Source organism: Trachinotus anak, unplaced genomic scaffold, assembly GCF_046630095.1.
Source record: "Trachinotus anak isolate AG129_WGS33_773 ecotype Australia unplaced genomic scaffold, CSIRO_AGI_Tana_v1 ptg000007l, whole genome shotgun sequence".
NCBI classification, from domain to species: Eukaryota; Metazoa; Chordata; class Actinopteri; order Carangiformes; family Carangidae; genus Trachinotus; species Trachinotus anak.
This window is the reverse complement of record NW_027273858.1, coordinates 9775431-9896855: the sequence shown is the minus strand read 5'-3', so window position 1 is coordinate 9896855 and position 121425 is coordinate 9775431. Positions and strand designations below refer to the sequence as shown.

General features: G+C 39.7%; 5 protein-coding genes across 14 annotated transcripts; 3 read left to right on the top strand and 2 right to left on the bottom strand.

Annotated features, from left to right (window-relative positions):
- Nucleotides 1–2170: 2170 nt before the first annotated feature.
- Nucleotides 2171–49388, bottom strand: LOC139622788 (VPS10 domain-containing receptor SorCS1-like). Of its 3 annotated transcripts, XM_071480385.1 has the most exons (27): nucleotides 48555–49385; nucleotides 33522–33589; nucleotides 31665–31764; nucleotides 31273–31431; nucleotides 29761–29834; nucleotides 25187–25251; nucleotides 24506–24624; nucleotides 24075–24164; nucleotides 22972–23151; nucleotides 21200–21346; nucleotides 19736–19838; nucleotides 19344–19420; nucleotides 18583–18674; nucleotides 18319–18426; nucleotides 17896–18013; nucleotides 17588–17721; nucleotides 15731–15844; nucleotides 15292–15463; nucleotides 14829–15015; nucleotides 13377–13510; nucleotides 13158–13281; nucleotides 12412–12524; nucleotides 10346–10480; nucleotides 6838–6937; nucleotides 6294–6402; nucleotides 5069–5223; nucleotides 2171–3286 (listed from the first exon to the last, which is right to left on the bottom strand). In XM_071480385.1, the coding sequence occupies exons 1-27, from the start codon at nucleotides 49251–49253 to the stop codon at nucleotides 3228–3230; spliced, it is 3735 nt and encodes a 1244-aa protein (XP_071336486.1). In that variant the 5' UTR covers nucleotides 49254–49385; the 3' UTR covers nucleotides 2171–3227. The 3 variants fall into 3 exon arrangements, with proteins under 3 accessions (XP_071336486.1, XP_071336487.1, XP_071336488.1); XM_071480386.1 differs by lacking the exons at nucleotides 2171–3286; nucleotides 5069–5223; nucleotides 6294–6402; nucleotides 6838–6937 and adding an exon at nucleotides 8118–9544 and having other exon boundaries at nucleotides 48555–49388; XM_071480387.1 differs by lacking the exons at nucleotides 2171–3286; nucleotides 5069–5223; nucleotides 6294–6402; nucleotides 6838–6937 and adding an exon at nucleotides 8118–9541 and having other exon boundaries at nucleotides 48555–49388.
- A 24500-nt stretch (nucleotides 49389–73888) lies between these two features.
- Nucleotides 73889–96889, top strand: LOC139622784 (gamma-adducin-like). 3 transcript variants are annotated; one of them, XM_071480374.1, is made up of 15 exons: nucleotides 73889–74105; nucleotides 81579–81816; nucleotides 83035–83179; nucleotides 83845–83996; nucleotides 84710–84790; nucleotides 85667–85816; nucleotides 86111–86254; nucleotides 87729–87827; nucleotides 88497–88670; nucleotides 90473–90733; nucleotides 90936–91052; nucleotides 91532–91621; nucleotides 92441–92564; nucleotides 94603–94698; nucleotides 94903–96889. In XM_071480374.1, exons 2-15 carry the CDS (start codon nucleotides 81616–81618, stop codon nucleotides 95151–95153), a joined length of 2085 nt encoding a protein of 694 aa, XP_071336475.1. In that variant the 5' UTR covers nucleotides 73889–74105; nucleotides 81579–81615; the 3' UTR covers nucleotides 95154–96889. The 3 variants fall into 3 exon arrangements, with proteins under 3 accessions (XP_071336475.1, XP_071336476.1, XP_071336474.1); XM_071480375.1 differs by lacking the exon at nucleotides 73889–74105 and adding an exon at nucleotides 80212–80729 and having other exon boundaries at nucleotides 94838–95080; XM_071480373.1 differs by lacking the exon at nucleotides 73889–74105 and adding an exon at nucleotides 80221–80729.
- A 2618-nt stretch (nucleotides 96890–99507) lies between these two features.
- LOC139622786 (max-interacting protein 1-like) lies at nucleotides 99508–108095 on the top strand. Its single transcript, XM_071480381.1, has 6 exons — nucleotides 99508–99904; nucleotides 101082–101184; nucleotides 101387–101416; nucleotides 102759–102873; nucleotides 105644–105815; nucleotides 106010–108095. The coding sequence occupies exons 1-6, from the start codon at nucleotides 99676–99678 to the stop codon at nucleotides 106171–106173; spliced, it is 813 nt and encodes a 270-aa protein (XP_071336482.1). The 5' UTR covers nucleotides 99508–99675; the 3' UTR covers nucleotides 106174–108095.
- On the bottom strand, nucleotides 107580–113123 carry smndc1 (survival motor neuron domain containing 1). 2 transcript variants are annotated; one of them, XM_071480383.1, is made up of 6 exons: nucleotides 112976–113123; nucleotides 112506–112625; nucleotides 111684–111826; nucleotides 111077–111238; nucleotides 109898–110051; nucleotides 107580–109038 (listed from the first exon to the last, which is right to left on the bottom strand). In XM_071480383.1, exons 2-6 carry the CDS (start codon nucleotides 112623–112625, stop codon nucleotides 108901–108903), a joined length of 717 nt encoding a protein of 238 aa, XP_071336484.1. In that variant the 5' UTR covers nucleotides 112976–113123; the 3' UTR covers nucleotides 107580–108900. The 2 variants fall into 2 exon arrangements, with proteins under 2 accessions (XP_071336484.1, XP_071336485.1); XM_071480384.1 differs by lacking the exon at nucleotides 112976–113123 and adding an exon at nucleotides 112732–112929.
- Nucleotides 113124–113166: 43 nt separating this feature from the next.
- On the top strand, nucleotides 113167–118387 carry LOC139622785 (alpha-2A adrenergic receptor-like). 5 transcript variants are annotated; one of them, XM_071480377.1, is made up of 4 exons: nucleotides 113167–113246; nucleotides 114297–114346; nucleotides 116433–116640; nucleotides 116798–118387. In XM_071480377.1, exon 4 carries the CDS (start codon nucleotides 116987–116989, stop codon nucleotides 118187–118189), a length of 1203 nt encoding a protein of 400 aa, XP_071336478.1. In that variant the 5' UTR covers nucleotides 113167–113246; nucleotides 114297–114346; nucleotides 116433–116640; nucleotides 116798–116986; the 3' UTR covers nucleotides 118190–118387. The 5 variants fall into 5 exon arrangements, with proteins under 5 accessions (XP_071336478.1, XP_071336481.1, XP_071336480.1 ...); XM_071480380.1 differs by having other exon boundaries at nucleotides 116430–116579; nucleotides 116825–118387; XM_071480379.1 differs by having other exon boundaries at nucleotides 116430–116579.
- The last annotated feature ends 3038 nt before the right edge of the window (nucleotides 118388–121425 follow it).

Genomic DNA, 121425 nt, shown 5'->3' with positions numbered 1-121425 from the left:
AACACAGGTGCCTCGTAGCAGACAGTGTATCAGTCTCAGCCTACCACTTCTAATGATCCCAAAGAAGCTCTAAGGGTCGCCTTTAATGGGCAGAAGTGTGATAACACCCATGTGAAGATTCCCATCTGACACTTAGACTGAGCTTCATTTTACCCCCATCACTCTATCACTCAAGTTGCCATTTACAGATGGTTTCTATTTAATGGGGACAATTACTGAGGCTGAAGTCGAGTGATGAGAAACAGGTGATTTTTTACAGAAGAACTGCTGGTGTTAGGATTGCCCCCACTCTATCCTCAGATTTAGAGAAAAAGTTCAAATGGCTTCTAGACACCGGGGTTAGAGGACAGCACTGTGTGGCTGATTGGCTGAAATAACTCTTTACACACAAAACTGCAGCAGCAACGCCCTTGTTCCCCTGTTTTGCATTTTGTTTGCCACTTCAACAGCCTCATATCACACACCAATCTTCATCACTCCAACAGCCATCAGCGCCCCGAGAGTCTTATTCTCGCTCCTGCTCTCAGTCTGAATTAACACCAAGGCCTTTCTCTAACTGCCCTGGGATGTTCAGCTGCGCACAATCAAATTGAACGGTGACAATCACTAATGGATGATTCGCGGCAGCCAGACGCTGTAATGTAGCACTCAATGAAAGGAAACATGCTCATCAATTTCACACTGTGGCTAACACAATATTGCTGTGGGTTATTGTTGTGGGACATTTTTCATTCAAGGTGCTACCCAGTCTGGGTAAATCTTCCTTGACTTTGTGTGTGTGTGTGTGTGTGTGTGTGTGTGTGTGTACGTGTCGATTTCCTGGAGAGGAGATAATTAATTTGTAGCACAGTGGGAGAGCCAAGGAACTAGCCCATTAGAATCACTCCAGGCTACTTGGTGCTTTTCATTGTCCTCCCGCTCGGCCCCACTGCATCATGCAAATGGCTGCACTCAAACTTTGCAGCACTTTAGAGATGGAGCTGAAAAAGCAAAGAAATTCGACAGACGATCAAAACTTCTAATTTGTGATAGAGTCCCAGTCAGATAAGGTGGATTTATAGTTTTTCCCTTCGTGAAGTCTGTTGATCGGGTTAAGCTGCAGACAACTCCGTGGATTTTAACAGATCGAAGACAACAAAAATCAGCAGTTTATGCTTTTAGAAATGAGTTTTACAACCAGCCACACTGCATTTATGTTTGTGTTTCTGCTTTATTCCGCAACCATGGTTACTTCTGCAAGGTCAAATGAAAAACACAGTAACAACCCACTGAATAATCACGTCACTTGTAATGAATGAATTGTCTAGCCTCTTGAAAAATGGAAAATACTGCAGTTCACATTTCTAACATTTCATTTTTCTCTGAATTAAGACATATTTTAAGTATCTTGAAAGAGGGAAATAAAAACATCATGCAAATATGTTCACAATTGTATTCACAGGTTGATTAGTGGGACAACAGAAAAAATTGAATTAAATTAATGTCTTGTGATGATTGGTGTGGAGAGGCAGAGTTCGTCTGACGAAGAGTACGAGTTTATTTATGCTTCAGGCTCAATCGGAGGATTGGAGGGAAGAAGTATAGAGAGGCCTCTAGTCAATTTGTCTTACTGACACATGATGCTGACAACATTTAAAAAGAAAAGTTTGATGAAGAAGAACTTCAGTACTTATCCCAAAGAGACAGCAGCTGACCAAAGCTCTGTGCGTAGGCTGAGCCATGTTGACAGGAGATACGTCTTCTCTATCTCTGCATCCCTCGCAGCAAAGGAGATGAACAAATCTGCAGCCTTTTGTCCGCCAAGTCCTTGGGGGCAAACCTAGCACATAGACTGCAGGCTCCTCTGCTTCACTGTAGACTGAGGAAATGTCATGTGGAGATGCTGGTATCAATGTAGTTAATATTGACAGTCAAGAATAAATTAATGGTATTTTAACACAACCTAAATGAAAGAACATGTTTCCAGTCAAACCTGGTGTAGTTTCCTTGTTGCACTTTACCTTTAAGAAGGCACCACAACCTTCACAGTGAGATCAGTTCAAAGACAAACAACAAAAGCTTCAGAAATATCTTGCAACTGTGTCAAGGAGTCTTTAAAATGTATGGTTGTAAATCTAGTAGCGAATAAACCTTGAACAAATAACTAATTAAAACTAATGTGAGACTGTGGCACTTTTTACTGCAATACAGTAAGTGTTCGCTGCTGCTGTACTGTAGCCTCTTTATTAACACAGGAATTATTCAATACATTTACATTTTGTTTTCCCATCTATAAACCAGAATGTACAAGAAACGCTCCTGGCAACAAACAAATATGAAGCACAAGTTTAAAAGTCATTGCACTGTTTAACAGTCAAATTGACTGTAAATCAATCAAATACAAGAATGCTGCTGCAATAATAATCCATATGCATGATTTAGATTAGAGGATTCCTGTATAATCTGTTGCAAAGTAGGTTTAACATTTATGATGCTAGCATTCATTCCAGTGTCACTAAAATAACTTATTTAAGTCTCCTAAACAAGCGGGATGGCTCAATTTCTCATGTACTGTACACACCTATGTAGTACACCCACTTTAATCTGCTGCTCATATTTTTGTTATGACACATATAATATTTTGAGCGGCAAAGAGACAGACTTGATGGAATACACAGATCTGGGACTAGAAGCTCTCCTCCATCTCCTGGATATTGCAAGCTTTCATTTGATGAGACTCTGGTGATAAGATTTACTGATTGTACAGAGCTTAATGAATCTGCGTCCCTCACTGTCTTACTCAGATAAGCTATTTCCACACAGCTAAACGAAGTAAACTTCACAAACACAAGCCCAAAGAACAGAAATCAAAGCATATCTTGAGATATTATTACACATCACTTCTGTTCCGCTGTTTGACATTTTCATATTTGAGCAGACGCAGCTGTAACCAGCTGAGACAAATAACTTTTACTTCTTCCATTATGGATGTACATTATTTACATAAAAAGATCAATGTCCTTGCAAAAATACAAGTATTTTCAGTCAAAAAGTGTCCCTTTTCAAGACGCAAGTATAAATCTGTACAGTCTCCTCAGAGGGATTAGGCAGCACAGTGTGAACTGGTCCATCCATGCATGGGTAGCAAAACACTCGAGACCATTCATTGTGACCGTGGTTTCATAGCTTGCTGGAAGTAACTGCCAAAGAAGATGTATTGCTTTTGAGTCGGTCATAGACTCTCAACATTAAAACACATGGGGCGCTTCATCAGAGAGCTTGATGTCTGTGTGAGATGGCAGGTAGCCTGGCAAGGGAGAAGAAAGGAAAAAGACAGGGGGGGAATTTTATGTAGCTATTTGCATGCGGGTGTATTTTTGCAGGCAAACACATTTATCTTGGGTGGGTCGATTGTTTAGCTACGGGTAGAGGTAAATCAGCTGGAAACTCATAGATATTTCCTGATGAAAATGCTTTCACCACTCCGCTACTTTCCTGATGCACTAATTATTTTATTGGGTCAAATAATTCACCTAGACATTTCATCACTTTAGCTCGCAGTTGATTGTGTTTCACTTACCTGTGAATGCTAATACCTCGCTATGTCAAACTCAGCTTGGCAAACACATAAATATTCAGCACATAATAATATCTGTATCTCTGCAACTCAAATGATAACACCAGGGGAGGAAGAGTCGCATCAGCATTTATTAATAAGTGAATACCAGGCATCTCTTCCCCGTCCATGAGCTCCAACTTATGACCACTGTTCCTCTTTGCCAGTGCAGTTTTCAATGTACTGTCTCAACTTTCTTTGCTGTACTAAAGGATCAGTTCAAACATTTTCTCACTGATGAATGAAGTATTGTTTATGGTGCTTATAGCACTAAAGAATTTGATCTCAAAAACTCAACAGCAATATGTCTTTCTAGTAACAATGTCCTGGTTACGGTACCGTCACATCAATCCTCTCCAAAATTCAGCCCTAAAAAGGATGTGAATGTCACCGGTCTGGTGTGGTGATGAAGAGACATGAGCAGAGCGATCACCAGCTATAAGCGGTTTCTGATAGTGATGCTGCAGTTTGTAGCGTGGTGGTTTAGCATTGTGCTAAACTGGTGCTACTTTGTTTTTATTTCCTTGTCATGCATAATATATAAAATATAATATGTGTGTGTGTTAGACTGAACTTTAACCACGTGTGCCTAATAAACTGAGTAACTGTGTCCGTGTGTGTGCAAAATTCAAGCAAATTGTAGCTACACTAAACAGCAAAACAAGTTATTCCGATAATGGATCTCCAAAACTTAAATGTCTGTAATGTGAATAGCCATGATGACTATGTTTACTCACTCTCTCTCTCACACACACTCCTCCACACTGTCTGTACAAATTCACAAAGGAAAGGTGAACGGTGAGCAGGAGGTTGCTACAAAATAAGAAAAAGCATCCTTGGATTTTTCAGACCAACCGGCCTCAATTTTAAGTAAAAGGAAGATGGAAGATGGCTCATACTTTTACAGTTTCTCTCTTGACAAGCATTGGTGTGAACAGTTTTTAGAAAACTTTCTACTTAAGAAATAGTTCTAGTAAAAACTGTTCTTGTTGTGTTTTGTGGATCATTCAGAGTAATAGGGAAACAGTTCCAGGAAAGACATGTTGATATTGAATTTTCTAAATGTGATTTTTTTCCTTTTTCCAATTGTCAGTACATCTAATGAAATTCCAGCAGCCTCCATTGTGTTGGTGTGGCAGCAGAAATCACAGAGATTGATATCTCAATCTCTGTGATTTCGCAAATAAAACCACTAGACACCACTAAATGTAATTGAGAAAATGTTTGACCCTTGGAGTGATTCTGCAGTTTTTATGACCCGTTTGGTGGCTTTGGAAGCTGATGCATTCAATGCAGGCGGTGATTACCAGACCTCTTTTACAGGTCTAATACTGCAGACTGAGTGATAGAATACAAAACATATAAAGAACAGGCTTTCATTATCCAACACAGGAGACTGAAAATACCAATCTGAATAAAGCCTGTGTATCCTTGAGGCCTGACTGTACCTCAAAGGAAGAAACAGACACACACCTCTGCTTTTTGAGTCCAACTGTACATCCACATGATCCATTGAGGTCAGCTTGTCCCCCTCAGGGTTTGGGACGGCGATGGAGGTCACTGTCGGGATGACCTCTTGTTCTTTGTCAGGCTGCTCCACTGTGTATGTGTTGATGCCCGGGATCTTCCTGTAGGTTATGTAGAGGAGAAGGAAAAAAAAGGTTTTAAAAAAAAAGGGAAAGTTAATGGAAACCTGCCATCAGGTCTGTTTCACTAATGCTTTCACTGAGCATAATGTGTCACACACTATTTTTAACTGTTAAGAAATGGAGAGGATTGCTCGAAATCTGGAAACTAGGGCATTTTTGCATTCCACTGGGCATTGCTCTCTCACTTTGATATTGTTCACCTCAGTTTTCAATCAATTTTTCATCCCCTCAGATGCACCCCCAATTCTGCTTAAAACTAACATCTTGCAATTCTAATTTCAGATTCTCCCCTTGTGACTTTGTGCCGCAGCTGGTGCTGTGACATTTGAGACAGCCTTTGAAACTCAAAGTTGATTTCTTAATGTCGTAATTATAATCCAGAAAGTTTGAGTTAAGTAATGTTTTACTTGATAATGAGTAAAATTCTACAAACTACAGAGGAAGTGAACCCTTCCCCTGTGATTGGCACAGGATTACCTGCAGCGGAGGATGCTATTTACTGTATGTCCCTCACTGTATAATATATGTTGTCTCAGGACTTATCTCCTCAACCTTTCCTGCCATTCTGCAGAGCATGCCTCACCTTGAATGGCTGTGTTTAGCATTTCTGAAAGGTCAACCCTCACATTGTCAGATAGATGAATATTGATAACTGCAGGACTCTGACACCCATTCAGCACTGTGGGAGAATTGATTAGACTGTCATTCTCTGTAATATTCTGCAGATTGAGACAGAGGGGAATTGTCTTCTTCCTCAAGCTATTATTGTGCCGCGGGTGTCCATAACTCAGAAATATATGGCGTCTGAATACTTCTGGAAAGTTTTAGGAGTTCAGAAGTGAGGTGCTTGCTTGTAGATAATGGGGCCGGCTCTAAATAGAGCCATTATGCAAACACACACACACATACATAAATAAAACAATATCATATCTATCTTATTGCAGATATTTGCAATAATGTGAGGCTGAAAATCTGAGGATTACCCAAACGTTTTCCCTTTGACTGTGCTGTATATCTGGCTGCAATATATAAGATTCAGTATACTGTACCTTTTAAATTTATATATTACAAAGACAGCCAAGCCCATCAGTACGACTGAAACAAGCATGATGATTGCAGTGCCGCTGTGGCCACTATCACTGCTGTCCACAAGAGGAGCTTTGAAGGAGAAACAGTGAAAGAGAAACTGAGTGCACATGCAAGCCACTGAGAACAAATGCATATTTTCATCTTATATGAATGGAAATTACATAATAATCCTATTATATAATAAAGGGGAATCACCACTGTCTTGTTTTGCTGACAAGATTTGAGAATCATAACCAAGAGAGCTAATATTCAACCAACGCTTTTATCTTTTCTTTCCTTTATTTCACCAGGATAATCCACTCACTATTAATACTGCTTTCCAGGGTATTAACGAGTATTACAACATGTATTAAGTCTAGTTTGTTTGCTTCATCTCCAAACTGGAAGAGTCACACAAAGTATGGCCTAAAATAAGAGACAACCACCTCAAATGCAACTCTCCTCCAAAAATGGATTGGACTGCCATTTGTTCAGGCAGGTGTGCGGCAGATGCAGCAGACTCACCCGGAGACAGCCGCGTGGCATACACGTTCACCTGCACCCCCGGTTTGAGTGTGAACTGGATGAGGTCCTGGTTCAGAGCACTTAGCAGAACCTGAGAAAGCTATGAGGAGTGACCGAGCAGAGAAGACTCTGTTAGCAGAGGCTGCACAGCAATATTCCACAGTCATCAATATTTCAGCTGCAGTCATTTCATCCAACAGCCTGAATTATGAATCAGAATTTTCGCTTCCTCCTAAAGAGGAGCAAATGTTGATCTGACACAGGGAAAACCAAACCTGCTGCAGCGAAACCCAGCAGCCTTTTAACAGCGACGGAAACCCTATCAGGTAAAAGGGCAGTCTGCCTATAGTGTGGCAGTGACATTTAAAAAAAAAAAGAGAAAAGAAAATTATCTTTTGCTATTTCTGTCACAAGAGGGAATTTCTTTAGTATAACTATTTCCAAAACAACATGATTAACCAATGTAAAAGTTCAGTGAGGCAAAGCTATTGAAAATCAAAATATGTCCTATTATTGTAAAATTGCTGTTTTAAATTTTCCCCCTGAAGTGCCTCAAGTTCCCCTGCTTTTCACACCTAGATGAAGCAGTCATTTAACAAGAGACCAAAATGCCTTCCTGGAGCCCATTTGAGTCCTTAGCCATGCCTCACTAATTCCATCTCGCTCTTTCTAAAATCTTTCCACTGGTTAAAATTAGACCGCTCTACACAGTATGAATAATTACTTTTTGTTCTAGTGGCATATCAGGGTCAGTAAATCTATTACACATTTTAATAAGCCGCTCCACGCATACACTCACCACATGCACGTGTGTATGTGTGGGCACACACTCAGTTAGTGCATCCACATTGCAAGTCATTCACTGGAGATGAGAAGAGTGAACTGAAGATTTATTACCCCATTGTCTGTGAGGTTCTGCCAGGTAATCAGACAGGCTTTAGATAAATACATCTCTTTAATTCCCAATCCAGGCCGCCTGCCCCAGTTTGTCTCCTTTCTCGATGGTGCCAATTATATGATGCATCAATGTAATTAAATACCTATTAACTTAGTTCAAGACTGACTGTGAGCCAGCAAAATTATGTTTTCCTGTGATACACTGAGGCTGCATCCGTTATGAAGAATAAATGAGCTTGTCTACCTGGTGCTTTAAAAAGATCTCTGTTTAATTGTTTTGTTTATATATTGAATGGCTTTTGATAAGATGAGAAATCAATTTTGAAGCTCAAGGAATCTTATTTTACGATCAGAAAATAATAACAACTATGAAGCATGGTGGCTTGAAATGATTATGGTTTTATTCTTTGAAGATTTATGAAAGTGTCTAAACTTCTAAAAGGTGGCGTTATGTGCTGAGGTGCTTTGTGGGTATCATTTCAGTGCTGTGGTGGATGCTGTTTCAGTGCTTTTACATGGGCAGACATTGCCCTCTAGTGTTGACATTATGTATCACTCTTTCAAAAGGATTGAAATACAAAGTACAAGTGAGGGAACATTAAATCATTTAGCACTTAAGCAATAAAGACACAAAATCTAATTTCGGAAAGGTTGAGTTTTTGTGAAACAATAAGTGCAATCAGGGAGAAAACATGTTTTTTTGTTTGGTGACAAACAAAAACAATCCTAAATTAACAACTGCATGATTAAACCATTATAAAATCATGAATATGGTAGAACTGAGAAATCGTTCTTTGACTGAACGACTCCACAGGGAATAGAAGGGGTTTACTCTGGAAACTAATTGAGAAGGAAGTCTTATGGAGCTATATGAGATAGGATCCTATGTGCCTGCATGATATTAACAGTGGAGCTATAACATATTCTCATATTCATATAACATGTCTTCTCTTAATGGACCGCACCAGAATTTTTGCATCTTTTACCCCAATTATAACAAAAATGTACAGTCTTCATTACTGTTGACCTTTTCCAAGAATTAACATAGCATTTCCCCCACCTACCATGCAGCCAGTGGTGTCAATTCATTTCGCTGTGGTATGAAAATACATTTGCAGAGACTTTAAACTTGGCTGACTTTGATAATCCATCACAGTGAGCATTATGTCTGCCTTTATTCTTGTCAAAGTTAACCTTATTGCTGTGTGGCAATGGAGTGCAGACTTTCCAAATCTAGCTGCACTTAAAACTGTGTTACCATGCAACGATAATGTAACTTTGACAAAAATAAATGTGGACATGATACTCATTGTGATGTATTACCTCACCCAGACAAGCTTCAAGACACTACAAGTTGATTTTCATACTGAACTACTGAAATGAATGGAAACCAGTGACTGCCTGGAAGGGAGGAAAAATGATTCAAATGTATGTGAAATGCAAAGCATTTCATAAAAGAACTGGAAAGTAATCAGCGAGGATGCAAATTACATTTGATATTCAGCCTCCTGTATATGAGACTTTGTATCTCAAAAGGGGGAAAGAAATGGGCCAGGCCACAGACTCATAAAGAGAATATAAAAAACTGAAACAGCGATATTCAACTTTCCAAGTGGTCAGAGATAAGAGAGGTTTCTGTGCAAGTACCAGTATCTGTTCACAATTTTGTGATTACAGTGCACACAAACTTCAAGTACTGTGCACAAACAAAGAGGCAGGGCAGTTAAGATGTAAACACTTCTTTGAAACACCCTCTCGAATATGTGAAATCTTGAAAAAAAATCTTCAGGTATCTCCAGGCCAGAGACTGCTTTAGTAAAGGATAGAAGACTTAGTTTGGTTAACATATTCAGTGAGGCACATACATAAGATTAAAGACAAACAAACATCTAATATCACATTTACAATAGAACACCAAAATCCAAAAATGACTCGACTTTCCATGTTAATCAGAAATCGAGAAATGATCAGAGATAATTGTGCACGATTGCAGAAATATATAGGAAAGCCAGATGGTAATTCCCAGATAAATCATGGCACTAGCAAGAAAGGCTACTAGCAAGAATGCTATCACACAAATGGCTGCAGGCAAAACCTCAAACAAAGGACTGTAGGACTACAACTGTCAATGAAATAAACTGGTGGCAAAAACGGACCTTTATCTTAAGACTACATGAATAATATGTGAAATAATGAAAAAATTTGACTGTACTATATGTGTGTATAATATGTCACCTTTTACATATGTCATTGAAAAGCTGTGTTGTATTGTAAAGTATTGTGTTGTTCATGTCAACCCACTCGTTAGCTTGAAAATAACGATAATAATAATATGAATCTGCAAAACAAGATAAAACCTCCTGGTCAGAGAAATGACCTGACATCATAACATATGTTTTCCTTTGTAATAAAACAATACAGCTTAAAGTGATAACTTAATTGTGTTGTATGACACTCTAAAGTAAAGAACATGTTCTCCAGGGACGTTCTCTCTAGAGACAGTCTCTTTGTCTTCCTCAGCTTATGCTTGTGTGCTTTTAATTATCACAGAAAACCACATTATACTGAGCATCTGCCAGGAGCCATTAAAATTACTAGAATTAGACAGTACCTGATCCAGGTGCGCCCACTTTTCATCTGTGGCTCCATCTCTCGACCTCTTCTCAGGCACAATGAAAACCTCTGCTGTGGTCGGTAAGCCTGGAAGCACCGTGACCAGGAGCTGATCCTCACTGATTCCTGTGACCTTTAATAATAACAACAAAACCTCATTAAAAAGGGTTTTTAACTGACACTGACACTGTGAGGTGAGTCTCTATGCTCTGGCCCTGAAATATGATTCTTGGGGGTTGGCTGTATTAATGAGCAAATACTGCTGGCTTTGTGCTTCATATATCATTTGCCTTAGTACAAGTCACTGTCAAGATATAATGCACAGATCAACTAAAACATGCAAGTGCAATTTGACAGTCTTTGGTAAAGGCCAGGGCTTTTAGTGCATTTATGCCGTAACCAGAGGTCTGCTGTCAGTTTCCTGGTGTAAACCATGGTAATATCTGACAAGACAGAAGGTCAAAGTGAATGTTTCATACTGAGGGCTACTGTAGGATATATATAGAGCTCAGTATCCAGGTCTTTTACATAACCTGCTGCTTTTTTGACATCTCCATAGTGTCTAAGATGGAAAACCAGACACACTTAACCACAGTTTGGCTCACTTTACTTGAGGTTTTGGTGTTCTCTCAAGGCAATTGCATTCATTTCTTAAGATAGCAAATGGTAACTGTCATGGCAGGGCTTTTATTGCCCTTTAGTGTTTTGACAACTTCAGTTGAAAGCTTGTACTGGTAATAATGATTTCAGGTGATGTGCTACAGATGGCTGACAAATTAATGGAAAAACCAACATAAAGTGTCTTAGTAAGTTGTTGTTACAGCTTGACCAAAACAGCTTCATTGATTCCTTGTCATAGTTTCTCTGAGTCTCTGAACTCCACTGGAGGGATGAACAACTTTCGTCCAAAAGAAATTCTCTCATTTGGTGTTTTGAAGATGATGGCGGAGAGCGCTGTCTAACGTGTTATTCCAAAATCTCCTATAGGTGTTCAATTGGGTTGAGATCGGGGGACTGTGAGGGCCATTAGCGATGGGTTGATGAAGCCTTGTTGAAGCATTGAGGCTTTCAAGCCATCTGTGTTGAAAGTGTATTAACTTAGAAATACAACTTTTCTAGGGGCCACATCTTTCAGAGGCTGCATTTGAAGACGAACTGTGTTACAGCAGCGCGACTAGGCTGTTCCATTTCAAAGGCTCATTCGTGGCCTTCTTTTCCTGGGCTCCAACGAAGGCTCCAGCAGGTGGATCCTTTGTGGCCCAACCTAACCCAAGACTAATTGCACACTGGTAATGAAAATAATATGGCAGAAAATAACACTGAAAGAAAGCCAAAGGATTAATTGATTGATTTACATGTAAGTATTGAGTTTCAGCTCAGTTTAACATCTAACCATACAAACTGTTTAAAAATACCAAAGACCTTAAAAAAAAAAAGAAGTTTTTGTGAAAAAAGAAAAAAAAAGAAAAAAAAAAGGTTGCTTGGCTACAGAAGTGGCACTTTATGACGCAACAGTACGTGTGGGCACAGCTTGTGATGCTAATCAGAAATTCTCCATAGGGCCAGACCGTCTCATTTTGGTTCATTCTTCATAGTTCATGACAGCTATGAAGGCCACGCATTCCTCTGAAGGATGCGGCCCCTGAATTAGGACACTGCTATTGTCTCCACAAGCTCCTCTATAACTTCATATCACTTATTTTCATGCTCCTTAAACCATTCAGTGAGCCCTTGTTATCTGTATGGAGGCATCTGTATTTGTTAGGACTGCAATAATTTATTCAGGTTTTCCCTTTAGTATATCTGCTTCTGCATCTGTATGTCAGCATGTAGAGGTTAACAACTAATTGCACAGCAAGTGAGGTTATAGAACACAGCAAGTAGTGGAGTGCAACGCTTGACACAAGACCACATGCATACATTACAAATGCAGCATAACCAAAAATGGAAATGTTAGTGGCTCAACACACAGAGGCTTGTGCATTTCTCTCCTGGCTGGTGCAAAGCTGTTAATTGCCAGAATCAGAATGAGGTCTTTCGGAGTTAGCAGCTGAAAAAACTGACCTGAACCATGGAGGTCTTCACCACTCTGCAGATGTCCTCTCTCCACTCAGACACCCCAGGGTTCAGCTCATCCAAATTAGAGGAGAAGGCCAAAACATGTGACTGGAAATAATCTGAAATGGTCAGAAATTAAGTTCAGCTAATGTATTTCTCCATGATGGGGGATCCCTCTTCACTATAATCCACTTCAGTTATCAAATAACCCCCTAACTTTTATTGTGGCGGGTGCCTGTACAGAGCCAATTCTGTACCTTAATTGTGATAGTAAAATAGTTTTAACATTTAAACAGAAAGAAAGACAATGTTTAAATACATTCAGGGAAGATAATTAATGTATTGATATAGAAGTTAAGTTATTGGCTGTGTGTGATTTTACAAGTTGTGGTTAAGCTTAAAGGTTGATTCTTGACCAATTCTTATGACATGGTCCACTTACTAGAGCTTTCACGCACATCTCATGGCCTTCATGGGCAATTAGAGTTCAGTCCTTGAGTAGAAACTGGGGTTACTATCTCACCCCCATAAACAACCACCAGTTACCACATGCTCTAAATATGGAACTAAACAATCTCTGTTACAACTGGGCAAACTCCATCCACAGATGAAGGCCAAAAGACTGAAAGCCCTGTAAAAACCAAGTAAGCAGTCCTGTCATACAGTTTGTTTGCCTTCCTAGTTTTCTCTGTATTGTATTAAGAGGTTGTTTAAGTGTGATGATTAAAATAAAATGAGAATATATGATTCACCATAAACTGCCACAGTCATTTGGTCCTGATGGACAGTATTGCCAACTGAAGCCTGAACAGTGATACTGTGACTTCCCTCCTTGGAGAAAATGAAGGACATTGCTCCATCCAGAGTCACAACAGGCTGAAGGCAACGAAGCAGACAGAGAGATGTACTGTGAATCTGTCATGTCTTCAGTAAACAGGCAGTGTGGTAGAGAATACGAAATGAAGGCTTACCTCTGTTTTGTTATCAAACCACCAGTAATAGATGACTGTCCCCACATTACCGGGCCGCAACACTGTGGTGAGATTTACTGCTTTGTTCTTGACGACCACTGAAGGAGCTGAGAGTTGGACCTGTTCAAGTTGACCTGTTGAGAGAAAACACAAAAATCCACACCTTTTGTTAGAATATATTCAATTCATATTTATATAAATATAAATATTCTGCTTCCATGATGCTCAGACCTCCAACAGTGGCCTTGTATTTAGCCATGTTTTGGCACAACAGTGTCTGGAACACAGTGAGTGTATCGACAGACCCTGGAGAAGTTGTTGCTTGACAAGTGTCTGAGGATGGTTTGATGTTTTTTGCTGCCATGAAAATGTCACCACAGGAATCCATTATAATGAGCTGAATTGAAGTTGACCGCTGCTCTTCTCTGTCAATGAGGAAACAACTAACAGGCGTCTTTAATGCCTACACAGGGTGAGTGACACTCAAAACTTAGGATGGAGTTTTCAAGGCTTTCTTTAATGAGCCAATTTGAAGTTACTGAAGAGTCATGAGCACATTTGCTGAAGTGTTTCATATTATTTTTTTCATTTCCAAAGGCCGACAAGTGGACGTATTTTGAACTATTTGAAGGCTGCTGGATCTCACAGTCTATGATTAGCTGTAATAAAGGAGGAGCAACACTGACGCTCTGTACAAGGAGGGGACGAGCAGACTGTTCTGTCTGAGGAAGCTCAGATCTTTCAATGTATGCAGCAAGATGCTGGAGATCTTCAATCAGTCTGTGGTAATGAGTGCTATCTACTGTGCTGTGGTCTGCTGGGGGAGCAGCATCTGTGCCAGAGAAGCCAGCAGGACCAATTAACTCATTCGCTCGGCTGAGACCGTCATTGGTCAGAACTGAGCCAGTGAGGATCAGGAGGTCACTGAACAAACTGCTCTCCATCATGGACAATCCATCCCATCCCCTGCATGACACACTGCAGAGACAGCAGAGCTCGTTTTCTAACAGACTTAATCAGCTCTGCTGTCACAAAGAACATTTCAGGAAATCATTTGTACCGTTCACTGTAACACTCATCAACAGCTCACCTCTATGTGACAGGTGAACACACTGCTGCTCTACCATCTGTACATGCTGTCTACATTATACTTTGACTGCATTTATGATACGCATTCTGCACAATTATTGTCTATCTATCTATCTATCTATCTATCTATCTATCTATCTATCTGTCTGTCTGTCTGTCTGTCTGTCTGTCTGTCTGTCTCACAGCAGTGATGCAGGTGATTTTATAATAAATCCACACTTGGAGAATAGAGGTATTTAACAAGTGATTCAAATAATACGGACAATGACTCATATATTTTAAAGGGGGAAAAAAAAATCTTTGATTAGACAGCTTTTTTAAAGTTTTGACAGCAACTTTGAAAAGTTGGTGGTTTTGACTCACAGGAGACGTGGAGGTAGAGTGTCACCCTGTCAAAGCCCAGAGTGTTGCTCGCTGTTGCAGAAACTTGGTAGATGCCAACTTTACTGTAGACATGCTTGACCCCGTCATCGATGGAGCTAATGTTAACATATGATATGGCGGTCCCGTCGCCGAAGTCCACTGTTACACTCGTTGTGGAGCCAAGACCCTTCAAAGAGAAAACAAAATACTGTCACTCACACTGTAGCCTCAGCTGTTTGTCAGTGGCCTCGCCGACACATAACAGAGTGCATTTTCTATAATATCTTCAAGAACAAGGTCAAGTGGTAAGTCACGTCATTGTATATTTATGTGATACACTGGAGCTCCAGCTTCTGTGACAGCATTTCCATATACCAATAATACACTAAACGCAAAAGAAAAAACATGCAGCCTGGTTCCTGGTGCACACACTACTGTTGCTTCGTTTAAGTGAAGTCAACACCTCTTCCAGAAAGACCAAGAAGGTGACATTCTTCCCCATCGTCGCCACCAGTGTTCCCTCGCTGGTGAAGAGCTGGAGGCCTCTGGGGACCTGACTGGGACACTTCTGTCGCCTGGGGCTGTACTTCAGTAGAGTTCCTTCAGTGCAGTTGTTAGACAAAGCCTTGCGATATCTGGAATTCAGTGAAGACCCCGAAAAGACAAAGAGAAACACAGCATGAGTGAATAAACAGGCATCCTATCGTACATACAACAATACATCCTGTATATGCACACAGGAAGTTACCAGAAGGTTATTCAAGGTTACCAGCCATTCATGTGTAGTATGCAAACAACAATTTCCACACAGAATAGCAGGAAGTAAAGCTTAAATGTAATCAAGGGTATTTGTGCCCCAACGACTGCCCTTGCTTATGTGGGTACAAGCGAATCAGGCGTACCCTGTGGTGTTGAGGAAGCTGTCCCCCGTGATGCAGTCTCTAGATGCTGCTGAAGGAACGAACCAGAAAGCCGGAGTGCAGCTCCCATCAATCTGCCTCTCAAACCCGTAGTCGCTGTTTCAGTTGGAATAACAAATGCAAAAAAAAAAAAAAAAAGATACATTAAGGTGTTATCAAGATTAGTTATCATTTATTTAAAATATCAGATACAATCACTCAGCTCAAAGGGAATCATACACAGCAAGTGCATGTCCACTGTGAATGGAGGTGTTCTGGGCAAGAGAAAAATGTTCACAGCACAGCAGTCTGGAGTAATTGAGAGTTGATGTTTTTTGTATCAAACCTCTGAAGCAGGAAAAGCATTGCTCGTGTTTACACAAACTATAATTATACCTTGGCAAAGTCAGAAGGCTCTGTCACAATTCTTTCATCATGATCAGGGAAACAGTCTCAGGAGCCAGAGTTGCAAAGTTTAATGAGTCTTTTAGTAATAGAGTGGTGTTAAGCTTGTAATGTACTAGTCAGTGCTGATCAATTAGGACTAGAACAAAAAGATGAAAGTAAGTATGAGACAGAGTGAAGTGATCAACAAGAAGTTCAGACTTGAAGCAATACTTGTGAGACATCAAGAAGAAGCTTATAATAGAGTCTTGGCTGAACCATTAGTGTCATTCATTATGCAGATCTATTCCGGGCACTCCATACAAGTAGAAAGATGCAGCAGTGTGCTCCTATCACATATTTGACTGTGACTGGTCCTGAGACTCTGCCTACACACACAAGAGCTTAAGGACAGACACCAAACAATCTGGCCCAAACATATCATCTCAAAACAAAAAGAAAATTAAATCAAACATTGGACCGTTACAGGCAGGACAGACTTCCCAGGGAGGCCAGGCTGTGTTCACTTTGTCATTAAAGAGAGATTGAGACAGAATCTCTCTTCCTACTGTACTATTAAAAATATTTTTTTTTTTTCTTTGAAGAAAATAAATAACATATCAATAACCCCTGAGTTTATCCATGTCCCTGATCCTCAGAGACTGGCCTGTCTATGTGGGGGAGAAAGGTCCATGTGCAGTATTAGCTGCAAAATATGATGACTGTTGTCATGAGGAGAAACAAACTCTGTAGTAAATGTTTGAGTGATTACATCTGTAAAAGTGTGACTGTTATTCTCTCTGTTAGGCCTTTTCTGCCCTGCGTGGTCATGAGCTGAATGGAATGCAATTGTTATTTAATACTCTTTTATTATATTGTATTTGATATGATGCTGATATTTGCATATTGTTGTATATTTATTGCTAATAGTCTATCAATATTAGTCATTTTCTGTACTGCTTTGTCAATATAATATCTCTGATCTGTCATGCTAATAAAACTTATTTGAATTTGAATTTGCCTGCTGAGCAGTTATTCAATATTATCAGCCATCTTTATGTGATCCTACAGCTTTTTCCAAACAAACTGTAGTTAAAATTTAACAATTTAAAGTTTTTGTCTTACCTGTCTTAAGAGTTTGGTCTGATGTAATGTGTGACCAGAGTTCATTGCTCTGGACATCGGCTTGATTGTTTACATGTAATTTTGCACACATGTGGTAGGTACATAGATATATTTTGAAATCTGATATTATATTAAGATGACAGATAGATTAGACAGAATAGATAGATAGACAGAAGATATAACAGAAATAATATTAAAACATAGTGAATTATAAGATATAAGATATTAAGACTCTCCTCTTGTTCTGCTTTACGTTTGCTTCACAGACTCTGCCTCTGGAGATTGATAAAGTGTTGTGCATTCATTGGATTTAATGAAGTGAAAAGAGTAGCTGCAGAGCAGGGAACTCACCACTCAAAATCTGCCTCTGTGCACGGGCAAGAGTCTGACATCTGGGAAATATACTGATCTCTGGCCTTGACACATCGAACGTTTGCTTTCAGTTTTTGGAAGATTCTCTTCATTCCCATGATGCACACTTCCCCCTGTGATGAATAATGCATCATAAAAAATTTCAGAGGGTCTTTTTCCCCCTTTTTTATGTCTTTTTACGATCTTTTGCTTTTATTGTCTGACTGAATCAAAGAGACTCACTCGAGTTTAATCAATGGCTTAAAGTTCATCTTATCAACATTCAAGTAGCAGTGAAATCCTCTTACCTCACTGTGTAACTGCCATGTCAGATAATCCTCAGATGTGCATCGATGTTGGAAAATGGACCGGAAGTCAATTTTGACAAGTTGCCATTCAGATCGATGACTGAAATGACCAAATATTCTGCACAAACAAAAAGGTCAAAAACATTTGGTACATGGGGCAGATCCAAGGAAAAAAAAAGTTGTGTGAAAAAAAGGAAACATTGTAACATCACTTTGCTAATTTTGATGCATTGACTTAAATCCATTTTCCTCTGTGGGTTGAGAAACCCCTCTACATCTTGGGCTTATGAAACCCTTTCAAACCCACATTAAATAAATTGAAGCATATTCATGTACACTTCTAAGTCTTCATCAGAGCAATATATAATTAACTAGTACAGTAATTAACAAACATTCACTTTTTATGGCTCCTTCATATCTTACGTCATTATGAGGGTGTCCTCTCCAGGCTCCCCCAGCACCCCATCAACATAGAGCGGAGAGGAGGTGAAGCTATATTTGTCCCAGTTTCTGCCCTCATCAAAACTCAGCCTGAGGGACAGAACAATGGTTGGATCACAGACAGACAAGCCACCAATAGAGTTGGATTCAGTAAGAAAAGCCTCAGCAGGGGCGCAGTGTGACTTCTTGTTTTAAAGATTGAGTATAGCCTCTAAAAAGATGCAGTGCATCCTTGGAGAGTCTTACCAAATGTGCCTAATTGGCAGAGGTGTGTGTCGGATGGCCACCAGAGATCCTCCTTGATTCAGGAAAAACACACTGTACTCTTCCTGAAAAACCTGCAGACACAACCGACCAGCTTCACTTTATCCCACCAGAGAAAAGTTCACGTCTCCACAAAGTATGCAACTTAAGGAACATGCCTACTTACACCTACACATTAAAGTAGAAACCACAGCTGTTCTTTGCACAAGAGTCCCAGTTGTGTGAACAAACAAAAGCGTCAAGCAAGTGTTACTCTCTTTGTTGAATTCTGGAGCGTTAAGCCGACGGCAAAAAATCTGCGTGCTCCTTTTGATTTATTTGTTTTACAGATCAGAGATCCACATGTCTCGCACAAGGCTGCGTGTCAAACCTCAATTCTTTATTTCTTTGCAACTGCGACTGCAGCACCATGAACTGAAAGCTGGTATTAAATGCTCAGTCAGATTCCTTGTTTTCTTCTCTTATTCTTTATTCAGATAATGTCTGACTGCAGACATAGTTTTTCATTGTGCTCTGTATTATATTGTGAGGAAGTTATAGGGAAAGATGGTATTTAGCGCAGAAGCTTTGAAGAAGTTCTTTCCATTTTGGTGAATAGGTGAAAAGTTTTTGTGAGAAAAGGTAATCTTGCTCAGCTAAGTAACCTATTCATAAGCTATTGCTGCATAAACATAGGATATTGTACAGGTATTGGCATCACAACATTTGCACCAAACCCTAGTCTTATGGTAACTGTACTGTACCTCTCTCCAGGTATTTCCAGCATCAGATGTGATGAAAATACTGACATTAGTACCGGTCAGCTCAGGTCCGACCACACCTGAATACAAAAGGAAGAAGATCAGTGTTTTTTTTAATCTTCATTATTTCAAGAAGTCACTTAAACACTGGCAAATCAGTGTGGTTGACATCTTAGTATTTACTCAGGCAACCCTTTGCATTGAACATGAAACAGATGCGCAGGAGAGATGGGTTTCATTTCATTTTGCAAACTGCTGCCAGCTGAGAAAGACAGAGCTGGGACCAGAACTAAAGAACAGATCTGACTGGGAGAACTGAGGGATATGATCAAGGAGCGGCATTAAGGCTGAGAGCAAACAACAGCATGGATGTGCAAATCAAACAATGTCCTCACCCGATGCTATTATAATTCCTGGAGCTGAATCTTTGCTGACAATGTTTCCTGAGGTGTAAGGATTCTCCGACACATGAAGGTGCAGATGTAACGAACAGAACGGCTGAGGAACACAAAGGAGATTAGTTTGCTGTTGTCAGAATGTGAAATTGAAAGGTTAGATACAGACATGGTTCATACCATAAAAAAAACCCAGCAGAAAAACTGCCCTGAATTAATAGTGGACCTAAGACTATAAGTTAATTCTTTATGAAAAGAGCTAAGAGTTTGCTGAGGGTTATTAAAATGGACACTCATTTATTTAAAAACCTTAAGAAAATGTGAAACTGGTATGGCAGTGAGATCTGTAACAGGACTCTGAGCACAAAAAAAGGCTGAATATTTGTGGTAAACTAAATATGTCAAAGAAGCAAAGTTTCTCAACACAAATATTATCATACACAAACTCTCCACAGAATGGATGCGATTAACTGGTGATTTATGCTTCAATATGAAAGCATCATTGACTCCTGATTCATGCTGACTCAAATACCAAACATATCAAAGTGTGTGTTTTCTGTTATTATAGTTGGTATGGTGACACGTAACACAGTCGAAAGCAACTAAAGGTTCAGATTTAAAATGACTGGGAAGATGAAATAGTGGAAATAGCATCTTATTGAGTGTATGCACAGTAGATTGAAGGGTAGATATGTTCGTGAGACCTTTTTTAGACTCTTTCATTTCAGAATCTCCTGTGTAAAGGATTGTTTTCCATTTATTTTTTTTTTATGTTTTCCTAGTCTGGCTCTACCAGTTTTGTTTATGCTCCTTCCATCTATTTTGCTTTATTTCCATTAGTTTTTCTGCTTTCTGCACCACGTCTTTCAGTAATATCTCTTCTTGTGACTATGTGATAATTTAAAGTTTAACTTGCTGCCGTGCACAAAACCTTTCCTTTAAAATGAATAAAAATTTAGATGCCAAAAACAATTTAACTGAACAGATTAACAGTCTTGTAATAATGAATGGGAACATAACAGTCTTTCTTAACTAATTTATTAAGTCATCCATCAAATCACTGAAATCATCCCAGTTGTTATTATACAATATATTGTACAATGCAACATAATACAATGTATTATGATAAACTACTACCACTACTACTATTGCTAATAATACAAGCAATATAACATTATTAATCTAATATCTTCATATTTCTGCATTTACCATGTATTAATGACAGTTTTGTTGAAATAACTCAATAATTTAATAATGTAAGTAATAGTGTTATATAGATGGGTGGCTTTTGCCAAAATGGATAAAAAAAATTGTAATATAAATTTTACAAGGCCTGAGCTGTGTTGATTTGATACATATTTATTTACAGTCTGTGACCATGGTATGGTGTGATTCAGTGTATTATTTGAGCAGATAATGGAAATCCAAGTAACCAAATCTATATTTTGTCAGTGGCCCACTTACTTGTTCACAATAGACCTTGTTTCCCTGGAGATCGGTTGTTGGAGCCTGAAGAAGATGCCAGTCTCTCCCCTTGTTGTATGTGATATAAGTTTTCACTTGGTTCTCAACAACTTTATTTGACAGGAACACCCCTTTAATCCCTGCAACCTGCGAACATGAGAGACGGAGAGCAGTAGGAGGAAAAATAACAAAAAAGAGAGTGGGAAAAAAAAGTAGCCGTAAATTATTCAAACTTAAATAAAGCTGAAGGCCTAGTTCGGAGACGAAGAGAAGTCTGAAAGTGATAGTTTTTCTGACAGGGAGCACTATTTTGGACCATCTGTAGGACTCTAGAATCAAAACAGCATATGGCGCAGCCCTGAGATATTTCATCTTCTTTGTATTTATGTGCACAGAGATGGAGATGCAGCTACCACTTGAGTTCCCATTTCTCTTCCATTTGGACTAGTGGACTACTTGGACATTTAGACCACTAGTCTGTCGTTGCAGCTAAATAGGTCTGGGCGCACGATGTGCGTGGAGGTCAGTGAGCAGTGAGAGTAACCACTGCTGATGGCTATTTTAGGTGTGTAACAGTGTGAGGCTTTTACTGCTGGCTACAAGATGAGGATAATCTAGAGTGATGCATACATGGGCAGTGATGCAACCTCATAGTACATCTGTCAACACAGATATAACGTGTTCAGGGCACAAGTTAAAGCTGCTATTTCGCCTGTATTGTGACTGTGGGCTGTAAGTGACACCGGAGTTTACTAAACTTGTGAGCTACTCAGATACTGCAGAATAAAATGCAGTGTACCAACATCTGTTCCATTATGGCGAGGACATCCATGACCCCTGGGCGCAGGGTACATTTGAGGAAAACAAAACAGAAAATCAAGAATAACTCTAAGGAAAGTTTTAGGCTGTCTGCTGGCACTTAACTTGTCAGAGGCAGAGTCTGTTTTACTGTCTGAGAAAGTTCTCAAAGCAGGAATTCAAATTTCTATGGTGCTCTTAGATACACACAGTAAATGGGACCTTTTTGTTTGCACATAGCTCTCTTCTAGCTCTCTCGCGCTCTCATAGTGAAAAAACAAACTGAAGACTCCAACTTATCTGTCTATATGATCTATATGAGCCCAGATTAGCAGCCTGTCCATGACCAATGCATGCTGCTAAAGCCAGCCCTCAACGCTGATTGATCATTCAGTCCATATAATGTCCAAACATAGTGAAAAATATCCAGTAATTCCTGAGTCACCTCTTCAAATTTCTTCCTTTGTCTGACCAATAGTTCAAACCCCGAGGTTAAACACTGAGATAATCAGTTTGTAAAGATTCAACATTCTACAGCTAATTCTCATATCTGAGGAACAGAAACCAGAAAATGTTTTGCATTTTTGTTTGATTTACAATTTCAGTGTTTAATAAATTATTAAAATAGCTGTGAAATTGATTTTGAGTTACTTAATAAACTACTAATTTACATACTAATTTCAGCACTAATTAAATGTAAAATAAATTTAGTCTATTCCAAATGTGGGCAGCATTGGAACATACGGAATATGTAGGCAGAAAATCATTTTGCATAACAGAAAATCATTTTGCATGCATGTAAAATTGCACTCATTTACTGCACAAATTAGTTGCTTGAACATGACACATTGTCCTATAAACCGCAGCAGTCACAAAACTAGGCCATGGATTTGAGTAGGGTGTGTTCGACCTGGAATAACCTGGAACATGAAAACAGATGACAGCGGCACGCCGATAGCGCTGTCACTGCTTACCTCATACAGGTCTATCATGATGTTGCCCTCAGGTCCTCCGCTGCTCACAACATTCTCCAACATCAGGGTGAACAGCAGTCCTCTGGACTCAGACATGTACAGGTTGTAGGAGTCATTCTGGTGCCAGTCCTGAATCGCTGCCACCACCTGGTTATCATCTGTGCTGATTATCTGCAAGTCCTAAATATATGAAATTCATGAGTCTCTGTGTGGATTAGGCAACTAACCAGCCAACAAGGTTTTCAGAATCGATTTAAGGGAGCTCTCTCAGCAAAAAAAAAAAAAAAGGCAAATCTGATTTGTAGTGCGCAAAATAGCCGCCACAGAGCTTGAGCAGCAAGCTAGCGATTCGTCACTTCTTGACATCATTCAGTCAGGATCAGCAGCGATCAGACCTCAGGCGCTTCATGCCATGCACTAAAAATGAGGACAGGCTTCATTTAATTTTACTGAATCCTTTTCCCAGAGTGAGGCGAGATAGGGGATGTGTGTCCTTCAAGGAAATTTTGACAGTGTACATGGATGGATGGATGGATGGAAAGATTGATCGAAACAACACAGTGGGCACTAAATCTCTCCTGTTGTTATGACACTGTCTCTCAAACCACTAAGCCACCCTGCTGTGCCTTCAGTGAATGGAAATTAGTGCAGAATACTGTTGTGTGCAAATGCAAATGACCCTTTCTACTTCAAAAAGTTCCTTTGGAGTTCTGGGGAACACTGACTGTGCAACTCCAGCTTCATTTTCAGACATTTCCCGTCAACAGACGGGAGGGGAACTGATTAAAAACTAGGCATGGGTCTTAAATAAACACAAGATCTAAGGATATAATTATGCATAACAGAATCAATTTTCAGAAGGATAATAATGTGGGGAAAACAACTTAATGGATTTGTCAGCAAACATTATGTCTAACTGGAAACAAATGTACTTCAGATCATTTGAAAAATCAACCCACAGTAAGTCATCATGGCACCACAGAGTAGCCTGAAGGAATAAATAGTGGGTTTCACAGCAAAATTAATGCTGCACTTGCTCTGCTGCCTGTTGCTCTGCATGTGCTTAACTCACCAAAACACTGCAGCCTGTCCAGCAGCCTTACCTTTGGCAGAGTGTATTTAGGAAGCTTCATCGGGTAGAAAGCGTTTCTTTTATAGGACACATAATGGACAGACTGGCCACCTATTGGCACCTAGAAAAGCAATACAGTGCGATTTGCAGTTAATCACATTTCAGGTGAATATTAGTAAGATTAACTGTGTACACTGATTGCTAGCAGCATGTATTAAACAGTTTAAACCACCATCAAAACTCTGAGTTTGTGGTAATTAGGTTGTTGTGCATTATGACAGAGTGCAGCTCTGAGCATAATACACAACAGTGTGATTTCAGTTTCATGCCATCCTTTCCCAGGATAATGGCCCCTTTTAGTTAATGAAAAACATGACTGTACATTAAGATGCGATTGAATGCAGTGATTTTACAGCTTTTAATTGTCTTTTAATGAAGCCAGACCTTGCAATAAAAACCCACCTGGATGAAAACGTATTCATCCTGAACCACCAGGGAATTAGGGATGATAAATCCAGGGAAAGGCTTGCCCTTGTTTCCATCAGAGCAGTTCTGAAGTTTACAAGTTATGTACTGTGACCCTGTGGGTAAGCAAGAAATCAGTGCTAAAAATATGACAAAGAGGAAAACAAACAACCTTCTGCAGACCACAGTCAAGGTTTAGCATTGCTTATGCTGATGGTATTAAGTGAGCCACTGAGGCAAAATTGTGGATTCTTTATACTCCTTATTCTCACTAATAGATAAAGTAGAGAGAGCTGTCCCAGTGTGTTAGCATCAGCCAAATGAGGCGATCTCCCCAGGGACAGGGCATTAACACACGAGGCCTTATGGAAGTGCCTCCCTCTCTGTGCTGTGGCCAAGAAAATAGCCAAGTCATAGCCTGGCCTTTAAAAAATGAATTAGCTCAATCGTATGAAAAGTCTCCATGCAGCTAGGTCAGATGAGGAAGGGAGTTGTAGCACAGAATATATAATATACAAAATAAAAAAATAAATAAAAAAATAAAAAATAAATTTAAGAATTACACACAAAAGTAAGAGAAATTTGAAATGTTCTCTAATATAATAATATACGTTATAATACACACAAACACAACAGAAAGATGTCATTTAACGAGTAATATGTCACATTATTACTCACGTCCATCAGAGACACTGATCTCCAGATGAATCATTCCTTGATCTTTATCTAAACCCAGTCTGGACCTGTAACATCATGAGAAACATCTATTAAACATTAGGTTTCTACTTACAGGCAAATTTCTATTAATAGTAACATCATGTACATTATTAACAACATCCCTTACCTACAGGCCTTGTGACCCTTTAAAATTAAGCCATGTCTTGTTTTCTATCCTCATCACAGCTAATGTACTGTATGGCATCATTAAAACATGAGCTGTACTTGTAAACATGAGTCGACTGACTCACACTGATTGTTCTTTCTCACATACTGTTTGTTTTCCTTAAAAAAATGAAATTGTTTTATTACAATATAAAACGCAAGTGTTAACTAAGTGAAAGATTTACACATCACTAAACGCACCCCACAAACTAGTTTTTACTTAAACATCAGCTGTTACTAAGTGACAAAACTAACCACAGATTGCTGATACTGTACACCAGCCCTGTAGAAGAGTAAAATAATTCTTTACACATCTGACACTGCAGCACAAAGTTGCACAAAGTTGCACAAAATGTTAAAAAAATGAAAAATGGGGAGATTTTAAATTAAACTTAACAAAAATGAGAGTTCCTCAAATTACAAAACGGTATGATAAAGCTAAGAGAATAGTTTAATAGCATTGGTTAGATTAACATAAAACCAGTCATTCTAAACAGCATGAATACTACTAACCCTGAAATACATTTCAACATGGATACATATATAAATGAAATTAAGTCGTAAACACAAAGGATTACATAGGACTAGCAGGTTGGTCATACATAAAAATGTTCATATTGGGCAGTTATGTTACTTTTGGATAAGACATTCCTCAAGTTTTAATGGTGCAACCTGATTTTAAACACTCAAACTAATACTACAATAAGCTTGAAAAAAGTAAAACTTAGACTCATTTGGTTTTGACCCCAAGATTTGGAGCCACTGATTATGTAGCATGCAGTACAGAAAGTGCTGTATAGACTTTGTTACAGAGCATTTGTCTTGTAATTTTAACAATTCTTGTTATTTATTTCACAATCATGTGGCTTAATGAGGCATTAAGGGAAAAAACTTGATCAACTGTATGCTGTTGTCCCATGGCTTATTTTGACAAAGTGATGCCGTGTAAATGACTATAACCAAAACAAATAAAACTGTGAAAAATTATTTCAATTTTCTGTTATTATATGTGGTTCACGTAAGAGTTTTTGTTTTGAATTTGTAGGGGGATATAAGAGATGCAGCTGGGATCTTTACTGTTCTATCTGCAGCAATAATACAACAACCTTATCTATAAACACTGGCCTGATGGACATTTGACCTGCACTGCTCTTTATGGGTAAGGTGTACTTTTCCATTTCATTCACTTTTAATAGAGATTCTTCATAATACTTGTTATGTGCAGAGCGACAGGAGTGACCACTTGTTATATTAATAGCAGCTGTTGTGACACAAGATGGGTTTCTTCTCATTTTCTATACTGTGTCTGAACTATAATATAAAAAGCCCCCGTCCTGCTTCCCTCAGCACTCTGTAATTGCCTCAAAGCTCCATCTCTTTTAATGGACTTTCTGTCAAACACTTCATCCAATTCTATCAGCGAGCAGCAGCCCTTGCTCTTAAATAAACCCCTGCAATGTTACACTGTGTTCCCCCATAACTAACACATACCACTACGTCTGCCTAGCAAAGGTGCCTGTTAACATGTTTTTGTAAGTCGCGTTTGTCAGATTTTTTTAGATGCGATGAGCAGTGCAGGAAGGGATGAAAGTGATTCTTCCACAGTGAATCTCTGATGGTGTGGGGAGCATTTTTTTCCTGGAGGACAAAAGGAAGTGTATTACATAGTTGAACATCAAAAACATGGCTTTTGATTGATCATCTTCTAACACTTCAATTTCAGGATGCTGCTAAAGAATTCTCAGACCCCAGTGTCCTTACTTAGCATATTGACTCAAACTATAAATAATGATTGGACATACACAGTATATATTAATATTAAAGAATGTGAGTAAATGTAATATACTTAACTTGTGGACAGCAGCTCACTAGAGAGATTTGCTAGAGAGGTAAAATTATAATAATAATAATTATTATTATCAAATTATTATTAGCAAACAGGTTGCAGTGCGAATTGTTCCTGATAAGAAATGCTTTGGCACAAAACTAAATTACAAACTAAATTACAGCCACAGTATAAAGCGTTATGTGATGCAGAGCCAAAGATCTCTATGCGCACAGTCGAGCTCAGGTACATTACCATTAGCTAGAGACTGGAGAGAAAGGGCTTTGTTATGTGGCTTGGGTGAGATTGAGAATGAGGTACTTTTTGTGCTCATTATACAATGATTTAAGGGCCACAATTCTGTGCAATTCGGATGAGCTCTGCCGGGTGGATGATTATGAAAACCTTAAGGTTTTTTGTGCCATATTTTATTAGCAGTGCTTCGGACGGCAGCTCTTTATTTGCAATGTAACAGTATATCTAAGAATTTATGCTCTTGTCTAACCACTGTATCTGTGTTTTTGGCGTCTTATGGGTCCATGTGGGCAGAAACTTGCATGTGCATCATAACACAATAAACAACCTAGCTAACTAACGAAGCACGCACAAATAGTCGTTACTGTGGATTTATTTCATGAACACTTTTTTTAATGCAGATGCTGCAATCTTGAACTGTACCATTAACCCTATGTCTACCACAGCTGTTTTGCTGAATAAATTGGGAATGATTAATTAGCACCACTGGAGCATGATTACTCTTCAACCTCCACGAGAAATGAGTGTCATACATCTATGTTCCTTTGAGGTTAAAAATATCTGCCTCATTAAACAACAGATAGTCTTTGTGCTTTGTTTTGTCTAATATCTACTTAGTCATCACCTCTTCCCTCAAGTGATTTTTATTCACACTAATATTGTTAACATGTTGGCTCATTGTATTTCCCAGACCAAGGCAGAAACACTTATATCTCTCCACTGTAGGTCACTCCAGCCTCCTTCATTAATCCATGGGTCTGTTTTTTAATTCTGTGGATAAGAGGGTGAAAAGGATTTCGTAGCCAACAACTATAAAAACCATTATAAATTAAGGATTTATCCTAGGCCATAATCCCTGTACCAGCACCCAACCGCTAATAATGCTAAAACGCTCAAGGAGACAGCCACAAGAAATGAAAATGGATAATGTTTGGATATGATTCGATTTGTGACACACTCTCAACACTATCATAACAATATTTCATAAGCAGACTGCATTCAACACATCAAATTTTACCCTGTATGTGTAAACTGGAGGCTTAGAGCACAAAAGAAAATCTACATTATTTATCAGTGTGAGCTCTGCCTGGTTTGGAATTTAGCAATAAAAGCAATTGGATTAAAATGTGTAGTGATACTTCCTTTACACAGTTTTACCTTTAATGTCATCAGTGGTGGAAAGTAACTCAGGACATTTACTCAAGTTCTGCTTTGAAACAAAAAAAAAAAACAGTAACAAACAAATATTTTCTATATGTATAGATATAGCGAAGTAATGGCGTCCCGAGCAGCAAGTGCACCCCCTCGGCATGTGTTGCAATCTGAGTTTCCCTGGTTTTTGTTTTGGTCTGGAGTTTGCTTCAGTGTGCAATTGCTACATAGCCAACATTAGCATTAACATGCTGGTTTAGTTACCAGCCTTACCAAGCCCTTCAGCTATCATTGTGTTTACAAGACAGGAGGTTATAATAGGCCCTCTGAGCAGCAGTTCTTTTTTCAGGGCAGCCTGGATGCTACAGTAACTCTGTATTGGAAAGTGACAAGGTTAGCATGCTAACTTCAGTAGAGGAAAAGAAGTGAAAGAAATAGATGCACAACTGAAGGGTTGCTTCCAGCCGTTGGAGACAGCTCTTGGTGTCTAAAGGAATGAATTCTGACGCTGACCTTGCAGTGTTTCTTCTAGACTGATAAATAAACAGATGTTAATGCTTACATTGGCTGTGTGACATTAGTAAAACTTACAAATAGCTCCTTTAGATGCAGAATTGTTGCTTGTAATGGAGCTTGTTCTACATTGTTGTATTGGTACTTTTATGTAGGTAAAGAATCAGAGTATTTCTTCCACCACATACTGTAATAACAAAAAAAAGTCATAACATTTTTTTGACAGTACTCTTGGGACTTATGCATGCCAGACTTGTCAACAGGTTTAACTCTGACTTAATAATTCATATTGTTGCTGGAAATGAGACACTATTATTAATATTAATATTAATGCAGTATGAGTCAGTACCCTGGTCACTGTTTACTCATGTTTAAACTACATCAGTATACAGAATCTGTGAACACCTGTCCAGCAGAAATCATATATACTCAACTATAGAACATGAAAATAAATACGGTGAAGGTTTTTCCCCCCTGTACTCCTCCTGTGAACAGAACACTAAATGTGCATCCAATTTAATATATTAATGTATAATTGTATTCTGCCTACTGTCAATTATTCATATTGCAGTATTAGACTCCCAGAAAGACAAACGCTCTACAAATGATTGATTGATGATCTCACCAGTAGAATCTGTTGGGGACGACACCATCATGCACAAGCTGCCATCTCCTCCCAAACTCCACAGAGACATAGAGCTGAAAATGAGAGGAATGCATTAACCAAATGAGTTACAGTATAAAGAATAATTTTCCAAGTCAGAATATCCAAGAGAATTGTTACCAGATTTATGTACAACTGTATTATCAAGTAGCTGTCATTAAAGTTGTAGATTTTGGGGCATCAATATGTTTATGATCTTTTGAGTATTCCACTACTGAGCCCATACTCTATGTGAAAATGCACCAGGGATTAGAAAACCTGTCAGTTCCTATAAAAATACAATGATCTGAAGCCAGGTTTTTAAAATAAAAACAGCAAAGATCATTTGCTTTGATGTCTTGGTAAAGAGAAGGGAGGTCATAGGCCTCTTTGTTAAAATCAAAGTGTCTCTTTAGAGTAACTCAACAGGATTTCAGCCTAACTGTCTTTATAAAATCACCCATTTGACTATTATTGTATGAAACAAGCATTCAGAAGGCCTGTCATATCTGGCTTTAATGATCAAGCAGCAGGCATCTTAAGCTCAGAGCTTTACAATGGTAACATTAATTTGACTTATCTAAGAGCTTGCAACTTCTAAAAGACATGACAGACAATCAATAAATGTAAAATCAAACCAGAAACCTGAGATTAATTTCATTCTAGCTGTGATAAAAGGAAATATAAAACACCTGACAGAATTTAGCTTATAACTAAAGACATACAGAATGACCTGAAGGCAAACTTCTCTGGAGCGTCTTTATTTTGACCTGTCGATGGCTCTCAGCTAAGCTTTCATCTTACTCCCAGCGCCGTTTATTTCACTTCTCAGACCTTGACTTTTCTTCTCTCTGAAAATCAAGTCTTCCAATAGCAGACTGTGGAGGCCGAATTTGATATCTGAGGTGTTGAGTGAAGCAGACAGCAGGGTTCTCACAAAGAGTAATGAAGGGTGTGTGTGTTTATGCCCGCCATTGTGTGTGTATGTGTGTGTGTGTGAGAGAGAGAGAGAGCTTGAGAATTGTTTGGGCGTGTCTCCTTTGTTAACCTTCCCCTGTGCTGTCTAGGACACATCCATTCAAAGTAAGGCTCTGCAGCCAGACCTTACGACTTGTTTAGAGGAGCAGGTGATCAGCTGTGTCTGTTTCGGCAACTGTAGCCTTGACTTAAGTGGTAGATGTCTCTGCTCATGAAGACTATGTCCTTAAAAGCTAGCCGCTATTATCAAAATGAATGCTTTTGTCCATGACGGCACCCTATGTTTTGTATCACTTTAAAGAGATATTACTTATGTTGCGACCTGATAGGCTTGTGATATATAATCTAACAGAACAACAATCTGACAGTGCCTCTACACCAAGCTAACAAAATCAGAAATACAGCAAGTAAACCATACATAACAACTCTTATTTCCATCTGGAGATTTTGTTTTTTCCTGTCACATTTTCAGTTTTTATTCCAGCTATTTCATGCCACATGACAGCTACACGCTACCTTTTGGTCGTGGCTGTAAGCCAGAATCCAGTCCTCCTGCTCGGGGTGAAAAAGCAGGCTGAGGATATCAAAGGCTAAGCTGTGTTTCTGATAGGACGCCCCCTCGTCAAGGCTAATGAGCAGGCTGCTCTCCACCTCCGGGTCGGTCAGTAACATGATCTGAGATGAGACGAGAAAGGAGACGGGGGGATCAGCGGCCCACCTTGACAGCATCCATTCCACAGGGCTTAAGTGTGCTTGTGGAACGTGCTGCTCGTCACACACACATATTGCAGATTCCTGCAGGGCCGCTCTGTAGTGAAAATGATTACAACTCTGCAACACACCGATAATAATTGACAGATTTAATTAACACAGGCAGGACTTTTCATAACAAGCACATGGACACCTACCTTCCTTTTGTTGTTCGGACTTACGTACAAGTAGCTCAGTATGGTTTTTGGCCCAACTTTCTCATTAAGTTTCTCATATGTGGTCCCATAATCTGTTGACCTAAAATTCAATTATAGGATATAGAAAATAGGTTGTGGTGCAAAGTAAAGGAGAACTGAACAACACCTAGTAGTTATGATGCTGATGGTATCATTAAGCATATCAGGCAGGCAGAAAATTGCAGCAGCAGTAGTCATGAGGCAATTTGCTAGATGGATGGAGATTTTTTTAATTATCAAAATAAACAAGAATATCCTGTGTGGGATGCATGGTGAGAGGATGAACTACTATTATTATTATTATTATTATCATCATTATTATCATCATTGTTGATGCTTTGGGGTAAAAATGTAATTCAAAGGTTTGTGATTTTCATGTTTTCTAATTCAAATAGATGAATGGAGGATTTATTTGCCTGTTGAGTGAAAATAATGTTGACAATAGCAGGGTTTTGCAGCTTTTTCAAAACCAGAGATAAACTTGAAAATATTGATTGTCCTGAAGAGAATGGCTTTCCTTTGCTGAGTTCATTTTGGAGGTCATTCACTGTCACGACATAGATATCGGTCTCAGTTGTTTGGTGACATTTCAAAAACAAGTGACCATGGAATGTTTTATACAGCAATATAAAACATGTTTGTGGAGTCCTGTAATTTATTTTATTTTTATAGACATTTGGGAAATATGTAGTCATTATTGTTAATTTCACCCTTGTTTGTTGACGACATTGGCTTTACTTCCTCATTGTTTGGAGCCTCACAGAACCCAATGCTGTATGTATAAAAACTAATATTAATAATACTACTACTTAATATTAATCTGCAAAATCAACCACTTTCTTTCCTACAAATATATCTTCTTTTATTATGACCTTATAAAAATCAAAACATAGAGTATTACAGTCGTAACTCCTCCTTTTGCCACAAATTGGGCTTGCAAAATGATGAAGGTGACAACATGGGGAAATCAGCATAAAGCATTGTTGTTGTTATTAAACCAAATAAGGACATATTTCATGTTTATTCATGTGTATTTTATACACACCTGTATCACTTGCAGGTTGCTTTGGATAAAAGTGTCTGCCAAATGCTAAATGTAAATGTAAATGTATATATAACGCCTAATAAATCTTCCTTCATGAAGGTCATAATGTGTTAAAGATGTGTTAAATAAACTATGATTATTTTGGAGCGTGCAATGTTTGCTGATGTTGAACCGTATTGGATTAAACAAAGATGTGTGTGTTGTTTAGTCTACCCTCATTGATTTCAATGGGGCGAACAAAATATTAGGAACACCTGTCAACATAATGCAGTGCAGTTCAGCAGCACCACAGACTACATCCTCCAGAATGATCATGAATCAACACCTCTTTAACACAGTTTCCACAGAAACTGAACACTTACAACAACACTGATTTATTGCAGGATTGTTGTATCAGACTACATAAGTTTTAGCTAGATGTATCTAAGTATGTACAGATATATATTGCTTTTGTTTGCCAAATAGTCAAAGACAAAAAAAAGTAAAGTATGTGATACAACTTATGCTCCAACAACAGAAATCCAAACAAGTTCTTCTAATTTCACATAGGCTACTAATAAAACAATTCAGACAGTGCACATAATTAGGAAATGTCATCAAGCTGACAAAACAATGTTACGTATGTTTGTGAGCTATTAAAGAGGATTCTTCAGAAGCAAAAAAAAAAGGAACTTTGGGGTTAAATCATTACTGAACAGATATAACACCACTTTGTTTTGCTGCAGCTTCTATGTCCCTATAGATGTAAGGCAGCACCAGACAGGAGATCTTACCTCCATAAAGAGCTCTCTGTTACTCTGCCAGAGTTGAAGTCGTAGTATTTTGTCAACATGAGGATCACCTGCAAAACAGATCAAACAGATTACCATCTTTGAAGGATTGTATCATCAGGTTAAAAAAAAAAAAAAACCCAGCAGCAATAACATGTCACATACACACCATCAAAAGAGCCGAGCCGACCATGCATGTCTTTTAAACTCCCTGACAGGCTTTATTAAAACCCAAACAAAACTCTGATGCGTGTCAACCCACTGCCCCTGTTGCTGTAAAGCTAAACCTTGTGCATATTCACACCGCATATGTATGCTATAATGCTTTTTAAGACTCGGCAGACTACCAGCAAATGCCACCACAGGTGAGCTATGAGTGAATGAATAAATCAGTCAAGACTCTAATTCATTCTAGGCACAGAGATATAGACCTCATAAATATCATGGACATCTTTTGGAGGAGGATCATAAAAAGTGTCGTAGTCATATGTTGTTTACAATACGCAGGCCTTTACTTAATACGTTTGAAAAGCTGTAGATTTTGAGGTGTCTTGTAAATCACTCTAAATATTAATGAATGGCTCACTGTGGTTATTTCTATTTGCCTCTGTTTAATTTTAAGAGAAACTCTTTTCCTCAGCAAATTTTAGAATCTAAATCAAAGCCTGTGTCTTTGTATATGCATGTAATTACCGATGCATGAAGTCATGTTTACATGCATATGCTGTTTTCTTAAGTTATTTAGTAAGTGTTATAGTAGCTTGAGTCCCAAAGAATGCATTTTTCTATAAAGACTCATGTCTTTTTTAAAAACAGTTTCAACAGTCCTTGACACAAAAACAGTTGTTCATATTGTGCCCCTCACCCTTCACGCAAATTAATCCCTCAAGCAATGCCCTGCCTGCACTCTGCAAACATAAAACCTGCAGATCATACAGCTCTCTCGGGAAGCTTCTCCGGGCATCTTCTTCAGCTTTTTGCAGCTATCTTCTAATTATCAAGGGTTACGAGTGTTTGGGGTGACATTCACTATGATGGGTTAGAATTCCATCATGTAAACAAGAAACTTTTAGTTCTTTGTTAAAACGCTGCTCACACAGTTTGCAGAAATTCCAACCAGCAGTCATTTTCTAGGCTTTCGCTCAAATCAAACAAGTCAATCATCTTTGTGTCTGCTACATAAAAGCCTGCCTGCCTCCTCTATATCCAAATGCTTCAGTGAAACTGAACTGTATGCATGCTGTGTTCTCACCTCCAGGTCACTTATATACAATCCACTCCAGCATTTAGCTGGAGAAACGTTTTCAAAAACATCACATTTTTCTAAGCTAACTGTCAGCCGATATACTTCACTGGTGCAACACTACAAAACACGATAACACTGTGATTCATGAATGCAAAACACCAGACTTCAAGTGCTCCATTCTCAATATGACCCTTACCCCTAACTCACTATTTGAGTCTCTTCTGTGATGTGATTAATTCCAATGAGCAGAATCACCAAAGTCAATGAAGCTAATTATAAAGAATCCTTTCAAAAAATGAATCCTGAAAAAGAGAAGCTTGAAGCAAGTTATGTTTTCCATTATTTTCATATAAAAGCAATCAAACAGTTATAACTGTAACTATAACAGCTGGTGATTAATCCTCTGTTTATCTACTGATCTTTTCGGCTCTAACATCAACCATTCACTATTTTATTCATTGTCCTATGTCCTAAGTGATGCACATTTATCATAATCGTCATTCATGTTTTCTATTATAACATACGTGTCTTTACCTGCACAGTATATCCATTCATATATTCTGAATATTAACTCATGTAATACATTGTAGAACCACAAGTTTCTAGTGGCAAGAAACTCTTTGTGTTAATAATGTAATCAATTTAAACTTTACAGTTTTGGTTTCTGTCCTAATTATCTGCCCTCTTTTGAATAAGCTGACTAAGAAAACTCTGACTCCTCTATTACTTGCTGAATGTATGAAACCTTTAATATGAGGGCTAGTTCAGAGATAATCCACAGAGCTTGTTATAACTATGGTACCAACTGTCCAGACTGGGTTGCAGAGATTTATGGTCTTCCAATAAAATGGCCTTTATACCTTCCAAAAGTCATACCCTCATGGACACTGTCATACACAATAAAACAACCAGCAGCAGTCTGAAAATTAGGGCAAATTATATTCCCCCCCTCTGTATGGCAATTAACTTTATGCATTTCCTTGGGAAGGATCCAAGATTACAGTCAGATGTAATTTGCATCCACCTTATTGCCGGCTGGAAAGGTTTCCTGTGTTGTGAGGGATGTTGAAGGTGAAGCTCCATGGCTGCTGTTAACACATCACTTCAGTGATACAATATTCACTTTGTAGATGTTTCTATGTGAAACGGGTATTTGAAGTTCAACATGTCAAAAAAGCCATTAAATTCCTATTTGAAATCACTGGACAAAGGCTGTTCTTTTAACCATACACGGGATAATGGCATACCTTAAATAATAATGGCATATGTATTAGCATATTTTTCCCTTTGAATTTCAACAAGGGTGTCACATTTGATGTCAGCTACCCTGTAGCACATGGCCCATTAGACTGCAGTAGCACAAACATATCTCCAAACTGGATTACCTGACATCCAAGAGCAAGCAAATTGATTTTTCAACCTGTTATCCTTTGTAAACCTTAAACCTTGGAAGTAAATGGACTGGGATGAATTTGATCATTATGTAAGAATGAATGGAGGCTTAATGGTGACTTAAAGGGCTTAAGGTGAAGAGATTACTGGTGTGAAGTGAATGGTTTGTATGAAGAAGAGAGGGGATGGGATTGAGGTACCAAAAAAGCAGAAGAAGGGGATTCTGTTATTGAATGATGAACAAATGAAAGGAGAGACAGTGTATGCATTACAATTCATTCCCACTCTCGCCGACCCGTTGATCCAGCCTTATCAGCTGTTGGAATTAAGTTGCCTCATCAATAAAACTGTCATCACATTTGGCCACAGCAATTAAACAGATGGATGACTCCATAAACGCGATTGTTACAGGAGTCACTGACTGGAATATTAATATTAAAGACAAATATGACATTTAAAAAAAATGGCCACATATCTAAAGTGTTTGCCCAGTGCACGTTGGCTTAATCAGCTCTACATATTTAAATGATTGTTTACATGGGTGAATCATCCTTTTGACAATTTTAAATCACAGGCCCACAGAGTAACAGACCTGGTAATTTATACAGCCCTTGTTTTCCTTTCCTTTCTTGCATTAACTGATTTTTTGGCCACTTGGAGGCAGCGCTATGAGCTGTAAACAACACTAACATATTGTCACTTCATATGATATGCCATATGTGTTAGCAAACTGCTGCCAATTTACACATCCAGTCGACACGGAGCAAATTATCATTAACTTGAGAGTCTTGTTTGTGCCCACCTGATGACTGTGAGTTAGAATATTCACTCTCCTTTTGGCTCCACAACTCCTCTTAGAGCCGAGGGAGTGTGCACAATCGGCTGACATTTCTCTCGCGGCACCTTTCAAGTAGTCACGCGATCCATTGTTAATATGAAAAAAAAATAAAAATTATAGCAGCTTCAATTATGACGACTTGAGTTTCACATTTTGTAGGACATCAAGATTTCGTGTGATGGCGATATTCGAATTAGTGATAACCTGTGACAATGTCACAGCTACGGCGAAGGAGTTGGGAGGAGAAGGGTGAGAACACCTGTCGACAAGATATGAACACCACACAAGTGTTAACAGTGTGGCAGCGAATGACTTTCAAGGTAAAAAACAAAAAACTGAAAAGGAAGAAAAACAGCCTAGAAAGCAAATTCAAAGACCCCAGAGGCTGCAGTGGCATAAAGTATGAAACTTCACTCGATAAAACCACCACACATTAAACAGCATCATTTAACACTTGTAATAAAGAAAGAATTGTCTATTTCCATTACGTTGTTTACAGCAACAAAAGCCTGCGGGAAAGCACATCCTCGTATACTTCAATACCACCTCAGTGCGACACGTAATGTACAGAGGCCTTTGTCTGCCACATCAATTTATATCACTTCATTAACAAAGGCAACATTTCCTCGTGGACCAGATGTTGTGCTGCAGCTAGGCTGTTTGAAGTCAGAGTTGTTGGCTCTCCCATAGACAGCAGGTCACTGCAATCATAAATTATAAAGCAACTTCACAATATCAGTTTGCACAAAATAAACTATTGGTCTCCTGATAGAACCTGATATACTGTACAGATATGGGGAGTGAAATCACAGCTCTGTAGATTGGGGAATGAGAGCAAAACATTTTCTCTCTCTGTATTAAACACTATTAAAATGACTCAAAGTTTTCAAAACATCTAATTCTTGAAGTAATGAAGTTCAGCTATAATGTGACTGATGGGAACATTATGGTACCTTTGCAAAGGTAATAACATTGATCAGTGAACACCAGACTGGCATCTTAAAACGGACAGCGAGCAGATACTCCATGTGACAGCTACAGCTTCGGAGCAGAACAGCAAGTGTCTGACTTTAGTGGACTCCTCATGTTGAGACAACGACCTTGTGTGGAAGTAGCAGCTCGGTTGATAAGTCAACTGAAACGGCTTCCTTCTTCTTTGGGCTTACACTCCCACATCATTTGCTTCTTCACCATAAATGAAAGCCCAGGCAAGTTCAGCAGCTACACTAGGCTCCAGCAGCCTGCTGAGCTTGGAAGCTTCAGCGTGCATGAGCCCCCCCGCTCATGCGGGTCTGATCAATGCAGGCAAGATTAGACAGCAAGTGGGTAGGTTTTTCAACCCAACCAAAAAGTTGTGCCCACTGTGCAAGGATGGTTCTTTTAACTCTTCAGCACTCTGACATTTGGAAGTGCTGAGTGACATGGTAAAATATTGACTGCATGTTGACAAACTAAAAGCACCCTGGACTTTTTTTTTTTTTTTAATGAAGTACACTTCCTCTTACATCAATAAAGTAAAACAGCTGATATATGCTAGGAAGGATTTCTCTCATCCATATGTCTTATTAGACTTAGCCACAGTCTTTGAAACCTCCTGTTTTGCCAAAATGCAAAACTATAAATCCAAAAAGGAAACTTTAGTGAGTGAATGAAAGCTATGGTTTTGAATGAGAAGCTTTTCTTGCAGCAGCCAGATGGTGTAACTCATATGAATGAGTAATGCAGGTGGCCACCATAAAATAAAAAAAAAAACAGAAGAAGCAATGATGCAGCACTATACTGTATTAACACACCAAGCAGCTGAGAACTTCAATGTACATTTCTAAAGATCGTGGTAACTTTACTGTTGGTTGTCAAGAAATTATCTCATTAAAAAATGCCTAAAAGGGACTCTTTGCTTACCAACTGCTGCTACAATTATTCTGAAGCTTTCGCAGCTGCACATGAAACAACAGAGAGGCACAGTGAAAACAAGCAGAGCACACATAACATTATGAACCTGCACAACGCAAGTTTTATTAAAGCGAACGCAAAGCAGTGCAAACACAAAGCTGGGACAAAAACAAAAGAAAGGTAAGATCTCATTATGCATTGTCCCAGCCAAATTAACTTTATCCCGGTCTGGTATAAAATCTCTGCCTGATTTGTAGGGAATTTTTGCTCTATTAGCTGGCACTCGGTGGAGAAGAAAGGAAACCCAGGAGGGTAACGCAGCTTGTCGATAAAAAAACACACTGCAGGATTTCAAGGCATTAGAGAACCTCGCCACAGGAAGGCTTGGTGGCTTGGCAGAGCTGAACTCAGCCTGCCAGTAGTTTCTGCGCAGAGCTGCATGCTGAGCTTTAAAAACCAGCCCCTCTGTTTATCCATGCAATGTAAGCAAAGCCACATTCACGAATATGTCAGGAGAAATAAATTCTTTGTCTTCAGTCGTCTTAGGCTAAAGCGCGTTGATAGAATTCTTATCGTTATGTATTTCATGAATTTATTTATGTTTCTTTAGCAGGATGTGTGATGTTCACTCCCTGAAACAACACCACAGCAATACCCACCAGCCCCCAACACACAAACACACACACACACACACACACCTCCACATCCTGTCCATCACAGCCACAGAGGAGAGAGGGGAGCTGATGGAGGTCCATGCTGACAGCATCGGCCACAGGGTTGCCTGAGCATGTCAGCATTGCTATATGCAGGCAACTGCATGCATCAGTGTCCAAAACAGGGCTGTTTGTCATGGTATGCTGAGGACACAGTATCAGTGTGGGGGAGGTAGCCATGATAAAATGGTGAAAAAGCATTAAGGACTATTCTGAATTTAGCTATTGATCATATTAAGTCTCTCGCCCCTCCCCACGAAATACAACAGAGCCAGAGCTGAACAGGTTTAATAACTGCCAAGATGGCTATGACAGTCAAACCGAAATAGATACTGCCGTACTAGGGGCAAGCTTCAATTTTCAGTTGTAATTGTCTGCTAGAGCTAGGGGAATAAGAATTTGTGACAAATTATTACATTGGGCCCTAATATAGACACAAAACTGAAATTTTGATTATAATCATATTTGCATTTAAAAAGTATACTTTGCCTTCAGTATAAAAAAAATCCTCCTTAATTTAAGAATTAGAAACTGTGGCCACTAACGCTTGTAAAGGTGTGTAATTAAAGCAATAACGGCTATAGTCTTATCAAACTTGGCTCTATTGTATTTAGCTACAGGACATGTCTATGGCTAAGAAAAACAATATGTTATTGACTATTATTGATACACTGATAACTGAGCCTACACTGTCAATACTAATTAGTTCACTTTACTTAGAAAAAGCATGCAAACCACTTGCCTTAAAAAAACTAAGTAAAGTGGGACAGAAATTAGATGTTGTACTAACAAATGCTTATTTAATTTAGTATACTTGCACATGAGTTCAGGTCATTAAAAAGAAACTGTAAAGAGTACTTGATAATTTACATCAGATGTAGTCTTGACTTAGTATAGACTACTCAGAATTACTATTTCAAATACTAAATCATTTCAAGTGTAGGCCTACTTTTTGCATCTGTTCACTTAACTGTTAGGAACACTTAACTGCCTTCTGACATGTACACATTTCTTTACATTTGATTCATTTAAACCATGATGCAGGACAAAATGGTTCTGCATATGCTGCCTCCATAACGATGCTGTTCAAAGGAGCTTCCAATCTTTTGAAAGGAATAGTTCAATACTTTGGGAAATATGATTATTTGCCTTCTTGTCGAGACTTAGACGAAAAGATCGATAACACTCTCACGTCTCACTTTCATCTTCGGCTTGTTTTATTTTCACTGTTCCCACAAGTCTGCAAGTACCCCCAAGATTTGCAAGGTATATTGTATCTTTATTTCAACCAGTTTCATCCTGAATTTAATGATATCTTGTATCTAAATTTTTTTCACTGGGCTACAACAGCAGGGCCAGGCTTATAAACACGAATGTCACTGACTGAGCAACTGAGTGATGACCTTACACCATTAGTTAGCCTGACTGGTCAAGCAGCTGAGTGTTAGAGTTTCCCCATTGATCACTGCTCTTTTAAAAGTATCTTGGAGTGAACAAGCAGTGTTGCAAACTTAGCACCTTTGTCGCTAGATTAACCATCTTTTCAGACCCCTATACTGACTTTTTTTAAAAGCACATACTAACAAACCTAGTGAGGACAAACCTTAGATACTTTCCGTAGAAGATGGTGATCAGTACGAGCTTCTTCTCAACTTTTTCTCTGAGTGATCATTTTACAAGTAAATATGCCCAAAATTACAGCACCGCCTTTGTAACTTATGAGTATAAATCAGGATTGTAGCAGCACAACCAGCGGCTGTGACAGTTGGTTAATATGTAGTCTTAACGTGCTGCATTTTAGTCACTGTTTCATAAATGTTCCATTGTCTACCAACAGACACAGAAAAAATATAAATGAGAACAGTTTCATTGGGAATTCCGCTGTATTAAAATACTGCACGTGTGAGCACAGAGAGGAGAAGAGAAGCAAACAGATAAAGGGATGAAAACATCTGACACAAGGCAGAATGCAAATAGCCTATGATGCAGTCCATCCATATACTCGGTTTTGACCTAGTCTTGTTCATATATTTTTAAATAAGATGTATTATACATTAACATTGTTCTTTCAGTGGGGCCAGGGGTCTACTCAAAATAACATGGGTGTGTTTCCACACTGCTGTTGGATGATACTTTTGGCAGATGTACTTTGCTCGCTGTGACTCAAGAACTTTTTGTTCCGTAGTATCTCTTGCAAAAAAAAAAAAGGAACCTGCATGTCACAGAGAGAGAAGACACGACTTTGAACTTTTTCAAAACACTGCAGATTCATTTTTGCAGTATATTATAGTATAGCTATTTTGCATATGTGATACTAATATTTCACATAGACTACTTTTACTTCCTAAATACTAAAGACATTGTTGAAAACTGCATGTGCACATAACTCACATGCAGTTATTTTTTTATTTATCTTGCCTCAAAGTAACAATTCACCCAGGTCACCTTGACTGAATTATTATAAAACTTAGTTTAAGGTTAACTTTACAGTAATTGTTTTGACTTGACAGTTTCTGACATCTATTAAGCCTGCCACACGATGGCTGCAGAAAGTACGTATATACAGTAAAATGATCTTTTCTGTGCCTTCATGGCATTGAGGAGCTGACAGAGTCAAAATTAGTTCTTCTAACTGACATCCTAAAATGAGTTAAATCTATCCTGAAATAACCCCCTTCTGGTTCTGTTTAACTGATCACTTACCTCTGTTTGCCTCAGACAAATGACACTGGCACTTCAAAACTTAAATGTGGTCTTTCATGGACTTTTTCTCAAATCATGGTATGGCAGCTTCTCGTTTTCCACAGGAAAATCATTGAATAAAACTGGATTATTTCAGTGTAATAGGATACATGTTTGCATTGAATGGATAGAAGATGCACTGACAGCTTGCTCATCTCACAGTACTTCAGCGATGCTAGGGGAACACTGAGGAAAATATTAAAGCAGAACCGGAGAATGTCAATAAATGCAATATTTTATGCACTGCTCAGTCAGTGAGTCATAAAAGCAACTACGATTCAGATGAAACTACTGACAGCATACCTGGCCCGTCTCCAGTTTGCAGAGACAGATGAGAAAATCTACCAAGAGATCAATGAAGCCAATGAGGAGAAGCGACATGCCAGGCTATCAAGCACAAGGTCTGTGAAGAGGAGGAAGCCCTCTACAAGAAAATGGAGCAGCTGAAAATTCTACAAAACATGGACTTGAGTACCCATGAGCAGGGAATAAATATTCAATGGCTGTAAGATAGAGAAGACGCTTCAAGAATTGAGCCTCTGCTCCTCAAGGCAGAGAAAAATATATTTTCCCAAGAGTAGAGAGCTCTTTTTCAAAGATGGAGAAAGTCAACAAAGGCTTCACACACAGAAGGTTTGGAGAACCCAGGTGCTGACCACGCAGGCAGCAAGTGCTCCAACCTGAACAACCGTTTGGTTCTTTCGAGGTCATGGTGTGAGCCTTAAAAAAGGAAAGAAACAGCAGTCTCCTTTGTCAAAGTTCTATGTTCTGTTGACTCACCTATCCAAACCTACCTACTCTGTGACTACTATATCACCTGACTTCCTCCTTTCTAAAGCCACCAGAGGCCACCTAACAATAGAAAGTGTACTTTGTCGTAGTAAGCTACTTGCACAGATGACCACTGAAAGAGATTAGGAGTCCCCTTATGTCGAGAGACTTGAACGAAAAAGTCACTGAAACTAAATGTTAAACAATTTTTAGGGGACAAAACCTCCAAGAAATGTGCTGGAAGCTGTAGAGATCCTCATCGTCCTGGCCCCAGTGCGGAGGAAGAAGAAGAAGAAATAGGAAAAGAAAACTCTTCAAACTCGGACAACTTCATGTTTCTAAATACAACTGGGACATGAGTACCTTTTTCTGCAGTAAAATATCTATCACCTGTGATAGCTCTTAAATAATGCAGTGTGCTGTCTGTATTCTGTTTCCTCTGTGGATAATTTCAAGCGATTAACATTATACCTATGGCATTTAAAACAGCTGGACAGAGTGGAAACAAAATAGGACAGATGTGTTCAAGGTCATGGGGGGCTGCAGCCTATCCCAGCATGCACTGGCCAGGAGAGTTTGACAGTCTCGCAGGGCTAACACAGAATGACAAACACATTCGCACCTACGGGCAATTCAGATTTTCTGATTCACCTTACTTGCATGTCTTTGGACTGTGAGAGGAATGTAGAGCACCTGAATAAAACCCATTGACGCACAGGGAAATCATGCCAACCAGGGCTATCACCTTCTCAAAAGATAAAGTTCAAACTAATTAAAAAACACATCATTCATACAAATTAATTTAAATGCAACCCATGAAGCCTAATCCTACAATTTGTAACAGAATTACCATTGTCCTGTTCATTGGCAGTGCCTCCTCTGTCTCACTGGAGTGACTCACTACTGTAAAGTTAAGCAGACACTATACAGATTAAGTCTAATTTAAGTCTAATTAGAAATGGGTTTAATTTCTGAACAACCAACAATCTCGCTGTTGGCCAACTGGGCGAATAACTGGCATGTTAGAAATTTTGGTCAGCTGTCTTGCAGCTCGAGCAGTTCCACAGTCTGATTTCCCACATGGCTGCTGTCAGAAGACTCATTATAAACTGCAGTGAGCTTGTTTTAATATCACTGGAATTGTATTTTGCATGTCGTGGCTATTGTAGTCTTGACTGAGGGGAGAATCACCATGTGTGGCTCATAGTGGAACAGGATACAATAACACTTCTTTTATCTTTTTGTGTGAAGAACCTCAATGGGGGTTCTTATATTAATACAGTATGAACAAAGACGTCAAAGGCAGGGCAACCAGCAGCAGACATTTTATAAACTCCCATCACTGAAATACAAGGCATGGCCTGTTGTGGTTATAGACCAAGAATTATATATTCGACCAGATTAATACAGATCGAATATTACATTTTTTTTTCCTGGTTTCTTTAAACCCTGTGTTGAATTTCAAATACAAAAATGACAAACTAAATGCCAACCCAACAAAATCAAGTAGGAATTGCTGCATATTTATAATCTATAAGTCCTTTCATTTGTGGCTGCAAAGCATGTTTTGCTTTTGGCCTCCTGCTCATGAGGGCCCGGTGGACATTTGATTAACATCCTCTGCCACATGAGTTGAATGAAATCATTTATCTACAGGCTCCTGTAAGTGAACCATTCAAGGCTATGGCAGCTTGAATGCAACACGTCTTCTCAGGCTTACTTGCTCAAATATTCATTTCTCACAAGTTCTTACATTGTTATCAAATAATTGACGCGTGCCAATTAATTGCTGCAGTTAAATTGTTCAGATCAAGTGAGAGGGCACTTGCTATTGAAATGTTTCCTGCCACAGACAATAACCACATGAATGAGTGTGGTAGCAGCACATGGTCAGAGTGCTCTTTGCATTTCCTTTGGTTTTCATGTTGATTGAAAAGCTGAAATGACATCACAGCTTAGTTTTCAAACCACGGTAATTGGACAAATGATAAAAGAGCTGTAAGATCCGCCAACAAGACTTCAGCTGCAAATTAATGACTGCATGAAATCTGCAATTGGACAAGAAAACGCAACATCAATGTGAGTCAGTAACAAACTCAACAAAGTGATTCACAGGCTGTATGTGCAAATTGGCTGCTGTCCTGTAGGCCTAATACTATAAGCCAATTATCAGGTTTCAGAATTTGCAACAAATACATCATAGGCCACACTTCTCGATACGAGCCTGAAAACTTTCATGTATGACAAAGTCAATAGGACAACTGCCTGAAGTGTCAAAACAGAGCGGCACTCTCCCCCACAAACTGAGTCACATTAACAAGCTAGAGGAGATATTACATGTATTAACGTTACAAGCATTCACTATCCCCTAAACCCTTTCTTTATACTTGTTCTCCAATGTAAGGAAGCAGATTACAGTCATTATGACTCAACTGTCTGAACAAAGACGTTTAACTTGGAAAAAGGGAAATTGGCTAACTTTGAAACAGATTACTCCTTGAAATAGATTTCTAAGAAAGTACACCAGCTGGAAAATCTGCAAGCTTCCTTGGTGGCCACCTGGCCTGCACCCCCGCAGTGAGAGAGGGTGTGGCATGTAGCAGAAGTGTGAACGCACACGCACAAAACATTGTGAGTGGGCAGGATGAGACTCTGCGCCATCAGGGGGTAAATTTCTCAAAGCAGGACTAGAATGTTTGTCATGTAAGTGTGAAAAAGATTATGACAAATCCCGGTGATAATGACTTGAATCAAAGATAAATGTCTGAATAACAGATTTGGGAATGTAATTTAATCATGCAGGCTGATTATGACTAATTAGAAACAAAACTTTCCCAAATATTTGATAAAACTTTAGACTTTTTTTTCATGTTGTATGACTTGGTGATCATTATACACTACCCCCAGGATGCTACCACCCTTACTGTGTACTGTACAGTATGTAAAGGTCAAGCATTATGAATGAAAACAGGTGGAAACAGCTACGACAGCCAAGAAAAAGCTGCACCATTCAACCGCCTCCTAAAAAACCACAACTACTTCTTTTTGTGCACAGATAATGCTAAATTTTATATCACATGTTCTTTAGTAAACTTCAGAGGTGCTTATAGGCAGATTTTGTTACCTTTGGACAGAGCCAGGCTAGCAGTTTCCCCTTGCTACCAGTCTTGATGCTAAGCTAAGCTAATCACCTGCAGCCTGCAGCTTCATATTTACTGCACAAACATGAGGGTGGTGTCTACCCACTGAAATCTTGGTTAAAAAATAAATAAGCGTGTTTCCCAAAAGGGCTATTTCTTCAAGGAAGAAAATAATTTGAAAAATAAGCATTAACTTGACTTCAGTTATCTGTTGGGGTTCATGTTGGTTTTTAGTGTATTTTTTGCTTCTTACTTTTAGTTTTGCACCTTTTTTGTCAACTTTGATTAATTTGTGTGTAATTTTTTAAATGTTAAGATATAGATATAGATTTTTTGGGGGGTTAAGTAGAGGGAAACTGTACTTGTCTCATGTTCTTCTCATTCCACATCTGGCCTTTAGAAGGTAGTTTTTCCTCTCCACTGTTGCCAAGTGCTTGCTCATTGTGGAAACTGTTGTGTTTCTCTCTATAATATTGTAAGGTCATGACCTTCGCTGTAAAGTGCCTTGAGATAATGTATGTTGTGTTTTGACCCTCGACAAATGTCTGCACTTAATATATTGATGAATAATAATTAGATTAATGAATAATCTAAAGTTAAACAATCGTTTTAGTCATTTATAAGATAAAATTACTGATATTTTATGTTTCTCGAATATGAGGATTTGATGCTTTTCTTTGTCACACATAACAGTAAAAAAATATTTTGGGGGTTTGGATTGATGGTCAGCCAAAACCTTCACCGTGGTCTGTGGCAGCCAAAATGATGAATCAATGGGAAAAAAAGCCATATAATCAACAATGAAAAAGGCATTTGTGGCTGCCCTATAAGACTTACTATTGCTTAGCCCCAAGGCTAAAAGAGATGCGCTATGCAAAAATGCTGAATCTCTGGCTCCACAGATCAAGCCTCAGCAATATATGATCAGCATTCTTTCACTTCAGAAATATTGCCACAGTACAATATCAGCCAACAAGATGCCAAAAAGCTAATTCAAGCTTCCTTCTGAAGTAGGACACATTTCACTGGTCATGCTGAAATGTCTATTTAGGGACAACAAATAATATAAATTCTGCTGCTTCACGCCAGACCAAAACAAGAAAAGGAGACACCATATGTAAGTGGTTTTAGCTGAACTTGACATGGCTCCAAGAATCTTTGAGAACTGATTTTAAAGTCTCTTTGCTTTTAGCCTATATAAAGCTCTAAATGGATGAGCGTACATTGAAAACTCCCTGTTGTTTTAAGTGCCTTCATGTTCACTCACATCCTCATCTCTGGGATGTAAGAAGTTCAGAACCAACAGACACGAGACATTTTTATGTTCCCAGACTGTGGAAATCCAGTCCCCTGGATATTAGGGAGACAATCTCAGTGAGCATTTTTAAGCAACAACTTGAAACACATCTATTTCTGTTGCTTTTCAACTAGTCGTCGAACTTGGAATATTTCTCTCTCTCAGTATATATATTCGGTGCTTTATTGTATTACTACGGTGCCATTTTGTGTTCCACACTTCTCATTTCTCTCTGTGGTAAAGCCTTTCAAGTTACATCCTAATAGAATTTCTACCTGTATAATGATGCCACTTTTACCCTTCAGCAGCTGTGCGTTCACAGACACACTGTATCTTAACCTATGTTTGGGAACACGGTGTATCAGCTGTACTTAACCTTTTCAAGCATCACCCATTGCTCTACTTTTGAGCACCGCAGATATAAATCTCTATAGCTTTAGAAGAAGATAGGTGGGTTTATTGATCTCATTTGCGCAAAATGTATGCCTATAAAGCCACCTGCCAAAATCAGTGCTTTGACAAATAGACAGCACAATGTGCCTTTGTGTGTGTGTGTGTGTGTGTGTGTGTGTGTGTGTGTGTGTGTGTGTGTATGTATGTGTGTGTGTGTGTGTGTGTGTATGAATGAGTGAATGAATTGGCAGGAGACTGACAAAGGAAGGAGAAGATATAATTCACTTTAAACTCTATGCAGATCATTAAACTTCTATCTTTTTGACTTTTTTTCTTTTTTGCCTGCCAGGTCAGCTAATCAATAATCAATAACATAGATAGGGTGTGTTTGAGAGAGAGAGACAGACAGAGAGAGCAAGAAACACGCACATAGGACTGACTCCCTCAAACTCCGCAGCCTCTCAGCAGCATCAGTTTTAATCACTGCTCCGCTCGGTCAGTCACAGTCACCGCTAAAGCTTTAAATGACCACACAGGACGTGTGAGTGAATACTGACCACACTGCGTCAAAACAGCTCCGTGCGTAAATGTGGAGCACATTAAGCACTTACGCTGCTGTTCTGTCCGGACCAGTGCACCATCGCCTGGTTATGAGCCGTGTCCCCGCTCAGTGCAAATGTCGAACTTGTGAGCTGAAACTCCTCCTGGTCCGAAAACGAAGCCTCCTCCCCGCCCTCGGCTCTGAATCCGGACCAAGTCTCTGCGCTCCTTCTCGATCGTCCCCAACTGGCCACATCCTCGCCCTCCTTCACCGTCACATCAACCTGCGCCCCGTTTTCTCCATAAAAGCTGTCCTCTTTTGCGCCACCGCCGCTAGTTTCGGTTACGTTTTTAGGACTGAGGGCAGACGGGCGAGAAAGCACTTCGGGCTGGGAAAGTTTTTGTTGGCCGTTTAACGCGTCCTTCTGGAGGCAACTCGTTTTATTTCCCCGCTGCAGCAGCTGTACTTTGGACCAACTTTCTTCGCTCCCGGGTAATTCCGCGACGCTGTGCTTTGCGTCTCCGCGGGCGGCGGGTTTGGCGCCCGGTGAACCCTCGTTAAATCCAACAGATTCTTCCGCTGGTGCCTCGCCAAAATGAGCCAAACGCTGCGCCGAGAGTTCGCGGGGAAACGCTGTGACCAGCGGCGGCTGGCATGAGGGAATGCACCTCACCTCCGCTTTTGTTCCGCCCAGGATGGAAGTTAGGGTGAAGAGCCTAATCCACTCGGAGAAAATGATAAAAAGGCAGTAACCGAGGCGCGTCTCCATTCTACGTTATATTCCGACTTCAGGCGTGTTACAAACACATCATCTTCACTCTTGAGCGTCTGTCTGTCATCACCTGGTAAAGTGGAGTCCGTGGATGCACTGTGGGGAGGTGCAGCAGCAGCAGCAGAAGCGCGGACAAGTGCTCCAAAGTCTACTGATGCAAACGATGCATCAGAGGAGGAGCTGGAGGCTGAATCCTACACGAGAGGGGAGAGGGGCCCATACCCCCGCATCCTCATCTCAACCTGGATGGAAAAAAAAACAAAACAAAAAAAAAAAAAAAAAACACAGCAACTGGGTGTAGCCTACTCTTAATTAAGTTATGCTTCTGGAAAGGCGTGTGCTCCCCTCAGGGGTCTTTATGCTGTTTTTGATCAGATAGGCTACTGTGTCTCTATGAAATATTTGACCGGCTCATCATCCTATAGGTAATTATGCACTGGATTAAAACAGTCTGAGAGGTCTTCAGATGTTAAGGTCCCCCCCCAGGGGGAAAATCTAGAGACATTAGTGTGTCTGCCTGCGGTTGTGTCTGTGTGGAAATGTTCCTGACAGAGGCTTTATGGAAGATACAATGAGGCTTTGCATTTTCCATTAGTGCGGGCCTAGGTAATCAATTAACAGGATTGCCTGTGTTCACTGTCAATTATGCCATGCAGGTAATGACTCTGTTGTGGCCCGCCTGCGAAACGGCTTGGAAATGGTTTCACTTATGCTGCACTCCTGCATTTTCAATTCAAAACAGAGGAATGGAGAAAATGCATATCCCTCCTATTTTAGCTTCTGTTTTTTTGTACCCTTTTCTCAGATTAATGAAGGGATGTCTGCAGGGGCACAGCCAGGGATTTTGGGCCCCATGAAAAGATGGCACATTGGGCCCCACCACCACAGGCTACACCTGCCCTGAAAATATAAGAGCTTGCAGACATGCATGCCTATTCGATGCAAGACTAATACCCTCCATTAGAGATGTGCTAAAGGCCATCTTTTACAGTTTAAATGTTTCATGTTTCTTATCATTGAAAAGGCTTTAATCCTTTTTATTTCATTAACTTCATAATGCAGAAGCTTTCTGGGTGTTTAAAAACAAAAAAAATGAAAAGAAACAGTTTCATTTATAAGTGCATTGTAAATAAAATATGATATTACGGATGATATATGTTAATAATTTATTATTGAAAAAGAACTACCTACTTCCCAATGTGCTCCTGGTTGGCTGACCGAAAATAATTAGAAGGACTCAAACCAGAGGTGAGCTGGTAATAGCTTTCTCTGTCACCCATCTCTGATTGCTGAAGTATAGGCACATAGGAGTATGTAGGTGCCATGGAAATAATCAAGAATGCATTATTACCAGACACCCTGGAATAGCCTGTGTTGCTATATTTCTCTATACTTTGGGCTTTGTTCCAGTCAGCTAATGGTAAACCATTAGGAGAACTAGAGCCCGTCCAAACCCTGTGATTAGATTCTATTCCTGGGCAACATTTTGTCAATAGGATGAGGATGCTGTTGACTGGTGACTGATGCTGAAGAGACTGCCTATATTGAGCTGTGTTCGCTCCAAGCTGCGACGTGATCCTGTTCCACATACGGGTCAACTGCACAGAGACGTCTTTCATCGGCAGCCATTAGTGATGCAGTGAGCAAGAGCTGTCTCAATCTGTTTCAGTTAGCCCCCACCAGACAAGGGGAAACCAGTCTATAATGCAGATTGATGGCTGACTGAGAATTTCAATCATGGAGAACATTGGCTAAAAAGCTCAAGTCTTGACTGTAATGCAAACCTAAAGCACAGAGCAACTATTGCAATGCAAGAGAAAGTAGCTTAATGCCTGTGTGTGGCACCTATTCAGCTTTTTACATGTATTTTTTACTTGCTGTGACTTTGTCTGGGATACATCTGCAGTGACATTGTGGAGTGATTATAATGGATTTTTGTCTGACCTGTCTACTTAGTTTAGACATGGATGGTTATGCACATGTGGATAGGGTAGTGTATGGCTGGTTTGGCACTTTGTGTTGTTTTTCGAATCTGTGATAAAAGTCATTTCCTAAAGATGGGCGCAACTAACCATTATTTTTTATTATTGGTTGATCTACTGATTATTTTCTCAATTAACAAGCTAATTGCTTAAATGTCAGCAAATTGTGAAAAAGCCCATCGCAGCTTCCCAGGGACAAAAGCAATTCCCGACATTTCCCAACCTACTTACTTTATCTGAAAATAATCCCAAAACCCACAGATATTTAGTTTACACTAAAACAGATTAGATAACAGCATAAAAACATCACATTGGAAAACTGTGAATACAGATAGTGTACTCCAACTACTGATCACAATAGTTGCACATTCATTTTCTTCCAACTCACTAATCAAGTACTTGATGAATCATTTACACTCTGGATGAAATGTAGATTTCTCTTTGAAGCTACAGTGGGAGGATGAACTTATGTAAATGTCATTGTGTGTAAAATCAACAAATGAAGCTTTTAGCGTAACTGTCAGCCGGCCTTGCCTCGTCACCACCTCTCCATAATCCAATGATTTCACCGGGTCTGTGCACAGGCTTTCCTGTCATCCAATGATCATCTTAGCTGAAGAATATTTACCTATGTTGTCTCTCTCTCTGCTGTCTATGCTGCTGGCAACTTCGCCCCTCCACCACCACTGTCAAGGCCCTGTCTAAGGCTCCCTCAGGGTTTTCAGATTGGCTGCTATTCACAGGGTTCTATCACCATAAATCTCCTTAATCGACGGCGTCAATGCCAACGTCTATGAAATAAAGTTTCTGCATTCATGTTAATTTGTGTCTTTCCTGACTGAATTGATTTGCAAAATAAAACTAGAACTCCCACTAGAAATCACATTAAAAATAAAAAAAAGTATGCGTAAAGGTATGAGAGTACAAGCAGACTTTTGGAGGTGCAGAGTGTGCATTAAAAATCAAATATATCTCAGGAGGATCTTCACAGACTTTAAATTTCACTTTGCAAGGTGACAGATTTCAGGACCGATATCGCATAGCACATTTGTGTGCACAACATGGCAGCTGAGTGGAATCATTGTCTTTCGACAGACAAGATTGCTGCTTTGCCGCCTGTCACACAGACTGAATACAAACTGTGTTATGCTCCCTGAGCTCATACTTCAATGATGGGACCTCGTGAGCAGACAGTGTGAAAATCACACAAAGGAACAAGACAATAGTGATCCATGTTGGTGGATTATTCTTTGTATGTTTAATTAAATAGAATTCATTGGAAGAAGAAAAGAGCACTGTATAGCCCCTCTTTGAAACTAGACCTTTTCCACATTGATGTCTTCTTCTTTTTCACAACCATCCTTATTACTCTGGTTCTCTTAACTAAAAAAAGGACCAAAGACACAACAGACATTAGACATGCATTTCTGCTCGACTAAAAAGCGAACATCTGCTTTTACTGCGGCTTAGCACAGAGTAAAAGCAGCAGCACGTGTATATGACACAAGCCACATGCAGCTGCCATGGAAAAGTGATCTCCTCTTTCAGCACCTAATCCTTTTCTTAGTATGAAGGGCGGAACTTCTGTGCAGGTTGTGCAATTTAGCTTCATGCAGATGTGTTACAGAAGCACTTGTGCTGAGTTAGATGGTGCTGAGGTAGTAACAGCATCGCTCACTTTAATGATGGACACCTGAGACGCCCACTTCAATTAGTGCTGAACACACCTCTGGGGCACCAGGAGAGAAAATCGCCTTTTCAAATAATGATTTCAATTACATTATTGAGAGATATGGCGAAATGCAATACATGGTGCAGGTTAAGTGCTCTGACCCCCGTGAAATGCTGCAGGGTGTATCCATCTGATACTGCAAATCCTTCAGTAACACTTCAAAGATATAATATAAGGTTTGTAGTCTGCTGTGTTGTCAGGGAAGTGAAGAGATGTGATTCACAAGAGAGGAATGAAATGCTCTAAAAACATCTGTACACATTCATATTAATATCTAACTACCAGAAGATGCATACTTTCTACTGTTGTCATTGTCATTGTCATTCTCTACTTTGATTTATTTTGTTCTTATTTTATTATAATGTAGATATGTCTTTAAATAATTGACTAGCATATATGAAAATCAACTAATCTGTACAGTACTGTAACTGTACCTCTTTGCCATTATGTTAATATTCATTCTTCCTTTTTTTTTTGCTTAACCTTCAGTTCAGTTCAGGACAGAAACAGTAGCAACAAAGTTACATTAGTCCACATTTTAAAGAGCACATTATTCACACAATTTGAGGAAATGTTAAGAAATTAATGGTTTGAGCTACAGGGCATAAATTTTTCCTCATTTCTCTCCTGCCAAGAAGCAAAAATGCTCTGATGTTGCATGACCTTAACTCAACTAGGAATTTGTGAGATAGGTCTGAGCACATTAATGGCCTGAGCTGCTTGTAAGATTTGATGAAATTAAATGTAAGCATGGGGCACCAGGTATAAACTTTCTTTTTTACCATGAGAACATTTTTGTAGCTAATTTTGTATGGGTGTCGGCAATATCTTTGTTAAGTGGTTTGGGTTGTTTGATTTGAAATTGGTTCTCTGTATAAAGGTATCTTTATGCTACAAGTACAAACAAGTCAAGTAAAGGAGCTTATAATACGTACACTTGATAATCTTATTTTCATGATGATAATGTTTCAAATAATATATTCCCTATCTTGTTTACCATTGCACTGGTGTTTCTGCTCATACATATTTATAGCACACTAAAAGTTTTCACATTATGTATAAAACATGCAGTAGTTTGTATAATGTTGGAATAACCAGCAAATATTAGCAGTAATGCAGGCCCTAATAAGCACTTAGCACTAAAAAACAAATGCAGCAGATGATTCATAAAGTGTTAATTATTCACCGCATCAGCGCACACTCACTGAGTTGTACAGTATTCTATTTGTTGTGGTGGTTGTCGTCTTTGTGTATGACTGCCAAGACGGCATCAGATAAACACGGTTCAGTGGGGAATGCAGCCACCATCTTGCCTTGGTGCAGTCTCTCACAAAACATAATATAATGGATGAATCATGCACCTTCAGATGAAAAGTTATTTTGTAAGACAATGTAGACAGCATAATTAAAAGCTTGTTAGGTAAAATGAACTACAATGAAGTGCTCTAGAGTAAATAAAATATTTCTAGTTCTCACTAAATGAAAAAAAAACCAACTTCTTTAATTTAATTTTGCATGTCATAATATTAACTTTTTCAAACAACTAAATTCCATTACTTCTGCTTTCTGGAAAACAATGTGTTTAAAGCCGTGAAAACCTCCTGTGGCCACCAGGCTTAAATAAAACAAATAAAACCATTATAGATGTTTGAGCCAAAACCTTATTTCCATTAAAATAAAATAGTCTATCATTTTAATTAATATCCCACTGGTCTGCACACATGCTAGCATAATTTCCTGTTTGAAAATGAAATGCATCAATGTTTTCAGTAATAACAAAATGTTCTTTAAATTATTAGTTTTTGTGGAACTGTACAATATAGTTAGCTGAGACATTAGTGCTGTTTAACAAAACAAAAACAAACACATTTTTTATTTGGTGCCTCGCATAAAAACAAGGATGAAGTAATTTGTAAAAAGATGCTTCCTAGACTCAAGATATAGATCATTTTAGGGAACCAAAGCCACACAAGCTCAGAGATAATGACCCCATATCTTATTGTTCTTAGTAAAAAATCGACACCTTGGGAAATGATGGTGAGGTGCTCCATCCCTATATTAGGTTAACAAATATGATTCCTGAGCGATATCATCAGGTGATCAGAGGAAGCCCTGAAAGTGGAGGAGGAAAAATAAACCTGATCCTGTAGTTGAAGACACCCTGGCTGTAAACATTAATATCTGAGAGAAATATTGAGATGTTGACACAGTGGGCCTGAAGTTTTCCTGAAGTAGTACGGAATTAAAACTTTTTGAGGTCCTTCATGCCCACTTAAAGGCTGTATGGTAGTGACAGAAGTCTGGGCACCCTGCAGAAGATTTTCTCATTAAAGTGTTGTCTTTTTACTTTTGACCCGCTCACTAGAGATTATTAGAGCACTTTGCAAGACAGACATCTTTGAAATCTCATGGCCATACATAAAAGTATTATAAGTGGGCAGAATGAACATTTGGAAACTAAGAGATATACAGGACAGACCCAAATATCCTTCAGCTGGACAAGTCAAACAATTTCCCACACAGTGGGAGTTATACCAACTCCTCATGAGCCTCCAGCTGCACAACCACAACCATGATGCCCAGACTTGTAATTATCAATTATGGATGTTTTCATTCAAACTGTTTCCTCAATTTGCAAGGACAAGAGTCATAAAATGCAGTGCTCTATGGTACCATCCAGCTATCTATATAAAAAAACATAGTCTCGATTATTTGTTTTCTTGCAGAGTTAGATGAGAGGATCAATAACACTCATGTCCTGAGCAGAAGCCTAAATATGAAGCTGCACTAAGGTGAGCAAAAACCCATTTATAGTTTGGCGCTAAATATATCATTAAAATACCCAATGTTTTTACCTATGAAATAAAAGGGGGGACAGTTGCAGTCTCATGTAACATGACCATGGTAACGGTTGCACTGTAATGCACTATGGTGAAGGCCAACTGATAAAATTGGACAAAATATGGAATCATCCCATAATTGGTGACTAAAACACGTGTTCTGTATTGAACTGATACTGGCCGCGCTTTGTCCCATGTTCTTGAGACTCAATTCTGTGCAAATCAATGGAAGATAAAAAGGGTGATTTGTATGAGATCAAAGGAAACCTTGCTGTTCTCGCTCACCCTGACTGTCACGCTATGTTCCCCTAGCTAAGCAGAAAATGCACTTTTCATCGGTCAAGACTTATAACCAATGTATCTCAGCCAATACTTTTGCTGTTTTAACCTTTGAACAGAGATAAATAAATACAACAACAGAGTGGGTGAGTCCTCTTAAACCCCACGTGGTCGCAAAGTAATCTTTTGTCAATTTTGACATGCTACACATTGTCAGGTCAGACAGATTCGATTTTTTTTCGAATTTCAACTGCCCAGTTCATTTTACAGTAGGATAAGAATGAGTGTAAAAGTGTAATTAATTCACATTTACTTGCATCTTAAACCAGCAAGAGGGTGAAATAGTGGTGACTCCCTAATTTTGATGTGGTCGTTATGTCTGTTCATTGATTATTTTTATTCATTCATTCTGAGCTACAGCTAAAAGCTGCTTAGCTTAGCATAAAGACTAGAAACAGCTAGCCTGGTTCTGTCCAAAGGTGGCATTTTTGCGCTTATGTTTTTGCATGAGATAAAGAGATAAGATGATAAGATAGACCTCTGTTAGTCCCACAGCGGGGAAGTTTGCAGTGTTTGAGCAGCAAATAGCCAAGAACTGCAAAATTACAATATCAAATATGAACTAATTTAAAAAAAGATTAATCATAGACAATAATATAGTGTGGACAAATAGATATTAAAATCTATCAAAATAGCAGTAGATAAAAAATATGTAAAAAATAACATGTTACATCATGAGCTTCAGAAGTAGTACTGTAGTAGTACGGCAGAGCTGAGCTAGCTATTTATTCGTTTCCTCCTTATTCCAGTCTTTATGCTAAGCTAAGCTAACCATCAGTTTGCACTAGACCTTCCACATATTTACCGTACAGTCATGAGAGTGGTATCCATCATCTCATTTAACGCTCAGCAAGAAAGCAGAAAAGCATATTTCCCAAAATGTCACATTATTCCTCTAAACTGAGCTTACACACCCTGCGGTAGCAACTATTTTTTTGGCAGCAACATGCTTCTCTTATGTTTCTCTTTGCAAAGCAGTTGTCTTCTAGTCCTTCTTTCCCTTGCTTCATTAGTTATGCAGGGACACATGAGAAAACGAGAAGGTCATTTTTATTGTTTAGCAGATAAAAACTTCAGGACACAGATCACTAACTTCATGCGCTAGCCAGTAACCACTAATGAGGTCAGCACAGCCTTTTCTCACTAGTCTAAAGGCCATTGCAAACTTAAAAACCCTTAACTTTGCACAATAACAAGGGAGCAAGGAGGGGGTGGGAACTCCCACACACTGCATCAGTAATTCACAAAGTGAAATATTTCATCCCGAAGAAGACCCCTCTTATTTTCAGGAATGTCATTTTTGAGTCATATGAAGGAGCTGGAGAGAGACATCCTTCTAGACATCAATTATTAACCAAAGCTTATATCACAACCTCATAGATCAAAACAGTAAGTTTGTAAGATACTAGAGGGTATCTCATATATTTAGCGCTGCCAGAGAAACACAAACCTAAGACAGAAAGGTTAGGCGTTTGAAATCTGACGCGAGCTCATGAGTCTTTGTAATTTCCCTGACAGGTACACGATATGGCAGAGGAACACTGTAGGGTATGTGAGTCTATCTTTGTACTTCTCTATCAGAGGCAGAGAATTTTGCACCACCACAGAATAGGGTTCCTGTGAAAATGAATATTTTATGATATTGCTACCAGGCTATGATTGGTAGCATAAGAGTAGATTTGCATTCCAAACTGCCTGTTGTGCAAAAAATTCATCATTACCAACCTCAGATAAGTCTCAATGTACCCAGCAGTCCAAAAACATGTGGTATGGTGTTTTCTGTTGTCTCCCCTGAGGTTAGAAACCACAAGGCAGGTAAAAATATTTACCCTAGGTTAAAAGCCCACCATTTCCTGATTCATTAGAACCATATTTAGCACTGGGAAGACTAGATTTCAGTGTATGCTCTGATTCATTCTGCTGCTACCAGTGATGATCAAAAGATTTTTTTTTCCTTGTGGGTGCTTCTCATAATGATGATGTTGCCATAGCACTTTTTCTTTGTATATTTCTAGCTGACAAAAAAATTGTTGGAATTGTTTTTAATGCACTGAGTGAACTTTAATCTAATGATTTTGGCAGCTTCTCATTGGCATTTAAGCATGTCAGAATTAAGGTAGTGGTCTTGTCCTGTTCTGCACTGTTGCAAAACAAAGACATTAGAGGTGAAATGAATAATGTAGAGTCATTTCTGAGTAAGAAGTCTGGACACTCGCCTCAAGGGGGGCTGCGTCACTCTCTAGGCCCCTGTAACCTATATTTGTTTGAGTCTGTTTTAACAGCTCATCGGGGAGCAGAGCTTTCCAATGCAATGAGTTTGCAACGTTAAAGCAGATGATTCATCTTTGTCCTTGTGCTGCGACGCATAAATGTGGTATAGTATCTACATACCAACATACCTCTGCAGTTATTGGATGTGTATTTTTATGTTTTTGGTTACAGTCACAGATATAGAAAATGCTTTGTGACAGAATCCGAGAGGTGCAATGCCTATGAATTTGTATCTTTTATAAAGTCTGAAGCAAAAATAGTTTCGCTGCCTCTGCATTCCTAAGCCTACTCCATCCTGATCCAAAGACCCTGTCACTCTCCACCTTGTGACACAAACAAACTGGAACCACCTCAGGTACTCGATGCTGATTTGCATTTTGTATCAAGTTTCTTGGTCCAGCGCCAGCACAAGCATAAAAAGCTCTGCTCCCCAGATATGGAGGCCCTGATTGAAACTGTAGGCAGAGAGGAGGCTCTCTATGTGCTCACTATATAGAGAGCTCATTAGTTGGAGAGACCTGTGTGCATTGTTCCAAGTCTGCAGAGTCAGCGAGGGAGCCACTCATCATTCTGCACAATCCAGACTCCTGCACATCTGGTCTGGCAGCTTCAGGGTGACCTGCACACACACACAGAGACATGCACAGGCACATGCAAATGTTGGCATAGAAGAAAATATAAACATTCACCAGTGCACAAAGGATGCCCTGCTACCGGAATGTACATAATCTCCTGGCTGATCATGCATGCATCGTGTAAACAGACCTATGAGGATGAACAACATGGAAATGTGAAAGATTGCACACATACTCTGCCCCCCGCACACACCTACACCTCCACATTGAAGCACTGTCTTGTCCTGTACTGCCTGTGATTTACTGGCCATTTTACACCCAGATGAGATGGCCACCCCCAGCACTGACCCTGGACTGCAGCTCAGGGACACAGGTACAGCATTTGCCAACACTTCCCTAAGAATCCCCAAGCACAGAAGGCAACCATGCTGTCAATCTCCACTTATGAAGGTTTTAATTTAGTGGCTTGAAGGTCTAAAGTGCTCCTTTCATATAGGTCAGTCCCATCACTGCTATTCCCAGTTCTCAACGGTACATCAGGCTGGTCTGCATTGCAGCATGCTGCAACTGTGTGCTCGTATTCACAATGCTTTGGCATCAACAATCCGCAGGAAATAGTCAGCAGCATACAGCTGACTGTCACGAATGGCATTTGAATAAAGAGACAATGAAATAAATCTATTCCACAGCAAGGGAGAAGGCTTGTCTCTATTGAGAACATGTCAGTGTTCCCTGTATTGACAGGCTTTTATCTGGCTACGTCATTTCCAAGTTACACTGAGCTATGGCTGGAGGAAAAAGTTGACTGAGAAAACCGAGGACAATAGTATAGAAGGCCACATATTGACTCTCTGTATCAGTATAAAAGAAATATACTTTCTGGACCCGTGGCTGCCATTTCAGAAGACAAATTAATCAATGGAGTTCATTGGAGCAGCTTTCACATAATGGCATTCACAGAGAGCTGTCGTTTAAGATTAAAGCACACCATTAGAAATCAATACTTTTGAGTCTTTTCACTTCCGATCCCACCGGCAAGATGTGGTGGTAGCTGCCTCACAGCGTAGCCCAGGAGGTACGATGAGGTCACCTTCAAGAGTGAGACATTGGTGCGAGTGGAGGAAACACTAATATTACCAACTTTATTCCGAGCCCCATGATACCTCGTGTGAGTTATGGGCGCAGCTTCTGGTTATGTAGCACACCGCTAATTCTAACAGATGTTCATCTTTCCCTCTCTCTTTTCTAGGAGATTTTGAGGAAACAAATGATGTGGAAACACAGTGTGTCACACTTTAAACAGGATAATGTGATCGTACGACTAAACACAATGTAGCTTACTAAGACAGCTCTGCTTTATTGATTCTGCTGCTACCAACAGTGAAACAATTTGAAAAGCTCAAGTCTTGACAGTACAAAAAAAGAAAGTCTAGCATGTTTTTGTCACAGGAGGTGGAGCAGTTGTCTGTCTGAAAGCGGTTGCACAGAGCTAATGCTAAGCTAACGTAGTTTGTTACTGATATACGAGGCTACTTCTTCTTTCCACCTCACATTTCTAAGTAAGGCAGAAGCAGGTTCAAATTCTCATGTTTAAAGCAAAAGTTTGGGAAACAGACATCTTCACTTTCAATGCTGATAGTTAGATGAGAAAGTTGACACCAGTCTCATGTTTGTATGCTAGCTAAATGTTTATGCTAAAAGTTACTGATTAGCATTGAGAGAAATGGGAGACAGTTAACCTGGTGTGTCCACCACCTCATCTAAAACCAGCACATTGACACATTTTATCTTGTTTTCTTAATCGACATAGAAGCCACAGTTATTTATATATCAGTGGTGTGTGGTGACTTTTACAGATAGGCAAGCAGTCAACAACATTATGACTACTGTTCTGCGCTAAACACTGACACTAGATATAGCAAACGTGCATTAAAAATCACTTCTATGGTAATTTTCATCATATTTACCATTAATTGGCAACGACGCTCTACTGACAATGCAGAATCCTGCGTTTTCCATCCTCAGCGATGTGAATCACAGTTTCTAGCATAGAGGGACAATACTCTGCTGCTACAAGAGGGCAGTAAGCCACATGATGAATGCAAACAGGCATCAGCTCCTTTAAGGAACAGAAAGCTGTTCTGAGATCAGATGTAAGGAGCGGCATCACTTCCACTTCAGTATCGTTGTAATTGATTTTTAGCTGTAACTAGGCTAGCACTGAAAAAGGCAAATTGGGCTGCCATTTTGTTATTGAAATGAAAACAAAAATCATGAACATATTCTTGGTGAAGACACTTCATCAGACAGGTTTGTTAGATGTGAAATTACTTAATTGCATTTTTCATCCACACGTTTCTCGTTGTCTCTTGATAGATAATAATAAATTGAGCTGCAGCACTTCTAGGAATCAACAGCACCAATCTTCCATTTCTCTTCTTTGTCTCCCCATTGTAAACTTTCTCCCTGCTTTCGGCTAAACTGTGCAGGTCTCCCACCAGCTTACAATAGGCGGGTGTAATTTGTGATTGGTCTACATTATCTGGCAGCAGAAAGCAATTTCGGGATTGGTATTTAAGCTGCTTGGACAGATGTGGTGTAAAGATTAGACCACCTTTGATCCAAACATATCCAATTAATCATCACAGTGCATCACTGTATATAGTTTTCTGGATTGTTATCAAGCTTAATGTTATGTCTATTAGACACAAGACAGCAACTTCAGATGAGCTTTAACAACTGTAAATTGTATTCCCTGGCTGTCACAACACCTCTTCAGAAAACTGCTAATTGGGAAGACTCAGCCTATTCTCAGCCAAGGAATGAAAAAAAAAAAAGAAAGATAAAGAAGAAAAGTGTGAGACTTCGATGTCCCAGGCTTGACTGTCATAGCACAAGTACCGCTGCTCCTCTGAGATTTGCCGCTGTGAACAGCTCACACAAAGGCTTGCAGACTCCTCAGTCTAGTTTTATTGGAGGTGTGAGAGAAGAGAGAGTTGTCAAGGCCATCAGAAATTTATTCACATACCTTATGTAGGTTTAAATTAATCTGTGTGAGGAGTCGAACTGTGACGTGAATAGACTCTCTATTTATGGGAGCATCAGTATTCGGTGTTGGGGTGATGACTATTTCATCCATGACCTCATCGTTATCCAGCTTCACTCCTTATACTTTGTTTTGAAAGACTGAAATAAGAAACATGCCACAAATGAGGTACAAGCATCTCACATGGGATACTATCAGAGTTCAGTGACTGCTCAGAACATTTTTGATGTGACAGCATTGGAAATATTGCTGGCATCAAAGCTACAAATTTTGGGGCAAACTCTTCCTAATGATGAATTTCATTTCAATTATTATGTTGGCACAAATCTCATGGTACATACATATCTGAACAGTAAAGCTGCATAGATGCACATGGAAGACGAAACTAAATCTTTAACTCTAAACAATAATTTCATCAAGATGCATCCGTAACCATTCGCCATTGGTTCTTAAATCAAAGAACTTTAACCTCATCTGAAATCCAGACAGGAATCTTCAGAGACCTGTTAGCTGCAAGGTTTTGTGGAAGACAGTTGCACTGACTGTAGTAGGGTCAGACTTTGAAGTAGCAAATTGCCCCTGCATTGAAAGGTCTAGTAGGCCTATTTATTCCGTTTGCGTTATGTAATGTTGTGTATGTGTTTGTAAAGTTAGCTTATATCTGATAAAAAAACAATAAAAGAAAAGCCAGTCTGATAAGTTTATTGGAGACTTGCCAACCCCTCTCATATGTTTTATGAATGGAGATGGAGGGGCCTAAAAGGGATACCCTGTGAATGCACCAAGCAATATTCCCATTTTTGGGTATGGAGTGAATGTTTTCAAACTTTTAATGTGAAATGAAATGATTAAAGGCAACATGTCTGAACTCTCCATTCTGAAAGGAGCTGAAACTTTTATGAGCACCATCCAGTTTTTTGAAGCCTGACGTAGGAGGCTGAGCCTTCTCTGTGGCACACTTTTCAGGCTTTATAAATAAATCATGACGTTCACATGGGTGTGCTTAAGCAACAAAAAGAAACGCTGTCTGGGTTGTTCTACAGCGTTTTAAAATGAATCTTCTGTGAAGAAAAAAAAGGCACACAACGTCATTGTCATTTTGAAAGTGTGTACATCTGCAAGTATACTGATTTAAAGAACTCAAGCAAAAGTGAAGTTACCTAATGTTCTCATCTCATTATTTTTCTAAATTAGAGCCATAATGATGGTTTAATTGCGTTGTGATGCAATCAAAATTGATTCATTTGTTTGGTAGGCTCCAGGTCCATGGTGGTTTTGATAAAGTCTTTTAAAAATGGGTAAGCCATTAATTTTGCCCAGAAAGCTATTAGTCACAGCAGCTGTCACACACTGTAAGTCATGACGGACAATAACAAGGCTATCATGATGCTAATTCACAGCTGCTAAGACCAAATTATAAAGTCAAGGTGAGTTTCCGTTTGTGTGTGAGCTCTGCATGGGCAAAAATAAAACTGCATTATCTTTACAATTATCTACATTATATTAGCTAATATGTAGTGATTGGTCAATTTATTATCTATTTAAAAAAATATGTTTTCTCAGCCTCTATTGTTAAAAAATTGAGTAGATACAGAAAAAAAGGTCAAACAATATCTGGTTCATATTTTTACCCAGAAATTGTGATGATATACCTTTATTGCCATGGTTAATTTTGAGTTAAATGTAATGTCACCTCATTTAAGTGTTAGGCATGCTGGCAGAATGGCTCCAGGGGTGACAGTCTCAGCCTATTGGTTGGTCAGTCCACCACTTTGGTCAAGACTGACATACTGTATCTCTCCAACTACTGAACACCATTGTGGTTTTTAATCATGCCTCAACAACTATTGAATGGATTGCCATGAAATTTAGTACACATGCTCAGGGTCCTTTAAGGATGAATTACAGTAGCATCATTCAGGTCAAAATTAGAATCGGACTAATGCTTTAGATTAAGACCAAATACACAATGACATTTACATCAGCCTCAGCTCCACTTTCTGTTCAGTGCTAGCAAATGTTAGTATGCTGACATGCTGAATTAAGATGAGGAACATGATGAACATATGGGCTATGTGCTAAACGTCAACATGTTAACATTGTCTCTGTGACCATGTTAGCATGCTGACATTACAGTACAGTACAGTACAGCCTCACAGAGCTCCTAGTATAAAGATGCATATTTTTCACTGCCAGTATACTCCATCACAACAGCTTGTCATACAGTGAGATAGCTCCCACCCCTCCCCCCACATACATACATACACACACACACACACACACACACACACACACACACACACAAGTCTGACATCAGATGTGTCCAACCATTGCTGTAACTTTCCAAAACCAACAATCCAACCTTGACACCCACTTCACACCACAATTGGCCAACTGTACAGAGGTGAGAAAGGAACCAGGATTTAGATTTTAATCTCTGTCTCTCTTTTCTCACTATTGACACAGCTATTTCTGTCACTTTTCATGTTAACAACTGAGCGCAACACTATCTATGCCTTCCAGGAAAGAGTGTCTGAAAATGTGTGCAGTTATTCCCATATTCAAATGACATTGCATCTTATCCCTCTCTATCATGACCATTTGGAATAGTTTTGATTTCTGAGGAGGTTGAACAACACATTACATATGCTAAGCCCCATCTCTGGTGTCAAAGTGCTCCACTTTGTACACCCACCATACAGCCTGACCAGCAACATATGACTTCTGTAGTTCTTCCTTCAGTGGAAAATATGTTTCCTATTAGCAAAATCCATGTGACTATTTGTTAGAAAGCATATTTCGCAAAACGAATTAGCAGTATACAGTATGAACATAATTTCTATATTTTAGAACTATATGCTGAGTATGTGATAAACTCCACATAAGATAATTATCTCCATGATGAACAGATCATTGTTTGGTGTCACAAAAGTACACTGTAAGAACTACACAGTTTGTTTGTTTTTTTTTGGTCATATTTTAAGGGATTTTCTCCACCTTTGACCTATGGAGCTCTGCAGTGTTTGAGCACCGCTGTGGATACTACACTAGTGTGTCATTTTTTGATTGCCTCTGAGGAGCAAGGAGGAGACCCACCTCATTAAAAACAAATGTATCAGAGGGAAGAAAAAAAAAATCAATGGTTACAACAATAGAATATATTTAGTGTAGACCCTGCAGTGACATCAGGGACATCTCAGTCAGGAGCAATATGATGAACTCATTAAAATGATTGAGGTTTGTCTTCAAAGAGCTACAGTTCAAATCCCAGGACAGCAGGCTAACATGAATCAGAGCCAAGATACCGGAGTCATGACCTTAATTCTTTCATTTATCCGTGTTCTTCTTTAATAATGACAATGACAACGAAGAGCACCAGGTATGGCACCAAACCCTGAGCTATATTTCATGTACCAAAAGGGCTTTCATTTCCATCTATTACATTCATTTTAGTGAGTTATGGGTAAAGATATCCTTAGGTTTGTGTAGAATCTTTTTATACACCTTCCCTTTTCCGAGAAGTGCAAAACAAAGAGGAGAGTGCAGTAGCAGACCATGTATAAAAGGAGTGATAAATGTAAGGTTTAATTCATTTCCACAGCACCTTTCTAGATCAACCATTATGAGTCAGTGAAAGATGCACTACGCACAGAGCAGGACACCACGTCAATACAAGCACAGTCTGTAAAAGCAGGTTTTCACACTGCTGACCATTTCAAAAGAAAAAATCACCACAGGTCTTGGATTGCCTGTTTTTCTTTTTACTTTATATAATTATCTTGAAGGACATTTGTTTTGCAGCCAGCATTACACATATTCGATGAGAGAAATGTATGACAGCTAACATCAACAATTCAAAACACAAAGTTAACCTATACTAAACCTTTACTCATCGCAGCATAGTAATATTTATCAGGTATAATGTTTGCCATTTTCGCTATTAGTTAGCATATTAGTGTACTAACATTTGCTAATTAGCGCAAAACACGAAGTACAGCTGAGGCTTATAGGAATGTCATTAGTTGTGCAGATATTCAGTCATCAAGAGTAGCACTGGACAATAAGAAATTTTGACCTGATGATAGCATTCGTTGAAATTTTAAGGGATCAGTGTAATTACAATTCATCCCTCTGGGAACATGAATGTGTTCACCAAATTGTACAGCAATACATCCAATAGTTGTCAAAACATTTCACTGAAAAGCAAAAGTGTCAACCTCAGTGGGGCACTAACAACAGTCAGTGAACACCCAGTGCAGTTGCAGTGTACAGCCCCAAATTTAATTTAATAAAACGCAATAGCAAACACAAAAGTTTTAAGCCTTTATTTCAAAGAACTGAGAGTTGGAGCAGACATTGTCTTTTTCTTGGGGTTTGTTTCAGATGTGCGATTCATAGAAACTGAACGCAGCCTCTCCATGTGTAGCTTTGACTCTGGGGAAAGGAAGCAAACTTGGCAGCCGGGCATTAGACATATTAGATGACAGAAATGTATGACAACAATTATAAACAATTCAAAATCAGTTCTTTGACACACAGGAAGCCAGTGCAAAGTGCTCAGCACCAGAGAGATTCACTGCACTGTATTGTGAGGACTCTCACAGCAGTGTTTTCAATTAGCTGTATCTCTCTGATGGACTTTTTAGAGGGACCTTTGGCCCTTGTGCAAGGACGCAGCGTGTACTTTTGCAAACTGTCCGGTGTACAGTTCGTAGTTTTTCGTTGTCTGCACAAATGGTGTGCATTTAGGACTTAAATGGAGAATGAACAGCCATACATATTTGTTGAGATTGTCTGAACTGTCACAATACAGATAACAAATATCCATGGCAGTCATGCACGTACAGCCCGACAGAGCCAGCCGTGCATACAGCTGTGACGGGATTTCATTATATGTTGAAATGCTGAAAAATGATAGCATATAAAAAACTTATTTTGCTGTTGAAATACAATATCTGAAATGCTGATGTATGTAAATGCACTGTTAATATCCCAAAGGGCAGATGTTTGAGCAGTGACTGATAACGCATCCGACAAATCTATTCACAATATGTTTTAACTCACCTTTTGTGTTAGGTGAAAAATACCACCGAATACATTTTGCCACAGTAATAATGTCCACTTCTTTATCCTCATGATAAAGCAATTCTTTTACATCGCGGACAATTCAGCTGCATCAACAATTTCTTTGTGAATAATGAAAACCTCCAGAATAGTGATATTGAATGGTTTCACACTTGGTTTAGCAATCCTCTCAACATAAGAAAAAAATCATTAAGCCTATTCTTTCATTTCCTCTTGAGTGTATGCAACACTGTGTTACCAGAGATGAATTGTATCTGGGAATCTAAACTGTCAGCGGTGGCTAAAGTTAAGTGAAGTTTGAACTCAGGAGACTGTGTTTTCTGCATTCTGCATTGATGGTCCTATTCTCTAGCCTAACAAGTACGTGACTCCCTCTCGGCTTTCATCTTTAAAGTTGCATAGGCAACTTTAAAGCAGTTCACAAGTCAGACTGAATTTGATTACAGAGACCTGCAAGCACCTCTTCTCCACCCATGTAGCTCTTGTTGGTCAGATCATAGGCACTCAGCGGGAAGACCAACAGCAGCTTGTTTCAAAATGAACTCTAGATTTAAAAAAAAGAAAGGAAAAAAGAGAAAAAAACTATATTTCTCTCAAAATGACTCACCTTTTCTTCTAGTTTGGCAACCTGCTATCAGATCAGACTCCACTCTGGGACCACAACAAAAGACTCCAGTAATCATGGCTTTTAGCCACGCTAAAGGCGTATCTGTAGGGATGGCAATGTCAGCCTGATGGTCCACCACTTTGGTCCAGACTGAAATATCTCAAAATCTACTGAATGAATTATCATGAAATTTGGTACAATATTTATGGCCTAGAGACCATGAATTCTAATGACTTGCATGATGCCCTGAAATCTGCTCTTAAGCCTCTGGCAGGTCATAAATATCACTTTTCCAGTAAAATATCTCAACATCTACAACACGGATAGGCACAACATTTGTACAGACGTTTATGGTCCTCAGAGGATAACTCCTAATGACCTCGGTGATTCCCTGACTTCATCACTGTAGCTCCATCACCAATTTTGTTTTTTCAGCCAAATCTCTCCTTTTTGGATGAGATTGCTGGGAAATTTAGTGTGTACACACACTAAAGCTCCCCTCAGGATAAATCATAACATTGTTGGTGATTCCTTAACTTTTTATCTACTTCCACCATCAAGTTTTCAAGATTTTAATTTGTCCAATTATTAGTTTCCCATCATCATCAGCTGTACCTTTATGTTTAATGCTAAGTAGCAAATATTAGCTTGCTAACACACTCAATTAAGATGATGAACACAACAATCATTATACCTGCTAAACATCAAAACGTTAACATTGTCATTGTGAGCATACTGCCTTGCATTTGGCTTAGAGCAAAATGTCACCTCCATCATATTTAACTTTTCTTTTAACAGTTAGTTGTCCTTGCTTGACACCCAGCAGAGAAAAAATTAATCATGCTTTCTTGAAGAAGTATCAGTCTGATGAGGGGCAACGAAAGGAAGCACTAAATTAGGTTTATATAAGCCATTTACAGTGCGTATGTGCCCCTCTCACTAAATGCAGTCCAGAGCTGAATGGTTCTGCTACAGTAATATCGTCTTTTTGCACAATGAAAAGCCTCATGCACTCAATGATATTCACATCACGGGCCACAAAGGGATCAAGTTCAGGTGCGAGTTGGACATGTGCTGCCGACGCACATGTCTAGCTGAATAGTCTGAACACGCTCCTCAAGGATCTTGGAGAGAAAATAACCAGAAGACAAATGCACTGAAGTTTCCTTGGTAATTGTCACTGCAGGAACACCTAATCTAAGAGGGAGACGTACTTATTTAAATCTCAGGAGTTGAGAGGACAAATATATTCTTAAATATATTTTCTAACAGTTTTTGATCTCTCAGATATGAATCCAAATGACCAGATGTGTTGTGAGTATAACGCGGCGTGATATTTCAGATCACAAATACAAAGCTCAGGAAGATCAAACAAATAATCAAGCACTCTAGAGACAATAAAAAGGTAAACCTGCTTCATGCATCCTAACATTAAATGCCTTGTCGACACATCTTTATATTAGAAAGTTCTTGTACTTCTCTCACAGCTATTTTATATGGTGTATCAAAGTATTACAGCTCATAGAGGAGTGATCATCCACATCATCTCAGTCATTAAAAGTCAGTGAGAGTAACTTTTAATGACGTGTTCCCTTGTTATTCTACTAGAAATAACTAGAAAATAATTAGGTTTTAAAAGCCAATGTTAGAAACCATCCACTGACCCAGAAAATACAGAAAGTTTCTCAGTGTGTGTAAAATATTTATCTCAAATCAGCTCTCTTAATACCTGCACTAACGAGGTTATGTCTTTGCCTCTTAGTTATAATGTTCCACTAGATATCTCAAAATGTACAAATGGATTTACATGATAATAGCTGGACAGGTAGGCCTTGAGCCAAAGAACAATTGATTACATTTTGGTAGTGCTCCAGATTTAGGATTTCCACCATTAGACAGTTGCTGTTTTTAATCCATAACAATCCATAACTAGGAATTTAAGGCTGATAGAGGCTTGATTCCAAATCCAAAGGGTATGTTTGCAGGGTCAAGGATTCAATTTAACCATAAATGACGTGATAAGAATGATGTCTTTGGGTGTAATTGTTGGCGAGCAGGTTTTGGCGGAGCTTTGAAGTCTTAAAAGTCCCTCTCAGTTTGATACCACAAAGTCTGATGCCTCTATGAGTCTGGGCTTTGGCCAGTTTTGCAGAACTGGAGGACAAGAAAATGATGATCACAGTGGGGGTGGAGGGGTTAGGGGGTATACTTTTAATGCTTTTCATTTTAATGAAGTTTGCTTTCCTTTCTTTACCCCTGCTTCCTGATTCTTTGCACAAGTAGTAATTGCCTTACAGGGATTCTTAGGCAGAGCCGCACTCAGTGAGACGCTGTCTTAGATATCCATCTATGCCTCTGTTCCTGGGGTAATTAAGGTTTGGAGTCACCTCGGGAGATATTGTGGCTCCTCAGTCTAGCTGGCTTTGGCAATCCGCGGCACAGTGTGTGGGGTAATATATGTATAAAACTGTGTTTGCGGGACTCTATGTGTGTGCATGTATTGTGAAGGTAAGTCTTCCTATTAAATGAGGCGAATTTGAGGGCGGCTCCTGATGTGAAGTGGATGATGAAACGAGGAGCTTTTTACAGAGTTCAATGACAGGCTAAGCCAGAGTGCTACAGTTTGGAGAAGTGCCTCATGCCCTCCTGAGTGAACCTGTCTCAGTCCATTGGTATTGTTTGGGTTGACACGGGCATAATTGTTTAAAGAAAGGGGCTATTTTTGTCTTTATTATGGTGCTGCAGATAGAATTTACACTATATCTGCAATAGCCATTAGACTACTTTGGGTCATTTTTGAAGTGTGTCCTCTACCACTCAAATATTAATGCTATAGTGCTGTCTGTTGTTAAGCTAATTACCTGGAATAAGCAGGTAATGAATACCATTATAGAAGTGAATAGCCTTTTCTCCCCTTTCTTCCAAATATTGCGAGGCTAAACTAAAAACACACAGCAAAAAAAATATATAAGGCGAAGGTTGCTATGCTATGGTATCAGTTATGATAATATCAATAAAAAACAAAATATATAATTAAGGAAGCAGAACAACCCAGTTTGCTCCATCACAGCCACAACCACAGTTAATTGCTTTGTGCCTGAGACAGTCTCTTCAAGTACTTGGGAATATGGGCTGACAGCACCCTGTCCTTCTTCCAGCATAAAGTGAAATCCCAGTTGGGGCTTTTGCCTTTCAGATCAGAGCCATTTTTCTTTCCCTCTGTGGTGAGCAGGGGAGGCACTGAGCTCTGGTTAGAATCTAGAGGGGAGGCTGAGGAGAGTTGGGGCGGGGGGGACGGGGGGATCCAGCCAGTCAATGAAGGGAGTCTGATTAACATTTTCATCCTATGTGTGTGTTTCCGTGGAAGGAGCTGGCGGTGTAAATGACCAAAGCAAAAGGCTTGGCGAGTGCTTGAATGACAAGAGCACAACAACACAAGAACAAGGCGCACTGCAAAGACTCTTGAATACAAAGAGCATTGCCCCATAGCCCCGAGGGAGAAGCTTTGATTTATTTACAAACTGTTGGGCTCTGTGATTAGTAACAGCAGCAGCAGAGTCAAACACTGGTGCTGCGTGCTCGTGTTGCTGCCAAAATGAAAGCAGCTCGAGAGAGAACCAGAACTCTCATCTCCAGTGTCTCTTCTTGACAAGAGGCAGCTCATTTGTCCCAGACTGTCTCTGCCACTGGCATCAGACGATCATCCCTCCACTGCTAGATTAAGGTGATGCCGTGCACGTATCAGCCTTTCAAAGGTGTGTGTGATTGTTTGCGTGTTTTGAAGTGATGCTCAGATTTGATGCCAGTGCTTCTGACAAGTCACAGTTACTATTACAGATCCTTTCCTCTAAAATGTCTGCTGGAAAAATCTCCTAACATGTGCCATTCTTTTGACTCCTCTTTAGCTTCATAGTCTCCTACAAACTATTACATTACATTTGGTCATCAGTGATGACCCCATTGAAACACTAATATTCTGGTTTCTTCTCAGGGGTCTCTCTTTTTTCTTTTTTTTTTTTTCTGGTATCCAGGGCTAAGCATTAGACCTACATCTTAACAGAAAATGAATCTGATCCAATCTTAATTGCTCCTCGAAAAGTTTCGCTCATCACTGCTCATTTAATTTCATTCAAGCATTTCGAGATCGTCGATGGAGCTTATGTAACGGTCTGGGTCAGATGAAACTCAGTTATTTTTTGTGGTTTTTGTCATATCCGCTACATCAACATACCTGTCTTGTTCCTTCGTATACTGAGTGATGTCCTGCTGTAGCCAATTTCTGTGATCATGTCATCACTTTTCTCTGTGACCCAGAGAAGATCCTTCGTATATTGAAGCCATGTCTATGCTTAAATAGTCACGAATCTGATTTAATTAAGGGTTACTAGGAAAACAAGGCTATTTGCTATGAAAAAGGTGAAAACAATTCTTCAGAGATGGATTACAAGACATGGAAGAGTTGACCTTTATGGCCTCTAATGTGTATGATTTATTGTATATATTTGAACAACTTCACATACCAACATCTAATAGTCTCGTGTCACATTTGAATATACACTATCTCTAGTGATGCTGTGCTATTTTTGTCATTTCCAGTCTTGTGTTTTCATTTAACCAATTAGGGAGTCTTAATCACACAAAATCTAGTTGCCATAATAACTTCAAATTAACACATTTGCTATTATAGCTCTCTCCCTCGCATGTCATCAACACAAAGTATCTGACTGTCTGACACTTCTCACCAAAACAAACTCAAGTATGTTTTGCCCAAATCTGAAGCAGGGACCCTCACAGCCCTCAGCTACCAGCCACAGTGTGACGTTCCCCGCCCCCAGCGTCTTATTTTCTTGATTTTCCAGATAGCTGGTTCAGCCTGTCCAAAAACGAAATGAGACAGAGTGAGAGAGAGCACGAGAGCATCTGCGACGGGGGGGTGGGGTGGGGCACGAGAGGAGAGGCGACATCTTTTACTGTCATTATGTCTGGCGAGTCCTCACTAGATGGCAGTGTAGCGTAGGAATATTGTTTGACAGGTTTCACCACACATGCCATGGTTTCAGAAACTTTCTCAGTCCCCCTTCTGTGTGAGTGTGAGAGAGTCTGTGTGCGTGTGTGTGTGTGTGTGTGTGTAGGTATAATATAAATGCAACAACTGTTGGTATGGAGAAAGTTTCCGACCCTCACCATTTGGAAGTTTATTTTAATAACTTGCCATCATCGGTCCATGACCTTTGACCTCACTGGGTGTACTCTGACTGGGGCCATCCTGTGGGTGTGGTTCAGTGATTGCAGAAAGCTCAGGAAATTAATGTTTTATCAGCCTGCGCAAAGACAACAACAACAACAGCGTAGTGGGTGGGAAAAGAGAAACGTCTAAATTTAACTCATCAGCTGCTGCCAACAAAAATAAAATCACCCTAGGACAGTTTCCTGCTGGTTTCCCTTTCAAAACATCTGGAGTTTCTTTAGATTGATAAGATCTGTTTACTGAGAGCATCATTATTATTGATAACATATTATAGATTTCACAGCAGAGCCTTGTTGACACAGAATGAGTTGGAATCCGCACAAGACGTTAACATATTTCACACTTTCTTTTGGTTTACATGACAAGCTGCACCCAGATCCACCAGACCCTGTCATCATTGTGCATTCGCTGCTATGCTCAGTCAAACTGTTAACCCACTGCCTAAAGCAAGCCGTTTCCTTTCATTCCTTCCTTCTGCACAGCAAGAACATGCACCCACCAGATGCCCTGATGTATTCAGGTGGCGCAGTAAAGGGGGAGAGCAGCACATCCCACTCATTCACTGTAAGAGAGTATGTGGGAGGAGGTGATAGCAGGCAAGCATTCACTGTGTGCAATGTCCTCCTCAACAGCAAAATTTAGAACATGAGGCGCGTTCAATATGCAGAGGGAAAATATGCCTGCTGCAGTCGTCCTCCATTTATGGTTAGACACTGATTTGCAGGAAATTCCTGCTTAATAAACCAAGTATTGCATTCACAAAATTTAGTTTTGAGGTGTTTTAAATCATATATATTATTTATTTTGTGAATATACGAGGGGTGGAAGGTTGTTCCTCCCATTTTTCCCAGTCCAGTCCAGTCCCATCTGAAAGCCTGTTCTCCAGAACCTCCTCTGACAAATTTCCCTGCTTTCCTGTGAGAATAGGCAGCCGCTGTCACAGAGGAGCCGAGGGAGTTCAGGAGATCAGAGGCAAAGCAGCACTTGCCTCTCTTCTGGGAAACCAGATGACCCCCTTCAAAGTGATAATGTAAACAGTGCTCTAGCAACCGGTGGAACCATGGGGGTTTCAAGTAAAACGGGAAGAATTCTCCTGCAGGATAAGTGTAGAAACGACCAACACTGTAAGTTGTATTCTTTTTACCTCTTTATGCATTGAGGCAAGCATTTGCTGGAGCTAAGATCAAAGTAAATAAGTTATATGGCATGGTGCAATTTTCTGATCTGTGGGCTTTGAAGCTTTTGGGGAGTTTGAGGTTATTTTCAATACACTGATAGCAGATAAAGAATGTGGTCCGTGAGAGAGGAATTTCTTAGCCACAAGTTGTGATAGACTTGTATATACATGCTGTAAAATTGAGACATTGTGTGTATGGTTTCTGAGTGCATTGCAGCTTTTAGCGGTAAGACTTGATTGCATCTATTTTTTAAAGCATTTTCTAGATTGAATATTGCACTAGATCTTCATTGCTAAACTGGCCTGTCTGCAGCTGCACTGTCAACTCCAGCTGCAGAGGCTTCAAACAGCTGCTTTCAATTAATGTCAGCCTCTAGAAGCATTACCCTGAACAAGCATTTGTTGACTTTAGATGTGGGGCTGGGGCAGCACAGGATTTCATAATATGTGTGCCTGGTGATGTGAGTTATAGACAGCCGTAAAAGCAAAAAGGCAGGTCGTGACCCGAACCCTTTCACCCGTGCAATAGATTGTTCCTGTTCCAGTTTGCTCTTTTACACAGTTTTCCTTTTATGAATTTTACGTTAGATTGAGTTTTACGATGTCATCACCTCCTGACTGAATGAGTTTAATAATGAATGGTGTTCTTTTACTGCGCTAAATGTGAATATTTCCCAGCTTGCAGTAAACGTCAGGCTTTAGCATAAATGTGTGTGGTTTACAGGTAATTTGCAGCATTACTTAACTGAAAATCACCACCTCATTTTCCCATAGCCTTGGTTTGAATGTGACAACATACATGGGATTTGTTAGCCAGACCACAACCTCAGTCTCAGTTAAAGAGAACCACACTCTAACCACTAGTTTCCAACATGGAGGCCATCCAAAGACAACCACAGTAGGGACTACAGCCAGCTTTACCACTTAGGTAAATAAAGTCTGTCTCTATCCACACTACTGCAGCGTTTGTGCGTGTGTGTGATTATGTGATTATGTGTGTGCCGACGTGATTCTACGCCCAAATGCAGTGAAGGCACCGATCCAACTGTAACAATGTAAATTGTTTCAGGTTCAAAGTGTGCTGTGTTGTTGCCACCCACCCTGCTGTGGGAGTGTAGCAGGACCGTTTTTAGCACGTTGTGGAGTGATATATTCTGTGTGAAGTCATAAAAACAGTGGCATTGTTTCGTAGCAAAAATAAAAACCCTGTGGTATAAGCTCTCTCTCCAGCCCTCCCCGCTAAGTTGCTGCTAAAGCAAGTTTTACTTAATGCAAATGTGCATTTTAATGTACAGTATTCCCAGAAAACTACAGTGGGGAAGGTTTTATTTCCAGCATATGCAATGCAGTTCCACTCCTCTGTGTAATACATCATTCCCAGGTGTTTGACAGTGGGTTTACATAATGTACTGATCAGTCATTTAAACTGTCCAAGTGTCCATCAAGTGAGACATGAAGATAGCACTCTAAATAGAATTGTATCAACTTATTTATACTGTCTGCACAACAGAATGACTGGAGAATAGCACAGATAACTGTCCCAAAGATAACTGGGTCAAGAACATGTACTCTCTGTGAATGTTTCAGGTTTCAAATGTAAAATGTGATCTAAAACTCTCTGTGGTTCACAATCACATTCAGGTATTTGAGGGCAGACAATGTGCAGCTGTGTTGGGATGATTACTGGGGAAATTATTTTAAAATATTCACATATTTGGATCTGGAAATTAAAATGAAGCTTTCCAGATTACAGTGCTGTCACATGGCTCTAAACAGTCGCAATCATTTATCGTGCACTCAGGGGTAAGGGTCATTGAGTTAATGAATGAGGTGCCCCCAATGGCCAAAGGATAATTATCAGAAATGGATATCTGTGAGGGGGCCGGCAAAACTCATATTTCAAAGATGTTTGTAGTTGGAAGGGAAACAGTTGCAATTTCAGTCTTCGAGGGAATCAACACAGAACAGCTCTGGTTTATGAAGAAATACAATGACCCTGTACCTTGTGCGGTAATTTCAAGAAAGAGCAAACAGTCGAGGAGGCAGAACAACCAGTGTTATGTGTGTTAATGAGGTATGTTCTGCTCATTGTATTTCCTGGTACATTTCTGCTGCAGTTCTAATTTTACTTTTTCATGCCATGTGCAGATAGCACCCTCTTGTCTGTAATAGTGGACGCTATCTGGCACCCATTCACTCTTTTCCTCCTAATTTTGCCTCACACAAGAGACAGCATAAGCATTGGTTACCAAGGCAACCGTGCTGGTACAGATCTGAGATAAAGTTGTCATTTTTTTTTCCTCCCCTACAAATTAGTCAACATTAAAATGTAAATCTTAAAACGAATGTGAATGCAGTTTCTGACTAGTAACGATAAATCTGATGATTTCAGCATGAAGAACAATTCACTGACAGATCTAGTCTGCATATTTTTTTTTTTGTCCTGCTGTATTTTTTGGTGACACTTGTGGTCCCTGAGAATACGGGGTTGAATTTAGACCACGTTCTTCCTCCTGACAGCTTGAATAGCAGACGGGAGATTCAGAGAAAGAGACGAACTGTTTCATTCCACGGAATTTTACAGCTGTAGGAGAGGAATCCATCTGATTTAACAAGGAGACATTAGGTACAATAACATCCATTTACCCAGAACAGCTTGGCTCGATGTAGTCGAGCTTTAATGCAAATCATCTGTTGATTGCACTAAAATTACTGATAATGATCTAAGAAGAACTATGCAAGAAGTATGAGGGGAAAAAAGAGACATGAAAAATAATAAAATGCCGGTCGATTTTTGCATGAAGTTTTCCAATAGTAGCACTTGATGTGTGCTTTTATCAGCTGTGTATAGCCCACAGTAACACAGTGGGATGCTGCACTATCTCAAAAATTACAACGGACAGATTTTTTTTTTTTAAACATATGGTAAAAGTAAATAGACTAAAATATATTAAAAGGAAATTTCACCACTTTGAGACACAAAGATTGGGTTACTCATCATGGAGAGTACTACTCAGCCTGTGGCTCTGTGGGAGCTTTTGCTAAATTTGAGAAAATAATCATGATAATGTCCTTGTGATATCATCAGGGTTGTCTCAGCAATGTATACATTTCAAACTGAAAGTGTTTGAAAGATGTGCAATGAAAACGCTATCGAGTTGCATCAGGAGAAGCGTAGAAGTGTTTACGGAGTTTGAGCTACATTAGGTGAATGAAAGTGAAGATTTCTCAACCTAATTTATTTTTCTCAGAGGTCCCTCAGTTTTATGCAAGTGCAAAATGTATATTTGATAACATAACTAATTATTCATATTAAATAATTAATGAAATGTAATTTAAAAGGGTAAATCATCAAATGTACTTCACAATCTTCAACTGATGAATAAACCTGTGTGATTTGGATGAGGTTGACAAAATATATTTTTTTCTCTTTTTCTGTCCTGAACTTGAAATTAAACTTTTCCTGACAATGTCATCTAGGCGTCCCGGTCTGACAGATGAAGGCAGATGACAGCACATACAAGACAACTGCCTCTATTTTTGTAAAACACGTACCAGTCATGTATAAGAGCGCTGTGTGTTTTATTTGTCAAATTTATATCTGACATAATTTGGTTTTCCCTCGCCTCTGAAGGTAATGTAGGTAGTGACCCTTCTACTTACTTTCAATGTACATTCAATGTGAGCTCACTCACTTTTATCATATTACTCACTGCCAGTTTGTAATTTTAATAATAAGACTGCAGCCCGTAGAATGACCATTCTCACCACACCCTCACTGTTCAGTCTGTAGCTATGTCAGGCTCCTGACAAAGCGTCTCCCTGTTCAGAGAGACCAGATAAAGCACCAGCCGCACTGATGTTATAAACCTCTTCAAACCCGTCAGCAGTGGAGACAGGGCCGGTCAAAGAGTGGCTTCAGGCATTCCCACTTTTTTATTACAACATGCTCGGCGCTGCCATAGTGCCAGACATCTTTCTCAAGTGCTCAACCAAAGTTCAGCTACAACATGGTGCTGCTCATCATTCTTCCTGCTGATGTCTCTCTCTCTGGTTTTACTGCGGGTTTTACACTGATTCACCCAATGGTTCCTCATTTAGTGCGACACATTTACAGCTTTCACCTACGCGTCTTTAAACCTTTCTAAGGGAAAGTCAGCTCTGACTTTATGTCTTGCTGTAGTTTGCAGTTTCTTTTGAGTTTTGCTTTCCGAGTTGTCTTTTGTTTTTCATACCTTTATCAGCCTTCACTGCTTATATCAAATGAGAATCTACTCCGTGTTGATGCACCGGTAGCAAACAGGAATTCACCACAGGGGGATTTCAGGAGACCTGATAAAATAAATGAGAGTTACCATGTTTGAGTTTTACTTTACGTGGTTTGAGTTTACTTGATGCGGGCAGGTCTTCCTTATGACTTGACTATAACTATGAAAAAAGCTAATTATAACGTCATTACTTCTTTGGCTTCCTCCAACCAAGCTAGCACAAGAGAAACTTTTCAGTTACTTCATCAAACATTAAGATGTTTTTTCTGTTGATATCTCTTGGGTTTGCAATGATACTGGGTAATTTCCCCCCCTACGCATTCCATATTTCTATTGTGCATGTTCGTTGATTTATCTAGGGAGCATTTGCGTGTGTGCATTTGGAGATGATTTCCAGTGGAGTAGCTAGTTTGTGACAAGACAAAGGTGTGCTTTTATCTGTGGACATCAATATCCTGAGCAGCAATCTGTATGAATGAAACATTGACTAATAACATCTGACATTTGCTCAATGCTTCCAAGGTAGACTGCCCTCACTGAAAAGTTCAAATAGTCAGCAAGAATGTGGAGGCTGGCGGGTGGGAGGACGTTGTGTGTCTGTGTGTGTGTGTGTGTGTGTGTGTGTGTGCAGACATTTAGGCTTGTTTCGGTGGGAACTCAGCCAAAAACAGGGAGGCAGGATTTCAGGGTTTGAGGGGTCACACTGCTCGGGAGTGAGAAAGTTCTGCTTTTCATTACATCAGCCCATATGTCCACATATCTGCTCTGCCTCCCAGACTCCTCTCTGTTTCCTGGAATTGTTATGTCAGCCAGCGATCCGATCCTTCTCTCTCTTACTCCTAAACTCTTGATATTTGTGTGTGATTAAAAGGGGTAATAACTCTGTGTGCTGGCAGGGGCAGGCTGCTGAGAAAATCAGAGATTCCAGGGATGCATTCACTTAATATGGAGTGCATTTGAATATTGCTACAATACTCTCCGGAGAGACTGACCAGCAAGGCAGAAAAGAGTTGAGAGGTGGGTGGAAGAGAGGAGAGATCCCTGCTCCCTTTAGCAGGATAAATCTGCACAGTTTCATATTCACTTTAATCTTGATCTTATTTCCCTTTTACAGTAAGAGAACCAATTTAATTCACTTGAAGAAGAGCAGCGTGCAAGTGTGTTTGAAAAAAAAAAAAAACCCCAGCGTGAGGCTCCATTAGTTGGTTTATTACTTCCACTATATTTTCATTACATGAACATATGCGCTAAAACTTTTCCAAGACAGCAGAGCCAGCACATGTAGTGAGGTCCTTTAACCTGTAAAGGTGATCAAACCCAAATTGTGCATGATACAGTTCACTATGAGTGATGGCAGTACACTGTGTCCCTGGATGTGGGATTAAGTGTGATGTGACTTAAAGAATTAGAAATAGTATAGTCTCCCTCCCTGAAAGAACATCTGTGTTTCATGGCTTTATGTGTGCAAACATCCTCTATCCTAACTTTTTTTTTTTGTTTGTTTTGTTTTTTTGAAGGAAGCACTTGCTCTTGGCTTTGAAGCGCACTGTTTTGGTATGGCTGGGCCGTATAGCTTTGATAAAAACCTCCACTGAGCTGCTGCTGCGAGAACACAGGAGCCTCAGTTATTCATGAAATGAAGTGGCAGGAGTTAATGAATCACACACACAGAGACACACAGAGAGAGAGAGAGAGGGGGGGGGGGGGGAGAGAGAGAGAGAGGAAGAGAAGATAAATCAAAAAAAAAAAAAAAAAAAAAGAAAATCACAAGCTCTGCTTCAAACCCCCACCGAGAGATGTAGCAATCCTGTAACAAGTTCCTTCAGGGATGTGAGGGACGCCACCAGAGACGAGACAACAGCACAGAAATAATGAGGTCGCAACGAATCCGCACCGCAGAGCCACGGTGCGGACCTGTCCTGAGCGGCCGCTCCTTTGTCCCGCTGCACACGTGAAGGCCTAGTGGGTGGACGAGTGAAGTCACATGGTCACTTTTCCTTTTTCCCACACAAACACACCCACATCCTCCTCCATGCAGGCTCTCTCCACTCCTCCACTCACCACTTACCCGCAGCGGGCAGTCTGCTGCGTGTGGATCCTGCAGCAGCACCAAGTTGCGCCCCTGCAAGCTTTTCTTTTTGTTGTTGTTGTTGTTGTTGTTGTTGTTGTTGTTGTTTTTACCCCGACAATGTATCGGGAATAATACCAGTCCGGTTTACGTTCATCCACCTTTCTGTCGGAGAAACTCCACATCACGTCGGCCGGAGGCAGCTGACGGACGAGCCGGGGACTTGTGCTTTCAGGTGATTTCTAACTCACAGTCACAGTTCTGCTGCCGGTTTCATGTGCCCGCTTTGTTTCCACGGAGCTTGTGCAAAGTCTCAAAGTCGCCGTCTCCTCCTTTGGCGGCACTTTTCGTCGGAAGAGATGGTGTAAAGTTGTAATTGGATACCATGCATCGACTGCTCCGGATAATAAGCTGCTGCTGCTGCTGAACCAGCAATGAAGGAGTCATTTTGGTCTGATGTGTTGAAAACTAGTTCACTTTCAGGCCTAATGTAACGTAGCCGTGGCTGCATCTCATGTAGCCCCCCCACCCCCCACCAGGTAAAAACTGCAGCACCCAAGGTGCTAACTGCTCTTCAAACTGGCTAATTTACATGAGGCCCCACTTTGTTGACTGTTGACAATGTTTTATAGCCTCTGGGCTGAGCAGTAGAGGAGGGGGAGCTGCTGCTGCTTTCACCTCACTCTTAATAAGCTGGCCTCCATCTGTGTGGAGAAGAAAGAGACAGTGAACTTTTGTGCTAAAATACACCAAGTGAAAGAAAGTCAGTGTGAGAGTGAGTGTTTGTGTAGAGGTAAGATGTTGGCATTCATTATTGTGTTATTACTTATGTAAATCTACAGACTGCAGTGTGTTTTCAGCAGCTGTGACTAAATCTTTTTTTTTTTTTTTTTTTGCATATTAACAGCTTTGTACAAAGCAGCATCAATCACATAACAATGTTCTTCTCTCCTTTGTCTCCATCCCTGTAATTACATGAGTCACCACTGCATCCATACAGTATCTTTTTTTCTGTTTAAACAACACCCGTTGCCTTGACAGCCCGAATCTGAAGTAAGCTGTGACGTTTTGTGCTCTCTTGCAGGTTCCTGAGGAAGAGTCGGAGGCCGTGCATTGAGGACATGAGTCTGGTGGAGGTGAGGCAGACGGCGGGGTCTCTGACCCTGGCCCTGTCCAGCAACGACTCCAAGGAGCGATACTTCGACCGCGTGGACGAGAACGACCCCGAGTATCTCCGCAGCAGGAACATGTCGCCGGACTTGAGGCAGGACTTCAACATGATGGAGCAGAAGAAGAGGGTCACCCAGATCCTGCAGAGTCCAGTACGTAGCCTGCAGCTCCATATAAGTGCCCTCCTACACACAAGCCTTCACTGTGTATGAGTAAGAGAGCAGGAGAGACAAGCTGTACCTCCACTCAGGGCTGACTGACATGCATTGTTTTTTTTCCTGTTTATGCGAAGGCCATTCTGTATGCTCAGCTGCAGAGATATGGCTTTAGCTGTGAGTTTACTGTGTCAAATTTTGCCAGTATTGCTATTAACCACTAATTAATTATAATAAATAGAGAATCTGAGCTATTTCTTAATCAAACTTCATATACTGTACACCAAATATGTATTGTAGTTAGGGCTTAAACAGTTAGAGTTAATTAACCAAATTTTGATAATCTGTTAATCATTGGTTGTTTTTCAAGCAAAATATTCGCTGGCTTTCTTCGTGCATTATACAGAGAGGTATTACAGTTATTTAGCCTGCCCTCACTGGCATAAATGGGCTGCAAAAAAAGATGCAGTTGCATCAACGCCTCTTAAAAAGTTTCAACAAAATCTGAGCATCGTGACCTTTACGAAGGTTGGGTTTACTGCAGAACTCTTGTATTGGATTGCATCAGCTTTAGCTAAGTGTACCTAATAAACTCACAACTGAGTGCATATAACATCAGATATTATCTCAGTATGATAAGGATGATAAACAGAGCAGTGCAGTCTGCTTAGATGAAGTACAAGGCGCTGCAATAAACACATGCCGTTGAAGTGCACGGAAATAAGACGAGCCCACACTCATCTGCGATTGCATAACAGGCCCAACAAGTAGACCTCATCTCATCACCATGGGAACTGTGGTGGGATGAAGCAGAATGCTGGAGCTTAGCTGCAACACACAGGGAAATAGTGCTGTTTCAAGATTCACAGGCTACACTTGATGGCAAAAATTGATAGTCAGGTTTAAAGCGAACCCCCCTGCTTCCAGTGAAAACCCCTTTCACAGACTTACAAAGAGGTCTTTAGTGGTCTTTCGTGATTTGTGTACAGTTGTAATAAGGAGGACCTGAAAGCATGCTGCGCTCCCTGACACATCCTGAGGAGGTGCTGGCCCGAGGGCAAGGTTAGGTCGTGTATACATGAGTTGCTAGGTTGATGGAGCTTTACAATGGTGTTTGTGTCCCCTCTCCTTTCCTCTCCCTGCCCTCATCTTACCTCACCTCACCTCATGTTTCCTTACGCTAAAAGATAAAAGTCTTTCTGTTTTTGGCCACAGGTGTTTAAAGATGAGTTGGAAGGCCTGATTCAGGATCAGCTGACGAAGGGCAACAACCCTACAGGTCTCCTGGCTCTGAGACAGATTGCTGACCTCGTCATGGCGAGCACCTTGGGAGGGGCTGGCCCCCTGACTTCGCCCATCAGTGAGTGGCAGTGTGTATCAGTGTTTGTGTGTGTGAATGCCTCCATCTGTCTCCCTTTGGGCCTGATTGTCATTCACCGTGTATGCCCTGTCTGTGTGCATTATGCAGAATGAATATCTTCATTGTCAGAGGATTAATTCTCAGATTCTTGTGACACTAAACAACCCTGAAACAGCAGAAAAAGCAGAAAGTTGTTGACAGCATTCTTCGTTGTCACTGTTTCGATTAAGTTGCCCTCATGACAACTTTCCGTAATGAATTACAGCAGATTGCAACGCTAATTATGTTAGCATAACCTCTGTGCCTTATTTTTGTGGGGAGGTCACAGAGCACCCTGAAGATGAGCGGATCAATTTAAAAAAGTCAGACTATAAGAACTGTAAATGTTTGGAAAATGCCCTGCCCTACTCTTTTAAAACGCTTAAGTGGCTATAAAAGATAGGGTCCTGTTGTTAAATGTCCTTATATGGTATGATAGTCCAAAATATCCTGCAGTTTCTTGTTGGAAGCTCTGAGAAAGGCCTTTTTTAAGCTTCAGCTGTAGAGACTCCAGTTTCCTGGGATTTTTTAACTTTATATGCCCTGGAAGCAAACCATGTGAACGTCATTATTGAAAAAATACAAAATTAATCTTGTTGAAACATCTATGCTATGTCTTGTGGCAGGCTTTGGGATGGTCAGTCCAGTCAATGACTTGTATGGCATTGAGTCTCCGTCCTTTGCTAAAGGGGAGAAGCAGAGTCGCTGCAGGCTGGCCAGCCTCTACAGGCTTGTTGACCTCTTCAGCTGGGCTCGTTTTACAAGCTCCTACATTACTGTGAGTACAACTTCACAAACACGCTCCAGTGCACACCTGCTTATGTATGCAGCCCAAGGTTTGTGTATCTTTATGTGAGCCTCGTGCTCTCTGGCTCCAGGAAGACTTAAAGGGGAAAACCTCTTTACTTTCAGAAACCATATATTATTTATGGTTTGGAAAAGGAAGATGTGTGAATAGGAACCACTCCCCAACAGCAGGAATTCACACCGAGATATGTGATGAACACCTGAGATGTCAAGATGTAAAGCTCAGATTTTCCCCAAAGACAAAGCCTAGAAAGTCAGTTTTATCAACCCACATGCCGGTTTTTGAAAGAGGAGAGTTTCCCTGTGTAGTTTCAAAGTTTCCTGTACCCTTGAATAGGTGAAATGGGTTTCCCAATACTGCCTAGCTTCTAACCCAACTTAAATAACCTTTTTAAGTGTACAGATTTGGTCTCCTGTGGTGTCAGTGCTTTTTAACGTGATTTTCGACCCTGACAAGAATTCATTTATAGGGGAGACATTCCTGCAGAAGCATCATATGGATCAGAACTGCATAGTATATATATATATATATATCTCAGTCTCAGATTCACCTGTACAAGCTTGACAAACACTGATAATACACTGTAGTAACACTGCAGACGTTTCAGGAATTTATTCATGACATTCATGTTATTGCAGCCGAGCGATGTTTAGGATTCTAATAACGCGTTCGCTTTGCCTCAGGTGCGTGTCAGTAAAGAGCAGGACCACGTTCTTATTAGCCCACGAGGACTGTCCTTCGCTGAGGTGACGGCAGCAAATTTGGTAAGCACAAAGGCTGTGTGTGTGTGTTGTCTCTTGCCAATTGTGATTAACAATGTGTTATCATGTCATGAGTTATGCTACTTACACTGGTCAAAATTTAATAATGTCTGATGTTGAGCAACGTTACTGTAAACCCGTCGAATGACTACCCTAAAATTTGAACGTTTCATTCAAGAATGTGAGCGCCAACTAATACCTACATATACTAAGTAGTCTGATTAAAGCAATCACGACGTGAGCCATTTTGAACTGAATCAAGATCATTTACAGTGAAATAGAAAGACAGATGTTTTTAATTTTAGGGTGTTTAAAATTCATTTAAGTCTTGATCTTTATTGATAAAATGCAGCATGTGAAAAATATTTGCCTGGCAGTGGAGGTATCAGTGTTATCCGGTAAACACTAATATAGATGTACAGAAGGCACACAATGAACTAATTCTGCCTTGAAGGTACACTGTGGAGTTTTTGACTACCTGTTGTGCTGCGGAGCAGTGCGTCCCTGTTTTGTTTGTGTGGCATGTACGAACACAAGATTGCACACACCCACACACACACACAAAGCACGTAGGCGACATGATACACACTCCTGCCAATGGTTTCACAGCACTCCACTGATCGACAGGTGGCAGTAAGACAAGTAGCAGTGTGCCAGATGTAAAAATACGAGGAGGACATAAATTTGCTTACAACAAGACTCAACAGGGTTTAATGACTCAGCCATACTATATTAATTACCTAGCTAGATATTAAATAAAAATGAGTTGGTCATTCTTCCAAACTGCTTTACTACAACAACGACTGTTAACCACAGCAAGCCACCAACTGGCGTTCATCACATCTCTAAATCTGCTGTTTTTGTTTCTGCTGTATGTAGGTGAAAGTGAACATAATCGGCGACGTGGTGGATCAGGGTTCTACTGATCTGGGTATAGACCATTTTGGATTTGCGCCTCATGCTGCCATTTACTCCATGCGCCCGGACGTGAGATGCATCATCCACATACACACCCCTGCTACAGCTGCTGTAAGTACACTGCGGGCAAATATTAAAAGAGCTTCAGCTTTAGCAAAGGATAAAAGCTGCTGCTAAATGCTTATTTTGCACCACAGGAAGAAGGCTCAATTAAAAGCAGCCCCCTTAGATGCAGACACCCTGTAACATGCTTTTACCACTTCCTTTGAAGCTTGCCTGTAAAACGCACAGCAAATGATGAACATCGCTGTGTAAAGTTTTATTTGTGCCTTTTAGCAAAAAAAATTGCCTCTATTTAGACATTGGTGCGTCACAGTCTCAGTTGCCTTTATCCCCTGTTAACAGGTGTCCTCGATGAAATATGGAATCCTGCCCATTTCCCAGGAGGCTTTGCTTCTGGGAGACGTGAGCTGCTTTGGTTACCATGGCAGCCTGGATAATAAAGAGGAGAAGGTGGAGTTTCAGAAAGCTCTGGGCCCTACTGCCAAGGTACTGTCTAAGCAAGGGACTCCATTAGTGACAGGCTCTCTACATGGGATAGAGCAGGCTTTCAACAACTGGTCGGGAAAAAGCCAGTTAGTGTGTGAGGCTGTATGCACAACTGGTTTTCTATGAGGTCATTTGTACCTGTTGGTTTGTAAATATGAATAAACTAATACACGCACATATGATATAATCTCACAAATGCATTATTACTAAAATGTAAATCCTGTCTTTCGCTAATCAACTTCAATCAATGCATTTTATCTAAAATTATGATTTTTATTTTCTTGTATTTAGTGTTAATTCTTCAGCCATTTACAAACATGAGGGGAACAGAATACTGGAAACACCTTTTAAAGGAATAGTTTGACATTTTGGGAAATACACGTGTTTGTTTTATTGCTGAAACGTAGATGAGGAGATTGATAACACTGTCTAAAGCCAGGAGATAGAGATTAGCTTAGCATAAACACTGGGAGCAAAGGGACAAAGCGACATATAACATGTTAGCTAGGGAACTTTAGAGGTGCTGGTGGGCGTTTTTAGTCTTTATGCTAAGCTAAGCTAACCGGCTGCTGGCCGTAGCCTTCTATTCAACAGACACGTGTACGTTACATGTAAGTACTGATCTTATCAACTAACTCCACAAAAAAATAAATGATAATTTTTCCCCCCAAAATGTGAGGTATTACTTTAACCATCTGCATTCATCTAGTATATGAAACACCTCCTCATATAATCTAATGCAACAGCACCACTAAATAAGCTCACAAACTACCACAGAGTTAAATCAACACCTCTCCGACAAAGAATCAGCAGAAGAAAACCCCATTATCAGCTTCATAAAGTGGATTTATAGATAGAGCCCATTATCTGTCACCTGCCACCACCATCAGTTCACCTCTTGATGCTCACATTTCCAGCTCGGGGAGACAGTTGTTTGTATTTGGACTGTGAAATCACACCGAAGGGGACGAGACCAGTGAACAGTACGTCTTGTTTTACGGCAGATAAAGCTAAATTTAAGACGCAGAGATTCTATTAATACCACACCTGTGTCATGTCAAGACAAGTTTGTTGATAAGGAAACATTTGCTAATTATTGCAGACATGGATTAATGAATTCACATTAGCATATCTGGATGTGCTAATGCCACGGCTCAGCTGGGTTCGCTCAGTGTATGTTGCTGCTGCTGCTGCTTTCACACATGCACTGCAACCTTGAACTTTTCTAGACATTACCCGGAGGAGCTGTACGTGCGAACCCAAATGTCGGAATCAGTTGAACCGGACATAAACCAGACTTTACCCTGCAAGCTTCTCTGGTATAAAGTCTGTGTAATGTCTGATTGAGCCCATGTGTGAATAGAGCCGGCCACTGGTCATCAGCCAGTGTGCTGGCAGGTGCGGACATTGTCCAAAGCTCACATGTGAAAATAGTGGGTCCTCAGGCATCTTAAGTGTTTCTTGTGTTTTTCAGGTGATGATCCTGAGGAACCATGGGCTGCTTGCTTTGGGTGAAACAGTAGAAGAGGCTTTTCACTACGTGTACCACTCACAACAAGCCTGTGAAATCCAGGTACAAATAGATTGATTTTTATTCCTGATTTTGATGTATTTTATTTTTATTTTTGACCTCTGCCCGGTAATGAAATGTAACGGCACCATTCAGGTCGAAGCAATTTGTAAACGTGACTGTGGCCTTGATGCACCCCCCACACCACACATTAATAAGTTATGTTCATATTTATAAATCATTGATATAACTCATCTGTAGAAGTGTTTTTCCTTTCTTTTACAAGTGTTCCAGACATTTCTGCAGTGTCTAAAATGGAAGCAAAACTGAGTCGAGCATACAGCATAACTGAACAAAGCAAAGTCAAATATGTGTTAGAGAGCACTGTTCACAGTCAGAGCCAGGTGGAGCCCTGCAGTGTTTCTGAGACACTCCTGTTGCTTTATGTCTGGGAGGCAGTCGGGGTGTTTTTTCCATCATGCTCATGCGTCTGGACTGTGTTTGTTTTTGACACATATTGACAGCTCAGTTCACATATACTTGCAGATCTTTTGAAGTGAAATCTTTTTGTCTCTTTGAAGAGAGATGAACGCTCTCGGTCTTAGTAAGTTAATAAATGCACGAGGGAAAATTTTTCGGTAACTTTGCGCTGAATAAGAACTCGGCGTGTAACTCCAAAAATAAAAATTGTGTTACGAGAATAATTTTGTCGTCACGTGTCTTTTTTTACAGGTGAATGCTTTGAGGGGTTCAGGCGGCATGGACAACCTGGTGCTGCTGGACAGGGAGAGGTTTAAACCCCTGACCCAGGGAGTGGCTGCTGCTGGGGTAGTGATGGACAATGAGGTCAAGTGGAAAGTGGGCGAGGCCGAATTTGAATCCTTTATGAGGATGCTGGACAACCTGGTGAGTGAACCCTGACCTGTGCCTTTTACCCATGATGCTCTGTTGTTGAGTTTCCTGTCTCGCGCTTCCTGAGGAAGTGTCTGATTAGACGACACAATGAAACTGGATGTATTTTTGGTCATCTAATCTGAAAATGATTTGTGTAATTGAATCATTGATTTATCACAGCTGTTACCTTGTGAACCCTTTTCATTTCAGCTACAAATACTCATGTGAATACTCATGTAATTATTGTGACAACCTGTTCAGCTCACTGATCTGTTTGTGGCTAACAGGCTGTCTGCCGGTCCTGTTACATCCTTACAATTTCTGCGCTGCAGCTTAAACCCTGCTACTCTAACCGCGCTGCTAATGACCAGCGCCTGACATCCTCTGTGGAAACAGAAGATGTCAGACTGTGTCTGTTTCAGTGAGCTACTCACTAACAACTGGGGCTGGAGTGGGCTGCAGCTGTGTTAGCTCTGTGTGATCATAGCCCGGCCACCCTCTCAATCATAGCTTCCAGATGGTGAGGCATGCTGTGGGCAGTTAGAGCAGCACAGACCACACAGTCACTTAGTGTAAGGACGCTAGTGAACTCAATTTGGAAACAGGATTTGGCGTTTTCTCAAAGACTGTTGAATATGGTGCTGGTTGTGAATGACAATACACACTCTGCAACAGGAGGTCTGTCCTCCCAGGATAGAGGGAGGTGTTCGCTAGTATTGGTGAATGAGATGAAGTTGGAAATGATCCCAATGGTGAAATCCAAAGCAAAGACAACAAGAGCCCTGGCTGCACTAAAGGTCACAGCCAATAATACGGGAGGGAGAAGATGATTTAGAGATGGCCCTGCACACACACATTTTACAGCAAAACTAATGAGAAAAACATGGCGTGTTACTTTCCTAAACCAAAAAAGGAGACGGAGCAGACATAGACCTCAAACACAAGAAGAGAAAGTTTGTTAATCACTTTGATAATCTTCAGAAAGTGTCTCCTTCCATAAAAACCTGTCTGTTCATTATGTAAAACAGGAATGAGTCATTGAAAAATAAACCAGTAGTCACCAAAGCACAAACTTAGTGTGACTCAAGAACTTTTTGTCTGAGCAGAAATGTATGTAGATGCTACAGTTGCTGTATTCTGTATTTTATATGTGAGCCATGATTCAAGCCAAAATACATCATAGATGAAGGTTTCTACGCATGTTAAACGTAATACATATGTCTAGGCGCTTACTGCTCTTACAAATGTTAATCCAGCCTATAAGTTATAAGGTTTCTGGGGGGCCACTGACCGTTTTTGTGATCTAAATTTCTTTCGATGGCTTGCTTACATTGTAGCAAGCCAAAGCCCAGAACGGGTTTTTTTTTTTTTTTTTCTGTGGCAAACGTGTCTTACTGCCTGCAAGAAAATGCCAATTTTTCATTTTGATTGTAGTGGTGCACTGCCAGCTTCAAACTGCACTCTGCACATACTGCGAGTTCCCGTCAGTAGTTTTCTAGTTGTCTCTCTCGGCCTTTGATGTATTGTTAACAACACACAACACACTCCTTCAAACCAAAGTTTTATCTTTTCCCTCTGAAACTGGGCATGTCTGCAAAAATGTTGCTGTTTGTATATACGGCAGCGTTTAAATATTTAACAGCATTGTGTAAGCGGATCTTGTGTGGCCAGTGCGTTCTTTGAATTCTGTATCTTTTAAAGTTCATATTTCCTATTTAATAAGGGAATACTAAGGGGATTGGTGCAAGATACTGAAAACAGTTTCTCCTGTAACTGATAACTGTGAATAATGTTTCCTCTCTGTGACCTTCTAGGGATACAGAACGGGCTACTCTTACAGGAACCCCGTTGTCCGTGAAAAGCCCCGCTCTAAAAACGACGTGGAGATCCCTGCCACGGTGTCTGCTGTGCCACTGGAGGACAGTGAGCTGGGTCTGCGTAGCCCCTTCAAGTTTATGGTGCAGAAACAGCAGAGAGAAAGGACCCGGTGGCTCAACTCGCCCAACAGCTACCTGAGGGTCAATGTTCCTGAACAGTCACCCAGCGGGGATGTCAGCCCCAGGACTAAGACCATGGTGCGCTGATTTTCATGTCAAACTTTAACAAGGAATTTAATGATCCAGTCCTCTCTGTTTTGCTGTCTGACGGAAACTGTGAGCTCAGGAGCTGCCATTCCTTTATATTAGCCTGCCCTCTTGTGGCAGCTCCGATAAATGCATTTAATACATCTTTGTTCTTCAGTTTTTTTCTTATGAATGTCTTGTTTCATCCTCTCAGTGGATGAGGTCTTCACAGCCAGGCAACAGCATCGGTACCCCGATAAAGATTGAAGACCCCAACCAGTTTGTCCCACTCAACACTGATCCCACAGAGGTTTTGGACAAGAGGAACCGGGTCAGTTGAAAACATCATCGCACTTTTCACGCGACACAGCATCTTGTATATCATGATTAGAGATTAGAGAAGCTGGTACTAGATTTGTTATAAGCCCATGCTGATAAGTGTAACCAGTATGTTCTGACAAGTAAAGCCACAGCTTATGTTTGTTTTCATTATTTTCTGTCTGTCTTGTAACCGGTTAATGGCTTTGCTGAAAAAAAAAAAATGACCAGAAAAAGCAAGAAGTGCACATTATAATTTCCTGCTGATGTTACCATATTATGTGTTTTCTTCAACCAAAAGCCCCAAATATCCCTAATTATTCAGTTTGTTGTCTTATATGACAAAGAAAAGCATCAGGTCATCTCATGTGAGAAGCTGGAGTCAGTGACACACCTCTAGTTGGCAGGTGTAGAATGGTGAAAGATATTGTATGTAAAGTCAGAGATCCCTGAGCCAGGTTTAATATGACCTTTCTGTATATAACTGTTCAGATAAAAGAACAGCACAGAGGTGACCAGATGACTCCAGGACCAAAGTCTCAGTTACTAGCAGGCATTGTTGTGGACACCATCCCAGGACCAGTGAGTATAATCATAATTTGTAGAAAGTCACAGATGCGACCACAGTGCGTGACACAGGATGTGTCACTGTCCTTTTTACAGTTTCTCTCAGTTGCTTAAGCACATTTTCTGAAACACTGCCGCAGTTCCGAGAGCATTAAGAGCAGCCACACAACATTTTATACTGAGCAGCGTCACTTGACCTTCAAAAGGCCAACACTCATTCAAAACATTTAAATCATGCTCATCAACTGCCATCATAGCAACGTGCCACTTTATTCTAGATAGTAGAAGCTCAACCAAAGACAAAGAAAAATGTCTTCCATTTTTGCAGGAAGCTCTGTGAATATAGTTCCTCCAGGCAGGAACCAAACATGCTGCCTGCACTAATGACAGTGTTTTTAAGTTTTTGATATTAGTATGGTAAACGTATGGAATATATACAACTACAATAAGTAAGATAGCAGACCTTGAAATGTTAGCATCAGACCCAACAATTAAGAATCACATCATGTGAAATATCCTGTGGCTGTTGGAGTTAAGTTAAATCAGTTTTGATCACAGTGGCTAAAGAAATGCATCAGTGGATCAACTGAAGATATCTGTACTAGAACGTCTGATTTCTGTATGAAAGCAGCCGGAAAGACATACACTGCTGTGAAAACGATCTAGGAGTTGCAAACGGAAATTAAGAAATCGTGATTGTAACGATACAACTGTGCCAAAGCAGCTGAGAAAAACTGTAAACATAAATGTATAACCAGTCCTTTGAGAAACCGCTTCTGTTTACTGCAAAATATGTTACATCACGTGGCCTTTTTATGCTCTTCTCTGTGTCAGGCTTTCATCATTGAGGATGAGGAACAGACTCGCTGTCTTCCCCCAAACCCCTTCAACGAGCTCACAGAGAAAGAGCTGGAGGAGTACAAGAGCATGGTAGAGAAAAAGCAGCAAGGCCAAGAAGGTACTCATTGCTATTCTCTAAAAAAAATTTTCTTCAGGGGGTCAAACTGTTTTTTCACCATTACAAAGCCTTACAGTGCACCATTTCTCTTCAGAGGCACCGAAAACCTCGACTTAATTTAATCCATCTTGGGGCTTACAAAGGCTCGAATCAGACATCATCCCATGTATTTTATGAGCGTATGATGTTTTGAAGTTAATCCGTTGGGGTTGTGGAGGTCGTGAAAGAAATTGAGATGCAGAGACAAAGCTAATCTCAGGGGCTAACAGCAATCTCTGACTTCACCAAACAAGGCCAAAGGGGGAACAGTTGAAATTAAGAGCAGAGGGCCCATTAAATACAGATTCCTGGATGATTATTAAATCAAATTTAACTTGTTTGACTTTTTAACACACACGCACATGGTTGGATGGGTATGAATGAATATGAGTTGTAGCTACATGATCTGATTATTCATTCTTGGGTCTGACGCTTACTTATTGTGGTTTAATATATTCCACAAGTTTGCTGTACTTAGTGCAACAGCATAAAAGTCGCCTGTCATTAGCCTGTGGTCCAGGCAGAGTCCGTGGTTCCTGCCTGGAGGAACTGCATTCACAGAAATGAGGAGCTTCCTGCAAAAATGCCATCAGGACAGAAATGTCAGACCATGTTTTCACTCGTCTCTGAGCTGTGAAATCAGCTCACAGGGACTGTGAGAGATGAGCTGCAAAGACATCAGTCTTGTCAAACTACTCCTGTCTTGGTTATGACTGTAGACAAGGGAAAAAAGTGTGTGTAGGAGGAAGACATTTCTGCAGCTGCATATCAGAGTAGCACCTTTATTTTTACTGTGACAATAATATGTCATTCTTGGAACACAGCAGAAAACAGAGATTAATGAAACGTTGTAAAACCAGCAGAGTGTTTGGTGATCTTTGCTTTGATTTGCCAAGCTAGCAGCATGGCTCTATAAATAGCACAGTCTTTGGTCCAGGCTGAAACATCTCAACAACAGTGGGATGGACTGCCATGAAATTTTGTACAGACATTTCAATTTCAATTTCAATTTCAATTTATTTCAGTCAACATACATATAAAAAAACAAACAAACAAAAAACACACACAAATATTGGCTGAAAAGGTGTAGGCTGAAGCTACAGCTTATTGCACCTACCCTCACTACACATCAGTGTGTAATCACAAAGAACAGAGACAAGGAGAAGCAAAACTAGAAAAAATAATCAGTTCAAAGCCATGTTTGACCAAAAGAAAAGAGAATTTCAAAAAGGAAAAGAAAAAAAGGAAAAAAAAAATTCATTCAATCCACATTTATGCATTGTTGATAATCATATCTCAGTTTTATATCTATTTATCACCATGTTTTTAAACTTTTTTTTTTTATTTACTAAGTGAACTACACATAATCACATCTCATCCACAGCTTTATACCTTTGACAGATACACATCTTTTTTATTATGTTTGTCCTCATCTTTACTTTTTTGAATTTACAATACAGTTAGGGAGTAAGTTATTTCGTGCTTTATACATTATCTGTGCAGTTTTAAAGTCAACAAGATCAGGGAACTTTAAAGCATATGAATGAATAAATAGTGGGTTAGTTGGTTCATAGTACCCTGATCGATTAATTATTATAATGGCTTTCCTCTGCAACGTGAAGATCGAATTTGTGTTTGCAGCATTCATCTTGCCCAGACGATGAGTCTTCTCCAGAGCCACCATCAGGTGTTATATTAAACAGCTTGACAACCACTGGATGGATTCCCATGAAATTCATATGCCCGTCTAAATGAATTGTAATCACATTAGTGATCCATTAAAATTTTTATCTTGCACCAAATGTTCCCAGTACTTAGTTTTCTGTCCAAATATCTGCAAAAATAATGACACTTTTATCCGTCTCAGCCGTACTTGGTGTTTAGTGCCAATTAGAAAATGGCAAACTAAGATGGTGAAGAAAATTACGTGTTGCCGTTATCGTTGTGAGGACATCACATTCGAATGACGCACCTCTGATGATTTTTGATCCTTTTACAGAAGACGATGATGCCACTGATGCAGATGAGATGACCACATTTGATGGCTCCACTATCTCCCTCTCCCTCTCTCCCATAATGACGCCAGCTAAACAAGGTAATTTGCTAGTCAACGGGTACTGTAATTATGAGGTGTTAGAACTAGCTGCTAGCTCGTGTGTGTTTTAGGTCCCCCTGGTATAATCTGTAAAAGAACAACAAATACCACAATCATATAATTGAATGTATTATTACAGCCTTGTCTGTGCGACTGCACTTCTTCACATCCCTTCACCACTGACTTGGTTTCATCTGCTGACAGACACAATACCCAATGGGAAGGACCACTTGGCAGAGATGGAGGAGGATCTGAGCATCGAGGTATCCAAGCTGAGCGTGAGCACTTCAGAAACGGTGGAAATCTCCATAACAACGAAGGAGAAGACGGGGGATGCTCAGACTCCGGAGAGCCAAACCAAGTCCCCCAAGAAAAAGAAAAAGAAGTTCCGCACACCTTCGTTCTTGAAAAAGAGCAAGAAAAAGAAGGATGAGAAAGAGAAAACAGAAGCCTGAGAGCATTTACTGCTTTGTGAGGAAAACATCTGAATTGCCTTCTTAATTTTCAGTTTGTTGAAGGAAAGTAAAATAAGAGAAATGACTATAAGTTAGTCAGAAAGTCTCCCAGGAGAGTGTTGTTTTTCACACCCTGCACATCTTCCTTCATTCACAGCTATTACTTCTTGTGAGTGTTTTTCCAAAATGTGCCAGCAGAGGGTAATATCTGTGATTTTTTTTTTTTCCCTGTGAGAATTTGTGACAGACCACTCCTGAAGGGCTCAGTGAAATCAAATCAAATGAAAAGTGAATGTGACACTGCATATCTGTGGTTGTTATTGCCCATGTTTTTAATGGGTTTAAGAAATAGCTATCACAGGACACAAGGTTTTGAAGTTCAGAAGTACATCAGACCGGGCCTGTTACATATTTGTGATTTCTTTTTTCTTTTTGCACAAGGTCATTGTTGAATGTATACTGAAAACGATACTAAAACAATTTTAAAATGTAATAATCACACTAATAGTGTAACAGTTGGCTGAACATATTAAGACTATACAAGGTTTAGCCTTATAAGAAGTACGATTTGTATTTGAACATATTCATAGTTATACTATCTTGTAATAATATATGTTGGTTTATATTACAGGTATTACAATATAGTGTTTGATAGCTAAATAAATGATTTGATATTCTTAACATATTTACTTTACATACTAACTCATACTAAACATGCTGTGATTGATAATAAGGTAATAATTCATGTTGTTTTTACATTTCTGTCAGTGGTATTGTTCCCATGGTTGCTGCTTTATTGTAATTGTGACAAGGGATTGACTGTGACTAACAGGAAGAGCTCAGCAAAGTGATGATTCCTGCACACTGATGTTCATGAGTGACAAAGTTTGACTTTTACAGAATAGACAGAAAATCACTACTTGGTTGGACAAAGAAAGTGCGGAGCCCAGATCACGGAAAGTTTAATGTGATGGATGTTTTGACTCATTTTGTCCAAATAGTCAGTTGTTGGCAATATGCTGTGGACAGCTTTTCTCTGTAGCCACTGTTAAGAGTTTGATCTAAAGTATATTAGAGGAGCATATATTTACATCCCAGTCAATAATGTGAATGATTTGTTTTGATCCAAAGGGAGTGAACTCTTTGCCTTTGTAAATAGTTTGTTTTTGTGAAGTTCTTTTGTTACGCTAAACCAAATGTTCAACAATGAAACATAGAAATGTGACAGTACAATCTAATAACAATACTTAACACTTCTTTAATCATGTTTTTATCCACCATAATTAAGATCCTTATTAACTGAACATGCACAGCGCATTGTGTTTACAAACTGTACTAATCATGTAATTTGTGTGCCTAGTGCTTGTGTTTCCTCTGTTGTTTACATTGCTGTTTGTATCGCCTGGATTTCTCCACGGTCCTTTACGTTACAGTCACCATGTCTCCAAGTCAGTCCTTTAAAATCGCCTTCCACCTGATGTAATAAAAGCTGGGATATGTTTCCATTAATGTATTATTGCTCTGTTGCTTATTGAAAGGATATTTGATGTTATCGCCTCTTATATTTACTCAAACTTACTTTTAAATATGAACAGATTTCTGATGTTGTTGTGTGCTTGCATTTATTTCACATGCTACGTTTCATTCCGGCGTGGTGTGAAACTCTAGCTGATTAGATCTATTTCTAACAGACAAAATAACACCTCAAGTATGAAATAAAGCTTTCTACAAAACTACCCACACAGCCTTCCCTTTTTTAAGAAAAGCAAAACGCAGCGGCCCCCTAAAACAATGCACCCTGTTCACTGATAATTGACCATGTGAAGCTGTATAATCAGTCTTCAGCCATGTTATGAATGGGCGTTGTCATGGTAATCCACTGTGAGAGGGGGCTGTGGAGACAAAGAGGGGATTTGGTGTCTCCAACAGGTGTTCGTGTTGGGGGAGTGACAGGATCAATACCTACGCCACCCCCCATCCTACACACACCTCTCCTGTGAGGTGACATAAGGAGAGGAAGATGAGGTCATAGGTAGGGCATTTGATGTCACAGAAACATTTTGAATAATAACATCATATTTCTGAAGTAGGACTTGATGAAGATTCAGTTTTAAAGAAAAAGTCCCAACGTGGCAGTTCTTCTGAATTAATTATTTGTGGGGATTATTTTTCTCCAGTCAAGGGAATTGAAAGAGAACAAGCTTTTTTCTCGATGTTTCCTTTGAATTGCATTTGGTGGTTAACTAAAAAATAAGGCTAGCGGCTGCCGGACATCCAAACCTATTATCTGAACAATCCCTTGCAATGGTCGAATGACGAAGCTTAGCGCTGAGCTCTTCTATGTCCTGACACCGCTAAGGAGAGGACAAAGCAGGTGACACACGTCTGGCCTGCTGGGGTGTCCTTCTGCTGTGACCTCGGGGCAAAGTGCAGCTATTGTTTTAAAACAACAGGGGACTGCTGCTGCACAATGCTTCATCTGAGACCGCCGTCTTAACAGACCAGCAGCATGTGCCAGACCGGCATCAGAAAGACAGATAGATGGACAGATAAATAGATAGATAGGTAGGTACAGTGGTTAGATCAATAGACAGGCCTTGTACTTCCTGCTGTGCGAGACCAGGAGATGGGATGTTTGGTACATTCTTTCATAAACACACACACACACACACACACCAGCAACGTGTGACTTTGCCTCCTCTGTGACAGCCGAGCCACTGGTGTAATCCTCAGGCTTTTCAGATTACTCCAGTTGGGGTCACATTCTACACCAACCTACAGCGGGTCAGCTTTCCACGCTTGTCGCTATCAGTGTGCAGGACGCACAGTCGGTCTGTACGCGAGCCTCACAGCACCAATGAGCCTTCTCCTGATGAGAGCTGCTGTCAGTTTCCATCCCCCACTCAACTCTGTCCATGCCTGACTCTATTTATCTGTCCTTTTGAGCACAGGGGTAGCAGTAGATGATGTCTGAGTTCACATGAACATTGCTGGATATGTGGGGGGATGCTCCAGTAACAAGAGGTTTAATTAAATGGAAAATGCATAGTACAAAAAAAAAAACCAGACCTGTATTTTTATAAAGCACATTTGCATCTGTTCATGAATGTTTTGCCCGTCTTTGCCACCAAAGTGTGCGTCTCTGTTTCAGTGTCCAGATCAGGACTGTCTGTGTGTGTCAGGCCTTGCCAGGCGGCTGAAATAGACTCCATGGGAGGGTGTACTCTCTCACAGGCGTCCGTTACAGGCTTGGCCACATCTGCAGCGGGCCAGCCATCTGCACCCATTGTCTCAGAGGCACAACACAGCCCTGCACGCATGGCTGGCCTCGTAAAGGCAGGCCCTTTCCCCTCTGTCCTCCTTCATCCCTCACAGTGTGGGGGGAAAATGACTTCTTAATCCGTCAAAAGGACAACAGAAGTTGACCATCAAGCTAGAAGTAAATTCAGTTCCAAGGGTTTTTTTTTTTTTTCCCCCCCAATGGGACGATGACTTTAAAGGCTTGTAAAGTGTGGTCACTTTCATCATCATGCAAATTGTGTTGTCCGCCGAATTAAAATACCCCTTAAGGGATAAACGCTGCTCATTCTGACATTCAACATAATTTTACTAGTTCTTTACTTTCATGTTGTCTTTATGTGAGCTTAGGAAAACAGAAAAACTACGCAACGAACACAGAAGCGCTGAGAAGAAAACAGGCAACTTTAAGAGAGACACAGCTGTGGGAGAAACTAATATGATTATTGAGGCAAATCATCTCAAACTGCTTTAAAATCATATGAATGTATTGCGGGCAAACCCAGGGGAAAACTCCCTGACACTGCCAAGCTAGGGTCACAGTGGGGAGCAAGGAAACCACCCCAACGTGCCACATCAGACACTCGAATGCAAATGCAAATGAATTACAGATTATATTATTGTGATTCTAATATTAGAGCATTACTGCCTGGGAGCCCTTCAGCAACACAGAGGCTTCAAGTGATTACATATTTATAACTGAGACCAACCCTGGCAGCTGTCCCTGATATCCAGGTTGCACCATTGATTAGACCTGATACTGTTTACTGCCATGTGCTCTGAAGGCTTTATCACTTTTAAAGTCTATTCACATACACTCAGACATAACTGTGTGCATTTTTTTTTTTTTTTGTCATAGGTATTTATTCAGTTTTAATGGCAACTGAAATAAAGCAGCATTGTTACAAAAGAAAGCAGCCATCATTTCAGAATGCCACTGGACATGAGTGTGTTATTTGTTACTCTCCTGCAGTATTGATAATGGGGATTTATTATGGCACAGTTGACAATGAATGCAATGTGCATGCGTTAGTGGGAGGGATTATCCACCAAGTAGGGCAAGTGGCTGAGGCTAAGGACTGCAATTCCATCCAGCCTGGTTCATTTCAGTCATCCGCTCAGTGCACAGACGGGACAAGGAGTGCGATTTCAGCGCCGCTTCTTTGTCAAAGCCCCCCCCCCCCCCAAAAAAAAAAAAAAAAAAAATACAAAGCCTGAAGTGAAAATGGTAAAGTACGTGCGACAGCACAGCGAGCTGAAACCCGAGGAGGTCCTGTCGGAGTCCGATGCGTCCATGGACCAGCAGGATTTCGGAGAGATGTCCGACTATTCTTTCAGCGACGTTTTATACTCCAAATGTTCCGCAATGGACCAAATCGGCACTTTTATGAAGAACGTACAAGTGCTGCTCGATGCAGCAAATTACATAGAAAATGTCGAGAAGAACAACGGAAGTAAGTAAACACGGGCTGTAGGGGATGTTACCATGTAATGCGCCGCGCAGACAACAATAGAGGCGAAGGCGACAAAAGACGCGCAGCGCACAGACGAGCTCGCCCGGCAGCAGCCAATGATATTTCACCTGCTACTGCAAAACTGTTGTCTAATCGACCTCACGCTTTCAGAAAAATAGAGCCGGCGCATAGGAAGTCGGGGAATTTACTCATTTTTTATATTTAGGAAGCAAATGCAAAGCCAGAAACTGATTTTTTTTTATTGCAACAATAGCCTGCAGCTAAATGATCTTCTCCCACTAAAGCTGGTCTCGAGCAGACCGTGGGTGGGAGGTTAACAGGACAAGCAGGATTTCGTGTATTCATTATTTTAAACCGGCTGGCATACGTGCACATTTAGGTTAATACTTGTATATATTGTGGTTTGAGACTCCAAATGCCCCCTCAGTTTATCGCAGCTCCTTTCACGATTATTCCCTTAAACTATCATGTCCACTCATGAAAGTGTCGCGTTCACGGACCTTCTCGCCTCTACAAACTGCGGTTTAGATTTCATCTCCTCTAAAAAAAATGTTCAATTCAAAGCCCAGCTATCATTTTCAGAGGCAGCCGCTGCTGCTTCCTTGTATGTGTTGTTCACATGGTTTCCACATGGAACAAATTGTAAAGTTTTCATTGGTCGGGAAACATGTTCCCAGTGCGAGAGTCACTGCACATAGCCAATCACACGCAGGTTCATGTTAAACGCAGTATGTTACTGGGAAGGAGGGTTCATGGGAACTGTAGGCTTTTTTTTTTTTTTTTTTTTTTTTAATAAAGCAGCATTATGAATACTGTAGAATAGAAAGGAGTTTTGACAAAACATTCTTACTCATAGCCCACTTTTCTGTTTAATTTGGGCTGTCGTGAATAAGTGCAGACTGGCAGAAGGTACACAATGACATCATTAATGTCAATCACAGACTGCATTAATAGGCTATTAATATTTTCCAAGAAAGGCTGTCTGTCTGATATTGTGACATATTAAGATGCAATGAACAATTCAGGGCAAATGAGGTCACAACCATCGTTGCAAATCCAAGCCTTCAAGAAGCTTTTCGAATGTAGCACATTGTTATAAACGGCACTATGTATATTCATATAAACGTGTAATCCTCTTAATCTTTTTCATCACCAGAATGTGAGCATGGATATGCTTCAACATACCCTGCAACCCAGACTGCACATCAACAGAAACAACGTAAATTCAAAAACAGGAAATTGGACAATCTTCACAATAGGTAGGTAAACTGTTTCGAAAAAGATCCTCAAATGAAATATCAAAGATGTGAATCTGATGGTTGTCTTTATTTATGTGTTATAAAAGGCATTTTAAATCCTCTCTAATACACAACGGTCATTGATAGTATTGTATAATATCCTGTGTTTTGCATTTTTAAGACTTGCATGACAGTTTTGTTTACATATTTATCATTTCAACAGATCAGCACACAACGAACTGGAGAAAAATAGGTGAGTAAAACAAGACTGAAGGGGTCATTTGTGTGCATGTTTATGACCAAAACAGACAGTACTGAAAGATAACCTCGATATTAAGACCATGAAAAAGGAACAAGATGACGGTAGTGAAATGTTGTGACTGGGGAAGTCATCATAGATTTGTACTTCTGTCTACCAGCGTGGACGTGCAAACGTTGCACTGCAGCAGATGAAAGACAGAAGCAGTCTTTAAACTGCTGTAGCTACACGGGGAGTTTATCTCCAATGCCAGCGGTCTCAAAATGGAACTTCAAGCTGATAAACCGAAAGCTTTCTCCACTCTGCCATGTTTGCATATTTTGGTGCTATGCTAAACGCGTTGACCGTACTGCTCCACAATGAGATGCACTGTAGCCCTATAAATCAGCTTATCGCCGCAGGACTTCAAAGAAGGGCATTTTTTATCAACAACTTGGAAATTCTCCTCCCGTGTATGATAGCAGCTTGCATTTTGCAAGGCAAATAAAAAGAAGGTGTAATGCAGCCTCAGTAGCAGCACTGTTCCTGGAGGACATGCAGACATTTCCCCAGTCAGCAAACGGGAACCGTCTGTTTCCAGACAACAGGGCTCCTTCCTGAGAGATTCTCAGCTGCAAATCTAACAGCAGCTTGCTTCTATAGCTGCAGGATGTGGCAGCCTCTGCTTTGAGGGGGAAACAAATGTCACGACACATTTATCCTTAAATTAAATGTCCTGCCATGTGTGGGAGAATCTTAGCTCGTGATGAGAAAAAGAGCATCTTCTAGAGGAAAGCTCATTTTGCATTGTACCATTTACTACAAAATGGTGGCCAACGCAGGGAGAACAGATGACATCACAACTTGACCTACATTTTACTCCATTATTTGAAAGGATAGTGAGTGTCCTTTGCCAGTTTATGAATTCATTCAGACCACAGGCCCAGAGGCCTTGGCGGATCAGAAACACGGCACTGGGCTGACCTCAGCAGCTTTTAAATCTGGGTGCAGACAGATCCATATGTAATTGCAAAGGAGTCAGATGGTGTGGCTAACTAGCAAATATGGATACACAGATAAATCAAGTGCCTCAATACTTTGACTGTGACATTCTTCATCACAGATGGATTAATGGTATTTTAATTAGAATTGATCAGGGCCAATCAAATAGTTATTTGCCTTAACTATTACAATTCTCATCAAATTGGATTAGGAGGAAATATCATAATAGGGCTAATCAGGATGAATGCAGAGGACGGGAATACATTAGTCTGGAAATGCAGTTTTACTCTCTCATGCACATGTATACTGTCTCTAAGGAGAAATGACCCCTCTTGATTGTGTCTCCGCCCCCTAGACGAGCACATCTCCGCCTGTGTTTGGAGAGGCTGAAGTCCCTCATCCCTCTGGGACCAGACTGCAGTCGGCACACCACGCTGGGACTGCTCAACAAGGCCAAAGCACATATCAAGGTGTGGTAGTCTAAGGAAAACACCTGGAGCAATGAAAAGACTAACAAAGCAGATGTTTGCCTCTCACTCACAGAGATCTTAGAATTAAGAGATCTGTGGCCGTTTCCCTTGAGTTAAAGACGGTTGATGTTGTATTGACAGCAGATATAGGTCTGCAGTATCAGAGGATGACTTTGATATACAACAGAGGGTCCATTTCATTCTAGCGTGAGAACCAGTGTGAATCCGTAGTGATGGTACACAAAACCTAAGCCGCTCCAGTCAATAGTCTGATCCTATTCTGTATTTTAGAACACAGCGCTGTTCAGTCTCCTACCTCGGCCTCATGGTGGTCTCTGGTTTGCTGTGCTTTAAAGCTACTTTGCTGCGCATCAGGTGCGATCACAGTGCGGCTCCACTCTCTACATTCGAAAGCTCAATCGTTGGCCTGCAATGCAACTGAACCCTGAAATTCTGTACATCTTCAGGTGTGTTAGTTCAACACATGTTGCCGGATGAAAACTTATAACGGCGGCTCCTGTTTGTTTTGTAATCATGCTCGGCTCAGTATAAACACTAGGAAAGAGGAGAAAGTCTGGATTTTCTACCTCTTCTTTCAACTTTTTTTTTTTTTGGCTCAGTCTAATGTAAAGATTAAGGGCAGTGAACACAGCACTGAGGCCAGTTTGGTGCTAAATTGTCGCCCAGTTGCCTCTCATTTGGTTAAATGAGATATTGACAGAGAAACAGAGAGGTTAGGGGTTTTCCCAGACACTTCTAAAGAGTCCGTTTTCTCAGAACCATTAAATGAACTGACCCTTCAGGCACTTTGGCCTCAGCACAAGACATTCTGGTTGCTGCTCGGTTATTTCAGTTTTTCTTACCCTTTGAACAAATCTCCCTGAAGCTATTGCCAGGGCTGTCCTTTGCAGGATTTTGAACCCTTGGTCAGTCTTTGATTAGGTCTTGTGTCTTTCACAGTACAGGATAATGTAAGAATAGTGCACTGACTATTGGTCTTAGATCCAGATCTGTCCTAACTGTTAGAGCTGCCTGCCTGAATGGACCACTGAGTGTGTCTGAGAGCTACATGAGACTGAGGATAGGCTCAAATGATTCTGCAGTGTCAAAGCATCCATGACTCAAAACTGTGGCTCCCCCGGTGGCTGCAACCTAAGCCAGGCATTTTTTTTTTCCTGAAATATTCGCCTTTCTTGGCCCCAGTCTGTGCAGGCTCCTGCGGTGGGAAGCAGCTGAGGGATGACTGAGGGCTGCAATATGAAAGCAGTCCAGGCAGCAGTCTGTGGGAGTGAATCACAGTGGGGGGGGGGTTATGGATAAACACCTATGATGTCAACTGTTGACTTTGGACCAGCCTGTTTGAAGTCCAGGAAATGTGGCTTCTAAATGCTGCTGTGTTATATTTTTAGAACCAGAGGCTGTGTAGTAGAGTAAAAGGGTGAAGCAGGTGCAGGCAGCATGAAGCTCACGGCTGCAGGAAGTTAAGAAACAAAACGCTGTATTGTGCTAGAGAAGTGCTACTCTTACTGGTACCAAACTCCATTCAAAACACAGTCATTTTACTGTTTTTTTTTCCCAAATGGGAAATGTACAAACCTCTTCTAACATTATTTAGGGCCAGCAGCACTGGGTCTCAGTAAAGTCTCATCTTTTAGAATTTATTCTTGCTCACAAACCCAGTATAGTTTATTCTGCTGTTTAACAACAGTTAAAGTAATTACAAAAAGGTTATTGCTATGCAAGCAAATTGGTTTTGGTGTTGTTGTTGTCTGGCTCACCATATATCATATTTACGAGAGTTCAAGCAGAAAAAAACAAATATTGTCTATAATAATAATAATAATAATAATGAATTTTATTTTGTGGGGGCCCTTCAAAGCACTCATGACACTGTCTAAGACACAAGCAACAATGCATTAACATCATAGAATCAAACAAAGCAGTGGTAAGTTAATACAATAAATAGGTGCACCATCATACCATAACCAATGTCTGTATGAAAAGGTGCGTCTTGCTATAGTATGGTATATGAGGGGGGAAAGTCAATGTTGCCTTGTCCTGTAGGAGAGAATTTTACAGATATAATTTCTATTTGTCATTTCTGCAACTTGTAATTGTCTTCAGTGTTAAGCTGGCTTGCATATAAAGTGTTAGGACTTATTACTCTGCTACTACAGCAACATGAATCTGTTTTTATTATTTATGGCATGACCAGACGTGATTGGATCCTTCCTTCCCTTATGATTATTGAGGTTCATAGTGCATCTCCAGGACTTTGGTTATTTGTTAGCTTAACCCCAATATATGTTTAGTGAGTGGTTTATGTATCCTCTTTAAACTATATAGGCTTTGCTCAAAACTACTACTGAACACCACAAATGGACCAAAATCAATGACCGAGGTGAGAAGTTTAAACAAATAAATTAGAGCCAATAAGGCAAAAAGCAGGACGGAAAGATCTTAACTGAAACCCACTTCCAACCCCACAGAGACACCAGCTATCCACTAGAATCCAACCAGCAACTTGCTGTTCTTGTGTGTTGAATAATTTATTAGAAGGCATGAGGGTGGCAGCTACAGCTACATATTAACATCGCATTAGTGCTCACGAGATAAGTTCACCCTCCTCTCATGCATATACTTTTGCAGGTGATCACGAGTGGTATCAAGAGAGGCGTCACACTGGATCCACACACTGATCAGCATGATTACCTTTACCTTTCTACATGACAACAATAACATTAACTCTTCTGTATTTCAATCTTTTTAGAAACTTGAAGAAGTGGACCGAAAGAGTCAGCACCAGCTAGAGACCTTAGAGCGAGAGCAGCGGCACCTGCAGAGGCAGCTGGCCCAGCTGCAGACTCACGGAGAGAGGGAGAGGGTCCGCACAGACAGCCTGGGCTCACCGATGGACTCTGACCGCTCAGAGTCTGACAGAGGTTAGTGTCCAAATTAGAGCCTTTATCCAACGGTGCACTCTGTAGCATCATTAGTGTTTGTACTTACAATATTAATGTATTTGTTTAAAACCCGTCACCATATGCAGTTAGGCAAGCACAGTTTCAAAGATTAAAACTCGCCTGATTCAAAGAATTAATCTGTATTCATGTTGTTTTGTTTTGTATTTGAACAGAGGAAATTGAAGTTGATGTGGAAAGCACTGAGTTCTCCCATGGAGAAATGGACAGTGTAAGCACCAGTGGTGCAAGTGACCTGGATGACCACAGCAGCCGGCAGAGCTCAGTCAGTGACGAGGGTTACTCCACATGCAGTCTAAAACTGGCCTTCTCTGCTTAGAGCACCAGCCTATACATTCACTTCAGCTGCAGTCTTTTATGGCTTTCACCTCTCCAAGTACCAGCCTACAGCTCCATCCTCCTTCGCAGTTTAGGTTACCTGTCTTAAGAAGAACCAGCCTCAATCCCACCTTTCCCCGACAAATGAGACATCTTCTCCACCTGAGAACCAGCCTTAAGTTCAACTCAGTCTAAAAGTTTAAAATTGTCTCCTTCCAGAGGTCAAGGGGTTCCTCTACATCAGTCTGAAACATTTTATACATCAGCCTCAAATTTAACTTCTCAGTCAATATACAATCAAGTTGACTTCACCCATCACCTGAATCTCCCTTTACCCATAGCCAGCTTGAATCATCCATACCTGCACTCAGTACTAATGCTGTGGAGGACCCATGAAGGGGAAACTCTACCTTTAGTCAAGTTGATCTTCTGAAACCAGCAAAAACACACACACACACACAAAAAAAAAAAAAGAGGAGTACCAGCTAGAAGCTCACCATTGGGAACGTTTGCTCCATTTGCCTTGTAAAAAAACATTGCCCTTTTTCTTTGGATAATACATCCACATGGCACTTCTTGTCAGTGAACATGCCAGTGACAAGGGCTACAATGTCTGCATTCCAAAATGTTTATTACACTCCTATAACCTCTGCTTTAGGACCCACAACCATCATTGATCCACGTGGTGTCCCTCCTCTTGACTGAAGCACAGTCATATCCAAACAGGTGGTGTAGTCCACCCTTGTTATCCTAATTTATTTTGCATATGATTATAGTATTTATTTTTGTTATATTTAATTGTACTGTAGCTAGGTCTCGGTCATGCTTGAATAAAAAAAAAAAACAAACAAAAAAACAAACAAACAAAAAAAAAACTGCTGTTAAAAATTTCTTTTTTTCATTGTTTTTTTTTTTTTTTTTTTTTTTAAATGTTTACCAAATTACTTGATGTAATTAATCCCCACTGAAGCATATGCAGTGCTCCAGGTTTAGTGCATTACTCAGTGGTGTTTTGTTGGAAGAAGGAACCATCTCTTTCACACTGTGCGCAAAATTCAATTTCATTTTATCTAGACAGTAATAAGCTATCCCGCACTTGTCCAAGCACAAGGATCAAGCAATAACGCGTCTAGTTTTTATCATATTGGTTGTGTTAATGACACACTTCTGTCCGTCCAACACCAAATTACAGTTTGCTAGTTCTCCACTTGCTCCAGTAGTGGTATCAGTTATTTATCATCAGCAGTAAAATGATTGTGATATAATTTAAAAAAAAAAAAAAAAAAAAAGCTATGGTGCATGTGTATTGAATGTAGCCTTTCTAATCATGTTGTATTTGTGCTTTGGATTGAAAAGTCTTATACAAATGTCTGTAGCATGAACAACATAAACACTACAGAATACTAATTTTGGTTTATACTTAAATGTTTAATACGGTATCTTTTTTTGTATTGTAGCAGAAAAAGTACAAGTTCAAATCCTTGAAATTTGGAGACGTCCCACTAATAATTCAATGTATATTTGACACAGAATTGCACTGCTGACCTGTTCGAATCCATGAAACCAAATAAGACAGTATGACCATCACCATTTCAATATGACCATGTATCTGCATTTTTCTGGTCCAAGTCCTAAGTAGATCACCACCAAATTGTGTCTTAACATGGGTATGACTCTTGCACAAAGTTCCTTGTTACAGGTCTTTTCTCCCCACAACCTGTTTGGGAAACTATAAAATGCACTATGAAAAAGACTTTTGTTGAGGAAGTATGTTGAAGCACACCCCAGAATGTTTTCTCTTGTGCTTTCTCAGCCATCCAAGGTGACTTTTCTGCAAAACATGTGCTGCTGGTCCCCTGCTAATACTTTGTTACAGTTCCTGATAACTGTCCCTGGAATCTTAATAAACCTCTTCTACCCAGACATTACCAATACTGTCTTCATTTAATTAACTTGGGTTTCTTGCCGTGGACTGACACACTGTGGTTGTCTCTCGGCCTTAATTTTGCTCAAAGAAAAAACAAGTTTCAGTCAGGTCTGCAGTTCACATTAAACATCCTGAACTAACGTAGTCAACATCTCAAACAGAAAACCCATGGAACTTTAATGGAAAAAATAGTTTGTATTTAAAGTTGCAGCGTGCTGCTCATGACATGGATTATTAATAATGATACAAGTCTTTACTGCCACCTACAGGACCTGACAGAACCATAATGATGTAAAAACAGTCCAAATATGGTGGAGGCAATTCTTTAAAAAACTGAAAAGATGATGTTTATTTCACTGGTATATATACACAGAAATTAAAATTTGAATTCAGCCATCTCAAATCAATGCCATTATTAATGTCCAGACACACCAAGAACTGGTCAGTATTTAAAATCCAGCTTTCAATTTGCACACCAAAATCTACAGGTGTATATTTATACACAGTTTAGCAAGTGTTTGGCCTAAATGGAAGCTGGACTCAAACAGCAAACTATTTGTCTTTTCTAAAACACAGCTTCCTGTTTTCACATAACACCTGACCCTGTTCGAGTGGGGAAAAACATTGTACCTACATAATATATATATATAAGGAAAACTACATCAATATTTCAAACAATGGTGTGCAAGCAATTCCTTTCAAAGCTTTCTTTACTTGAGAAACTTAAATCATGTATAAACACAATGGAAAGCACTGATACAGCTAGTATACAGTGGATTTTTATGTACAGAATATATTAGGTCATTGGGGCATTAGATGTCTGACATTGTATTTTGACGTGTCGTGGTACTGGGTCATAGGCTTGTCTGCAATACCGCATGTTCCCACTCCCACCTTTCCATTTACGCTTTCTGGAGATGCAAATATGCTCCTCTTTACCTACAAAAATAACCACAAAAAAAAAATAGAATCAATTATTAATGGTTATGAATATTTAAGTTTCAAGTTTAGCATGCAGTGTGATAAACAAGAGAGGAATGATATGAAACAAATTTCCTGTCACTGAAAGATTCATCTGTGTGAATTTACACTTAAGTTTGACACTTTTATTTAAATGGATGTGCTTGATTTTGATGATAGAGAATGATCCTACGAGTAGTTTAAATCACAGCTGTTTGGGCTACAGGTCCAGTTGGGTTTCCCTCTGACACACTGGTTGAACTAAACATTTATGATCCCTGAAACTGCTAAATTATACAGCAAAACAACCGAATTACATAGTCAGTGACCTTTTAATTGTAACATGGCCATTACATACCATGAGCACTAATTAAATAACCCAAACTGCAGTTTGCTGATAGTATCTGTAGTAGCATGTCTCCACAGTCCCCACAGTGAACTCAACTTTAAAATTGAAGTCCCATGAGCACTAACACAGCCACTGTCAGCCTGACCTTGTGATTTGTTTTGCCAGTTGTCTTTTTAAAATATTCTATTGCAGAGCTGTGGCCTGGCTATTTTAAATGTAATACCACTGTAGGAGTTCACTACTGAAGCACTGCTGTGGGAAATAATATCAAGCGAGAAATGAGACATCTGCAGAATATAACCTTTGTCCACTCTCAAATAACTTATCATTTGAAGGTTTTTATTTTGTTTCCTTTTATCTCTACATCATAATTACACCACTGTGAAGCACTTTGTAAACTTGTTTTTTTGAAAAGTGCTATTCAAATAAAGTGAATTATTATTATAAAGTGTATTATATAAATTCAGACCTCTAAAAAAGGAAACTTACCTGTCCTTTCTTGTTCTTTGAGTAGGCTTTGTTGTTGAACTGTTGCCACTTTGACTTTTGGTCCTCCCTCTCTTGCTCCAACTCCTTCATCCTCTGTACCTTCTTCTGGGCTTTCTTCTTCTTATACTCTCTCTGCTCTGCTATTTGCTCTTTCCTAAAAAGCCACACAAAGAGGAGAAACAACCCTTGTAATGACGTACAATCACAAACACGTTTTAACCAATATGAAATCTACTGAATATGTTGCTGTTGAGGAAGTTTATGAAATCTGTGCACACATGTGTAAAGAAATTTGTCCCAGGGTCCATTTTTTTAATTCTTCAGTGAAAGAAAGAATAAGTCAAAGGCCCTGTTGCATGTTCATGTTTTTTTTTTTTGTGGTTCTAGGGTTCAGAGATTATTTCCAACCAGTGAGTACTAATAAAACTAGGTGTTGTAGGACTATACATGATTCTTTACATGCAACTTTTTAAAAACAGAAACTCATTTTAGTGGTTAGTTTAAGAGGTATTTGATGTTTCCTGAATTGCCATAATGTTTTGCTGTTTAAATATCAAACTCAGTCACCAACCCAAAACAAGCAAACTATTCCCTTGATCAAATCAGGCCTAGAAGGCCTTCATATTGATATCTATATGAAGGGGCACACTCTTGAAATGACAGCCAAGTTCATCAAATGTACCCCTCATTGTTGGGCAAAGTGAGGACGGCACAATAGAACATGAACTGAATACTACTACACTCACTGGTACTTAAGTCGTAGAATTACAGCCATGCAATTTAAAAAAGGAGCTGGTCACAATTATCAAGACCAAGGCCTACATGAGACAAAAAAGGTTAATTAAAAGTCTATGGAATAGTACACCAGAAATTTGAGTGCTCTGATGTTTTGAGCTACATTCTCTTGGTGGCTATCTCATTAAAATTTCAGAAGGGAATTACAGCGTGTAGACCTTTATTTTTCTTTTCCCCATTGTCTCATCAGTCCAGCACCTGTTCATGTTTTTTGGAGTGCTCTGTTGCCCATGAGTGGGAACCTAACCAAGCTACCAATTATGGTGCTAAAAAGGCAAGTCCAAAGACTGTCCATATATTTTCATAAAAAATATTAACATGATTTAAGCACAGATTTGTATGTATGCACTTTAAATGAGTGAGATGCATATTTTGTGTTCATACTTAGATTTGGGCTTTACACTTCCATCCTTATCGGAGCGTTTCCCCTCCTCTGCTGCTTTGAGATTCTGCAGAGGGATTACTTCAGCATTCCCCCATCCGCTGAAGGTAATGGCCGCAGTGCCGTTCTCTCGGTCTATCTCCTCAATCTCAGCCTCATACATCCTGCCAAAAAATCACGTCTGTAAGCAGGTGAGTATGAGCCAAAGACTCAAGCTCTACTTAAATTGCAAAGTTTAACACCAATATATAATAATTAATGTTAAGTAAAATATGTCACATCTGAATATAAGATATTCTCATTTTCATATCCCTTAAGAATGTTTTTTCAGTCTAAAAATTTAAGACATGACATGGGCAGTTCATTTACATTCAAGTGTTTCTTTGAATAATTTACAACCAAGTGAAACTAACTTCATCGCAAGGACAAAATGCACTGATTGTCTCACTAAAAATTAGGTGTATTCATTCTGTCCAAAGCAACATATTAATATAAAACTATAAATATGGAAAATTGAACCTAATCTATAAAACCACTGCTCTAACTGTAGTGCTGTAAGGCAGGCGGTTGCATCTAATGTTTTCATGACAAGAGGCTGGTGACACTCACTGTCCGTCCTGACTCCACACAGCCATACACCTGTCCCCCACTTTCCAGCCAAGTTTCAAGGGGACTGGTTCTGAGCCATTAGTACTCGAGGCACCTTCACTGGGCTGTGAGGTTAGGAGGTCTTTTGTCAAATCAATGACTTCCTGTGGAAAAAACACAATGAAAAGGGAGTCAGATGTTCATGGAGAGTGAGAGCAATTTCCCTTGCAGGAAAAGTTTAGTTAGCAGTTTCAGTTGCTTATAAAAGTGAAATCATTACAGTCTTTCCTTGCTTCTATTGGAATCCAGCAATGAGAAATATAGTTGTTCTGTAGGGCTGCAACTAATACTTTCTCACTTTTGTTATTGTTTCTGTCATGCTTTTTTGGGAGACACTTAATTTTTATCTTTTCTGTTGTATAAATAAATTTCTACTTTCTTCATTTTTTTCAGTGATTAATCTTGATTATTTCACAATTAATACATAAATCAACGTGTAAAAAAACAACAACAAAAAAAAAAAAACACAAAATAGGTGGAAGACAAGATTATTTCCCACAGACCAAGGCGATCCCTACAAATGTCGTTTAGTATGACCAAGGAAATGACAAAGAAATACAACAATATTCAGCTATCATGGGTGACAAAGAAAAGCATTAAATTACCATATGAGAAACTAGGAACAGAAAATATGACATTTCTTTCCTATATTTTTTTTTCCTGAAAAAAATGTCAAATATTATCTGATTAATGTTCAGACATTCGACTGATTATTTGACTAATCCTTGCACCTCTATCTCTTTCTATACTATTGCTGTGTCTCATTCGCACATATGCACAAACCTGTAAATCTTTCTGGAGTTTCAGGAGGTCTTCATTTTCTGGGTCGGTAGATAAGGCAACTTCTACTTGCTGCAGCTGAGCTTTGTAGTTGCTTAACTGCTTCACCAAGTCGTCCGACATCTGTGTGAGAACAACAGCGTACAGTTTTTAAAACCCTTGGCTAGCTGTATTAGCAACAAATTCGATTAGCTCAAGGTAAACACCTTCGGTTAGTAAGCTAACTTACATTAGCACTGACGTAATCACACAAATTGCTTGTGAAATCTGTATTAAACGCGAAATGAACGACAAGGGTGCTAATCGAAATCTACATGAGAGATTGTGTAAGATGTTTTCACATTCACGTTAGCTTCAAATGGTTAGGAAGGTCCCTCGGCCCTCTTTCGACGACGTAAATTTAACGTACAACCGCTAAGTTAGTGTTTGCTCCGAGCGGCTGAGGTGATATCGCAAAACAAAGTTAATCTTACCTCTGTATCAATGCGCTTGAACGCTAAATACAGTAAGCATTCAAAATACTGAATCGATTAATTGCCTATAACGACCGCTAACAACAACAGTCCGCTCGTCGTCCTCCCGTACACAAAAAGCCAAACGGAAGCCCGTTGAGGACTTTCTCGCGATAACACGGCATCTTCTCGTTCTTCTTCTTTTGGTTTTAATGGCAGCTTGCGTCCTAAAAGTTACACTCCTGCCATCTTCTGGAGTTAGTTAACTCCTAAAGCGTCCAGCATGTTTTCCGTAAGTCCTGTTCTTATTCTTAAAGAAGTCACATTAGGCTATAAGTACTTTTATATTCTTTATGTGAAAAAAAAGAAAAACAGAAACAGAAAAAGACGCTACATATCTACAGTTTATCCTGATAGAGGCTTTCTCCAAGGCCAATAGGCTAATTTGAATGTTTCATATGAGAACAGCCAACTCAAGCTTTTACTACAAAGTCAATATCTGTTTTAATCTTACTCAACAAAATATCACGCAGTTTAAAGTAAAAAGGACAACAGGGAACAAAATGTTACATATTTATATATAAGATATTTTCTATAGGCCTATCATCCAGACAGCACATTTCAGCAGCAAGTGGTAAAATGGCAGAGCTCAGCATGGCACAGAGAGATCTTTGATTTTGTATAGATTGCAACAGCCTAATCGATCATTTTTTATCATCCCATATGCAGTTTTGGTTTAGTTCATATCAACCCACTGTCCTTTACTCTGAGCAAATACTGATTTTCTGAAAAAACAAATGTTGAGTTTTGATATGAAAAACAATATAGCATATGAGTATGGGACACTACCCTGTGATTACAGCCATACAATATGACTTAAGGTCAAAATAAAGTTACATACTACTCATTTGTTGTCACTTCCTACACAAATCCCAATAACTAATTTTATGTTGTCGACCGTGAAGCTAAAGTCTGATGAACAGCTCAGTGCAAGTGGGCCTCATATATGTTGTGGCTTGTTCTTCCATAAATAATGTGGCTGATTGCAAACATAAAAGACAAGGGTTATAAAATACAACATTTGTAAACAAAGTTCTATGTAGTCTCTTGTACATTCAGGAAACTACTATTAATAAGAGCAATATAGAGCCCTACAACAGGACAAAAATAATATAAAAGAAAAAAATGTGTAGGCTACTAGGCAGCCTGTTGAGATTGAATTAAAATGGTTAAGTCTATTGATGCTAAATGTTTTTACATAATACAAAGGGTACTAATTTAATATATCAAAATGATCTCCGGCCATAGGATTTTGTAAAGTGCTGTTCATGTGTACTTTCAGGTCTCTTCATCATCCCAACCGATCCCTATCACTGCTTTGCCGTTTTTGGAGTAAGGATGGTGTAAATAAAAACAGACTTTTCTTTCTTTCACTTCTTATCAAATTACTCATGTATCGAAGTTATGTACTTACTTAAGATTAAGTCAGATTTTATTTGGTTTGCTTATAGACTTGGGTAATCATTTCCATGTCACAATTTTTCTTATGTACTCATACACTCTGCTGAATGTCACATTTTTTGTCATGATATACTTTGAAAAGGAGGCATTTTGAATCGCTTGATATGAAAGTAAAAAAGGGAAGTGTATTTAGCTCTGGGCGTGTGGCAGAAGTTGTGCAACAAGAGGGCACCGACGGTCATGGTAGCATTTAAGATAACATTCGATGTGATATACCAAATTACCAAATGTATTTCACCACTAAAAATAAAAGCCACAACCTTTGTCCAAATATGTACATCGATATGAACAATAGAAAAAGTAAGTTCCTCTATATACTTTTTGTTTCTTTATTTTTTCTTAGGTTAGATTTTAGTAACTCTGTTTCAAGCAGAAGTTGCTTTTGTAAATAAAAGGTTTAAAATTCAATTTTGTTTATTTTTCATGACTTCACACCACAAACCAACCTGGTCTGACCTGCCACACCTGCTTTAAAGGTAAGCCCCCTCCCTCCACATAGGTCTGAAATAAGATGCTAGGGGTCCGAAGCATTCACTGAGGTTTCTGTTAGGAACAGGCTGGGATATGCAATGAACTGTTTGAGTTAATTTATATCATGATGACTGACTATCGAGCTGTCCCAGAAAAGGGGCACAAGAGGGAAGTCTAAACCATTTGGTTAAGGGCTTAACTGAGGTTCAGGCAACGGAGGAAAGGTTAAACCTGTAGTAGGTGTAGCTCTGTGCTGCCTACACTTAGAAGGTATCGTTAACCTTCGAGATCGAGCCGGCTGCTCTGTCAAGGCTCGGCACTCCCAGCATGGAAAGACACCCTGGGAGCTCTGCCAGCCTGTAAAAAGAGTCTCATTCAGGACGGACAGTAAAAAGGTCCCCTCCAGAGGGGGCAACTCTCTGGATGACACCTCTGCATTCTCTTCAGTGCAAGCCAAGACACTCCAAGGGGTGCAAAATAAACGAAAAACTAAATCCTGCAACTTAAATTTAATACATTTTTGGGGGGGTTCTATAATATTTATTCTTTTGGAAATAATACTGGATAGTATTATAAAGTAAAGTTTGGTTTAGGGTTAACCATAACCATTGTCATAGATCACAAAAAAGAAACAGGTGCAAAGCTGTGCCGCTCTCTTCAAACAATACATGTTGCAGCAACGTTGCACTGCAACAAAACATACTAGACTTTGTACTTTAGTGTGAATGTCAAATACTCGAGTGCAGCATAGAAACGCCTCAGAGAACTAAGACTTAAATATGGAAACAAACAGTTTTAACAACCCAATGATTAAATATCATTAAGTCATTATAGTAAAACATGTGTGCTGTGTGCTAAACAACATTACATAATAATCCAAAGTGGATAACTAGCAATGCATGCTGGATTGCATTCTTATGACTAACTGAAATGAAGCAGCTCATAAGTAGACGGTGAAACAATAATGTAAGCAGTGGAAAACACTAGTTGGAGCTTTCAAGAAAAAAAAACACTAGAATACAATTGTTTTTCCCTTTTAGGCAAGTTGTGACAAGGATCAACAATTACCAAAATTGAAATTGTGAAAGGTATTGTGAAAGGATGCTTTAAACTTTACAAATGTCATGTAGCTGCATTTATTTGTGCAGTAGTTGACCAAAAAAAAAAAAAAAAGATGATTCACTCTACTTCATTATCAAGATAGCAAGCATTTGAGTAGCTGAAATTTTATTCCACAAATGTACTGTGACTGATCTCTACAGTTAAGTGTCCCCGATCTTCTCCACAAACTCAGATATTATTTCAAGCTACTTTTATTTCAGGATATATCTGAACGTTTTCTTCAGGAAATAGAACTACACACCATACAGAGTGTACTCTTAATCAATTGTAATCTAATAGACTACAGTTATCACTTCTATAGATCAATAAAACTGTTAATGTCATAATCAGCCGATGGTTTCAGTTCTTGCTTTTAAACCAGCAGCACATGGACCCCGCCCATTCCTGTTCTCACTGAAGTGGAGCCAGCATCACAGATCCTCCGCGTCAGATCAAGCCCGTATAAAAGACGTACTCTCCACTTCAGCTGCAGCAGATGAAAAGATCTGCCTGAGCCAGCACTGTCTGCAATGTGAGTCTGTTTTGTGGAATGTCTTCCAAGGGATTTTACTGCAAGTTTTTACTCTAAAAAGGTTGGTGGATGAAGAATTATTTTTTTAAAGAAAAGATGTATTTTTAAAGTTTCTGATGTGGGAAACTGGGAATAAATCAAAGTTCCCTTTATTCCCTTCATTATTTCTTATTTCGGTCTTATAATATAAAGAAACACATCTTGTAATTTTTTTTCAGATATGTGTCTATGTGTTCTCACTAAAGATAAAGGAAGCAACAATGTTTTCCACTCAACAAAATGAAGAGACTCAATCTTCTGATGCCGTGTTCTTGAATGGATGCAATTAATAGACAGCTGGCAAGCAAAGCTTCCGAGCCTCCTAACAGAGCACTGTTCAGACATCATCGACACCACAGCTTATCCTGATGGGTTGCTTTATCTTCACTGGAGGAAATGAGACTTTGCCTGACAGGCATCCTTATACTGTGCAGACCTCTGTGCCTCTAACGATCCTGGTGGGTATCCTCATCCTGCTAACTGTGTTTGGCAATGTCATGGTAGTAATTGCTGTGATCACAAGCCGAGCCCTGAGAGCACCTCAGAACTTGTTTTTAGTCTCTCTGGCATCTGCAGACATCCTGGTTGCCACCTTGGTGATGCCATTCTCTTTAGCGAATGAGCTGATGGGTTACTGGTACTTTGGTAAAGTGTGGTGTGAAATCTACCTGGCTTTGGATGTGCTCTTCTGCACCTCATCCATCGTTCACCTGTGTGCCATCAGCCTGGACAGGTACTGGTCTGTAACTAAAGCGATTGAGTACAACCTGAGAAGGACACCACGCAGGATTAAATGCACAGTCTTCATAGTTTGGGTACTGGCGGCCATCATTTCATTCCCTCCGCTTATCACAATGAAAAAGAACAAGGGTAACAAGGACAGGCCTAATTGTAGAATTAATGAGGAGAGATGGTACATTATATTCTCCAGCACTGCCTCCTTCTTTGCACCCTGTATCATCATGATCATGGTGTATGTTAGAATCTATCAGATTGCCAAGAAAAGGACAAGAACCCTGCCAGGTGAAAGGAAAAGAGAAAATGGCAACTTAGAAGACACAAAAGGTGGTCTGGACCCCCTGGAGAGAAAAGACAGAGAAGGGAGGGAGGTGGAAGGGGAGGACGGCAGAGAGGTCAATGGCTTTGACCTGGAGGAAGAACCCTCCTCTTCTGATGGGAATGAAACCATGCTATGTTCCCTGAAGAAGAAGAGGGCAACCAAAGTGGCTCAGGCACAGCCTGGAGAAACCTCTCCAAAGCCAGAGGTGCAGCCCTGTGTGAAGGTGAGCAAGTGGAACGGAAGGCAGTACAGAGAGAGGCGCTTCACATTTGTTCTGGCTGTGGTCATGGGAGTGTTTGTTCTTTGCTGGTTCCCCTTTTTCTTCACATACACGCTCGCTGCTTTGTGTGACATCTGCTGCGAAGGACTTCCAGAGACACTGTTCAAGATGTTTTTCTGGTTTGGTTACTGCAATAGCTCACTGAATCCTGTTATCTACACCATATTCAATAATGACTTCAGGAGGTCTTTTAAAAAGATCCTTTGCAAAACGAACAGTAGAGGATTATAAATAAGGTTTTTATGTATGAACTTCAAAAACTGCGTTGTTGGTCCTCTACTTTAAGGCTCCCATCAGTGTGAATATTACATTAAAATGATATCAGAAGATGTTTATAGGATGTTTGAAAAATGTGAAATGTAGCATATTTTACTTTTGTGGTTTAACATTTTGTGTAATTAAATGTCAGTAAAAGTTTTTTTTATTGTTGTTGTTGTCAATATTAAATCATGAAAGAATATCAAATGTAAATGTTTGTTCTATATTCAACCATGACAACCTATGAGTTTAGACATGGACAATGTGCAACTGTGATAACATGGATGATATGTTTCCTACATGTCTGTGTTTGTTTTGTGATATAGCACCTGTCATACTTTAGGTACCCATGTGATAAAACTCAAAGACCGACTGACAGTGTGATTTAGACAAAAGGAATGATCACTGCTGCACAGTACTTCTGAAAGAAAACTGTGGAAGTGAAAATAATAATAATCTGATCATTCACAGATCACATTCTAGTTCAAGAAAATGTCGACTTGTATTTGTTATGTTGGTAATATGTTACCAATACTGTAAATCCACTGATATGTCAATTGGTAAACAAACATAGCCAATAATTTTATTATGACTGAAATCTAAATTGCGTACAAGAGAAATGAAATGCCAAAATATGAAATGTAAGCCTCACTCTCTCTGTAACTGTCATCAGAATTAGAGAAAACACTGATTTAGAAAAGCAGATAATTATAAATCGTACAGTACGATTGTGAATTTAACAAAAAAAAACCAAAAAAAACCTTTGTACAACAGAACAAACAATAGCAAGAGAACACTTTTCTCACAGCAAGCTCAAGAACGAGACAATTATATGAAGAGAAAATTATGCCTGGGAGGTAGGGGTGGCACAACAATACTGAAAGCAGTTTAACATGAATTATGGCCCTTCATATCAGGATATCATTAAATCCTCCCCTGGAGTCAAACAGAAATCATGCAGCGATAGAAATATGAGTGGCTCCTGCAAATGACACTGTGAGGTTAATATCCACACAAGCTTATCAATGTGTTGTGTTCCTTGACTTGGTCTGTTATCAACGCCCCCATCTCTTCTCCTTTTCAGCACAGTTTTCACAGCGCTATTACCTTTCTTTAACAAATAGACTTTTAGACCAGTATCAGTATGTGAACCTGAAATAGAGTAAATGCACTATCCATAATTGTTTTAACTTAGCAAACATTTCCACCAACCACCTCTCATACCTACAGTTCATAACAGAATGATTCCCATGACTTGGTCTCTGGGACTCTAGAGTTTTGAGATTCCTGTGGCACACATGTTTGGGTTCAGCCATGTCCCTGAGTCTTTAAATACAACATCTAGTATTTACCACAAATGGTAAACCACTGACAGAGTTCCCACGAACAATCTGACAAAACACTGGTATTTGGGGAGTTATGGCAACAAGAATTTATGCAAGATAAATCTGTTTAATAATGAGGCTTTGTTGGAGCTTTGTTGATGCTGGCAGTTGGTATCAATACATATAAACTGCACTGGACAAATCCGTGCAAATTACATGCAATGCCATTGCATGTAAGAAGAGTAAAAGCTAAAATAGATCATTATACTTGTTATTAGGAATAGCTGTTACAACATTATGTAATATTTACTACCATAAAACATTTGCAGGACAATACTTTATATATAATATTTTGACCAGGCACACCAGTAAGTCTTAAAAGATTAAACTGCAGTGATTGCCTTCTGAATGCATCATTTAATTAAAATGACAACTCCACTGGAGTCCGTCACTATGCTTGAGCAGCAGGATGCATACGTGACATTTTTACAGTACATGCTCACTGAGTGATAGAGAGATGAAATGCCAAAATACCCATTACAATTCTAAATATTCATCAAGAGTTGAAAGAAAAACTGCTCAATAAAAAAAGAGTTGACGTGGCAATATCTCATGATTAGGAGGTAGACTGTAAAGCACAAAAACATTGGTGACATACAGAATTAACTGTATAAATGAATGTTGTCAAATTTAGTTTTCAGTCTCCTGCGCCTCGCTCCACATCAGTGTAAATTACAGTTGGTTACAAATTGTAAACAGTTGGTTACTTTAACGATTGCTATTCTCAGCGTGTACGCACACACATGTCCACTTTCGCTGTCTGCTGAGATAATGATTTATTTCCCCCTCTAAAGGCCACTTCAGAGCGTCACGATTTATGCCCGTGACACCACGGCTATTAAAACTATGCTTTATAAGCTGCCTCTGGCAGGAGTTCCCAAAGCTTTCACACAGCATCCGAGTCAGTCTTCTCCATTTACATCTAATCTCTCCTGCCTACAACACAGTAAGTGCTCTATAAGGCTGCTAGTCATGTCTCTCAAAGTGGCCGGAGAACTTAAAGACCAGAGAGATCAGACTGCATCCCAGACATACAAAGACTGTCGGGCCAGGATCTCACAGACTCAGACAAAGGCAACAAGACCATACTAACAAGTTTAAATCATAGCGAGTGATGAATAGAGTGTTTTTAATTGAATGTTGGGTCATTCATTATGGATTGAGCACAATGCATCATGCACACTGGGGCATATAATATGTCCTCCCTCTTGAATTGATAAGGATGCAAGATAATCAAATTACAGTCTGAGAGATGTAAGCAGCAGGAAGATCCTGTTTAATTTGCCTCATGTGATCTCAGTCTGGTAGTTTCTGCACTCCCTCTCCTCATTTTACTCAATAAAAAATCCTACTGTCACCCATAACTTTTGAATGTGTATAATTACAATGTTTCTAGCTACAGTATGCAGATTGCATATTCTGCTTGGGACTGCATTTTGCAAGGCAAGGAAATTTAAATGACCAACCATATCAGTAGGAAAACTTGAAGATGTGGGTATTTCCAGAAAGACTTCCCAGGCTCAGTGTTTTCAAGACCAGATATATTAGAGGCCATTTTTGATCTCCAGTCCTTGAGAAATGGATTATTGTGATTAGTGTTGGGGATAAAATGAATCAGCTAATAGGGTCTTTTATTTTCTTAGCTCATCAAAAAAACCAAACATACTTGTCTGGAAGGGGCTCAAGAAGACCCGAGGAGAATGGGAAACTGGGGAAAGGACAGACAAAAACTTTATTAAAAAGTCATTCTTGCATTCACACATAAAAGCTAAAAGTGTATATATATATATATATATATATATATATATATATATATATATACAT

What these genes read in the sequence shown, in the direction of transcription:
- LOC139622786 (XM_071480381.1), top strand. Translation starts at nt 99,676, where the DNA reads ATGGTAAAGTACGTGCGACAGCACAGCGAGCTGAAACCCGAGGAGGTC. An exon ending in AACGAACTGGAGAAAAATAG is followed by an intron (nt 101,417 to 102,758) that starts GTGAGTAAAACA and finishes TCCGCCCCCTAG; the next exon opens with ACGAGCACATCTCCGCCTGT. An exon ending in AGGCCAAAGCACATATCAAG is followed by an intron (nt 102,874 to 105,643) that starts GTGTGGTAGTCT and finishes CAATCTTTTTAG; the next exon opens with AAACTTGAAGAAGTGGACCG.
- LOC139622788 (XM_071480385.1), bottom strand. Translation starts at nt 49,253, where the DNA reads ATGGAGACGCGCCTCGGTTACTGCCTTTTTATCATTTTCTCCGAGTGG. An exon ending in ACAAGGTCTATTGTGAACAA is followed by an intron (nt 19,839 to 21,199) that starts GTAAGTGGGCCA and finishes TGTGTTCCTCAG; the next exon opens with CCGTTCTGTTCGTTACATCT. An exon ending in GTAATATATAAATTTAAAAG is followed by an intron (nt 5,224 to 6,293) that starts GTACAGTATACT and finishes CATAACCTACAG; the next exon opens with GAAGATCCCGGGCATCAACA.
- smndc1 (XM_071480383.1), bottom strand. Translation starts at nt 112,625, where the DNA reads ATGTCGGACGACTTGGTGAAGCAGTTAAGCAACTACAAAGCTCAGCTG. An exon ending in AACTCCAGAAAGATTTACAG is followed by an intron (nt 111,827 to 112,505) that starts GTTTGTGCATAT and finishes TTTTTTCCACAG; the next exon opens with GAAGTCATTGATTTGACAAA. An exon ending in AGTGTAAAGCCCAAATCTAA is followed by an intron (nt 110,052 to 111,076) that starts GTATGAACACAA and finishes GTGGCTTTTTAG; the next exon opens with GAAAGAGCAAATAGCAGAGC.
- LOC139622785 (XM_071480377.1), top strand. Translation starts at nt 116,987, where the DNA reads ATGGGTTGCTTTATCTTCACTGGAGGAAATGAGACTTTGCCTGACAGG.
- LOC139622784 (XM_071480374.1), top strand. Translation starts at nt 81,616, where the DNA reads ATGAGTCTGGTGGAGGTGAGGCAGACGGCGGGGTCTCTGACCCTGGCC. An exon ending in GCCCCAGGACTAAGACCATG is followed by an intron (nt 90,734 to 90,935) that starts GTGCGCTGATTT and finishes TCATCCTCTCAG; the next exon opens with TGGATGAGGTCTTCACAGCC. An exon ending in TTTTGGACAAGAGGAACCGG is followed by an intron (nt 91,053 to 91,531) that starts GTCAGTTGAAAA and finishes ATAACTGTTCAG; the next exon opens with ATAAAAGAACAGCACAGAGG.